We start from the raw sequence: 115,625 nt of genomic DNA, 5'->3' as shown, positions 1-115,625 counted from the left end.
TTGACATCAGAACTTCTGTGTGCACATGCAAAAGGGACCCCAAATCATCTGCAATACACCCATGAGCCAACACTGTCCAGCTTCCTTTTCACCTTATTCACACACATTTCTATTGAAATCAGTTTGGGGTTTGAAATACCAGTGCAATTCAGCTGAATTCATCTCAGAATGTTAAACAGGGCCAGGTACAATGCTGCCCCCTTCCCAGGGAAAGGCACATCTCACTGCTGTGGGATTGGCAGGCAGCAAGTGAAATGAGAGAGATTGATTAAAATTGGCATTTCTGAAACTCCTGCAGCTCCCAGGCACCAGGCTGCTGCAGAGAAAGGGCAGCATTTGTCAGAGATTATAGACCAGTTCCCATCCTGCTTTAATGCCCTTTCTGACAATCAGACCAATTTCCTTGTTTAAACATTAAACATTTAGCTTAAATATTAAACAGCCCGGCGTCTTTCTTAAACCAATTTTGAAACAGAATGGAACTGAGTTTATCACCACTGACAACTCCCCAAGTGAGCTGCTGGTATTAAAGCTGGGAGGATCAAGCACCAGGGAAACTCCTCTTTATTCTGGGGGCCAAGCAGAGCCCTCACCCAGGCTGGGGAGTGGGAAAGCCTTTGGACACCTTCCCAAATCAGGGGTGCTCAGTGCCCCAGTTTTTGGAGGATGAGCTTTGCACTCCCTTGGCAGAAGTGGGAAATGTTCTGTCCTCTTTGAAAGACAAAGACACCCTGGTGAGATGGAAGAGTTTGAGGTCCACACCAAGTCCCACAGCAGTGTGGGAACTAAACTGCATTGACACCCCTGGGAAATGGGAAAACCTTAGGTGAAAGAGCTGCTGCAAGTAAAACAAAGACCAGGGAAAGCACTGGCAGAAGGAGTAGCAGAGGGAGAAGAAAAACCCTAATGCTCCATAGTAGCAGTGAAATAAGAAGCACCAGTGAGCACATAGATCAGGCAGTCCAAAATAAGCAAGTGGGGATGATATACGTGAGAGGATCAGGATCTGCCTCTTTTTAATCAGGTTGCTGGGTTTACAGATAGCATAGCAGCTTTGCCCAAGCCATAGGGATGGAAAAACGCTCCTGTGAGACTCACCTTCATCCTTTCTGGCCCACTCCCCTTGGCTGCAGCTTGGTTGTTCCCCCCTGGCTGCCATCAACCAGCCCATGGGGACAGGGACCCTGAAACAGGATGGGCTTCTGGGTCAGCAGGGGCTGGATGGGCAGGAGGTGCCCATTTTTAGCACCTTGGTTTTTAGCACCATCAGCCTAGCAAGGCTTTCCTTCCCTCATTACCTGCCCAGCCCACAGCCTCCTGGCATGGGAACTGGCAACCCAAACTCCTCTGGTTAGAAAACACTGTGTGACAGGTCTGGGAAAGGGCCACCACCCCAAGGAAGCAGTGCCAGGTTGCAGGGGCTCCATGTTTTGGAGATGTGAATGTGGATGTCCCCCAGGGACACTGTGGCCCTCCAGGCAGGCTCCTTGTGTGGGACACAGGGGAGGTCTGACCAGACACACCCAGGTTGCTAAAAAGGTACATCCAACCTCAAAATGGTGAGGGACAGGATGCCCAGAGACCTGGGGCATGCCTCATTCCTGGAAGTTTTCAAGGCTTCCCTGTATGGAGCCCCAAGCAGCTTGTTTTTATCAAAGGGAATTGGAATGGGATGATCTTTGAGGTCCCTTCCAACCCCAGACCTTCCATTACTATGTGAAAATCCATTCTGGAAAAGCAAAGGTTACTGCCTTCACTTGGTCTCTTTGCTAGTCCTTCACCAGCAATGCTTTTCAATTCACATTTGGTTCAGCCCCCAGGTTTGTACTTGATCTCTTTTCCCAGGATCAAAGATACTCCCCAACTACTGGCAAAATTAGCATTAGTATTTGAACAAAAATACCAGCCAGGGTGATGTGCCAGCACAGTCTGACACATCTTAACATCCAGGTTTCCCACCAGTGGGTTCCCATGCCCCACTGACAGCTTCTGACAGCAAGGGCTTTCCTCAGCCAGAAACCATGCTGGGGTCAAGCTGGGCACTGGCTTTATGCTCTCTGCACAGAGTTCAGCTCCCAGCTCCACACATAATAAAAGAGACAAACCAGAGTCCTCTGCTGTGAAACATGGCTATAGACAGTCCTCTTCCTTGTGGGCTGTTTCTCCCCTGCAACAGTTGCTTTTCACACACACACACACAGAGAAAGGAAATTTCATCTTGGTGAAAATCCAGGAGGGGAAATCAAATGTGCTCTTTGTGAGTGAACTGTAACTTTTTCTTTTCCCATTCAGCTCCTGCACTTGGCAACAAATGCTTCAGGCTCCAGCTGCAGTTCCTGTACTGCTCTTTATTTGTAGTCCTTGGCTTTCCAGGATCTGTTCCCTCTTCCTTGCTCTCATTGTTTTGGGGTTTTTTTGACTCATCTTACATAACAGAGACAGAATAACCCAGGACACATAGAAAGAGCAGAGGAAAAATTTCCCAAGTGAGAGCCCATTACACATGAGAGGAAAGCTGTAGGAGTGGTGCTGGCACTTGCTGGGTGCAAGAGAAGGTCAGCAGTGCCTTCAAGCCACACATCTGTTCTTCCAGAGTCCCAGGGATGTGGTGTTCCCTGGTCTACAATGAACAGATCAGACAAGGGCATGAATTTGCACTGTCTCTAACCTTACCAAGCACAAGAAAATATAAGACAGATGCCCTTTGCCATCTGCATCTTCCTACAGTTCTTCTTCATGAAATGTGCCTGCCACTCACAGTACAAGAGGGCAGCTGCCACTTGAGATGAGGTTGAAAATGAAGCAAAGGATATAATTATTGCTTGTGTTGGCATTTGGACTTCCATGGCCGGATCACTCACTTGAACACTTCTTGGATTATAGCCTGAGCCCCATCATTTTCATCAAAACCTTGGTTAAATACAGGACACCTGGCTGAATTCCAAAAGGCAGAGGCTGGTATTTGAGGAGGACTTCTGTCAGCAGACACCAGCTGCAGACAGCTGAGCTGAAGCACGGCCAGCTCAGCAGCATGGCACAGGCTGAAATAAAGGCTCTTATCTTCTGGGCTACCTCATAGCAGTATTTTATCACCTCACAAAACAATATGTGTCAGGAGCTTCACATTTTGGTTTGCAGAAAGGTCTCTGGGCATTTCTGCACTGGTGTTCACCCTTCCTGTTGAACTCTGGAAGAGAGGCACACTAAAGGGAAACCACGCAGGTCCCCAGCTTTAAGAATAAGTTCTCACCTATCTCCAAGCTCTGATGTGCCATGCTGGAGGAAGCAGTGAGATGCAGGCTCCATCCCTTCAGCCTCTGCCTCCTGGCCCTGGCCAGTCCCTGGCAGAAATCAGTGAAATGGCCGTGTCCTAATGTGAGGTTATGATTCTTGTATCCCCAGTCGTGTGTTCTGTTTATGCTGGATATTATATTCTGTGCCTTCAAGACTGGCTCTGAAGAGCAAGGTTTGTTTTGGTTTGTTATCAGCCTGCTCCCCCACGGCTGGTGGGACACAGGGACGGGGCAGTTTTTGCATTTTGCTTTGCTCTTGCTTCTGCTGTGCTCCTGCTCTGCTTTGCTTTTTGCTTCTGCTCGTTAGTTAGTTCAGCTAAGCCATCCAAATTTTTCCCTGGATTGTTTTTCCTTTCCCTTTTTTGGAACCACTCAAACCTGATGCAGACTGGTACCTGGGAAACACCGAGTTTGCACCTTGTGGCTGCAGCAGCCATCCCCAGCACCGGAGGGAGCAACAACAGAGCAACCACTCCCAGGAGAGGCTTTGTGAATTTGTCATCCTCTTCAGACTGGTGAAAGTGTTGTCATCTGGTATTGTTAATTTTGTGTGCTGGGGGTGTTTTGCATGTTAAATAAACAGGTTCTTTTCACTGCTCTCCAAGGAATCCTTCCCAAACCGGTAGTGGGGAGGGGCTGTGTGGGTTTGCTTTCTGGGGGGCCCTTTTCGGAGGTTTTCTCCCAGATTTGCCCTAATCCAGGACACCAAGGCACCAAGCCCCTGCCAGCACTGCAAAACTTCCTCCAAAGGGAAACTCGAGTCCTCTCTCCTGCTTGGCAGCACAAAGGAGCTGGAAGAAAAGTGTGAGCACAGATCCCAAATGCACCTGGGCATTCCCCTTCCCAAAGAAGGGAGTTTCTGTGGGGGCAATCTGCTTTGCAGAGATGGATAGAGGTGCTGGCTCAAATATGCACACTCTGAAAAATTGCTCTGGCCAAACTCCATCTCATAAATAATTATTGGGAAATAATATAGTTTTTAATTTAGTTAAATAGTCTTGTTCCACTTTGGACTGAAATGGCAAGTGGAGGCTGGAGTAATGTCTTCTCTTGATTTTGATGAAGTACGAGCATGCATTTCAATTGTTTAAGATAATGACTGCACAGCCCAATGGGATACCTCCCTGCCTCAGACCTGGAATAGAAGTTTCTACATCTGAAATTATAATGTAATTTCTGCTAAATGCAACACTGCTGTGCAAAGTGTTTTCTTACAGCTTGGAGCATATGCAAATTGGGCACAGCCTGAGGGCTGACAAGGATGCCTCAGTGCATTATTGATATGTTTCCTGTTCCCTGCTCCCTGCCAGCCAAGCACCAGAGCATATTCGAGTGCAGTGTTAAATCCCAGTAGGCAGAGGGGCAAACAGAGCCACTTGACAAACCAAATCATCCAAAGACTGATGTTTCTCACTTCCTCGAGTGCTTCTTGGAGTCTCTGCTGCTGCAGGGAAATGGCACTCAGAGACACTCCCCCTCTGAAAGACACTGCTAAAGTTCCATGACATTTTGCCCTTGGGCAGATGGGGCTGGTCTGTGTTTGCTCAGCCCCTTTCTGCTGCAGGTCAGATGAATGGATCACTTAGATTTGGATGAGGCTTTTTCTCCCCCACAAAGCTGCAGGGATGGTGGAGTCTACAGAAGTCTGGAGATGTCAGAGTAAATGGAGCTGGATGGATATGGATTATTTTTTTAGGGCTGTTCTGCTGAGAAAGGATTAGAAACCTTGCTATCAGAAAACTCACTGTGCACACAGCAAAAAACCAGCCCTGGAAGAAAGCTAATACCTTTTGCTTCTAAATTAGAAACAGCATCTCACCTTCTGTCCAAACACGGGGTGAGACCAGCTTGGACTCAAAACAACTGGGCTGGTTTGCCTCTTTCAGCAGTGCCAGGAGGAAAGGAGAACTGGGATGAGCCAGCTTGGCTCTGGGTGCAGTCCCAGAGGATGAAGCAGTGTGTGTTTCACAGGTATTTTGGCAGCAGGAAAAACCTGGGCCTGCTGGAGTGGGCCCAGGGGAAGGTCACTAAGCTGATGGCAGGACTGGAGCACCTCTCCTATAAGAACAGGATGAGAGAATTGGGGTTGTTCAGCCTGGGGAAGAGAAGGCTCTGGGGAGACCTCAGAGAACCTTCCAGTACCTGAAAGAGCTGAGAAGGGACTTTTTAGCAGGGCTTGTTGTGATAGAACAAAGGGGTTATACTAAAATAAGATAGAATTAGATTAGATATAGGGTGAAACAAGGGAACTGGTCGCCTAGAGTAGTTGTAGATGACCCATTCCTGGAAATGTTCAAGACCAGCCTGGATGGGGCTCTGAGCACCCTGGTCAAGTTGAAAATGTCCCTGCCCATGGCAGGGGGTTTGGACTAGGTGACCTGGAAAGATCCCTTCTGCATCCCCTGCAACCCAACCTGTTCTATGATTATTTTTAAAAATTATTTTTTGAGCTTTTTCTAGTCTAGCTTCAGAAGAGCTTATTGCTACTGACTGTACAAATCTTGCACACTAAAATCAACTTACAAAGCCTCTTACTCAGGTGTATTTTTTTACAGTTTATCTTGGCACTCAGCTGCTAACTGAAGGCTTTTCTAGCAAACTCTGCTAATATTATGACTGGAATATCATGGCTCTGTTTCCAATGACAAGCAAATTCATCTGTAGCCTGCCTGGGTGAAGGAGAGCTGTGTATTAACACATTATATGTGCAGCTATCAACATGAAACATGCTAGACTCACAGAGCCCACATCATCCCTGGTGCATTTCTTCAAAGCTCAATGCCCAAGAAGTACCTAATTGCCATCAGCAGTTGGTGGGAGGCAGAAGCTGCCTAGTTTGGTACCCAAAGATCATCTGTGCCACAGGGCAGGGCTGGTTTAGGATGTTTATCTCAGGCCTCTGGAAGAGCTGCCTCCTTTTGGGGCAGCAGCTGGAGGCTGAACAAGGTGCCTTCGAGTGCCTGAGAGGCACAAGGTAACTGAGTTTTGGCTCATGAGTTGCCCTCTGGGTGGGTAAATGTGTGTTCTTTGCAGGAAAAGTGACATGGAAGTAAATTCCATCCAATAACTGAATTTCAAAATCCCTTCTATCCCTCCTACACGGACACAGAGAGAGAAGGACATGTCTGTAGGAGTCCTACAGTACCTGCATGGGTTCAAACAGCAGATGAGGATGTGGAGCCCCCTTCCACACCCACAGAGCAGGACCAACCTGAGAAAAAATGTCTCTTTTTTCCAGCAGATACCAAACTGTACTTTGGCTCTACCATCTGAGGCCTATCGTTCTTGGATTTTTGGTTTTTTCTGAGGCAATTCCACAGGCTCAGGGAGAATTTATCCTGTCTTGAGCCAGAAGGCAAAACTCATCAGTCCCTCCAACATTTTGGGATCTGCTCCAGATGAGCAATTGATACAATTACACAAGACAAGAAGAAAAAATTATCCTCAGCTCTTGTAGCACTGAGTTTTACATGATTTAGCCAAATAATTTGCACATGCATCTGATCCTCTTCGAAACAATGAGTAGGATTTCTAATTGGTTTCTTGGGAAATCATATCTGTATCTTTTATAGATGTTAAACAAAATTGATTTATTCTTTATTAATCTGTCCACATTAATTTTCTCTAAGCTGGACTGATGGAAATAATGAAGCATCCCTTGGCTGACACAGTCTCTTTGAAATGCGCACTGAAATTTTGTAAATAACTAAATTAATAATAACACCATTTCAGTTATGTCCTCTGGGATGCTCCAGGATATGTCTGAAGAAAGGGTTAAAAAGGTAGGTCAAATCTGACTCCACTTTCCACCCCTCACCTCTGTGAATGACATATTTAACTATTTAAGAATTATCATTAAAATCCACATTTATCACACAACCTGCCCTCGCATCAACACAACTAACCAAAGCAAAAGTTCCCCACATAAAAATCAAAGTAATGTCATCACAACACAGAACAAAAATTGGCAATTTACACAAAATCTACCCCTTGAGCCTTCACCACAATTACAGCAAAAATTCACCATGAACATTCTATTGTCTAACATTTTTCAGTCCACATTTTGCCCAAGCTTCCCCAATTACCATCCTTATCTGAAAATCCTCATGATCCTGGGTTTCAGCCCCAAAAAGGCTGTGGGGGGTTGGCCCTGGCTGGATGCCAGACACCCACCACAGTCACTCTGTCACTCCCCTCCTCAGCTGGACAAGGAGAGAAAATACAACAAATGGTTCATGAGTCAGGACAGGGAGAGATCACTCATCAAACACCATCATGGGCAAAACAGGCTGGGCTTGGGGATAGTAATTGGATTTATTAGCAACAAAATCAGAGCAGGATAATGAGAAGTAAAAATAAATTACAAACACAACTTCCTCCCACCCCTCCCTTCTTCCCAGCTCTCCCTCCTCCCCCAGTGGCACAGGGAGATGGGGAATGGGGCTGTGGTCAGTTCATCACACATTGCTCCTGCCACTGCTCAGGGAGAGGAGTCCTTCCCCTGCTCCAGTGTGGGACCCCTCCCATGGGAGACAGCTCTCCATGAACTTCTGCAATGTGAGTCCATCCCACAGGCAACAGCTCTCCACAAATTGCTCCACTGTGCGTTATTCTTCCATGGGGTCAGTCCCTCAGGCACAGCCTGCTCCAGTGTGGGTCCCCCACAGGGTCACAAGTCCTGCCAGGAAACCTGCTCCAGGGTGGGCTCCTCTCTTCATGGCCTCCCATGGGTTCACAGCCTCCTCTCAGCATCCCCGTGCCCCATTCTGGGTCTCCTCCCTGGGCTGCAGTGATCTCTGCACCCCTGTGCCCTGCTGGCTGCAGTGATCTCTGCACCCCTGTGCCCCCCTGGCTGCAGTGATCTCTGCACCCCTGTGCCCCCCTGGGCTGCAGTGATCTCTGCACCCCTGTGCCCCCCTGGCTGCAGTGATCTCTGCACCCCTGTGCCCCCCTGGCTGCAGTGATCTCTGCACCCCTGTGCCCCCCTGGGCTGCAGTGATCTCTGCACCCCTGTGCCCTGCTGGCTGCAGTGATCTCTGCACCCCTGTGCCCTCCTGGCTGCAGTGATCTCTGCACCCCTGTGCCCTCCTGGCTGCAGGGGCACAGCTGCCCCACCAGGGTCTCACCAGGGGCTCCAGGGAATCCCAGCTCCAGCCCCTGGAGCAGCTCCTGCCCCTCCCTCTGCCCTGACCTTGGTGTCTGCAGGGCTCTTCTCACCCTGCTCTCCTCTGGCTGCAATTACATCTGCACTGTAACTTTCTTCCTTCCTAAATTTGTTATCCCAGATGTGTTACCACCTTTTCTAACTGGTCCAGCCCTGGCCAGCAGTGGGTCCATCCTGGAGCTGTCAGGGATTGGCTCTGCTGGACATGGGGGAAGCTTCCAGAAGCTTCTCACAGAAACCACCCCTGTAGCCCCCCTGCTTCCAAACCATAGAGCAGAAATGTTTTAGAGGCATAACCACTTGTTGGCTGCTTTGAGGGCTGTGAAATGCATTGCTGGTTCTGACACATTTCTTAAGGGACAGATGCTTTAGGGAGTGTGCGAAGGATTAGTTGAGGGTGTTTGCTTTCATTGTATTTGTGCTCCTTTATGACTTGTAATGCTGAAAGTTAAGCCTATACAAAGAGCACTGCACACTTCAGATGTTTTTCACATGGATGGTTACACTTTCTCCAGTATTCATGGCCAACAGTTTTGTGCAACACGGGTCCCTTCCCCGAAGTAAATTTGTTCTTCAGTTCCATTATCTCTGCAGCACTGACACTGAGCTAGTGGGTGAAATGAGGTGATTTTGGTCTCTTTTTTCTTCTAGGGTTTTTATGTTTACATAAAACAGTATTTGGTACAAGGTCTGTTTCTTCTCATGTTCAGTTTGAGCCACCTGCCTTATAATAGTAAAAACTAATTCTTAAGTGTAAGAGAATTGGTCATCTATACTACTACCAAATGTGGTTTGATTTTTTACTTTAATTGTGTATTTAAGGGGTGGAATGGGGGTTTTTTGCATTGTTTTGGGGGGTTGCTTGGGTGAGTTTGTATTTTTTTCTTTTATACTCTCCTTTTCTTTACAGAGCTTTCTTTAATAAGAAAAGCTGAAGTTACCTCAGAGGTTTCAGTGTGAAATGCAAAATGCTGTGTCAGTAATACCACTGCAACCAAGTCAAAAGGGGCTTCCACAAAAGAAAAGCCTCAAACAACACAAGTGACATGACAATATTTATTGGTTCTAATTAAGGTTAAAAAAATTTCACAGCTGTCAGATAAAAATATCTGCAGAGCTATTTAAAAGAGAGCCGAAGAAGGAAACCAAGGGAGACAGTCACCACAGAGGCACTTTAGAAAATGCTACAGTTATAAAAGGCACAAATTCATCACACACACAGCATATATATTCCTGCAAAGTGAAGTCACTCTTTTTAAATTTGTTTTCCAAAACACAGAGGCAGGCACCACTGAGCACTGAGCTGCACAGGAGCACAGCAGACACGCTACAAGCGGCAGTCTAAGACAATGCCTAAACGAATTCACTGCAGAGACACTTGGAAAGCCAGGCTGCTTTGGCTGTCTCATTTTTACACTCTGCTCTTCAACAGAAGGAAGATCAGGGTGATCTTAAGGTGGTGGAGACAGGAGAGGGAATGTTAGTTCATTTGAACATCAGTCAGGGTTATTTGTGAACGTTTGTCACCTGTGATTTGAGGGGGTTTGCTTCTTGCCCAAGAGCAGTGGCAGGTCTGTTATTTCATCTTGACTCCCTAGTACTTCTGGAGGTCATACAATTCCTTTTTCCTCAAAAATATTACTTTTTTATGTCTCAAAAAAGGGAAAAAAAAATTAAAATTTCTGCACATCTCTAAAGCCTTCTTCAGTGAAACAACAGTCCCATTGTGGACATAGAAAGATTTCCTTAAGCCCCATAGTTTCTTGTCCAGGCCATGGGTTCCAGTGATGGACAATGCTCAGAGAGGAACTTAATTACATGATTAATGTATTTCTATTTGGAATCAAGATCTGCACTGTGGAAAAAAAATGCACAAATTAAAGGGAAGACAAGGGGGCTGCCTCAGATTGCTCACATTCTTGTTTTTGTTGAGTAGTTTATGCAATTAGATTTCAAGTACTTTGGTTAACACAGATTTTTATGCCATGACCCATCATCCCTTGCAATATAAAGTGGCTATCAGTGTACAAGAAAGTAAATTTCTTTTTTTTTTTGTAAACTCTTATGAGCATTACAAAATATGCATGGTAACACAATTCAGTTTGTAAGAGACAAATACAATTATTTCCATGGTTGTTCCTATAGTACATTTTACAAAGCTAGTAAACTCTTGGAAATTTCATTATAGCAGTTGTCTCATCAAATGTGTTAATAAATTAAGAATACAGCACGACTGTTTATCCATTAAAACAGGCTTCATTCTTCTCTTCAAAGGGTTGGCATGAATTTTAATTTCAAAAATGTAAGCCAGTGCTAACAGTTCCCTCTACCCACAGGAAAGCAGCTTGATTCTCTACCTCCATTTGTCAATCCCCTCATCACGCTGGCATCCATGTACACAAGGTGCCACGTATTCCTTTTGTGTGGAAATGTTGAGAAAACAGTGGCAAATCCTTTTTAAATCCCATAGTGGTGGTAAGATCCACAGCACAATCATAGCAAGACACGGCTGTAAAGACAGAGAGGGCTTTCCAAAAGCTTTGGCAGTCTGCAGGAAGAAGACAGAGATTTTAGAGTCTTAATACAGACGTCACAATTCAGACCCTCCCAGCTCCAACCAGATTTGATTAGAAATTTCATGGAATCCAAATTTATTTTTAATAAATCCCTATCTCACCTACTTTAGTTGTGGCAGAATAAGGTAAGAAATACTTTGTGGGATTGCTTTATTTTTTTTCCATTTTTCTTTCACTTTGAAATTAAGAATAAGAAAGGTTTATAAGTATAGAAACTTTTCAATATTTTTTTTAATTGGCCAATCTCACGAAAAGCTTAAGTTATGATTCAGTTCAGTTTTAACGACCTAATTTCTGTTTTTGATTGGAATTTCTCCCCCTGTGGCACACAACACAATCTTGTTAAACTGGGAAAAACTTCTGCCAGGTTCAGGAGCAAAGAAGAGAGAAATACATTTTGGATGTGAATAAAACTGATTAATCCTCATTAGTTTCATGAATTTGCTCCCCTTTAGAGAATGTGGAGCATTTCTAGGGCAGAAGCAGGACCTGAATTCCAAACAGCTTTGGCAGAAAAATCATCTGCAAATGCACCAGCTCTTTATATGTAATGTATGTATTCACTGTCTAGCACTTACAAATATTGGGGCCAGGACTTCAAAAATGTCTTACCAAATTTAGGTTCCTGTGTTTACTTCTGGCCTGAGAATTGTGTGAGTTGCCAAAGCGCTGAACTTCCCATTCAGCTTTCAGTTCCTAATTCATGTAGTAAATAAATCACAGGGAGAGAAAGCCACATAGAAGCTCTCTGCAGTAGGCAAATGTCCCAGCAAATTAGAGCTCCATGTGATACAACCAGAGAGGCCATATGCACACTGCTGCACTCCTCCTCTGCCTTAAAGATCTTTATGCCTCAAAAGTTCCCCCATGCATTTTAAAAGGCTGTTATGAGGCTATTCATTTGTGATAAAATCCAAGCTGCTGCTACAAGATGATGTTTAACCAGCACATCAAGTTAAAAAGAACAAAACCTAAGGGCCAGAAAGCGAGGTGCTGCTCACAAATATTACAGCTTTCCAAGCAGTTCAGTGCATTTCCATGGGACTATTTGGAGAACAAAGTACTGCTCTACACAAGTAAGATCAGATGCTAGCCCAAAAAGTCTGCCTGAGACTGGTGATGCAGCTCCTCCACCGTCTGCTCACACCAGTTGCTGAAGTTATTATTATACTTCCCTCCACGGCTCTTTACTGCAATCCAATATTTTTTACATATAAATTGCTACTCCTTGAAGGGAGAAGTGCAGCAAACAGGCTCTGAAAAATTCCAGACATCTCCAACTTCATGTGCACCAGTTCTCAGCCATACCTGTGTCTCCCTGTTTCATCCTGTGCACAGGTAACAGCAGAAATATCTAGAACAAGGTACTAACACACTGACAAGTAGGCACTCAGGTTTTGGTGGGTGGATTTTTTTTTTTAACTTCTCCCCCCACCCCTGCATACTGCCTTCTTTCTTTCTTTCTTCTTTTTTTTTTTTTTTTTTTTGAACAGCACCAAGCTGTGGAGAGCAGAAGAAGCACTTGCATGACTCTGAAATCCACAGTTCTCTTTGATCTCACTATCATTTAGATCCCTTACTAGTTATCAAAAGTACATAGTCAGTGCAACACAGCACAGCAGGCAGAAATGGAAGTGCTAATCCCATCAATATGGTTGCTAGGAAAGACCAAAACTCTAAATCAGCAAATCTGTGCTCAGCATGAAGCAAGAGTTTGGGGGCAGATAAGCTGGGGTTTTTTTGTTTTGTTTTGTTTTGTTTGTTTAATGCCAACACTACATCTTCAAGCCCATTGTGCCCTGGCAGGCAAGAGACAGCCTCAAGGTGCTCACAGGGACAGACTCCACTGGACAGGAGCTCTGCTGTGCCAGGCAGCTGTGGACACATCTGGGGAGCCTAAAATTCAACCACAAGGCCAAACACAGCTGAACTATTGTCCTTTAGCTCACTGTAGGACATATATGCTACTGGAAATGCCAGCTTCCTATGGTTGCAGAGTTCAGATGGATAAATTTAGCTTGGCTTGTCCCTTAGATGCTCCCTGGGTAAGAAATAAAAACATGAACAGTTTCTTGCCAGTAATTTGCATGAGTTATCTGATTATTCTGTAAGCTGTGGATTTCTTTTCTCAGTCTACCCCACAGGAAGGCAGAAATCCTTTGTTTACAACTAGAGATTTTGTTGTACAGTACAGTACAAATAGAGCCTATGGAGACTTGGGTTCAGGGTCTGGTTCAACATAAGAGTAAAACCAACCAGAAATCACCAGAATAGGCTTCAGAGAGGTATTTTGTCACTTCTGTTTTGGATCAAAAGCTCAAGGTGATAACACTTGGTACCCCAGAAATTCAACAACCAAGAAGTTACTGCTAGAAGTAGTCCTGGACCCTAGGAGTTCTTTTTCAATATGGATCCTTTTACTACATCCCTTCCCTCTTGCCTATTTTGTCTGCTGTTTTCACCTCTTCCTCAGATTGTGGAGACAGAAAAGTACATGACAAAAAAAGAGAAAAGAAGATTAAAAAAAATGAGAAAATCCCTTGGAAAAAAAAGAGAAAATCCCTCAGCTGTGAGGCATTGAGTTGGCACCTTTTTTCAGTTTCGGACCAGAAGTCCCTTTTTGTAGGCAAATAACCCAGCTGCAGCCACAGAGGTGAAGAAAGTGGAAAATCCAATCAGCTTTAGCAGTCCTGGCACAGATGGCAAGTTCCTCTCCCAGAAGGTTGTAGTGATGGGCAAAGCTGGCACATCCTGTGGGGAGAGCATCCATTATCCACATACCATCTCCACTGTGAGGAGGGACACAAATCAAGAGATTTCTGCAGCAGGAACAGAACTGGGCTGAAGCAGTAGTATCTTATCAAGAAGCAGTATATCCAGATTTTCTGCTCAGTGAAAGGGAAGAACACACACAAGGAAAGGATTCACAGCCCAGTTAAGAACTGCAGCTCTTTCCACCCCTGCCTTACAGACTTTCAGATGGGTTTATATCCTCCTCCTTTTTTTAGGGAAGGGAAATTTTGGTGAATATGGAGAAGTTCAGTGTGGCTTTGATTCAGTGGACTTATATAAAAAGAGACAAAAATATTTATCTCATCAGCAAAACAGCAGAAAAAAAACCCAATCCATTTTATCTACATAAATACTTACAACTGATTCAGGTTCTGGCTTCCAAATTTCACTTTCTGGGATTTTCTTCATAGCAAACAGTATCTGAAAATAAATAACATTCTCAATAAGTATCATTGATTCTTTAAGACAGAAAAAAAAAAAAAAAGCTGGCTTCAATTGTTGTTTAAAAATGTCATAATAACTGAGCACATAAATCACAGTGTATTCAAATTTCAGAAGAAAACTCAACTTTTTACAGCTTATTTCTGGAGAAGGCTGATATTTAATAAGACACTCCTCCTAGTGGAACATAAAAACAGAAAAATCTCTTTATGATTACTTAGTCCATGGCAGATCCTGGAATTTGGCCAGTCCCAGGGGAGCAGGATAATGTGATCATGACTAAGAGTTAAGCAGACATTCATGGCAAAGTGAGGCATGAAGACACCAGCTACAAGGAACAGCTTGTTTTGCAAATTTTATCATGATGTAGGAAGAGGAACAGCATCCTGGGAGTGATGACAGACCACTACTTTCAGCCAGAGAAAAGCAAAACTAAAACCTTTGCAATGGGAAAGTTCCCATTCAGAGTCTCAAAGATAGCAAAGATCAGTAGGATTGCAAAGACTGTTTGAAATTATGTTCAGGGAAGATAGCAAGATTAGCTTCTTCTACAGTGAAACAAAATGGAGATTGTGATAATAATGTTTCCTCTATTCCAGGCATTTGTAGATTTAAGATTTAGCATCTTTTACAAGGGGCTTTTAGTGTAGACAAGACTCCTGGACAATGTGAACTCTTCAATGCAGAAGAGTGAGAAGCACTGAATTTTCAACACATTTTCCTAAGTAAATAAGGAAAGGAAAAGACCAAAATTTTTACCAAACAAGTGCACTTATCTAATCCTCTGCTGAGGAGGAAGGCTCTGCTGTAATGTCCTTATATTAGAGAGGTCATGAGAACTCTGGATCTTTTCAGCAGCACCTTAGGTATAACTTTCTTAAATGGGATAATTTATGAACAATTGATCTCTGTCTCTTGGGGCAGGGGCATGGGCTAGATGAACTCTCCACATTCCTTCCAGGACAATTTGTGTTCCTTGACTAGTTTTTAGCCACAAGGTTCCCTTCACCTCATAAAACAAAGATTTATTTTTTTTTTAAATTTTTTTTTTTTTGCTGCTCCATAAACTGTAATGTTCTGGAAAATAGTCAGGAAATTGGCATTTTCTCAGAAGAAAAATATCTAAGTCCTTGTTTAGTGACTCTGTGTTAAGGCTGTCTCAGTGGAACATCACTGTTTTGGAAACACTGAGGAAGGGCCTGGCTTGGTGTGCAGAGCTGCAGGACTGAGCTGTTCCCATGCTGGCTTTCCCAGAAGCCAGCATCTCTCAGTACAATGATTAGCAGATCTGGGAGAAAAATGTCAGGGGGACAGTTTGGGACTTCTGTAAAAGAAGAAAGAATTTAATCCTAGAAACAAGGGGAGAGTTTGACAAAATAGCCAGAGCTCTTCCTAACATTCCAAATCTAAGTGCAAAACCTTCATCCTTTTTGAAGTCAATCCCCTTTGCAGGGATGTGCATCAAGACTCAGAACACCCAAAGCTGTCAACACTCAGTTCTCATTTCCCCTCCAACCACAAGATCTTTCATTTTCCACAGGACATTTTACAGTGTCCCCAGAGCATCTGTACCTCTCTGGCTGCTCTTTCTCCAGCCTGGACAGCCCCCTCCATGTATCCACTCCACTCAGTGGCTGTCTCTGTGCCAGCAAAATAAATCCTGCCAACAGGCTGCCGAATGATCCTGGAGGGGGACAAGCAAAAGGCACACCAGCTCTATCAGGAAAGAACACAAATAGCTGGAATAAAAATGTTTTAAATGACAGCAAGCACTTGAAGGTAATAGAACTGGGTGAGTGGAGCTAGAGAGGAGTCTGGGTTGCATTTAACTTCTTACAGTGAACACACCAGTGTTCACATTTTTAAAATGTTTACACTGTTCACAGGTGAAAATGACAACTACAGGTGAAAAGGACAACTATTTTGAGATGAGACTTACACTGTATCAGTTTCAGACCACGGCATAAGTACCAATGCCAGGCCTTAGTGGCACAGTGCAGCATTCTGAAATATATGCCCATAATACTTGAAGCAATAAGTAAATAAACAAAAAGCATTGTTTTAACTCTATTTTTGCCAGAATGTGCAATAATTATAATTTTAATTACCTCAAATACTAAGGCCTCCATAAGCTCTTTGTTATAACAGCATTTTTGCTCTAAGTTACTTTTTAATTATAAGAATTTAAACTTTAAAAGTACGGCTCTTCTACCACATTAAAACCTGTGTATCTAAATCAAATCACCAGTCTGAAGTAAGTCCTTTTCTTCTTGGTAAATCTTATTTTCATGCAGAAACTTAAGTGGGAAAGGACTGTACACAATGGCACAGTGATCGCTATATTAAGCTTTCACTGCTAAAAGGAAAGGAATGGTCTAAAGAAATCACTCATTACCATCAATGTCAGCAAGAACTAACTCTCTGTCAGTTTTTTAAACCATCAGCTAAAGGAGTGCTTGAAATGGTTACACTGATCTCAAATCCCCAAAGCCATTTTTGTAAGCAGACTATGGAAGCTTCCCAACTCCTTTCCAGAACCTCCTCAGCTGAACTCACCAAATAACAGGAGTGGATAAAAGCCCCTCATCCATCACAAAGCCCAACAGAGACAAGTGGAAGGTTATCCCATCTGTTTCAAACATCCCCCAGTGATCTCAAAGGTATGAAGTGAACAGTGACAGAGGATTTATGGCCCTTTCTGAGGATATTTATTAACTTGGTCTTATCTTAGCACTCCAAAGCCCACTATAAATAGACACTGTACCTTCCATACTGAGTCATTATGCCTGGTGGGAAGTAGGCTGTGTAGCAGCCCCCAGAATACTGCTCTTCACACCAGTTCTTCTCTTCATAATGCACAGGCTGTAAAACAGAGATTAATTCACTCAGGGAAAGGACAAAGTCTTGAGGAAGTTATTAACAGAACTGAGGAGAGAGCAGAGAAGAACAGTTTATCATTTGTTGCATGTCAACGTCTGACAAGATGAGCACATTTAACAAATCTCTTAATGCAGCATGAACTCAACACAATAAGCCCTAATTTTTTTAAAATAGGAATACACTGTCTAAAAAACTAGTTAATCTGGCCATTGTAGAGCATAATCCTCTTAATCTGTCAATGTTAATTTATGCTTTGTGCACATACTTTGAGCCATGTAAAGCAAAATTAGCCTCCAGTGTATACAGTTGCAATACTTGTAATGTGTACATTGGGTACAAATATACACTGTTAAAAAATGCAAAATGTGGCACTTGCATGGTTCTGTGTCCAATATCACTGTGCTGAAAAATCATGTGCTCTCCAGACTGGTGTCTACAACTTTTAACTCTGTAAAACTGTTCTTAAAAGTATAAGTGGCATTAATCCCATAATCTAAGTGTGAGATCACACAAACCCTAACAGTCATTTACCTTTATAGGGAAGAGAAGGAAAGGGAAAGGCAAAAGAAAAACAACCCAATATGTGCAGCAGTGGATCTTAGCAGCTAGTAAGAGAGAAGACCCAGCATGGACAGAGAGGGAAAGCAAGCCTGTCTTGTGTGACAGCAGCTGAGGTTTATGGTGGCAAGCACTGAGAATCCCAGCCACGGAGCTGGACAAGAATATATCAACAAAAACACCTTTAAATGTTTCATTAATGTTCATAAAGCTCGTTTTATCCTCACTGCCAAACCCAACCCAAGGCTTGCCATAATCTTCTCTCCACTCCCCTAGTGAGGGCAACAAGTGCTCCCATAGCTGGTACCTTTCCCAAAGGTGCCTTTTCAGAGATTTTGTGCTTACATGTAAAGCTTCCTCTGATCCCAGAACCTTTGCATAGAGCTCACACAGCCTCGTCTTCCTGTGAGAGAAAAGCAACAGAAGGCTTCAGTGTGAGCAAAGAGAAAACAAATCACTTCTAATATACCCTGCTTCTAAGAGGACAAGTATTTGCTTGAATTTGAGGTTCCAGCTTTTTAGGATCTGTCCCAATTCGTCAGCCTCTGGATCACTAGAAATAACCCGAGCTCCTGTGCTGCAAAAGTGCTGATTTTCCAGCAGTTTTGCAAGCTGTTCTCTTAAGACAACTCCAGCAGCCCAAACCCTCAAATTACCCAAATGGTCTCTGCGGCTCACAGGGAATCAGTACTTCATTTCTGTTTATATAAAATTTCCTCCTGTTTTAAGTTTATGAGTCTGTAAATCATCAAATGTACTTCATTCTGTAGCAAACCCCAAGTGCAATTAAGTTTGTTCCTACAAGCCCTTGGGTCTTGCTCTTAGCCACGCTGCACCAATTCCCAAAAGCAAGATCAGGATGAAATAACAATTATGGAAAGCAAACATAGCTCTGGAAAGACATTTAATTCTGGAAGAAAATCCAGTGCTCCACAAAAAGCCACGCTGGGCACAGAAACACAGGAGTCCCAGCTCTGAAACTGTGAGGGCTACTCTTTCAGCTATAAAAGCATGTGAGGAAACCACACATAATTGCTGCAAGAAGCAACCCAGCTCTACATGAGCCCAGCTATAGCCATGAGCAGCTGAACTCAAAGAATGCCATGGAAAGAGGATGAAGAGAAACAGGATGACTTGAAGGGCCTTGAAGGTGTCCTCACATGCAGGCTGGAGCTTGAGCAAGAAAGTGAAGGTTGCTACAGCTCAGGAAGAGCTGTGGCCCTGGGGTGGTTTTGCTGCTGGCTGGTGTCAAGCCCAGCAGCAGCAGGGGGAAGGAAACAGCCCCTTCCTTTTGCCCTGGGGCACAGGACAAGGGTCAGCCTGCTCCAGAAGCAGTGACAGGCCAGGAAGGCTCAGGGAGCTCCAGGACCTGAATATGAACATTCCCCTGCAGTCAGGGGTGACACAAATCCAGCAACAGCCATAAGGGAAAGGGTGATTTCCCAGTTTCTCCATAAGTGGGGTGAGCACTGTGCCCTGCAGACCACCAGCACCTACACAGTGCCTGAACAGAACAAAGCCATTTTAACAGCAGGGTCCAGCCAAGCCTCTCACAAATGCCATCAATTCCTCCTTTCAGGGCAGGTCAGAAACACCATGGGGTTCCTCAAGAAAGTGAGTTATCACCTTGGGACCCATCTGCTCCTCCCAGCACCATGGCAGGGATGAGAAAGACCCCTCTAGACCTGCCTGTGCCCTGTCCTTTTTCCACAATGACTTGCAGACCCTCCAGGGAACCTAGAAATGGCATACCAGTGACAGGTAGGTATTGTCACTTGTGGCCAGCTGCAGGGCTCCACAGAGGTGCAAGTTCACAGCTGTGTGCTGAGTACACTGTAAACACAGATTAGTTCATTTAAGACAGCTGTGCAAAGGAAAATATTAAGCTTCATGTCAAGGGCTTCTGCAGACTCTTAAGAAGCGTAGACATTGGAAGGAATTATTCATCAGTAATAGGGTATTATTTGACAAGAAAAGAAAACTCAAATGAGCAAACAAAACAAAAAACAAACCAGCAGTTTCTAAAGGATTGAATTGTATCAACATAAATCAATCACTGAGGACATTACCCCTAATAAGAGCAATCTTTGTATCTTGCTGGTGCAAGATCTGCATTTTTTGTCCTAGAAAAGTTTAAAGAAATTCTTATTAATGGACTTTTAGTTAATGCTAGTATGGAACATAATAGCACTACATGGAATATGCAGTTAGTAAAATCCTCATTTTTTGGCTTTGGGCTCAGCTGTGAAACTGCTATAAGCACTAAATAAGAGGAATGTTATGGCAGGAGTTACCAAGGTGTAGAGAGTCCCAGTGTGGAGGAAATGCAGGCATTCTGCTCCTTTCCTGGTCTCTTACTCCACAGCAATGTGGGATGCCATGGCCTTCACAGAGCTCTGAAAGGCTGGGCACAATCTCACCACTGGCACCTGACCTGGGAAGACCAGCTGGGAGGCAGCAGTGAAATTTACTCCCTTCAGTCTGGCTTAGTTGTAAAAAGATTTCCATCCTCTCCCACAGCTTCCAAGTCATGATTTAGGATAGCTGCCACAAACTCTACATCCTACTCTTCAAAGCCAAGGAATACCAAAACCCTCACTCTGTCCTCAGCACCATGAAGGGTGTGAGAGTCCTGAGAGCCCAGGTTGTGTTGGTAGGTGAGCACAGCATCTCAGCAAGGTTCACTCTCTGCAGGGTGTCACAAGAAGCCTGTGCTCAGAACAGATCCCTCCCTGCAACACCACAGCCCTCAAACTGGTTACACCCTGAGTGTGCACGGGGAGAAGGTCTGGGTTCATGTTCTGCCTTCTCCTGGACCCCAAATTCCACTGGAAGGAGGGCTGTGCTCTTGGGAGGACAGGAGTGAAGCCCAGCAGATTCCTGCCTTTTTGTGCTGTGGCCAAGACTGCTGGAGCCAGAGGCAGCCCAGCTCCAGGGCACAGCCAGCACATTCCATAACCATTCTGTACCAAGGCAAAGTCCCTCCTACTCTAAGGTTTATTCCACAAAAGATAAGAGTTCAAAACTCCTGTGTAAAACCTGGCTGCTGGCAGCAGCAGAGTCAGGTAATTGTGCCAGTGCTTTTAATGCCCAGGGAAAAGGATGGTGCCTTGCAAACAGCCAGGACAGACCCTAATTTCATAGAAAGAAAAGCTGCTCTCAAGGACTGCAAACGCTCAGTTATATCAAGGATATTTACACACAGTGTAAGACAACATTTGGTGTTCAGGATGGCAAAAATTTTGGGCACACTGGGTTTTAGAACGCCTACATGACTTTTATCATCTGGCACCTGCTAGGCCTCTATCTCAAAGCCTCAGTGCTTGTCCATTCCTGCCAAAATTAAAAGGGCTCTGTGGTACCAGGCTGTCATTTGAAAAGGCTGGACATAAACAGCTCCATTTAGACCCATTATCCCCAGACTGCCAGACTATCAGAGATGACTGCATCTTCTCTAGTTAGACCAGCTATTACTGTAAAAATGCTTACTTGGGCACACTGCTCCTTTATCATATTTTAAAATCAAATGTATTTTCTCCCTGTCAAAACAAGGCCCTCCTCATAATCCACAGTTTCTACTTGCAGCTTTGATTTGATCAGATACAGTGAATCAGTGTGATGGAAAATACAAAAACATCACTTTATAAATTCCATTTTAGTAATACACCAAAGAGCACCACTCTATGCAGAGATTTGTTTCAAGAAGACAGTGAAATGACCTTCATCTGTGCCTGAAGGGCATTTTTTTCCCCTACACTCAGGATCCAGAGATGGAGGAAGCATTCTGACCCCTTAGTGATGCTGAAGCTTGCTCGTGGCAGCTGCAGGTTCAAGTTGCACTAAGTTACAGACACTGAACGACCCTCCAGGGTGAACAGAAAATAAAGATAAAATCAAACACAGAGGCCAAACCTTTCCCTTCTGACAAGCTTTCCAAGAGCTCAAGGCACCTGCAGGAAGCCAGGGAGGCAGCAGTAGGAGGAGGAGGCTGATCCTGGACACTTTCCAGCAGAATATCTACATTACTTTCATACTGAGCACCTTAAGAGCTGCTCCTTAGAAAGAGTCACATAAACAGAGAAGCTTTGTGGAAAATAAGAACCAGGACCAGAGTGTTTCCACAGGGCAAGAGCTATGTGGGAATTCCCTGGGTCCTTCATCCAAAATCAAGTAAGGCATCTTCTTCCTTAAGGTCAGCTTATGGGCATAAGCTTCAAAGACAACTTCCTTCAAATCAGGGCATTTTTTTCCTGCTCTGGTCATTTAAAACAACAAAATTTTGACTCCAATTCCACACAGATCTCCAGGGTTTGTACTTACCTTTCTTCTTTTGTGAGACCTGTCAGTCTTCTGCACTTCCGAGCAAGAATGAAGCTGTAAGACCACAAAAATTTACTCCATTATGCTGCTACATTACCTGCATTATTTAAAATGCCAACAACTTATGATGAGATTCTGTGATTCACAGTAATAGCTTTAGGGTCTCTAATAAAAATATCCATTTCACCTTTCTGCAAAATGCTCTACCTGCTGCTTGCAGGACTCATTTAGGAAGGAACCACTCTGAAATTCATGTTAGAATATTTGCATGAGTTGTTTGCCAATTACTTTAATTTCATACAGCCTTGGGTGCAGATATATAGCAATGATACAACACCTGGGATTGAGCTGGAAATCATTTTTTAATAAAACTTTTAAGACTGATCATATTCTCTGGTTGCTAAAATAACCAGAACAAAATAAAATTTAATTCTACAAAACAAATTTTCATTTAAAGAACTGAAGTACTCAGGGAAAACTTTACATTTTTGCAATCATCCTCTTTTTTCTTCTCTTTCTTTTCCTCTTCTCCAAGTTTGTACTTTGCCACACACAAAGGCAAAAGATTACAGTGATATAAAGTAGAAAGTTAAGTAGAATTTAATTTTTTTAATTAGCAATGAAATCATAGAGGAAAATTTCGAAATAAAACAATCATAAAACATCACCATGCACTGAGAAATTCAACTTTTACTTATTTTTAAGTATTTTCTTTTAAAAGTATCAGGTTTTCCACTTCAATTGCTGCCTCTAAGACAAAATAAAAAGCATTAACTAGACAAGACACCTTCTTTGTCCCTTACCCTATTATGGCAGGAAAGCTGCCATCAGGCTTAGTGTCATCAAGTGTTAGACCAATTGCAGCTTCCTCATCTTCAATGATCATTGTACCACAATACCCTGGTAAGAACAAGATGGAAAAGCAGCCATGATCCTTGAATCAAAACACAGGAGCTTCCAAGAAGTTGTAAAATAGTCAACTATTGCTGATCCATCCCAAGACTACTAGCCAGAACATGACAGGATCCAGAACCCTCAAGTTCATTTACAAAGGTGGGGGGTGGGTGATATTTGTAGGCAAACAGATGTGGGCTCATTACAGCCAATAATGACAAGTGGGTGTTACTGCATTGCAGTTTGCCTTGGAGTCAGTGTATTCCAAAAGAGGAGTCATGGTGGAAGCATTCAGCATGTCAGAGGAGCCCAGCTGGGGATGTCTGTGGGAAGGCACCTTCAATTAATCAGCATTAATTGAAGTCCAGAAAGCAGCATTTTTGCAGACCCTTCCATCACACATCAGTTGTACCTTTACAACCCTGCACAAGTGAGAGAGGCTCATCCCACACCCAGGTGCCACTCAAGGAGAGGACAACAGAACAACCAGAGCAATAAGCAACAGGCATGAATTCTCCCTTCATGACTACCTCCTTTTACATTCCCTCATCCACCCTCTCCTCCCAACCGAATTCTCACGTTTCTCTCACAGGGGAAGGCAAAAAAGGCATAGAAAAATATGATGTCTCCTTCTAAAGTTTAGCATGCTCTGAACAAAGAGTCTGTTCTGTTGCCAGGCTCTCTCTTCCCTCTCTCTGTCACTACTATTCCTTTCGATTAAAATGCAATACCCTTCTTCCTCCAGAAAGTTTCCTTGTAGTACACGATGCACTTGATGACTGAGCCCATGGGGATTCTGTTGATGAGCTGGTTCCTCATCGGGGGCAAAGGTGGGTTGAAGTGAATCTTCAAACAAAGAGCTGGGGGAATGGCACTGATCACGTATTTGCCCTGGAAAAGAAATTATCCATAAGTCAAATACATTCTCCCCTACTTCAGCCCAAGTATACTGTTCTAGTGGTTGAAGGACATCTGGGCAGGCTGCAGGGTGTATCTTGTGGTGCAATTTTGGCATTTAGCATAAGAACTGCAAAACTAAACCCTCACAAAATGCTGCTCATTAAATAACAAACAAGCATCACACAAACAGCCATCTGCTCAAATGATGGGCAGCTGCCCTTCCCCTGGTGTTCAAAAGAAAGCACTGTGCTCTAAGAGCCCACTGGTCTCCCTTCCATCTGGACTCCTCTGTTACAACTTGGAAGCAAAGCTTACAGTGTTTTTCACTGAAAGTTTGTTGCTAAATTACATTTTACACCTTACAATTACCCTCTAATTCAGAAGGTAACTGAACACAAAGAGATGCCAGGAGAGGAAAAGTCTGAACACAGACTTTACTTTTAAAAAGGCAGAGCTTTAAAGCTCCTACACTGCTGTTACTTCGGGACAATGAGAACGTGCAGCTTTCTGCCATAGCCATTTAAATCTCTGCTGTACTTTTGTACAGCACTTTGGAGAAGTCAGAAAGGAAAAGCTAAAGGTTTTGTAGCCAGCGCTAAAGACTTCTTGCTGGACATGCCATCACCTCATATAGCTCATGGTCCAGGGTCTCCACGATGACGCCGTCCCCGGTCTGGTCGATGCGCACCACCGGCTTGCGCAGCCTCACCCGCCCCGCCAGGCGCTCCATCATCTTCTCACTGATCTGCCCAGAGCCCCCGACAAACTTCCTCTCCTGAAACACACACACAACAGAGCAGTGCTTGTGGAGAGTGTATCATGGCAAGCATTTCTCTCAGCATTCAGAACAAACCCCCTCCTTCCATTGTTATCGAAACATTTTTGGGAATTTTTGCAGTCTCACCTGGAAATGCATCCATTTTACTTTCTCTTTCCATCAGGCTTCTCAAATCCTTCCCATATCTGACCACCATTTGAACTCTAGTCAAAACTAAAAGTAATAGTAACCTTGTAAGAAAATCCATTCTCCAAATGTGGTCTCCAAAAAGATTCTACAGCCCTGTGTGAATCAGGAAGACTTCTGAAAAGTCTTAAACCTTCAAACCTTTCCCTGAGCTCACTCATCCCTGCAGAGCTCTGTGCATCAGGACCAGGAAACCTGATCTTCATAATAAATAACAGGGTGTAAGAAGTCACATAGCTCACATCAAAAATGTCTGCTGCACTATGTAGTTCAACCCAACTTAAACTCAAATAATCTCTAACATAGTACAGAATTCAGAATAGTACAGAATTCAAATAATATTTAATTAAACATATTTAACTTAAATTGCCTACAGTAATTGCTTATCTATGCATATTTATGCATTTTAATATGGTTAATGTATTTGCATTTTTATTTATGATTAAATAATTAGCATTTCTAAAAATATACTCATTTCTAATACAATTAGTGAAATTTGCACTTCTCAAGTAGAAGACCATTAACAGAGTCTTTACTTTCTTCAAATGCAGAAGCAGCTCTAATGTACCAGATTGCAAACATTTCAAAGCAATACCATATTTAAGCAGGGGTGTTCATTTTCTTTAGACTGATTTTAAAATCTTAATGGTGTTAATGCTTGGAAATTTGCATCTTAGGAAACCCAGCTCTGGGCTACATTTTTAGTATTAACTTGCAGCTGACATTGCCATCTCCATTACGTGCTTCTGCAGTGCTAAGGATGGCTCCAGCCTTGTGACAGAAATAAGCATAAGTAAATTTTTTTCTTTTCAATGAGGATAAGCAAAGCAAATGCTTTAATCTGTATAAAAAAAAAGAGCCAGATACAAATCTCCTGATCCCTGCGGGCAATGCCATCAGTAGGGAGCAATCTTCAACACTAGTTTTGCAAGATCCAGATAAAAGAGTGAATTAATAAAAATAGTTATCAGTGTGCTACTTGCTCAAAAGTCATGGATGTCTCTGTACTAAAATAAACCATCAAAAAAAAGAAATTAAACCAGGGCCTGCCAGGAGCTGCAGGAGGTGATGGCTGACAGTACCAACCTGGCCCCCGTTGGTCGTTGAGAAAATTCGTGCTGTGCCCCCACACTGCTTCACATACCACAAAAACCAAAGGGCAGAGACCTCGTGGGGCTCAGAAGTGACATCCACGTTCACAAATAGAGTTGCAAAACTCTTGGCAGCTCTGCAACAAAGACAAGAAAGCCAGTTAATTTAAAACCAGAATAATGCTGACAAGATTGTTCTTGAGTAGGCAGGAGCCTGTCTTTGGCAACCTTTTCTTTCACTGTGGGGGCAAAGGATTCCTTAATTTCAGCTGATGTAAGGAATTATCAATTGCTTTTATGCAACATTTTTCAAGTGATCCTGCAAAAAAAAATTAATGAAACACTCCTGTATTCCAGACAAATTAGGACACTGAGAGACAGAGCCCAAGATTATACCACTTCATGCTACTAATGCAAAGTTAGCCTGTCATCCTAGCCTCAGAACTAAGCACAGCAAGCCCTCCTGTCTTCACTGGACTCCAAAACCCTGTCCCCAGTTCCTGGGTTACAAACCAGATCTGCATCTCTCTCTACCCCTGCTGGATGCCTGTCCCTTCAAGAACACAGGACAGAGATTATTCAAAACCAACTATAAAAAAGTTAGAGGTCTTTTCTAAGCTAATTATCTAAGGTCTGTGGATTAGTCAGCATCCATTCACTGCCCAATCCTCTGCTCAGGGAGAGTTCTGCAGCTGGAACACAACAAGGAAGGAAATGTAAGTAGGAAGCTATAGCAGAAGTGACAGCATTCATGCCAGAGTCTGGCAAGAAAAAGGGAAGGACACTTTTGGTGGCTCAACTCAGTATTTTAAACAGTGTCCTGGTATCCAGTGGCAATGAACACAGAAACAGAAAATTGACCTGTGTCTGAAAAGGAATCACTGCTTTATGTCCTGTAACCTCTTCTTTCATAGCAGCTCTAGTGTAAATTACTGTATAAGATTTTGGGGTACACTAAGACAGAGGATTAATTAAGACTCAGAGAAATACTCCTCCTGTTATAAGTAAATATTCCCTCTGCCTTCACTCTGAGGAGGAGTTTTAAGAGACATGGACAGGACCACGAGATGCTCAGTTTATCCACATTGTAACTAATAGGAATCAAGATTCTATAGATGCTTCATATGCAAAGCATTAAAGCCAGTGCAGAATCCACTTCTGGTTGCTTCTTTTTTTTTTTTTTTTTTTTTTGAGTCTTCTAACTTTAAAAAAAAATTTAAAAAGTAACTCTAACATACTGTTTCAAAGAACACTAGATTTATACAGGAAAAGGAATCTTCTTTCCTTTCTAAAAATGCAAAGTCCCACTCAAGTACAAAGCTGCTCCATTTTCTGAAATATGGGTGCATTGCGAATTCATTCTTTACAGTCAAAAATATTATAGTAAATTTTTATAAGTTTTTCATCTGTATAAACACATACTGTAAAATACTATCAATTCTGTGAGATATTTTGCCTAATGCATATGTATTTATTAATACTTTATAAGCAGATGCTATTACATGGTGGTTACATTCTACCAGATTCTGCCACCTTCTCCCATTGCTTTTCAGTTCCTGATGTTTTGTCTAGAAATGGCAGCATGATTTCAACCAAGAGCACTCAGGATATTTCCAGCATGCAGCTCTAGCCAAAAGCAAACCTGCACAGTCTGTTAGATAAGAGGAAAGAGTAGAAGATTGCCCTTCTGGATCATTACCTTCCAGGGTGGGACATTTCTGCAGCCTGCTACCTCAATCTTGAACAAACAGAGCAAATCAAGCCAAGATGCACATATAAAATCTGAAAAGCATCTTCAGCTTATGCCAACATTCAGGTAAAATGTCAACTCTTATTCCATCAGAGCTGGAAAAAGCACGACTGTAGTCACATGAGCTATTGGATGTTGAGTGAGCACCCGTGTGTGGTGTTTTGCTCACTTGCACAGTTCCTCACCCTCTCCAAGGCTCAGAGGGCCAGCACAGCTGTCAGCACACATTTCCATTTGGTTTTACTCATTATGGACCATGGCACAAATGAGAAAGATTTTCTATATGCTTCTGTGCAGTGGCCACTCTTGTGAAAGCAAAACCATGAACCAGAAGATTCCAGGTTTTGGACAAGAGACTGCTGTCCACTAAAAGTCACAGAACTACAGAATGGTGAAAGAACTTAAAAGTGTCCTTTATCACTTCCAGCTCCAACCTCCCTGTCATGGGCAGAGACACTTTCCACTAGACCAGGTGGCTTCCATCCTGCCCTTGGACACTTCCATGGATGGGAAGTGTTCCACAGCTTCTCTGGGCAACATGTGCCAGTGCTTTATCACCCTCGTGGTAAAAAAAAATTCTTCCAAATATTAAATTTAACCCTGCCCTCTTTCACTGTAAAGCCACAACCCCTTGTCCTATTACTAATGTCCTTGTTCACAGTCCCTCTCCAGCTCTCCTGTAGCCCCTTTAGGCACTGGAAGGTGCTCCAAAGTCTCTCTGAAGCCTTATTTTCTCCAGGCTGAACAATCCTCTCAGCCATCTTCACAGCAGAGGTGTTCCAGCCCTCAGATCATCTTTGTGGCCTCATCTGGACTCACTCCAACAGGTCCAACATGAACAACAAAGGCCATGTTGCTCTCTAGAGGCTGCCTGAAGCCATAAAAATGTCCCATAAAAATGTCAGTGACAGCAGCAGTGCTAGTGGGCACTAACAGGTTTCTTCACCAAGCTCCAGCTCACGGCAGCCACATGTCAGATACTCAGTAATTCTGAAAAGGTTCCTGTAGAAATCAATCTGCTCTACAGCAACCAGGATTAATGGGCTTTTTTTTTCCCCCTTCAGTGAGAAGAAAAACAATCAAACTGTTGTTGAATGGCAAGTAAAGAAAAATTGCTTTGATGTATACATAAAAACAGGAAGCATTTCAGTTTCCCAACAGAGCAAAAGCTAAACAATAGAATAATGAGTTCTAAAGTGATTTAGTGCTACTGAAAGACAAATGTTATCTTTATAGCACTTTGGTAAAATCAGCTGGTCCAGCACAGAATAAATGTGTGTTGTTCCATCAAGAGTTTGATTCAAAAACCTGCTGTAATCATAACACTTTTCTCTGAAAGGCTGAACACACAGTAAAGAGCAGGAAAGTGCACATAACAGATTAGGGTACTCTCCATCTCTTCAGAAACAACCCTTGCCAAATATATTTTATTTTTATTTTTGTCTAAAAAGTTGGGGAAATGTAACAGAATCTGCTGAGTGTGCTGACAGGTGTTGTGGTCCATTATTAGAGAACTTTCTCACCCCTTTTCTTTAAAAGGGTTGTATTTTAGTCATAGCTATACCTGTTTGAAAAGCAGCAAAGCTTTATTAGCTCTAAAGTATATAAATATAAGCCATTATATTTCACATTAAAAAGTTTCTTACTTTGTCCAGCATATTTTATCTATGAAATCTTGCATAGTCATTTTGTCCCATTCTTCTGCATGTGGAGCCTTCCATGGAGCTTCATTGGGAATCTAAGGAAACATAAAGAAAAGCATTTATCAGCAAGTGAATGAGTGCCAAAGAAATACAAATAATCTTGTCTTGAAATGCTAATTCAGCCTGCAAATTTCTGGCAGGTAACATTGAACTTAAAAATTGAAAAGAATGCTTTTGGGGGAGGGGGTTTGTTTCTTTGCTTGTTTTAACATTATTCTTTTTTTTTTTAGATTGAAAAATAGAGAACAGTTTTAGAGCTAAGAATTGTCTCTAAGTTATTCCTTATTTCTCACATTTATCTAGACAACTAAGAGCAGCCTCTTCTCAAATTTTGTAGCTCAGTCAATGGAAAACTGGTAAAAAACTAGAATGAATGAAAACTGGCAAAAGCCAAGAATGAATTCTAGACAAGCTGAATTTCAGGGTAGAAAAGGGCAAATGTTTGAGTTCTGAAAGTCTCTTAAAATACTATTACCAAATCATTAGGAAAAGTGGTAAAAATCAACCACAGGCATAAATTTTGACATTCCCATCACCAGAAAAACAAAGGGATGTGTGCAGACAGCCTCAGCAGCACAGGATTGAGAACAGCTTGCCAGGTGACCACTCTCAGATGTGTTCTGGCCATCAAAATGTGTGGCTGCTCTTGCCAGCCCTGGGTTTGTCCAAGGCAGAGCAGCTTTGCCTCTCTCCCCCCAATCCCTGCCCTCTGCCCCTCATGGAGACAAGCTGAATTCAGCTGCAGTGCTCATGCCATACCTCCTTTCCCATCTCATCCATGGTCCTCCATAGGTTGTTGTAGTCCAGGTAGGCCAAGGGATTCCACATAGGAGGGAATGGGCCTTTAAAGGTGTAAGATTTACCCTAAAGGATGAAAAACAAACAAAAACATCATAAAAAAACCCTAAAAGACAACCATAATCATGGGTTCCGTGTATGGGAAGCAGCACCAAAAAGTTAAGCGTTCACAAAAAGCACAAATTTAATCAATAGATGGGACAGCTTCTGATGGGTCACTGTCTGTGTGTGCAGGACACAGGACAAAAACACAGGAGGTGTCTTCTGAACTCCAGGAAATGCTTTTTCACCATGAGACTGCCTGAGCACTGGCACTGATTGCCCAGAGAAGCTCTGGTGTCTTCCATCCTCAGAGATACTCAAACATGACCCTGGAAACCAGCTCTGGGTGGTTATTCTGTCATTCCTGTTCTTCTACATGTGCAATTTAGTGTGAAACACAGCTGAATTAGCAAGTCAGACTTCAGCAAGCCAGTGCAGAACTGATACTTTACCTTCAAAGCTTCACATTCAGCATTTCTGACCAAATAAACTAACACCCTGCAGTGGAGTCACTAATATCAGACCAGAAAAAACATGAGATGAAACAGCATTGTTTGACTGAGTTGAAAAATTGGCTATTTGCTACTGAAAAGGAGATATATTTATTTCTTTATTTATTTTAATTTTTTCCCTCCTAATTGTCCATAAAAACATGTGACTGTTAATTGCATTTAGCAGTTTGGGGTTTTTTTTTTTTCTCCTTTCAAAATCAGACAAAATTAGTGGTGGTAAGCTTTATTATACACTAAATCATAGCTCAGAGACCTTCCTGGGGGAAAAAAAAAAGTTTCAGCTAACCTAACAATTACCAGCACTGCAGAAAATGTAGCAGTTACTGAGTAGACTTATTCTTCCAGCCCAAGACCCCTAGCTGTAAATTACAGGGGGACAGTGTGACCAATCCCAATGTCCTAATTATATCATTACATATTTTATAGTCAGATTTCTTCTGTATCTATGTCTCCATTACTAGATTTTCAGAAAGACTATCTTAATTAAGAGTAGAAGACAATGGGTAATTTGTAGAGCTGTTTTATTTGCATGGGATTTCCCTGTCTGACTATATGGATGGCAGCCTAATAGCTTTAAAAATTCACAAAGAAAGGCTCATTAGCATTATCTGGGTACTTGATTTTTCACAATGCATTATGGAGACCATAAGATAGATAAATAATAAAGGCCATATTGCATGCCACAGCTGATTTTTCAAAATTTATATTAAATTATGTATTTAAGTGTGGACTGCATGAGCATGAATGTCAAATAGTAGGAGTACTAACTTTTAATAGATATTTGCAGTGCCACACCAATTCATCATTTAAAAAATATTTACACTGGCTTAACAAGATCATACTGCAGCAAGATTTAATATTTATAACCAGGTAGCAACAAGAAGTGTCTTTTTGAAGAGAAGTATCCAAAGACCACTTACTCAAAGAAATGTCAGGCCTGATTTGATTTAGGCTCTTTATTAATACTGTGAAAGAAGGGACAGAGAACACATTATTCAAATCTGCAGGTGTCTGCAAGCACCAGAAGATACAGTAAAAGGGCACAAAGGGATCCTCAAAAATTGGTCTAGAAAAAACAAAATGAGATACAACTTTGAAAAATGCTGGCTAATAACTTTGAGGACTTTCAATTTAAAAAAAAAAAAACAACGGATACTCAATTGGTAAGAAAAAAAAAAATCAAACCAGAGTGAATAAGAGAAAATTAGTATACAGATCAGAGACAGTGAAGAAGAAACTGTTTTTGCACGTTGTTTTTATGGACAGAAGACCCTAATGGAATCCTTGTCAAAAACACCAAGGCAATGAAAGTTAAGAAGAAAGCAAAATGGAGAGGAAAGGATTTAATTATTTGGTAAATGGACAAGAAGCAGCTACAGGGCAACTTGCGGTGCTTTGGAGGATAAATTATGTTTTTTACAATGCCAAAATAAAATTTTCAAAAATTTTCAATCATAATTTTGTTACAGCCAGAGAAGATCTCCAGTCATTTCATGTGCCAGAGGTACCAAGGTTGAAAACCTTCCACTAAACCTAGTACTTCCAATTTAAGGATGGACATTATGGCACACGTTCACCCAGAAAATGGAGGATTGTCTTTATTATTTTTTTCATTCAGCATGAAATCAAAGTACATTTCTACATTTTTTGTACTCAACTGTATGAAAATACTGGAATCAGGAAAACAAATTCTGTAATCAGGAAAATATATCCCAGCAGATGGAGATGAACAGAAAAAGTTTGCTTCATCAGAGGCATTTGGTTCCAGCATGAACATTTGGGTCTTTCTATGGAATCTCTTCACATGGAATCAATTTACACTGGGGCACACATCAATTCATACTTGGCTGCCAAAGGGCTGTGAGAGAAGAGCAAAACCTCTCAGACCAAATGCTTTTCTGTCCTACGTGATAACAAATTATCTTTTAGATATTTGGGGCACATTAAAATTCCATAACTGGCCCTATGGCCTCAAAAAATCAGTTTTACTGTGGCTTCTTCTGCATTCTGGAGCCTCCACTAGTGTCAGCATCCTGTAAGTATCCCAAAGCCAGAGCTTATCTGTTTGGTTTCAAGTACCTGTTATTTCCAAAATTTAGGTTATGAAACAAGCATACTGCTGTGCTCAAGAAAACCAGGACAGCATCAGAATGGGTTATTGTAATTATTGATTTTGTTCTGAGCTTCCTGGTCTGCCAGAGGCAACCCTAACCCAGTTATCCCCTCTGAGTGAACTCAAGTCTTGTGAATTCCCTGCGGTGCTTCCTCATGAGTGCACGGCTAAGAGACACACAAACCATGTTTCTGTTTTACTGTTCTTCTATTTCACTGCATTTGAACTGCCAAAAGCAAAACCCTGGGTATGTCTCTTGTGTAGGAATCTGGGGTGGTAAGTCTCATAAAGAACACAAACTCCTACCTGAAAAAAATAAAAACAGCCATCAAAGTTAGCGAGTTCCCTGTGAAAGTTACTTTCATGAGCTCCTAAGGCATCTCCTTAGGCCTGATCCTTATTTCTTGCACAAACAAAACTCCAGGAGCTGTCAATCAGAATTTTGTTTGAGAAGAGACTGCCAGACTAGGCTCTACACAGAAGCAAAATTAGCAGCAGCAAAGAAAGACTACAGATGGCTCTGAGTAGTTACCAACAAACCAAAACATTTCAGCTTCACTCGTGCTGAATTTGCATTTTTGTAAACACAAATAAAACCTTTTTGATATTTAGGCAAAATTTGCTTATTTGCTGGGAATAGCATTCTCTGTGCCTCCTGGTGGTGTGTAATCTCTAAAGAATAACAAGGCACTTGCATGCCCCAAGATGCACAAAACATTTCCTTTTCAAATATTTTTATATCTAAATCAGAGCTGTATAAAAACGCCAACAATAAGCACCCCTTCAAATCATTTGACACGGTATTTCAACACCAGTTCTATGATGTTCAGAAGTATTTCTTACCCTTTTTTAAATTTGTATATAAAATTTTAGAAATGGTTTCATGATGCCACTTACAATGCTCCAAAAAAACTCACGACAGCAGCATCAGCACTTGCAGATCTACCTGCCATTGCATGGATCACTTGCTGCTCACAAAGGCTGTTGCTGCAGTGGGGGCTAAAGCTCACTGAAAAAGATGAAACTACAGGGAGGAAACTCGTGCAACCCAGCTGTCCCAGGAATAAACCAGCAGGGAAATGAGAAACCCAGTGTTTGTCACAAACTTTACAATTCCCAGTGGATTTTTCTCACCATCTGCTTCACGTCAACCGACATTTGCCTGAGTTATGATGGACTCGTGTAAGTCGTGCAGAAACAAGACTTCTTTATACACCAGGTCTGTTTCAGTTCAAACAGCTGACTTAAGAAATTAGTTATTGAGAGGGAAAAACCCCATAACATGACAACTGAATATCAGCAGCCTTTTGAATATCAGCCCCAGCACTCAGGGGGGCAGAGGGACCAGATTCCATACGCCTTCTCCTGTGAAGGTGACAGTGAGCAAATGAGAAAGCACTGCCAGGAAATATCTTAATGCACAGTGGGATTCTCAGGAGAAAACCTGCTTTTGCAGGCCCAGGACAACTTCAGGCTCCCCTAAACATTATGTACCCAGGTAGTGCCAGAGTGAGATGCAGCACTGTGAACTGAAGCCCCTGGTGACAACGATCCATGCATTTTTCATAGCACAGTATAAACATCTTATAAATAAAGTCAGCTCTCACTGAGCACAGATATTCCCTCAGCTAAACCATCTAAACCTTGGACTGACTGAGGCTCACTTCACCAAGACTGTCACTCTGCATGTTAATTCACAGCCAGACAGGTTTATTGGCACGTAGTGCCCTCTGCTGATTCACAGCACTGGTACAGCACACACACCCAGTTTTCTCAGATTAAAACCCCAGTAATGTCACTCACACAAAGCTCGGGAACCATAAGACCCAAGCAGTGACAAGGAAAATCAGAAACACAAAAGCATCACTTCAGGCTGTGACTCTGAATTTGTGTCAGATCGTGTTTCTCATCTGCTTCCTTACAGAAAACTATCATTTTGGTTTGGTTTTTTTGGGTGTGTTTTTAGGGTTTTTTTTGGGGAGGGGTGTGTGTGATTGTTGTTTTTTGGGTTTTTTTTTGGTTGGTTGAGTTTTTTTGTTTTTAATTCATAGCTTCTAAAAAGACATTTTTGAAACTAAGCCTCTCATATAATCATAATTCTCAATTAAAAAATGGCAAGTAGCAGGACCAAAATGAGAGGGATTTTACAAGCTACTTAGAAACTGTAACAAAGCTGAGCTTCAATAAAGCTCCCTTCATTGCAGAACTGTTCAGGATCTCAAATGCTCAGCTGCTTACTATACTGACAGATATTCTGAAGGTAAGAAGAGCTATAGGTTAGAAAATATAATTGCAGCAGAAAAAAAAAACCCTTACAACTGATGGTGCAAAGCTAGAATATTAAAACAAGCCAAAATTTCATGCAAAGCTAGAATATTAAAACATGCCAAAATTTCATCCAAATATCTTTCAATATTTAATTTGAGTTCATCAGCTGTGGATGCCAACACGTCTTGGGAATTTCATTAAGAAAACAAATTCCATTTTAAGTGTTGCAGAGCCAGACACAGTGGCTTGAAATATGCATTCTGAAAAGGAAAGGAGCTAATTGGGAACAACTTTGTTTCTGGTATTATGGAAATAAAGTCCATCTTCACTCTGCTGCACTGGTCATGCAATTTATTAAATACTTGTCATACCTGAAAAAAAAAAACAGAATTAGAGAAACACCACTGAAGTGATAAAAAAGTGAAATTGAGGATCTTGAGGATCTGTTCTAAATTTAAAGTCTCTATATAACTATATATATACATAACTATTTGTTCCAGTCAGCTCTGAAAATAATTAACCAACTCTCCTTCCTACTAGAATGAGATTTTTTTTTTGTTTTCAGACACTGAAAAACACCCTCAGAAAAGACATTAAGGCATCTTATGAAGCACAGATTTATAGGGACTTTGTTTCTAAATACTCTTTGATACTGGGCTTGTATGTGGCTTTCAACTCCTGAATTAAACCAGTCAACAAAATGGATAAAATCAGTTGAAAACCATTGAGTATTTCTAGAATTAGTCTCAAGAAAAATTTTTCTTCCCTTCTAAAAAGCAGATAAATGGGGCATAAATAAATGAAAACAAAAGCAAGGTGGAGCTTCATTTAAAAGAAAGCCTTCAAAAGAGCATCTGCCCACAGTATAACTGAGAAGACACACTGCCCACAACTAGAACTCTGGGTTCATGTAAAACATGACTTTGGAGTCACTAGGAATATGAAAACTTACATAAAATTTTACAGACATGTGAAACCCAGTATGCCAGCCAGTTGTTCCAGTATTAAATATACATTTCTCTAACTCTGTTTTCCTGTAGACATTAATCAGGTTCTCAAGGGAAACAAAAATCAGTTCTACAATCAGATGCAATGAAGCTTTTCTCCCAGTAGCCTCAATTAAAAAATCTAGGTGGGAGCACAAGTCCTTTTCCTTGTCTCCTCACAAACAGACCATGGAGTCTGGGAAAGCTAAGACTCAGGAAGATTTTTTCCCCTTAAATTTAATTAAGAAATGCATACTTTATTCACAGTTAATTTTTCTTACTGTTTTTATCCTCATGCTACCATTAGGTCACAGCTTCCAGCCTTCCATTCAATCTTCCTGATCAATAAACACCCTTTGCAAGACCTTGCTTTACAGCCCCACTTAACAGAGATCACTTTGAAGATTTGCTATCCATAATTGCTTCTTTTAAGCTGCTTTAATACAAACATCTATATTTTAATTCAAAAAGTCCTAATTAGGAGATTTCTTCTCACAAATACTGCTAGGTGGCTGGCATGGAGAAAAGAGAAGATGCCCCTCTATTTACAGGGCAGGTCCAGTGACACCAAACACGACCAGCTTTTCCTATACTCCTGCCAAAAGCTGCTCTTCATCCTCTGACTGAAGGATATCCCTTCTGGGGGTCTGGAAGATGCTTTCACCAACTTGAACCTGGCCAGCCTCAGACTCACTTCTGAAGCTACAAGTGGGTGTGATAATGACACAGCATCTTGTGGCAGGAATGTCTGCATCCTCGTCTCCAGTAAAGAGTTCAAATAACAGATCTGTGTTCCAGTAATTACATGTGACACTATCAAGATCCTGCAGCAATTTAATTTGAATTTACTTGGCTTCCCTTTCAAGACAGATGCCCAGCTTCTTCAACATTCAGATGTCCTCTTCCCAGCTCCCCAAATTCTTGTTCACAAATTGTCAGCAAAAAGGAGAGAAAACAAAAGACAAGAGGCTATTTCACCTCATTTAAAATGATAGCTACTGAGTCACAGTCTTTCCATTCTCTGACTGCACTCTAATTGACATATACAAAGAACAATGAAATCACTTTTATCAAGTCATTCAAAAATGCATTTAAGCAGTTCTATACTACAGACTATGCCAGAAGATACCGCCCTTAGACTTGCAGACAAGGCAGGTGAAAAGCTTAAATAAATCACATTGCTTGGCTTCAGTGCACAGAAGAAACACCACTAAATCCTGCAGCTTTAGACACAGCAGTCACTTATCCAGCTGCTAATTAAATCCCAATCCAATGCCACCATCATATTTCTAATTCATGAACAAGACCACTGCAAACTGCATTTTAATAAGCACAATAGTGATGAAAATGAATGACACCCAAGAGGGCTGTAAAATTTTGTTCTGGAAGTCTACTGTAGATCAGTAGGTAACCTGGCAAAATCAGTGCAGATTTGGGGTCCTGGTTAAAAGTACTGTGTGGATAGGATTAAATATTCACCTGCATGAGGTGCTGCAGGCAGGGTTCACATTATCACTCTCCCCAGAGCTGTCAATTATGTATCTTTGTATGAAAGTGGTGCCAAACTTCAAGTGGGCATGACATGCATCCAGATACCTCCAGCCAGTGCTGCTGGCAGAGGGATGAGCATGAGGAAACTCCATCCTCTTACAGGAAACTTAACTGAGGTCATGATGTGGTGGCACATTGCTGTCAAGAACTTTTCCAGTGACTGGGGAGGGGATGCTTCATGTTTCCCCCTGCATCTTAACCTGAAAGACCTCCAAGATGAGTGCTGGGGCAATGGGGGCTTTTTAGTGCTAAAGAAACAGCTCAATTATAATCACACGAGGAATGTTTCAGGTGCAACAGGCTGTGAAAATAGCCAGCTACCTGAGCCAGTTGTTAGCTCTACCCACAGCCTGCCCTGAGACAACACAGAGATTAGAAGGAACAAGTGTTTCTACCATTTTTTATAATAAGGAATTCCCAGGAAGCATCAATGGCATTATCCCATAAAAAGATCTGGTAGAAAAGAGGATGAGAGGATGTTCAGTTGGCACCACAGCTGGACAAAGAGTGGATCATCCTCACAGCACATGAAGGAATCATGTAAAAACATTCAGCGGGCAAGCCATTCATATAAATAAATGTTTCCTCACAGACTTGGGATAGCAGAGCAAACCAGTTCCACAGTTACTCTGGAGAATGAACCTGTGCCAATGTATGGTAAATATGTGTTTAGTATGGTAAAGTATGGTAAATATGTGTTTTAAAATGCAGAAAGTTGACATGGCTAATGAGACTCCACAGAAGTGAAGTACAGCTTGAATTAACAAGAAAAATTTGTTAATTAAACCCCTACAATAATTGGCACGTTTTCATATTTCACTCTTTCCAGAGACTGCTACATGGTAAAAATTACTGGGACTACATGCTCCTAGCTTTGCCTTTTTAAAAGACAAAAGCTGTCATTTTGGTGAGGAAAATAAACACCATTAGTCAAAATTGCATATCTAAGGTAGAACCCTGAATCCTCTCCTGGGCAGCTGAGAAGTCATCTCATTTTGTGAAGCATTTTTACAGATTTTGCATCTACCTACCAGTCCCCTGAGAGAACTGTTAGGAGATGATAACTTCTCAGACAGTTCTGCTTTTGCTTCTTAAATCTGGATTTATGAACCTAATTTCAGTGAGGCTATTGAAAAATCAGTGGTGTTCAGGCAGCAATTTGCCAACCAAATACTACTTACAGAGCTATACTAATTTTCTCACTAAGGCTGATGAACCAGTATTTACAAAAATGAAAAGAACATACTAATCTCTTTTCAAAGACCATGAAAAAGGCAGCTTAACAAGTGGAGGGAAAAGAAAAAAAAATGTAGGGCAAGAAACATAATTTTGAGTTTCTGTGAAGATATCACACGTAATATAAGCAAAACCAAAAATAATCTCACAATAGAACCTGGCATTAAAAAAGGTTAAAGGAGAAAAGAACCATGCAACCCAATCAAGTTGGTAAAGCCTAATTAGCAGAGACCCACCCAGAGATCAACAAAATGCATTCTTTTCATTTTGTAGTACAAAGAAGCTGCATATATTACTTGTATTAAAAAGCCTCTAAAATGAATTTAATTAACTATGAAAGGCTTTATTTTGCCTTTGGGTATAAGTAAAAACAGCGGCTGATTTTACAAGATGCACTGTGATGCCTGATTTTTGTGCAGCAAAAGAAGAATTAAAACCTTTATGTTTCTTTGCCTTGGATAATTTTGTGGTCCAGAATTTAATTACATTTGACCATGGCTACAAAGCTTGGGTCAGCATGTGGATTCAAATTCACACAGGGGACACAGCCCTTTGTGTACTTTGAATCTACAACTTGGGAGCACTGCCTAGATTTCAAGGAGCACACGAGCACTGCTCATTTTCAGGGAAACCATGGACAAGCCACATGGCTCAGAAACCTGCAAGGAATGTGTTGAAAATACATGAAATGCTGAAGATTTGGCCACAAGGCAGTGTGTGTGTATATGTTTATTGTATAGTGCTCACATGCCAATTATTTAACTGTGAGTAATTCTTCAACTATGTTAATGATTCCCCACAATTATATAAAGACAGGAGAAAAATGGAAATAAAGGATTTTAAATGAATGAAATCACAAAATGCAAAGGATGTGCAGCTGACTGTGGAATTTTCTCTTCTCTTTACCTCTTCCTTGGCTACCAGGCACACAGTTCTCTCCCTCTTCTCTTCAGGAACTCCTACAGGCAATTAAGCCTACAAACTGTTTCCATATAACCTTTAGGGTCTCAGCATGGCTTGGGAGTACCCAGCCAGCAGCTGGGATCTCTCTCCTTGGGGATTTCCAACACTTGACTGGGAACAACCCCAATAAACAATGATTTCTGGCAGTATTGTGGAATGCCACCATGCTTTTCAGGACAGCAGTTGCCCTGAAAAGCTGGGCATCCTGACTGGCCATGTCAAGTGGCACCCTTGTGGCACCACCTCCTATCACTGTTAGGGAGATTTGAAGGCTAAATACTGTGAACAAACAGAAAATTTGGCTTTGAAGATGATGCCAGAGGCACACAGAGGAGTGTGGAAGTATCCATTAGTTCTACTACAGAGATGGTAATTACAGACAGCCACCATAGCAAATCACTTTGAGAACACTCTTCTTTTTTATAAAAATTGAGTGGAAAAAATAATGGAGAACATGACAGGACATCTTTTCTCTACTGCTGTTTTAAAAACTGTCAGTGTCTTTAACCTTTGACCAAACATGAACTACAAATATTTTGCCAGTCATTGCCCAATGGCTTTTCCTAAGCACATAATGAAACCCAGAGTTAACTTCCTTGGGTCTAACAAGGAAAGTTTCCTCTCTGTGCAATTGCAACACTGGTCTATATCAGGAAAGGAGAAAGGATGCTCTTTTGGAGAATACGTGGGCTTTTTAACAGCTTTGCCATAGCTGTTCTATTTCAGACCATGTGGAGGCTCAGATCTGCCTCCACAACACTGTCTGATTCCCAGAGCCTTTTGCAGTTCCTATTTTGCTACTCTGCATGTTAAGTCTCCCCATCAGCACAACCAGACACTGCCTTTCACACTTCTTTCATCAGCATAATAACTGTCACTGGTTTAGGAAGCCCATCCTGAGAGAGTTTCAGCTCCCCTGGAGATACCCCCAGGACTTCTGAAAGGGATGTCAGATTCCTTGGGCAGTGCATATCAGAGCTGGCCTGCACAGAAGAGTCACAGCAGCACTGTTCATAAACAAGGAAGTTTTTTGAGAGCTTTCAACTAAGAGGTGAGACCTGAACCAAGGCATGAGCTAACAGGATGCACCCACAGGGTACACAAATAAATATCTGTGTCTCATAATTTGTACTAGTATAGCAATTTGTTGGTGATTTCATTATCAACATACTTATTTTTATAACCAATAAACTCAGATGCTGCATACTCAAACAGGTATTCTCCACTGCAGCAAGAGTGGAAAACAAGGAGAAAAACATCAGTACAATGTTAATGTTTACAGAAGCAGCTTGAGAGCATCTCTTACCTTGACATGGTGAATCAGGTGCTCAACTTCATTCACTTTGTATGTCTCTATTCCCAGCTCTTTAGAGAGCCTCAGGAGACGATTCTGTGTTGGCCCCACGTAAGCCCCTCCAAGGTCCACATATTTAACTTGCTTATTCTGGTTTATCACACACAACACACACAAAAGGGAAGAAAAAAACCCAAAACCATAAGAGACAAGCCCTTTGTAAATAGCACTCAACTTAAAAGAGCAATCCAGAGAATAAAATTAAATTAAATACTCCCAGAGCATTTTGGCTAAGATTCTTTTCCCCATGGAAAACAAATTCTTTGGTAGAGTTCTGGTGTGGTGAATATTGAGTTCATAACCAGCACGTTGATTATAATTTGGAGTTCATAACCAGAATAGGTGACCCATTGTTACATGACAGCCTTAAAAAGAGGAAAGAACCTGGCAGGCAGAGAGAGAAGAGAGTCAGAGACATCTGTGCAGCTCTTGCTCAGTCAGGCATCTCACCAATGACCAGTTTAAAACACACAATCCTAGGAAGCAGCACAAGCAAGATTTTCTAATGGGAAGAGTGAGAGGGGGTGACCAACATCTAGACAGAGCATAAGAAAGGAGTGAAGGGAGATATGGTTGTTCCAGTTCCCAACCAGCCCTGACACTCACAGAGTGGCCCTACACCACTCTGTATGGGCCATGCCACAGCTCAGAACAAGACTCTTCACAGCAAGGTTGGCCTCATGGGTGTTTCTTCCACAGAGATTTCTGCAGTGTCTTGCCCCGAGAAACGAATTTCAAACTTAGCTCATTGTGTTCTCCTTCCCAGATGGATGACTCCAGAGCCTGAAGATCACAGAAATATTCTGTCCCTACCATTATACCAGTCTTTCCCTTCTCTTATTGATACAAAATCAGGAAATTTCCCACCTGCTGGTTCTCTAGAAATTTTCCCTCACATGGCACCCACTGTAAGTATGAATATGCAGTATATAAATGGCTCTGGGGATAATTACCCTTACGGTGAAAGTTCTTCCCCCAACTCTGTCATTGGCTTCCAGCAACACCACATTCAAGCCTGACTCAGTCAGTAGCTTGGCTGCTGAGAGACCTAAAAGATAAGAAGAAAAGCAATTAAAGAATACTTCTGTGTATGCACTGCACAGCTCTTGTGACTTGATATGTAAATACTCTCATAGCTGTCCATCCAAATCCTGAATTTTTCATTCAAACACTATGCCAGAGTGGTGAGGTGGTGGAATTAAAACCCTCAAAACCCAATAATCACTAAGTGGAACTGAAGCCATCTAATTAGACAGTTTGCTGTTCAATTTTACATGCACTGAGCAAGTTTTGCACCACAGGCTCAGAAATTCTGATGCATCAGCCAGCACTTGGTAGGATGGGCACCCAGCCAGGCAGAGAACTTACAAACTTTACTGCTTGTAAACAGAAAGCTGTCCTCCCCAACATTTCATTTTTTATAACCCCAACAACAACAACAAAAAAGGAAGAAGTATTATTAGGATTGTCCTAAATTTGTGAAGTTTTCCTGATACTTGTACTATTTCTCTGCTTTCCAGTTCTGAATATTTTGAAGTATAGTAGCAAAGTTCCCACACAGTCAGGTCAGGGGTTTCATCTCCAGAAGAACAAGTGGTCTGACTAAGAGATAGAATGTGCAGCTGTGTGTGGCAACAAGAATTAAAAATATGGTTAAGTCTACCCCAAAAAAATTTTTCTCATCCATTTCTGAATACCTTTTATTCCCATCTTGCAACTCTTGAAGCCGAGACACCCAAGTGAAAGAACAGTAAAAATGGAGGAGGCAATATCTCTTTTTAGTTGTGATGTTATAAATCCTCACAATTGCAGTGGAAAATATCAGATTCAAGCCCTGCAGCAAGTGTGTCAAGCTGCTGTGGGAACGAAGAGAACTAGAAAGGGTGCACAGGGAGGGAATCCAGCCCTTTTCAACTTCCCAAGATCATCTCTGCCTTTTACTTCAGCACACAAACTGAGATTTAAATAAACTGAGGTGCTTACTTTGGCCACATGTGAATTTCTAGTAGGACAAGAGTTATATTCTAGGAGGTTGTATCATCCTTTTGAACCAACAGGATGTGCTGAATAAAGTTCAGCAAGAGGCCAGGCTGGAAGCCACACTCATACATCATAATTTATCTATCCTTTCTGGCTCCCTGCCTTGTTACCATGAGAATGCAATCAGCTCCCTCTGTGTGTCCTAGTACATGCAGTTTTTGAGTTGTCATCCAAACAGATTGTTCCAAGCAGAAAGCAGCCGTGGAAGAAATGGCAAAAAGAAGTGACAGCAAAAACAGATGGCCCAAGCTAACATGGCAGGACTGAATGAAATGAAAATGAAGCAAATATAGCAGTCCTGGGGAGAAGCTACAGAACATTCTGGTCACATTTAGATCATGGACTGGGGGTAGGAGAACCCAGTCCTGTCCCTTTCCCTGCTGCTGCCAATGTGCTGCAGTTAAGCTCTTTCTTTCCCCATTAAAAAACAAAAAAAAAAAAAAAAAGAAAAAATTAAAAAGACAGGGAAAAAAGTCACAATAGTGTAGAGACCTGTGTATCTAAAGAATCTGACATTTTCTGAAGAACAGCTGCAGATGTTTCTATTAAAACATACCCTCCTGCCCTTTTTTTCCCCCTTAGTTTCATGGGCTTATTTATCTTGGGTTTTCACATAAGTATTGGTGAGAAAACCAGTAATGAAACTGATAAAGGTCTTTCTGTACTTCCTACTGAGGAAATTATATTGCAAAAACATCTGGCTGGATCAGTGGCCTTGACTACACTCAAAAATATTTGAAGATACCAAGGAAGAACATAATACAGAAATAGCCATGGTATATAAACATGGACAACCCCTTCAAACAACTTGCAAAGAGAGATTGGCTTCTGGAGAAAAAATAAGCAACAAGCCTCCTAAATAAATCTGGTTTATCTGTCAAAGAAATAAAGGAGTTACCACTCATAAAAGACAAATATTTCATCAGTTGGGAGACGATCAATAGCAGTTATTAATAATTTACAGAATGAATGCATAAACTCAAGGCTGCTGTCACTGAAGGTCTCTGCTGGCTTTTCATGCTAACAGGTATTGAGTAATCAATTAATAGCATTCAGTTACCAACACTGATTAAGGGATATGAGATTTGACTTTCTTTATTAAAATCTAATGAATAAACATTGCGGTGCAGCTGGGAACAAAGGCAGTTTATTCCCAGGAGCTGAACCAACAGAGAAGTTTGTAAAAGGATAACTCCCTAGATTCCACTGAACTGCAGCTGATTGGCAGCCCAGGTATCACCTCTTCATTTCTTCCTGCACCTTTCCTCCACCTGATTGCACCTACTTAGTATTTACTCCCCATTTTGGGGCATGTGCCACCTCTCCCCCACCCCCTGCCACATTCACACATGGACCTGTTAAAGATGGACAGGAGTTTCCTCTTTCCTGAAGCAAAAATAAAAACCAGAACAGTGTTGAGGGAAGGATAAGGTTTGTTGTATCTCACTGCTTTGTCCATGCCCATCCTCCAGCAGATCTGATCTCTGCAGGAGGAGGGATGTGTCCTTGGGGATTGGAAGATGCAGTCTGCAGGGTTCCCAAGCTAAGCATCACCTAATCAGTTCAAGGGCTGGTGGTCCCCCTCTTCCTCTCAGCCACTTCACAGCTCTTTTCTGGGCCCAAGTTTGGTGCAGAAATGATCACAAACACATAACAGGAAAAAGATGGAAGAAGCAAAACCAGAGGCTCAGGAGGATCAGAGGGCACAGCAAAGGACCAGAGGAGGTCTCTCAGCACACACAGAAGAGGAAAACTCAAGGCTGCTGGTGACATATACCACATTACAGTGCAAGTGTCAGGTGGGAATGTTGCTGGTTTTTGGTACCTCACACACTGGGAATCACAGTACTGCCACACCACTCCATACCTGTTCCTGGAGCTGGACCAAAGGCCCCAAATGGGCTCTTGGACTGTCACTATAATAACAGTGAGGGGACTGGGTGTTGTGGAGGGAGAGCTCTGAGACAAAGTGGTACAAGGGCAGGGAGGGCACCAGGAACAGCAACAAAAGCATATTAAAATGGAAACGAACACTAGAATGTGAATACTGGGGCATGAGGTTGAGGTCTGCATTTCACAAACTAACAACTGCTGCAGAAAACCCCACAAACCACAATCTCTTTTCTGAGCAAGAGTCAGAGTGGTCTCCCTGTGCCTCGATTGCTGCAGACAGAGCACACACAATGGCTGTGAAGCAAAGCCTGGAAAAATCAGTCACACATGATACAAGGTCTCCTTTTGAGCAGTTTAACCCTTCACATGCTTCACATTCCAGCACTGCCTCTGGCTCACCTGCCACTTTAACACACCACTAACAAAAGGCAAATATTTGATATTGCCCCCATTCCTCACAAGCAAGGCAAGAGCTGCATTCAAAAGCAAAACCATCCAAAACTGTGACTGATGCTATTACTGCTCCTATGCACAGTGTTTTGTCACCAAGAGGCAGTTTTCCCTGCTCCCCAGGAGCATTTCAGCAGAATCAGATCTGAATTGCAATATCAGGGCTCAGCCACTTTTGCCACCACTTCACAGAAGACAGAAATTGGGTGCAGTTTCCAGCCCAGGTCAGCTTTCTCCCAGGGGCTACAGAGAGCTCTATATAAATATACAGAGAGAGATGCAGCAGAAATCAAACAGTTAAGCAGCCTCACCTGCAGTTCTGCTCAAAGAACCAACAGGCAGCTAATTAATGCAAACAACAAAGAAGCAAAGATGATTATTTGAAGCCCCAGCCTGAAAATACCATGGTGTTTAGAGGATGCTTAACGGGGCAAGCCTCCATCTGTCACCATGGCAACCCGGTACCCAAGGCAGCCACCCAGAGATGCTGGTGGGAGATTGCCTCCCCCAGAATCTTATAACACAAGTTCAAGTCACGAAATTCATTTCTTTCCCCCTCGTGCAGCACTCTGCATTCACACAGATTGGACTCAAATGTAATCATCACAGTAATTATTTCATCTTCAGTTCCAACTTCCTTCTTTCTTGTTTGATGTCTCTGTACCTACTAAATCCCTTAAATTGCACCATTTCATTAAACAGCTTCATTACAACCTCACTTCCTAACATCAACTGTTTTCTTATCCTGAGAGAATGACTAATTCAGATGTTTAATTCTTTTTTAAAACAGAAAAATTTAAATATTTATGCTAGGGCAAAATCCAAACTTTATTATATATGTTTATTTAAATTTATATATATATTAAAATATATATATATATTTAATATATATATTTAATATGTGTGTGTGCGTGTTTATTTGGATTACATATACTTGTATCATATAGAATATAAATATTATATTTATCATCTTCATATTTTAATTGGCAAATGTGAGAAGAGTCTCATTTTTCATCTGACCCCCATGTGCCCTACAGTGTAGCCCTATTATCAAATATATTTGACTATCTAAAGAGTATTTTAAAGCATATTTTCTAAAAAACCTGAAATTTAGTAATACCATTCTATTCTGCCTGGAATCAGCAATTTTACTGAAACACCCTTTAATCTTAGCATTTCAGGAAAAAAAAAAACACTAGAAAGGGCATGACTGGAAGTTGCATCTCTGAAAAGTTGTAAATTTCTGAAGGATTCCTGCTGTACTTTCTCTGTATTACTCACTACTTTATCATGTTTCTCCACAATTATTATTTCCTTTCTAGGAAAAAAATTGCTTCTCTTATATAGTTATAAAAACCATCTACAAATTCTAAATTTTAATTCATGGAGGGAGCAAAGAAAGTTCTAAGCCACAGGCATTCAATTAATAGCTTCTAAAGTGGCTGGCACAAAAAAAAATTGTTCACCTTATAACCATAAAAATTCCTCCCTTTGACTAAAATTATACATCGAGTAGGAAGAAATGCTGCCATTGTACTTGTGCTGCATTAACTTGCAGGTCTTAATGCAGAACTTCCTCCAATTCATGGAATTTGCCAACATTTTCCTCCATGTATTTATTTTGACACAAAAGATATGTTTGCAAAGGATTTTTTTTTCCTGGTTGTCAACCTGTTCAGCCACATCTAAATGACTGAGTCTGCAGAGATGTCAGGTAGCAGATGCTGCTTTGCACAGAGCCAGAGGGCAGAGCAGCCTCGGTGCAGTCCAGAGCAGTGAACAAACATTGCACCAGGCTCAGCATCAGCATGTGCCCAAAAATGCACCTTGCAAATGGGATAACTCTCAGCCTGCAGAACAAGCACAGCCCTCTGCCCTGGGGTTAAGGGAGAAATTGGGGGATGCAAAAATGTCTCACGAGACTGACAGCAAAAAAAGGAAACATACCACAACTGGTTATATACAGACAAGTAAGACTTCAGTTCAGAGTCTAAAGTAGATGAACTCAAGTATTTTTAACACAATTATTTAATAGATGGATGTCCATGGATATTTAATACACTGAAGCTGTTATTTCAGTAATCTTTGTCTTCTTCTTCTCGATCTTGAATATAAGTCTTATCTGGAGCCGAGATGCCATGAATTTAACTTCTTTTCTTAAGTGATGAATCTCAAAAAAAAAAAAAAAAACAATAAAAAATAAACCCAAACCCAAATAAATAAATTTTAAAATCCCCACCTGAAGTGTCCAAAATGTTAAGAAAAAAACCCAGGAAATCTGTCAAAACCTACAAAAAGTTATAGAAGCTGGTATTGCTGTAGGATGACATGGGAAATACAACTTTCCTCACTTTTAGATGTCTTTGTACAATATCCCCGACCTACCATCTTTGATGCTCAGGAATACTTGCAAAATACATACAGCAAATAAATTAATTTGGCCAAAACTGCTGCACTGTACCCAAAGAAACAGGATCCATCTGTTAAGGCTGCAGAAGGACATTTGGGGAGAACACCACATTAGTGGTCAAGACAGCTGCAGTGAATGAGGTCAATAAGAAGAATCTGAGAGGAATATGCCCCAAGCAGATGAGGTAAATTGTGGGAGAAAGAGAAAAAACTCTCCATCAATGAGGAATTAAGTTTCTAGCATGTAAAAATTAGATCAGCTAGTGGAAGAATCCAATTTGCTGCTGCTTAGACCTATTTACTCAAAAATTCAAACAAAACCCCTCCGTGTTTATATTCAGAGCTCTCTGACCTCCTTTTAAGAAGTGTCCCCACAACATCCTGTAATTCTGTGCCATCAGCATTAGTGACAGTTTCCATGTCACTGTGACCCTGGAGGGACAGAGGGCAGGAGCAAGGAGAAGACCTCACCCACAGCCAAGCAGAAATTTTGCACCAGTGGGATTTCTCCTTGGTGCTCCACAGCTTCTTCATTGCATTGCTGTGCTAGAAACTGCAATTTAATAGCCTTGGTCTTGTCTGTGCTCTAATGGACACAATCTGATTACTGCTCCACCAACTGAGAGATTGAACCTGGCGCTGGTCACCTTTAGCTCTGTCACTCATCATCAGCCAGCTGAAATGTTTAAATTGAAATAATGGCTTGAGACAACAATGCCTGTAAGGCATTGCAGATATGGATTGTAAATAAAACAAAAACCAAGACAACAACAGCAACAAAAAAGCAAAACCTGTGTTGGCCCAGGGTCTGGGTGAGTTAAGGTCATACAGATTTGTTTTGTATAGTTCCTCACATTATGGAAAGGTCAAGGAATTTTGCTCTTGTGAAGAATACTGTGCCTTCAGTGTGGAGGCAACCATTTAACTTCTCTAATTTGGGCCATCTTAACAATAGTAGTTTAGATATCTGACTCAATCTTACCAAAGAAAATTCAAAAATTATAGTTCAGAACCTAAAACCATGGTAGACCTGGGCCAGTGTAAGTTGTCACTCTCAGTTGTCCCTTACTTCCATGTACAAACAGTACAGTGAAAACTAGCAATGCAACTCTTTTTTGACCCAAGTATTTTGGCTATGGGGAGAGATACTCTGTTTTCCTAAACTGTATCACTGTCCTGCAATTAATGCCATTAAAATTAATATCACTCACCAAGAACATTACAGAGCTTAGGAAAACAAGAAAATTACAGTTTCAGAAACCCCAAGGAGCAAAAAGAGACATTGTCAACCTATCTGTTTAAAATGTACATTTACTTAAAATATTTGTACAAAAGACCTAACATTTCTGCCTAAGATACAGCACTCTATGAGCAAATATAATTTATTTCTGTTGGCATTTCATTGTCTAGCCAAGGCAATGAGTTTTTCTGTCTGAGCTCTAATTCTGTAATTTTGTCACCGAGGTCAATATGAGCATCCCCATGAGTTAATGGGACTTCATGGGAGCATAAACTCTAGTCCCAGCTTTCTGTGATCTCCCTGCAAGAGCTCCTGGATGATCCATCCACGGTGCAGGGAGCAGCATTTATTAAGTTCTTAAAATCAGAATTGCAAACATTCAGCCAATGCTTTCAGTCCCAAGCACTGCAGCTGGTTAAGTGATACAGAGCCTGGGCAGATATGAGTGGGATGACCAAAGTTGTGGGGTGTAAAGCTGAACCCCTGCCAAGCATGGGATGAAGACAGTTTGTGGCATTTGGGTGGAAACCCAACACCTTTGGTTCAGTGGTACCCAGGTTTAAGCACTGAAGGCACAGCTGCTCTGCCCAAGACTTCCCAAAGTTTCCACTTCACTTTCACATCTGAAGTTCCCCTTGAAACTTCATATTGACAAAACTGGGCACCCCAGATTTTCAAAGGTTGAGTATTTGTAGTATCAATCATTTACTGTCTTCTCTTCATTTAATGGACTTGTCATGAACAGCCATGGCCACCTCACACTTTAAACCATGTCAGAAGTCTTCTAGACTTCAGTCAGGTAAAAAACCCAAACACATTCTGCATGTCCTTTGTTATGGCTCCAGGATATACTGGAAAAGTTAATATTAATAATAATATAAATAATATCATTATCGTTTATACTCTGATATTATCACACACCCTCAGTCCCAGGGCCTCCTTTAGCTTAGGCATCCCTTTCTGCTAGTTTACAATCTGGGCTGCCTCAAAACACAACAGACAAAATAGAGGGGAGAAAAAAAGGATAGAGAGAACTGAAAGTGCTACAGCAAACAGATCACAGCACTGCATGAAATAAAGCTAAGCACAGTGAACTGGCTGAGGGTCTATACAGGCACTTTCCTAAAGGCATCCTTTTAGGCATTACTGCTATGAAGAGATCTACAAGCAAATAAAATGCCAGTCAGATTTACTCTGAAGAATAGTTTTGCCTTCCACACACAGCAATGTGGGAAAAAAAAAGGCTAAGCTGCATCTGGAAAATTTTGTAAAATTATGCAACAGTTGCCTCAGAAGAGAAATGCTTATCTGTTTTGCCAAGTCTTGCTTGTTCTCAAGCAACAAATTCTTTTTTTTAGTCCTCTGAGAAAAGTAAATGCTCAAAAAACAAAATCAACTGGAAGAAGTGAACTTAAAAAATAAACAGACTAGCACTCTCATATCTTGACATTAAAGATTAACATGTAATTTCCCAGATTTCTCAGTATCTAATGACTCACAGGTGTTCACCTAGGTCAGGCTGGGCAAAGCAAAGCTCAAGAGACTCATCATGTCTTCATTCCATGGCTGCCCATTTTGTTTCACATTTTAATTGATCTTCAGCTAACAATTTTCACACAAATAGCACATAATAATTACAGATTTATATTGAGCACCTCTCAATGTCACTTCCAAACAGCCACACCCCAAAGACTCTTTGGAAATTCCTATCATCACAGCCCACATATACAGGTAGGTGTGCACACACTCACAGAGGTTAAATTGTAAAGCCTACAAGGATTTGTGAACATTTTATTTATTTGAACAACCAAAAAATTAAGATGAACCCTGCTGAAAGCCCAAATTATTCCCCAGCTGAGATACCAAAGGCTGAGAATGTGCATGTCATCTAGAGAAGCCCAAAAGAGAGCCACTAAATAAGATGACTTGTGACATCCATCCATCCATCCATCCATCCATCCATCCATCCATCCATCCATCCATCCATCCATCCATCCATCCATCCCTAAGTGCAGGCAGGAGGAAGTTTGAGCCAAACAGTTCATAAAAACATCACTACTATGAAAGAAAAACTGCTACCACTAGAATTGTACCATTCTGATAGAATGTGTCGGGGCAAAAATGGTGAAGGGAACATAAAAGAATAGATAAATATCTAAAGTTGGGGGAAAAAAAGCATTTACACCCTTTCCTTTCCTCATTTGTGCTCATTATTTAGCATAACTCACTGATTTGGCCTCTGGCCAAACTACCTCATAAAAAATTAATTCATATTGGAACAAAAGAGGTGTCTTGCTCCAATATTTAATACATTCAAACACAGATTTATCACTCAAGCAAAAATGAGCCCAGTTTATACTCAAGCTATCCTAGTAATCCAGGTAATCATGGTGCACAGCATGAACCTGCTGTTTGATCAGCTGTTGCTGTGTGCAGTCAACTGAACAGACTCAATTCAATGTTTTATATGTGAATTATGCCATCAAGATAAAGAGCAGCTGCCTGGGAGGCAGCAGGCTACAGGGGCATCTCTCCTCCCACCCTCCTCACTTCCAGCTGGGTGAAACTGAAAAGCATGAAAAAGTTGAATAGTACAAAGTAATATCTGTAAGATGAGCAGATTTAAAATGAATCAGAACTTCAGGGAACTTTGTAAACACCTGAAAATGAAGTGCCAACAGAAGCCAGGTCACCACCATAACTTAATCTTTGCAAGATGCCCAAGCCTCTAATGAGCCAGAGCCAGACTCTTCAGTGGTAAAAATTAATGCATCTGTGATTTATTTTGCCAGATGTGCCAGATACTAGAAGTAACCCACAAGGTCTCAGACTTTCCAGACTAGACCATCCATTCTTTCAGGGATGGTTTTCCCTTTGCTTTCCCCCATCCTATCCCTTGCTCTCCTTTCCTCTACACAATCACACACAGAGTCCCCACAAAAATCCCAATGCCCATCATTTCCTTGGGTGGTTCCTTGCTCTCCATCCCCTGCTGCTGCTGCTCCCGATGCTGTTAAGAGCCCACAAAACTCACACAGCTGAGTCCTGTGGAGCTGTGGGTGGCATAGCATCAGAAGCTCTTCCCATAAATAATATTATCAATGTTTCTTGACTAGGTCAATGCAACTCCTCTCTGGCTTGACAGGCGCTTTTCAGCACCTCTTTTATTACTAACTTATCCAGAACTCAGGTCTCCCCAAACGAGACCCTGATGACTATTCTGCTTTCTCTTCCCTTCCAGCCCCAAACCAAATAATGATTTGTGGAGAAAATACAGTTTTCAAAGTGACTTTACACTGGTTTTTCTTTTAAGCAAGCTGTTTGAACAGAAAACTGACAGGACAGAGAAAGTTATGCAAAATACAAGAGCATGGGTGTGTTATTTAGAAGAATGCTAGTCATTCATGGTTTAAATACCAATGGCCTGTAGTGCAGCCTCACTGATCACTGAAAACAGCAAAAAAAATGCTAGACAAGAATAATGCAGCATTATAAAATTATAAACCTTAGACATGAATCAGTCCACAAAGGAAAAAAAAACCCAGTGGATTAGATGTATGATCCCATTTTGACCATCCTTCAAGGCAGCAATCATAATAACATCTGACATAAGTTTACAAGGATGAAATAGGTTATCTGCCCAGAAGGAAAATCATGTTAAGTTAAAAAATGGCTATATAAAAATTAAATGATTGAAACTTGATTGAGATTAATGGAATTTCCTCAAGAAACCAAAGCCTGGCTGAAACCCTGGAGTCCTCACCACAAAAAAAGACACAGACCTCTTTCAGCAGGTCCAGAGGAGGCCCACAGAGATGATCCAAGGGATGAAAGACCTTTCCTAGGAGGAAAGGCTGAGAGAACTTGGGCTGTTCAGCCTGGAGAAGAGAGGGCTCTGGGAAGACCATATAACAGCTCCCAGTGCCAAAAGAGGTTTATCAGAAATATGAGGTTGAAATTCTTAGTAGGGCATGTCACATTAAGACAAGGAATAATGATTTTTAGACTAGAAGAGGGTAGATTCAGATTAGATGTAAAGAAAGTAATTTCTAACAATGAGGATGGTGAAAGGCTGGAACAGGTTGGACAGGAGAGGTGATGGAAACATTCAAGGCCAGGTGGGACAGGGCTCTGAGCAACCTGATCTAGCTGAGGATGTCCCTGCTCATTGCAGGACAGTTGGAATAGATGACCTTTAGAGGTCCCTTTCAGCCCAAACTGTCCTATGACTACAGTTCCCCAGGAATGATGACTGATTTTAGAATCATCCCTGAGTGGTTTGTAAGGACACCAAGACACATTGTCAGCAAAGGAAATCCAAAGAAAGTTCTTCAATAATTAGGACCCTGCTCAGTAAACTTTTATAAGCATGATAAACTTCAGTGCTCTATCAGTGCACTCTGTGAAATAACTGCTGCAGAAAAGAGACAGAACACAAAGGCAAACAACTCCCCTTTTGGGAAGGGGCAGAGAGACAACATGGCTTTTTATCATGAAATAACATAACTATTTAATTACAGTTGTCAGTTATGTTATGGAGAAGGAAACTGTGGCAGTGGGAAATGTGCCAAAATCCCCCAGATTGTTTACATACAGAATAATAACTTCTGAAGAAGAAAAGCCTTCTGAAATGATTAAATTAAGCATAAGGCCTAATTCATTGTCATCATCTGGTGCGTAAGATATGTAAATATAGAGCAAACTCTCTGCTGGTTTATAATAATACAAGCAGCACTGGAAGTTTACCTCTGGGACTGTCAGGGCTGTGTAAGCCCACACTGCTCAGGCTGCCTCCTTAGGCAGTGCAAACATCAATACACAGCTTTTTGGCACATCTCTCCAGCTTTGGATAAGACTACATACACACAACAGTAAGAGCACCTCCAGTAGTCAACAGCAGCCTTGTCAACACACTCCTGAGATCATCTTAGACAGCCTGAACACTCCAGGATGGAGCCAGAGCAGAGGGCTGCTCATCACAGCCACTGGCACCACAGGCACCAGTGTTTAACCCAGATCTGTGTCCCTGTGGTGTCTGACACCGTGTGGCTTGCTGGAGACTGACACTGTTCACTCCTTACAGCAGGGGAAGCACAATGAATTGCATTTCTCTAAAATAACCCCTGAACTTGATGGTGCCAAGGAGTAAACTGAGCAAATCATGATTCGTAAGTACACAGAATGTGATCTTTTGGCAACCTCTTGATGCTACAAGAAAATGAAAGAAAGAGAAGCAGGCAAGGAGAAAACAGAGAGGATGACCAAGTAAACAATTTTTAACTGTGTCTTCATGGAAGGAAGAAGAGCACAAAATTGAAATACTCTTTCCATGTCACTATCTTTGGCGAGGGAAACTAAGTTTCCCAAGACAACCAGCTGGAAATATCTGTGTGAAAAAATAGTGCAGAACATCACACACTTGATCTGAACCAACTCCCTAATGCAGACAGACACCACTCACCACCTCCAGTGTGATTAGGCTGTAGTCAAGTTCTAGACCAATCTCTGAAAAATCTCACCAACTCAAAGCATCCCTGCAGGTGGTTGTCCAAGCAAACAATGCACAGAACTTGCTTACAAATAGCTTTCAGTCTCTTCTGAAAATCTTGTTAGTCCAAAAAACAAGAAAAAAAAAAAAGAAAAAAAAAAGGAAAAAAAAGCAGCTATTCAGCAGCACAGATAAAATCCTGTGGACTCTCTAGTGTGTAACTTTAACACCCACTGCTGCACATAAACTTTGGTTCCCTACCAGTTATTTCCCTTAATAGCTTAACATATTTCCCATAATAGATACAACAGCAATTCTTTTCCCCAAAGTTTTACCATCCTAACTTACCTTTTTCCCCTTCCATGGTAGTTTTCACATTTTGCTGAACAGACTGAATGAGTTTTCCCTAACAACACCCTTTCATAATGGTTCAATAAGCTAATGAAAAACCTTTCCCTAATGAAGCATCACCCTGAGCCTTGTGAGATGAGATGGCTCCTGCAGGTAGGCTGGAAAGCTTCTTATCAAATCAACTCTCAGACCAATTAGGAGGTCTCAGACAGTGAATTACAAGAGCTGTCCCTGCTGCCTAGGCTACCCAACCATTTCACAACATTATGCAGCTGCTTTCTGTTCTGTTTACTGTGCATTGCCAAGTTTTTTTCTGTGAAATGTCTAGAAGTCAAATGCAGATTCCATCTAACTGGCTCATACTGCTTTAGCCATGAGAGTGGTTTGAGTACAAAAGTAATAATTTCTGCTGTCAGATAGAGAGACAGGTGACTGAAAATGTGAACCAAGAACTTCATCATGCCAGCTGACAGGAAAATGTCCTGGATCCCAGAGAGGGTGACATTCCCTGGAGAGGGTCAGAGTCCTCCCACTGACTGATCCCATCTGGTTCATCATGAACAGCTATTTCATCCATGTCCCCAGTTTGGTTTTGTGTTTTTGTCTGGTTTTTTTTCTTCTCCAAATGGACATCTAGCATAGGATTCCCAGACTAGTAATGTTCTCCAAAAAGACTGTCTTGTTTGGTAAACCATCTTTTCAAAGGAGGAGTATTGAAACATTGTAATTTACTACCAGAGAGCAAAAAGAAACAAGTATCTACTAAATATTATGTATTTAATCTATATCGTTTTTTTAAACTTGTCCCAGATTTGTTTTAAAAAACAATTTTGCCCTCTGCATCAGTCTATTTTTAAACAGACAGAATACCATCAGATAATAGCCCTCAAACACCTGGTCTGTTTTGGGATGTTTTGGTTTCGTTTTATTTTTGAAGTAATGTGACAGTGGTTCACAGATTCAGTGAGAGCTACTGTAATTATAGAGCACATTAAATTGTCACACAAATTAAAAGTGAGCCTTAAGAACAGTAGAGAGCACAGTGGCATCAATACAATGCAAGAATAGATATGGAAATATTTTTAAAACCCAACATAACAATAGAATTATCTTACAGTATGTTTTAGTTCTAAGCTTACAGGAACATGACAGGTTGCTTGTGAACAGCAAAAAACCAAGCATACTAATAGTATTAATTTTCTTACTATAATTAAGAAAGACTTCACCTTTAAGGAAAAAAAAATTCAACCACCTTCACTTTGATTGTAAAATCTGTGCACCAGAGATTTAAGAAAAGTATTTTCTTAAGAATAAGATTAGGATAAAATCTGATAAATTACTTGAAAACAAAACAAGAAAAGCAGTTCCCAAGGCAAAAACAGGGACAGGAAGACATTTTTGAAAACAAAAGGAGAAAATCTTTAAAGAAAATCGCTGAGCAGATTTCAAGATTTTATTTGAAGTCATTGGGTGTCTCAATTAAGAAGATAAACAAGTTTGATGATGCAACTGTATAGTTTTCTCATAGTTGTTTTGATCCTCATGCTAGAGGAGCCCTTCAAAGTAAAAGTGAGGCCTCTAAGCAAAGAGAAGAACCTGTCACAATGCATATTCCAGCTCTAAGAGGCTCTGTTAAGCTTCTGATCTAAATATTCTTTAGTACCAGGCATACTGCATGCAATGTGTGGCTAAGCATTTTCATATATGCTTTTTCACTCTGGTAAATTTTCTCTTTAAATATTTCTTTTTAATCTGCACCATTTGCAAAAAAAAATCCAAAGCTTTGGCTGAAGTTTTACCCATAAAAGAGAATCTACCCTTAGCAAATCCTGTTCCTCAAAGGTCTTCATTATCATCAATATTATTGAGATTACCTGACAACTTCAGCAAAGCCACAGACCATTACTTTGACTTGAAAGAAATGTAGACTAATTTTGAGTATATTTTCATTACACAAAATTTAAATTGGCCAGTTCCTCAGTTTTATTCTTTCCTTTTATCAAACCTGCAATAAAGGACACTAAAAATGATTCAGCAAAGGAAGTGGCATCTTCAGATAAAAGAACAGAGACTGCCCAGGGTTGTGAAGGCCTCTGCACTGTTATTTCATGATCAGGATTTCAGTCTTTACATTTTAAACCCTACTAATTACATCTGGATAAAAAGACAAGCAGAGCTGCTGCCAAAGAGGGTCTGAGCCTGCAAATGCACAGCTTGCTCTACCTGCAGGAATAAAGAGAAAGGAGATGGCCAAGTGGCAGCTCTGTGACACTTGTTTGTGCATCCTCCTGCTGGCACAGCAAGTCTTTGTTTGCTCTGCAATTCCCTGCTTTGCTGGGGTGGGAGCAGGTGGCTGGAGCACACCTCAATGTGACAAGGACCTTCTGCTGTTGTCACAGGCAGCAACCACAGAGCCTTGGTCAGAAGAGCCTCAGGCAGCCCAAATCCAGAGACTTTCCAAAGGAACACACACGAGTTGTGGAGCAGCAACAAACCCAGTGTCCAAGGGGTGCCTCATTCTAAAAATCATACACTTCACTCTCTGGTGGACAGGAGAAGAGATCTCAGCAGCAGCTGTGCATGTTAGCAGGGGTTTTAAATCAGTGTAAGGAGATCTAAAACCTCAGTTCCATCATCTGGCTGCAAGTTCAATAATTTACAGACAGTGGGAATCAGAGGTGAGCAGGAGCTGTACACAGCTAAAGGAAAGGGACTGAAGAGGGGTACTTAGTCAATACAACAATTTTTGTGCCTGTATATTTTTCCAACCTTTGTGAGATGACAGGAAAAAAAGTTGCTACAGCACAAAACAGGAGCATTTTGGTTGGTATTTAGTGTAAAGGGAAGTAAACAGATAATTGGTTCCCCCCGCCACTTGCTGCTGTCTACAGGTGGCAAAGAGCGAAGAACACGAGTGACCAGAGCTCAGCACCGCTCCCCTGTCCTGATGCTCTACCACAAAAACCTAAAGCACACGTTTGACCAGAGCCCAGCACTGCTCCCCTGTCCTGATGCTCTTCCACAAAAACCTAAAGCACACAATCAACCAGAGATCAGCACTGCTCCCCTGTCCTGATGCTCTTCCACAAAAACCAAAAGCACACAATCAACCAGAGATCAGCACTGCTCCCCTGTCCTGATGCTCTTCCACAAAAACCTAAGTGGGCTGTGCAGGACTACCACAAAAATATTCCCATGGCAACCAGGATAACAAGGGTAGTTTAAAAGCTGTTACACTGACTCTTTCACTCCAACTCATTCAACAGAGGGAATGTAGCACTACTGCTGTACAAAACCATGCCACTGGAAATGTTTTTGTTTACAAGGCATGAACAGACATTTACCATGGGCTGATTACTTTAATTGAGTTTCACTGTGACACACTGTGTAAGTTAAAAATTAACCATAACACTGTGTTCAGAATCCACTGTGCTTTACAGAAAAGCAGTGGTTAATTTTTGCCGTTTGTATAAACATACTTGAAACATTCAAACATTATTCAGCAGTTTGTTATCAGAGAATCATCCTTAGGAAATGCCTATGATTTTGTCTCTGCATTTTGTATATCATTCAAATTGCATGCTACACACCTTAACATGATGGTTAAACAGACATCTAGTATATATATAAGTAAATAGTGGAAATTAAAAGCCATATGAAAAGCAGATGGACAAAATCACATTTTGTAACAGATCATAAGTAATTGTTTGTGGTTTGGCAGGAGATACTGCTGGATCCATGGATGTGTGCACATTCTTCCTGCTCTGAGGAGACCACAAATGGCACAGGAGCTGTCACTCCATACCTCCCTATGCTAAGGGACCAAAATGCAACTGTTGATATGACAAAGGCACAGGGGAAAAAAAAAAATCTACTGCCCATGCACAATTTATTTGGCACATGTATTTTGGAACAAAATGCACAGGGGAGAGATTCACTGTGGGCAGGCACAGAGGTTTTCTAGCCCAGGCTGGGTTAAAACCAGCTGATTTCACACAAGTGCAAGAAGGCTCCAGGGCCCCAGTGCTGTCTGTCCATTCTGCCAGGCTGTTCAGGCTCTCAAACCCACACCTGTGCTGAAAGGGGAGCTAGAAACTTCCTATCCACCCAGCTGGTTTTTCCTTTATGCCTCCACCTGTGCTGAACAAAAGGCAGCCAAGGATTGAAATGAATCCCATGTGACCGAGGGCTGCTACCTAACACCCCTGCACTGGGTGCAGAGGATGCTGAGTGCTTCTGCCTCGCCTGTCCAAAAGATCCAGGGGTACTGGAAAACACTGCACAGGTTCAGGGGATGCCAGGACTGGACAGTGGAAGAACCAGAGAAATAAAACGTAAATCTATAAAATGAAATTGAATTTTTTAAAAAAATTATTAAAATGAACAACAGTAGTAAAAATGAATGGTAATGGATATAAACGATAATTTAAAAATTAAAAATTTTGGAATAAAATAATAAAAATATAAAAGAATTAAATAAAATAAATTATAATATAAGAATAAAAGAATAATAATAAAAGAATAAAATAAAAATAATATTTTCAAAATAATGGAAATAATAATAATAATAGAAATAAATAATGATATAAATAAATAATAATAGAAATAAATAATAATAGAAATAAATAATAATAAAAATAAATAATAATAAAAATAAATAATATTATAAATAAATAATATTATAGATAAATAATTATATAAATAAATAATAGTTGACATAATTAATAAAAATAATTAATAATGTAAATTAACAATAAAAATGAATAATAATAAAACCAAATATAAAGTAAATTATACAATAAAAATAAGATAAAAATAATTAAAATAACAGTACAATTGCCATTATTAATAGTTTATAATAACAATACAATTCTGCATGCACCACACGGCACTCCGCCCGAACGATGGGGCTGCGCTCCGCCGGTTTCACCGGCCCGGGCGGGGGTCGCGCATCCCTCCCCGCTCTGCCCCGTGCCCTCCGCCGCCCCCGCACCCACCTGAGATGCCGCCCCCGACCACGACCACGTCGCATCTCTCGGCCATGGCGCTCCGGGGCTCGCTGCTCCCGCGGCGGCTCCGGCCGGGCTGTGCCGGTCCCGCCCCGCGCTGGCACCGCCCCCGCTGCGGGACCCGGCCGGAACGGGGCTGCTGCTGAGGCCGGGCCCCGAGGCACGGCCCTGCCGGGGATCCCTGCTGGGTGTCCCTGCTGCCTCCCTCACGGCACGGGCAGGGAGCTGGGCCCTGGTGCAGCAGCGCGGCTGCCAAGCTCGGCTGTGTTGGAATCCATCCTGCAGCCGCCCTGGGCCTGTGGCTGCCGAGGACTCAGGTGTGCCCTCAGAGTGTCCACTGTGTCCTGTGGCTCCTGCAGGCCGGCCTCCGAGCACAGAGAGGAGTGTGACCCCCAGGAGGCTGGCAGCCCCATAGGGCAAGGATTGGCTCGTCCAGAAGCCACAGTGTCATCAAATCCAATCCCTACACACCCAGGGGTACTGGAAAAAATTGCACAGATTCCAGAGATGTCAGGACTGGACAGTGGAAGAACCAGAAAAATAAAATGTAAATCTATAAAATAAAATTGGATTTTTAAAATATATGTTAAAATGGGCCTTCCACTTCTCAGGTTTCTAGCAGTGGTGGCACCAGGAGAAGAGGTTTTGGGGATGCTCAAAGCATGGAAATAAGTTTGGTCTGGTGTACCTGTAGGGATCCCATCCCGCAGTCATGTCAGTCGTACCTGACCTCCCACACCCGGCAGGTTCAAGGCAGAAGATTCCCAACTCCAGGACATTCTCTGAGCCAAAGTTCCCAGCTCCAGGACATGCTGAAGCCAAAGACACTTGCTCAGTTTCTGTCATTCTCCATGTCCTGGAGCTGTACATTGCAAAAAGCAGAGAGTCTGGAGAGGGCTCCCTGTCCCTCTTCCATGATGCCGCAAGTGAGAGTTTGTGGGGTTCAGAGATGGAAATCCGTGATGGAAGTCACAAATACTGACTGCAATGAGTACAGTCCTGCATTTTTAGGCAAAATAGGAGGGAAGAAAATTAAAGGGACAGGAAATAGAACAAAACTGAAATACATATTCTTACTCTGATTGAAAGAATCTGTCTGATTAAATCAAACTCCAAGGCCTCTTTATCCTGAGAGAGACACAATTATCAAATTATCAGAAATAATGGTTGCAGAGACATTTAAAATCCCATATGAAACACTGAAAATTGGGGAAGGCTATTCCAAAAGCAGAAATGGGTAATTTTATGGACTCTTGTCAAGCGTAGCTATGGTTATATTTTATGTATTTAATGCCAGGTGCCACAACTTCTTAATGTTCCCAATATATAACACTTATTCCTGGGATTCTTCTGGTTCCTATTTTTCTCTTGGGTCTCTAAGAATCAATATCTTTTAATTTATTTTTTAATAGGTGTGTTTGAAACAGAAGGCTGTGTTGCCTGCATTTGAGGGTATGTGGTGCACGTCCTATGAAGGTCCATGGAAGAGTTGGAGGGCACAAAGCCCTCAAAAGGCTCCTGTTAAGACACAACAGAGCAAACGTCTGTGTCATTAAGTCTGTTTCTGTATGTTCATGGACACATTATATAATCCTGCTAGTGAATAAATCCAGCACTGTCTAGAGCCGGCCAAACTTCTCCCAAAGCCAGGTTGGTGTTTTTTCCCTCCTCTCTCCTGCAGTAAGTCTGGTTCAAAGGTTCTTTTTTTCATCTCAGTAGCTTCTGCTTCTGAAGTGTTTACACCATATGTGATGGTAACCCCAGCCAGTACAAAAGCTAGAACACCATGGTACACTTAAACAGGTTCTGTGTTCCCCTCTTTGCTTTTCTCTTTGCAGTGTTGTGATGCTTGTCAAGCACTTTAGGATCCTCAAATATTGGGATACACCTCTGCTGATCCTAATTTTATATACAGATCCCAGTCCAAAAGTGTCTGTCTTCAACAGGTATGAGCATAATGGTGTACAGAACATTAATAAAGCCTCTCTGATAGCATAAAGTTTTTTGGGGTTTTTTTTGGTATGGAATCCTCACATCTAATCACATTAGGATTCAGTTCCTGGTTTTTATGGTTCCATTACTTCTCTCATCCCCTGTAGTTCTAACTAATTAAATAGATAAAGTGTGTTCTAACTGGATTTTGGCACTTTATCCTTTGAATGCATCATGTTAAAAGCAGAGCAAACTTTCTGTGAAAACACAGCAGCTGAGAGCCTCCACGTTTTCTCACCTCAGACTAGAGCTTGTCTGAGATAAAATATATTGTTTTCATAAATTTTCTTAGGCTCTCTGACACTGTGGCAATGAAATGGCACAATAGCTGTGCTGTCTGGTAGAAAGTGTACTGACAGCCAGGGACTAAATTTTGAGGACTTAGTGGAAAGTTGATGGAGTAGGGGTCACAGCCAAAGATCTCCACATTTACAAAGTGTAAGAGGTAGAATTTAGGCACATTATTCATTACTGACTGGTCAGTGGCTGGTAAGACCACCATGCAGCTTTTTAAATTACACATCCTCTCAGTTTCTATTCCTTGAATAGTAGTGCATTTAAAAAAAAACTAGTTTTTTGTTGTTTATGTGTTACAGTTTTTCTTCAACACATTCAGAGGGAAAGTCTTTTCTTCAGGACAAGCTGAAGAAGAGACATCTCTGAAATTTCCTGCTGGCAAGTAAATGGATATTAACATTACCTTCAGTCAAAGCATCAGAACAGATTCCTCTGTTACCTGCAGACTATATTAGCACCTGCTTCAGGTGCAGGGGTGTGATTGAAACCAGGAATTCTTCTAAATTCCTGGTCTGAATGCAAAATCCCACTGTGCCATGTCCCTGTAAGTGATTCCTGGGTGTTCATCCTCCTCCCACCCTTTTCCATCCCTGTCCTGACATAACCTGAGCATGCTCTGAGCCTTGGTGATTTCAGGCCCCCAGTGAATCTGGTGCTTGCACTTCATCCCTGGTGGAGAATCCCTCAGAGGAGGGGTGAGCATGGATTGACACCTCCCTCATGGCAACCAAGCCATGCTGTTCTCCTGCTTAGTGCCTTTGTGCTAAGGTTGCAGAAGACAGGCAGATTTAAATATGTTGCTAAACATATATTTTACACAGTTTCAAGTTTCCCTCATGCAATCAGTGCAGAAATTGTGAAAGCATGCCAGTGCTTTTGAAATACTGCACAATTAAACGAGCATAAGCTGCATGCCAGGCTTTCCACTAGGGAAAAACTGCTGCAAGGTGTCTCAGCAGGTTGTCTGCTCTGTCCCTGCACTCTACAGTGGCATCAGCCATGACTGAAATGTATCTTGATTAGCAGTGAGTGCTAACTGGAGAAGTAAATATTAATAGCCAAGAGTTTTAATCCACCATACACAGTCTGACATTCACCTAGAGCTAATAAGCAAAAATTGAATATTTTATCAATCAGATTGCGTTCAAAGTAGGATTGATCATTAAATGTAAAACCTACAAGATTAGGCCTGTTAGTAGAAGCAATGAGTGAATGTAAACATTCACATTCTGAGCACACACAGAGCCACAGCACAAGAGCAGAGCAAGGCTCTGACCACCCTGGTGCAGCCAGGCCTGAAGTTCCCTGGGGATGGGGGCAAGGATCATGGGGACCCCCAAGGGAGGGTGACAGCCCAGGCCTGTACCACCCCCAGGCAGGAGCAGCTCCCAAAATTAGGTCCCTACTGATGCCATAATTGTTTAATACAAGTGCAAAGGTTTTAGAACAAAATAATTTTAGCTTTCTTGTTATTATCATCTGTCTGTGGATTTAAGGATCTTCCTGGTCCAAAGGGTATAGAGGCAGCCTCCCATTCAGTGGAGGGAGGCAATGTAGGCTCTAAGACAACAAGGAGTCAGTCACATGTGCCCTCATTAGATCTCACAGAGAAGCCATTCATCAAGACTGCTTGTGTAATGAAACCCCAAGAAGGAGTGGAAGAAAACTGATGTGATGTCTCAAAGCATTGCAGATATCCTACTTCATAGTCTGTGGTTTCTTTTCCATCTGTTTATCCTAATGAGCCCACTTTTGGAAATCTGTGACTGGTGTAACCACCATTCTGATGGAAGGATTAAAAACGGTAATGGTAATCATACAAATATGTGCATACTTACCTTAAACTAACATAAATTAATTCCCCAAAGTCAAGCTCATCCTTGCACTGCAGCTAATTTCTTCCTGATGATTAGCTACAGTTCAGGCTGATCCAATTTCCTATTGCTTCTCTTTTTTTGCAAAATTTTGCTCCAAAAGAGCTCCATTTTCAGATTTGTGGTGGTGTTCACTATTGTTATTAGCATGAATATGTGCATGCAGAGGTGCTTGGCACTGCCATGGCATCTGTGATGTGGACTTGTGCCAGTTTCTAAAGACACTTTGCATTTGTTCATGGGCAATGTCAGTTCCTGCCATGCAGAATTCCTGGGGAATGATCCACAGGTCACCCATACAGGCAAGGATAATGACAGAATGGAAAACAAGGTTTTATGTAGATGTAAAGGAGTTAGAAAAATTAAAGTACCTTAGAAATTACCATATTGCTGCTTTAGACAGAGACAAACTTAAGGACAGACTTAATCAAACAGTGTTGCTCAAAAATAATCAGAGTTTTTAAAGTAGTGACCAGAAGACATGTTCTGAATGAAAGCCAACAGTCCTTGCTATGTAATACCTATTATTTTACTGACCCTTGTTTAAAATCTGTTTGAGCTCAATTCTTTTTCTTGAACTAGATGAGCAAAACCTGAAGATGCAAGGCAGATGAGAACAGTGAAATTCCATCTCCTACCTCTAAACAGACAATGTCCTGCGCAAATGCACTGGCATGCCTCAGAATACATGAGGAAATGGAACACTTTCATCCCTTTAACAAAAAAAAAATCTACCATGTCCTTCACCAATAACCTAATCTGAAGAATTCCTGAAGAGACAAGTTATGCATCTTGCTCATGCCAAATGTTTTCTTGTGAATAATGGCTGGTGACATTTTATTTTCTCTTGATCATGATGGTCCTTCTGCTTTGCATCTATGGAAGTCACAGCACACTGTTTCCATCTGTCACTTGAAAGATGGCCCCCTTCCAGTCTGTCCACCACCAGCCTTCATTATTAATTCATTGCTGATTTATTTCACCTTTATGGGAGTCAAAAGAAGCTCCTAGGTTTGCATTGCTCTGGCTCCTCATTCTCTTTATCTTCCCCACCATGTTTCTTCTGCCTCACTCCCTAATTTTTAGCTGTGACAAAATAGCCCATCATCAGTAGCAAACCTCATGTTATCCTGAAGGAAAACAACATACAGGAAGATATTCCAGAATCTCCTACAGTGCAAACTTAGGAGAGAATTAAAGTAATGAACAACAGGACACAGGCTACCGTGTATTGATAAGGAGGTTATTGTGCAGGTATTAGGTGCTACAATCTGTGTACCTGGCAATTCTCCTGTGAACAGTGGGGGGATGTTGTTCCCTGCACATTTCCACAGTCCAAGATGGCCCTGTATAAACTGGAATGGCTTCAGTGAAAAGCTCTGAAAATAATTAATAGATTAGGAAATATGCTTGCTAGTGAAAAATCAAAATTTAAAGAGGAGAAGATAAAGATGTTATTGTTTGTACAGTGGGATTAATTTCATTTTATGCTGCTTATCTGCACTGGCTCTCAAGATCCCTTCTCTGGGCCATGGGAGGAACAGGTAGTTCTAGACTGATTTATGCTGTACTAGAGCAGTTAATCAAGACAGGCAGGACCAGTTTCCTCCTGAGATTCCTGGTTCTCTCAAAGGATACTTAATTGACCTGGCCTGAATAAACTTTGAGATGATTAGAACCAGTGAACTCAGTCCTACCCCAGGTACAAGCTTGGGGAGCAAAGAGCTACTCATACCATTCTCCAGTGAAGGTGACAGAAGTGTATCCTATACTTCTGTCCTAGGAGAAAGGGAGAAACCAACACAAAGCTTCCCTGGAAACTTACCACTAGATTTATTTTGTACAGACCATAGGATCGTTGCTCCTGAGAAGCAGCAGGAGGCTGTGAGCTCAAGATGACCTGGCTCCTCGCTCCTCCAGGAATGTTGGGACTGCCTTGCAAAGGTGTGTGTGGTCCTGCTCATCCTCAGTGCCCCCAGTGCCCTGGGACAAAGCTGCAACACCTTCCTGGATGGGCACAAAGGACCCTTTGGCATGGGAGGGCTGGAGCCTTGCACCTTTTTAATGTCACTGCACAGATTTTATGCAGCCACAGACACAAGCAGCTGTGTGCTGGACCAGAATCAAGCTTTTATCTTATAATTGCCCTTTGCACTCTGTGTTTTCTAAATACTCAAAATCCCAGCATTGCCAAGTGCTGATTTTAATCCAAATCTTTCCATGCTAAATCTTCTGAGGTCAGGTCTTGATCCCATTCTCTGAGGTTTGGTTTAGATTTTCCATCACATGTTATATTTTTTATTCTGTATACAGTTTTCATTCTTTTCAGGCCTAAACTTCGTCCAAAATATTTAATTATACTATAAATTCCAAAGTCCAGCTCCTCATCAAATTTTCCTTGCATACTTCTTCCTTTAAGTCATATCCATAAACACAGACCTCCTCTAAACAATTTTAAAATTGTATATGTATCCTCTTACTAGATGTACCATACTTTAAAATTCATAGAATCTGGATGTGACAATAAGCAGGTCTTTTCATATTCATGCTATTTTTAGTCTCTCAAAGTATTTAGGGCTAACTTTGCTTATTGTCTTCCATTTTATAGGTGTGTCCTTTTAGGGTGTTTGGTTATTTTGATAAGCTAAACTTGCAAAGAGGCTTTGTTTATACTAGCACTTCTGTGTTGGGCAGCTAGGGTCACACATAAGTCTCTTTGTTTTCTGCAAAATGAGGCTGCTGTATTCATTTTATGTTTACACATCTCCTGTTGAAGCCAATCTTCTAGTATCAGTGTAATAAAAATGAGTTTGGATACATCAGAATTTTAACTACTGTCCATACAGACACTGAACAATAGTTTTCAAATTGAAATATTCAATCTTCTTTCACATTTCTTGTGATCAGTATTTTGGTTTCATGAGGTAGCCAGCATGTAGTTAGTGTTACTGTGGCTTGTATTTTACAAATAGCAGATTTTATAGGAGGTGATCAGTACTAAACAGGGTATCTTAAAGTGCTGCTACTTTACAGATATGATCAAGAAGCCAAACAGTATCAGGGCCCCTTGTCCCATTCCTCAGCTCAAGGATGTATAGTTTCTTGTTGTTGCTGGTGACTGCATTGAATGGAATTACCAGGGCCAAGGGCATGTTTGACTATTTTACCTAAAGATCTCACCTGGTCTTGGCTCTATCTTCATGAACTAGATCCTTGAACCAGAATATCACCTAGAATCCAGAATATAATCTAGAATCTAGAATATCACCTAGGACCTATAATATCAACTATCTAGGTTGCAATGTGAAAACAAAAGTTTGTCATGTTCAAATACCTGATCCTACTGTCCTCAGGTTTGTGAGTAGGATTGCAGAGATCCTCCATCTTCTGGCAATTTGCATTTTGTGACAGATGAAAAAAAACCAACCAACCAAACAAACAAAAAAAAAAAAAAACTAACTAGAAAAAAAAAAAACAAACCAGCAAATCAAGGTGAGCCTTCTGCATTTCCTCTGATGGGATCTAAGTCTTGGTCCTGAGGCAGTGTGTGCATTTTTCCGATTGACTCCTTTCTGCATGGAGAGGCCATGGCTTTCCCTCATTCCTGTCTAGGGAATGGTTGATACCTGATGGGGATGTGTCAGGTATTTGTAGATCTATGTGTGCAGGCACTCAGCAGTAGGGTACTCTGCAGGGCTATTTCCATCCACTTTCCTAGTTCAGACACTGTTTTATTTTAAATCTTAGAATTGTAGAATATCCTGAGTTGGAAAGGACCCACGAGGGTCATCAAAGTCCAGCTCCTGGCCCTGCAAAAAAAAGCCCCAAGAATCCCACCATGTGCCTGAGAGCATTGTCTAATATTCCATCAAAACTCCAGATGATGCCCTGGGATCAAACCATGCACTGATTTGGGTCTGTGCTCTTTTTGAAATCTTGCCTGCTTCCCTAACATCCTTTTGGTCTGTTTTGCTTCGCATTATTTACTTCTGATTCCACATTATTGGTGTTTTCTCCTTTTGTTGTGTGAGCCTGAACTCCTTCAGTCTTTGCTCCCATTCCCTGTATGTATCTGCAACTGCAGTGGTTGGGAAAACTGCTGTGGCATTTTGCTGATCCATACTGCTCCTTACTGCTCTTGCACTTGTGGTTTGTTCAGCTGAGGGGTGATTCATCCACTATGTTTCCACCAGTTTGGAGATAAGTCACAAAATAAGTTTCATTGTTACCCAGACTTTGTAGTCTTGCAGACTGTGGTAGGAGGGGCTGGTTTGTCTGCTGCTTCTGCCACATATTTTTGCTTGACATGTTGCAGATCACTGATGCATTTTGCAATCTCGTTCTGGTGATGTCAAGGGTCAGTGGAGTGATTTTTGCTGCTGTCAGGGACTGCTTTCTGAAAGCCTCTGTTAAGGTTTTTATTGCTATTCTAAAACAATTGGGTGTGGAAAAAAACCTGTTTTGCTTTTCAGGTATGATTTTAAATGAAAAGAACCTTAACGTGTGCAAACAGACAGACATTTGTCTAAGTCACAGTGCTTTCTGGAACTGGTACCTGTTCAAAAATACCTGGACAAAGGTACAAGAAATACCTCATCTGGTAACTCTTTTGACAATTAAATATGACTTTTAATCTACGTCAGTCAAGTGAAGCAATTGAAGCAGTTCTGTCAGTCAAGTCCTCTGAATTCACAGTCATAAGTGCCTTTGCACTGAGGTAAGATTTTAATAAACCAAGTGTATTTGCATACTTTCATACCTGAAGAATGTGTATAGACAACACCAGAAAGAGTTGGCCTTTTGAATTAGTTAGTGATTTCAAATACCTTGAGTTCATTAGAAAAGTCAACATTTCACCTGGGATTGACCGGCCAATGAAAATAGTAGACATAAGCAAAGTAAACACACTATGATTAATTATCAAATATATTTGGTATTTTGTATTTCTGAAAAAAAAACCCTGACATTTTCATATGAGGCTCTGGGATTGTACATTATATAACCATGAGGCTTGCTTAATGAAGGAGGGTATTCTGAAATGAGATACTTTGATGTGCCTGTATCTTTTAAACCAAAATAGCCACATCCCCATGACCACTGGCCTTTGTTGCATTATGAGACATCATTCCCTTGAGAAGCAGGTATAGCTTTCCCCCTGAACCAGGGGTTGCACAGCATGGAATAGCACAGCTCCTGGAGGTCACTATGCATGAAACCCTCTTCTAGGTTCAGCACCTCTACAAACTGTGTTGCAGAGCTGGGCTGGTCAGTAGTGCCTGTATTTACTCAGGCTGGTGAAAAGGTCAGAGATAAATTGACCTTTAAACCCATGCAGGCCTCATATGAGCTCTGTGTTGGTGGAGAGCCATGCCTGAAACCACAACTCCTTCCAGGGAACTCTGTTCTACCTAAAAGTTTGGCTTTTCTCACCCAAGTTATTGTCTGGAGTTTTCCGTAGCTGGTTTCCCTTTGTGCAATTCTTTGTAAACTGCAACCATGCCTTCTAAAGTGGATTGTGAAAATTTGTTGTCTAGTTGTCATCTAGTGGTGATATGGCAGTGCTGCTGAGCCTGCACTGTGGTTTGCTGCTCCTGAGGAGGAGGTGGCAGATGTGCAAGACTTTGGCAGTGAACAGCACACGGGGTGGTGGAAGTAAAGTTCATTTATGAAAGACTTTATGGTGACAGGAGCACAAATGCTGTCACCTCTACAGGTGCTGTAGAGCAGTGCAGGTAGTGACATTTAATTGATCCAGATGTGGAATATTGTCATGACAACTGTTCAGTATTGATTGATTTCATCTTTAGGAATAGCTCTAATTTGTCTTCCCTCCCCTATGAAAAGCATTGATGAATACAGCCTATGCAAGGTGTTCTGGGCCCCAAATGAGAGTTGACCAACAACTGCAGAAAAGGACATGGCACCTGTGAATAGGACATGCTCTAATAATGCCAGGCACAGGGAGGTGGAATTTAAGGTCCCTTCCAACCCAAACCATTCTATGATCCTACAGACCCAGAATAATCTTGCAGGCAAGCAGTAAATCTTATTTGGCCAGAGCCAAATCCCTTTTGGATTTGAGGACTTTCTTAAACTTGGGAACATTGGAACCTGTTTCTGAGATTTATATTTTAACATGGCAATATGCATTCATGATAATTCTTCCCCCCCAAATGACCAAGTCTAGATAATCATAGAATCATTTAGGTTGAAAATGACCTCTTATGATCATCAAGTCCACCTGTTTATATGCTGTAATAGACAGGAACTGTATAATTCCTATAAAAGAGTTTCTAACATTCATAGCCTGCCTTCATCATTCCACCAGCTGTAAAGTGCATCCTGAACAAGGACCTGATAATGGTGTTGCTTGTTGGTCACCAAATATTCTCATTCTGAATTCTGAAGGCTCCAGCCCTGGCCAGGGGAAATCTCCACTCCTGCCCCTGGCACAGAGAGCACTGCCCATGGGTCAGGGGAGGTGATCCCCCAGGAGAGATGCCTGAGCTCTGGGGGAAAGTCACCATCACTGCTGTCTTCAAAAGGGGCAGCAAGAAACACCCAGGAAACCACAAGCCCATCAGCTTCACCTTCATCCCCAGGAAGGTGATAGAAGAACTCATCCTGGATGTCATCCCTAAGCCTGAGGAGTCATTATGGATCAGTAAAAGGTGAAGCTGCCCAGAACTCTCCTGAATTGGGATTTCAGAGCTACAGTGCTTTAGCAGGGGCACACACCCAGGGAAACACCTTTGGCTCTTTGCCTTCAGCAGAGACTCCAGTCACCCCCTCAGGGCTGCCCTGGGGGTGTAGCTCCCTGTGCCTGTTCTCTATGGAACCAGCATTTGCCTATTTTTTCTTTTTTTTTTAATTTTTAGTTCTATGCTCACCACTACCTTCTCCCCTAAAACATTTTCTCTTGGACTGTTTTTTGAGGTTTCAAAACAACTTTTCCCCTGCTTTTTACAGCTTCACAGCTATAAAGCCTAAGCCTGTTATGGTCTGGACACTGTACTTCAGACCAGTGGCACAGCTGCTTAGAATCATCTCTCCTGGAAAGAAGAAGTGGAGGGAAAAGGAGTAAAAGCACAAATAGAGAGGCATCTTCAACACCATGGGTTCAATCTGTCTCAGATCTACAGCCACCTGCAGCAGCACTGAGAGTTCATGCTCACAGCTGCAAGCTAGAGATAGATTTTCTCTGGCCAAAGAACAGGCAGAAAAACTAGGGTACCTGAGCCTACACTTTAGTGTGCCAAATGTTGCCCTGGCTGTGAAACAAATTCACAGTATATTTACTTTTTCTAAATACTGTAGCTCTGCTGTCTTTTTAGCTCAGTTTTGGTGGCAGCTTGCAAGTGATTCTCTTTTTCTGCTTCCCAACCAGAGTCCTTTTGATGTAATTTTTCTGCAGCAGCCCCTCCACCAAGGACACAAAACTTGAGCTCCTCAGCTTAGTTTAGTGGCACAATTGTTTTAACCCTCTCCTTGGAGGTCATGCATCATGAGCTTACCCAAAAGAAAGATATTGTGACAAAATGGTCATGATGCACTGTTACACACAAGGGCATGGAAAGAAACCTGAGGAGATCATTTAATTAACTGCACCATCTGGAGGCAGGATTGGCTATACCTAAACATTTATCTAAGCTTCTTAAAGGCACTTAAGGATGTGTTTTAACAGCCACCTACTGTATTTCTATGTTTTCGGTGCAAGAATATTTCTTTTATTATGGATACTGTGAGTTTAATCCCTGCAGCTGCTTGTGTTAATATTTTCAACAGATTTTTCCCTTATCCTTCTCTTCTCTAGACTGTACAGCCCAATTCCTTAAATTCTTTCTTGCAGGCAATGTTTTCCTGCCCTCTGATTATTTGAATTTCTCTTCTCTTTACTTTCTCCAGTTAGTGAACATCTTTTTTGAGTTTGAAATGATCCCACTAATCTAGTTGAAACATCACTAACACTGAATAAAGCGGAAGGGTTGCTTCAGGTACCTCACAATGCTGCCTAGTATTGCATTTAGCTTTCACATAACAACATAATGTTGACTTATGCTCTGCTGTGACCCACCATAATCCCCATATCTCCTTCTGGAGAAGGTTTCTATTTGTACTGCTGATTATTCTTTCCTGCCTCACTGCATCTTTCAGGTTTCCCTTCTGTTTGCTTTAGGCAGTGGCTTCCCTTTGTCAGGATTGCTTTGAATACTAATTTGTGTTTGCAGCCCTCCTGCTAAATGCCACATGCAAATACAAAAGGCATCCTCTCTGTTCCATCATCTCAGTCAGCAGAGGAAATGTGAAGGGCCTGAACTGAGGCAATCTCACACTTGGACAGTGTTTGTGAATAGCTACTCGTGGTAGGTGCTCTAGGTGTTACCTCTCAGAAGATCCATCTAGACCATGTTTCCTCACCTTATTTGTGAGGATATCAGCAGAAAGACTACATTAACAGCATCTCTGTGGTTCCCATTGATCCCCACAGCTGCTGTATGGCTGTACATGGATCTGGGTTCTTTGAGTTTAAAATTCTCCCTTTTTTTCTGTACTGTATTTTGATCTGCATCTGTGGTTTCTGCTATAAGGTGTCTAATTTCCTGTTATAGAGCACAAGCATTTGGTCAGAACAATCAGTCTAGAAGGCTACTCAGCTCACCCAGAGATATACACTGAATGTCTGCTCAGGTGAGTTGGCTGTAGGCTCAGTTGTTTCACCTGGATCTTCTCCACCTGCAGTAGGAAGTCAAACACAGGCCTGATTCTGGGCCCCTTCATTCAAGAGCCACATCCTGCCTGCTAAATTCTGTGTAACACACAGAATAAAATGCTGTCTTCAGGATGTTCTAGTAAAATTTTGCTGAACATTTTTAGAGTGTAGAAGAAAGCCAGAGAAAGGATAATATTTACAGTGCAAGTTGGAGTAATGCTGCAGCACTGGAATTTGTTATTGCTGATCTCAATAGATGTTTACAGTGGTGGGTAGTGACCTGTAACGTGAAAGGGGTAGTGAATCTTCCTAACTGAGCTAAGAGATCATCTTAAATTACTAATGTTGCTTACAGGTACTGTAATTAGTCATTATCCTTTAAAAAAAAACAAGGGGCTGGGGAGAAAAGTAGAGTAGTAACAGAATGAGAAGCAACACTGTTAAATTTGTTTCCCTTGTAACTGGATTTCCTTTCAAAATATCTTCTCTTAGGTACATGAGGAGGAGTTCAGGATGCTGTTGTAAGAGATCACAAAATAGTGAAGAACTTTTTGGCACAGATACAGTTTCAGCTGACAAAGTCTTTTCTGGGAAACATGTCTATAAATAATTTTCTTTTTCATGGATCTTCACAAGCATTAGGGTGTTGGGGGGTGGCAGTGTGCATTTCTTGCACAAGTAGAGAAAAAGATGAGGAACTTATGAGAATCCAACTGAAACAACTAAAAAACAAAAAAGAAAAGTAGCATCTCCTGATCACTCTGTGATATCCATGCAAGATCCTCACTGTCCCACAGCTGCCAGCAGGATGCCCTCAGTGTAAAGTTGCTTCCATGTAAGTTTGCTGTCCCAAACATCTGTTTACCCCAGGAAATCCTTGAGTGTGAAAACATGGTAGGCAAAATTTGAGGTTGTGTCATGACTTTCTGTGAGTAGGGTGTGATGTTGCTGGCAGCTTCATGTGTAAGAAAAGTGGAATGCAATGATTTGGCCTTTTCATATTTTGCAGATTTAAGGACCATTCCTGTTCCCTGCTGCAGTCTGGAGCTTTCCCCTGATGCTACCAAGGGCATTCTCATTCTTCATCCTCCTAAACTGACACAGGCCCTGCCTGTGATGCCTGCTAACATTTTTACAGTGTGAAACAAATGGGCCTTTACAAGCCTGGCTTTGTTAGACAAAATTTGACTAATTGCAGTCCCCAGCTGATTTGGGGTTTGCTGTTAGCACAGAGCTTTCTTCCACTCATACCTGCTACTGCTCTCCAGCAAGCCAGATCTCACAGAAAGGATGGAGGAATTAGGATCCACACACTTTGCAGCTGATTCCCTATGCTGAGCAGAAATCCTGCCCTCCTGTCCCAATCACAGAGTCTGTCCTCCCTGTCCCAAAGCCCAGTGCAGCCTTTTCCAGCCATCCAGTGGAATGTGCTGGGTTCATCTGCTGTACTGTGCTCCCATGCACACAACACCTCCAATCTCATTTTTTAGCTTGTGAAGAGCCTGGCTATTAACCTGAGCTGTGAAAATCAAATTATTTCTGCTTTTTCTCCTTGCAGGGCTGGCCCAGGCCAGATGTGTCCAGCAGGAAAAGCAGTGGTAAGTGAGCTCCACCTAAAGGCTTATCCTCAGCTCTCTCCCAGAAAGGAAGGAGGGATTCACAGGGATTTCATCATGCCTGAGCCTCACGCTGTGCTCCACCTCCAGGGGAAAGTGGAGGTTACTCAGCAAAATCTAGGAGCAGTAAGTAATGTCTTTTGCCTCCATTGCAGCCAGGTGTGCTGCTGACCTAGCATCATTTTGTGTCTATCACTTTTTATTTTATTATTTTCAAGGTCATTCATTCAGTTATTTTGTCTGACAGCCATGGCACTATCGAGGCTTAAATGCATAAAAATATATTAATGAATATGTAAAAGTAGAGTAGTGCCTGTCTCTGTATGTTTCTCTTTTATAACTCATCAAAAGACTGCAATATAAATAATTTCCAAAAGAGCTGTGAGTATCCAAGTCAAGGCTAAAAACTACAGCTTTTTGCATCTCACAGCAAACACCATCTCATCTTCTCTATGTGTGTGTGTGTGTGCACATACATATCATATTCCTGTATGTATCATTACAGTTTAAAGGGAAAATATCACAACATTGTGTGCTGAAATTCATGGTGCCTGCAGATGAAAAGCCACAATTAACACATATGTTTCCCCCTTGAGGCTGTTTCCAAGCAGGGGAATACAGATGAAGAGTGTTGAACTACCTGCTCCTCATTGTTCAAGCCCTTCCTTAAAGGAGGAATCTGATATAAACAAAGAAACAGCACAGGAGAAATCAGGGAGCACGGGGATGGCTTTTCCCAGTGCAGGGACTCTCTTGTGCATCAAAGGGAATGAAATATGTGAGGCAGTAGCAACTCTAGTCCCTGGAGTGGCAATATTTGAACATATGTAGCTCATATAAGATTAGAATTTCTGTAAAGTTTGCACAGCCTTGCTGCAGCAGGTCACACTTCCAGTTACTGGGAGTGTTTGGGCGGTGTGGAGATGGCTCTGACATCAGCAGGGTGATTGTCCCCACATGTTAAGAGGTGCAGGGAAGGTGAGGAGGAGAAAGGTAGGCAAGAGGGGTGAGGAAAATGAATATAACTGAGTTTTCCTCAGTTATGAGCAGCTGACTTGTGAATATCTGCTGCTGAGGGATGCCAATATCCTGAGCAGGTTCTTTGCAGGAATGGATCCTTCCCTCCTTGCCTCCCCCCTCAGCCTCAGGCAGGAGGCTTTGCTGGCCAGGCTTTGCTCTCACTGAAGTTGCTGATTGTTCCTTTTCTCTGTGAATGAAAGCAGAGTTAAGTCAATATTGAGCACCCTTGAAAAATCCCACTCCGAATTAATTTAGTGTTTGTTCAATTGAGTATTAATGGTGGGATTTCTTTGGCGAAAGAAAATTCTTTATTGTCTTTTCATCGAAGTCTACAATATGGTGCCTTAGTTCCCCCAAGCATCCTCTGCTGTGTTTCATCTTCTGATGTATTTTTGCCCACAGTTACAGTCTGTAGAACTACCTTGTTAAATATTTTTCCAGATTTGAGAAATGGCATGATTTCTAAACACCACAAAACAATTTTGTTGAAGTTCCAATAATATCTTTGTCAGTGCTCTAAAGGAGAACTAAACAAGAGTTGGGAAAATTTGCATTTAAAAAAAATCATACCCATAAAAAGCATAGATGGGAAGAGTAAACATAGACATGCAGTTTCACATGGGATCACCCTGATTCCTTTTCTACAAAACATTATGTCTGGAATGTTTATTTGGCTCCAAGAAGTGACCCCTGATGTGGCCACAGAGAGCTGAGGGATCTGGGAGGATTTGAGCACCAAGTGATGTTTCACTTCAGGAGGATGATGAGTGATTCAGGCCACCTGCTTGCTAAATTTTGTCCATCTTGCAAATAGTGGTGAAACACAGCTGCTTTCTAAGAGCACTGGAGAGGGTCTAGTAGGGGACTTTGCTCTTCTCCAGCTTTCAGAAGTGGTAGAGGGCTGTGAGGCTGAAGAGAGATTTCTGTGATATAGAGCCCTGTTCTGTATATGCATATGCACATATACATGTACATAGGAATATGGCACAAAGATCAAGAGTTAGTACTCCTAATAGTACCAAACTGCATCTTGGTAAAGCTATGGGGCTGATTGCTCTTGTATTTGAGTTCTGTAAAACCATTTTAAAGTCATTTTCAAAGAATAAAGACAAGTGAGCATGTAATTTCAACACTAAAATACTATTGGTGTAAGTTCTTCAAATCTAATTTCTAATTCACTTAGACACCTCCCTGGGATATTTTCAGCCTCACAGTTCTAGATAAAAGTCTCTCTGACCAGCAGAAGTTGTTTCTGCCTTTCCTACAGGGACTACCTGGGAATGTGCATCTGCAGAAAACTCAGCAAACTGAAGTGCAAAGAGCAGTTTAACATTTCTGCCAGGCTGGGAGCCTGTTTAGCTCACTCAGACTGCACTGCATCACTGACAGCTGCTCTGGTGATTCTGCCTCTTCACTTATGCACAGCTGCTGTGGGAAAACATGATCAAGACAGTGGAGACTCATCATAGACCCTTGTCCACTCAAATGAGGATTTTGATCCCCACCTGTTACAGACTGAAGATTTCAGGGTAGAGGATTCAGCTCCAAAAATTATTTTGGACGCAGAACAAGATCCAACAAATCAGAAGCTCTAGTTCGTAGGGTAGGGAGTTGGGGTAATTAATCCTGGCACACAACTTACTGCAGCTCCCCAGATTAATCTTTTTTATACAGTGATTGACTACAGTACAAAATATCAGTGTGAACCTCCATTATTTTTTATGTCTGAAAAACCTCAAAAGAATGGAAAATTATCAAGTCTTGAGATCCATGTAGAGCTTGGAATACCAATTGTGCATCTGAATGAATACAGCTGTAACTCAGGATTTGCTCTTTAATTCTTTCAAGAATAAAAGATCACATTAATATATGTAGATTAGCTGGGAATATGATTAACTCTTTTAATATTTCATGGGATGCAGTGCTGGTTAACATCTAAAGGAAGTATTAATTCTGACTCAGACAAATTATAGGTGTCCTTTTGTATCTTCATACATGTTTTTGATTCCTTGACCTTTTCTGAATGGTCTATTAGGGGAAAAAAAAAAAGACAGAGCAAAACACTTTGATTTATCAATCTTGGTGCAAGCCAGACAAGATTACTTATTCTCCTTAATGAACTCTAAATTTTCTTATCTTGATACACAAAGCATCTTTTCTGTATAGAACCACCATTTTTTGTGTTGGAACCATTTTCAGTGCATTAGACTGCTTGCTAACATAGTTTGCAGTTTGCTGGTGATTGGCCTCTCTCTTTTAAATAGAAATTATGACCCTTTCCTTGCAAAATAAAATGAATAGACTCACAATTTGGATTTCCAATAATCTTATTTGTACACAAGTTTGCAACACAGCAAACTTAACTGGGCTACTAATTTCCATCAACCTGTTGGACTTTTGTAAGAATATCAATCTTATTACCTGTTAGCCGTAAAGTAATTTATCTTAGAAGGCTGTCAGCTCCTTGCCTTTCAAATAATTACAGTCAAGGAAAGCAAGACACACCTTCCCTCTGCCTCCTTACACCAGGTTTTTTTAATGGCATTTGGATTTTTCAAAAAATATTTATGGCCCAAGTCCTAGAGAAAATGCTGTACTAAGCAGAACTGTGTTTTGTAGAAGGTTTAATCCTACTTCAGGTAATTTCTGTACAAAGCTGCTGTCACTAAAAATGTAGAATTATACACTTAAAAACACTCACCCACAGGAGGGAGCTCAGGAGCTTCTCTTTTTCTCACATCAGGGACGAAGATCTGAGTTTAGACACAGAGCAGCAGAGCATTGGAGTGCTCCTATGGGACAGTGATCTCTCCTCTTTTATTTCCCTCCTCTTTCACAAAGACATTCTGCCTGAGCTTCAGGACTTTGTGGTAGGTCTGAAAGGTTTGGTGAACAGGTTTAAGCTAAGGCTCACATGAAAGGCCACCACAAACTGTGGTGTACCATGGATGTCAGTGAGTTTTACCTCTCCTATTCTGCACGAGCCCTGTGACAGTAACTTACAAAAGCTCTGATAAAGGCCACTGAGAGACAGCCAGGGTCAGGAACTCTTGGCAAAATTCTTCAAGGTCAGCAGGCAAGGTGAGGTGTTTTCAGGGGGGTTATCTCCAAGAAAGCAGTGAATTATTCCATTTAATGATTCTTACAAAGGTTGAACCAGTATAGTGGCTTTGAAACTGAGAGCAAAATAATCATGGGCTCTTTTATTCTGGCAAATCACAGATTGTTTCTGATAGGCACAAACTGTGGGGGCATTGTAAGGCTTTTCTTACAAGCAAAGGACATCACCAAAGCTCTGGTGTTTGCCTCTGGTCTGCATGTGTGGGAAAATGATAAAAAGATAATGGTACAGACATTACAAGGTAAAATACAGCTCCTTCTCCCTGGACGGAACGTGGTCAGCATTCCCAAATTCCCACACAATCTGGGGGGACTAAACAGGGAGTGGAGTGGAGTGGAGTGGAGTGGAGTGGAGTGGAGTGGAGTGGAGTGGAGTGGAGTGGAGTGGAGTGGAGTGGAGTGGAGTGGAGTGGAGATGTTACAGCTGGGCTCTGTTGAAACCCTTGCAGCAGAGGAAACTTGGTGGTACTTTCTGATAAACCACACAGCATCTGAAAACTGAAGGAGCTAAAGATGTCCTGCTGTTGAATCAGCAAATGTGGTGAAACCCCTCTCCTTGGGTAAGAACTCTACTCTGTGCATATGGAATGATCTCGAGCTGGCTTTTACTGGGACTGGAGATTGTTAGGATATTGCTTTGAATTAATATATTGTTTGAATAGTCTTTGCAGTCAGATACCTGCAATCCTTGAACCTTAACCTGCCACTGTTTTATTAATAAGATATTATTCCATAAACTGTTAATGTGAGTTCTTCAGGGGTGCTGATAGTGGGTGAATGTGTGGAGACCTAGAAGGAGGTTTTTGTGTTTGGTGTGTGACCCTGAACAAGTCAGCCAAGCCATTCTCTGACAGAGCAGGACTGTTTCAGAAGAGTCTCTATAACAGGACACTGACAGACTGGTTGGCCCAAGGGTCTTGGCTTTCCTGGAGCACTGATAGATTAATCAAACATTAAGGGTTTGAGGAAATCCCCCCCTTTTCACAGACACCATGGCTGCAGTCAATCCAGCTGAAGCAGAACCCCAACACTGCTAGGACAGCTGACTTTCACAAGCCAAGTTCATTTCAGAAACTTAATCAAAAGAGGGGAGGGCATAGGCAGGTAACAGTCAGAAATCTGTATCACCTCATCCTGAGCAAGCCACAGGGTGATCACAGATCAACCAACCTTTCTATGGGAGAAGATGGTGCCTGAAGAGTGAGGTGCCATGAGAGGGAAAAGGGACAAAGCCTTCTCATTCAAATCCCAGCAAGAAGATTCTCCAGCAAAGAACAAGCCCCACATTATCTGGAAAGCTGGGCATTGTCCTCCCTGTTGTTCAATTTAAGAAGCACTTACACAGTAGTCTGACTTGAAAAATAGAGCTTTAGTATCCAGAGTGGTGTCTGACCAATAAATCAGGAAGTCAGCTCATCTCCAAGCACCATTTAGACTTTCTCACCATGAGCTAGATGCTGTAGTTTTTACCTGAAGCCTCATTTTTGTTTGCTTCAATACACCATCTGAATTTAACATAGATGACACTTGTGTGATTCATTCAGAACTGAGTTTCCTAAAATACTGATTAAAAAAGTAAAAAATAAAAGATAAATATGGATTTATAACTGACTTTGGGGAATTTGGTTATGATGAATAGCTTCACCTTTTCTTAAATGTTAGTATGAGGATTGTCTGACAAAGCCAAAAGAATTTGGAAGTTTATTTAATATCAAGTTGTAGATATTTACAACTGTTTTGTTTTGCCATTTATAAGTTCTGTTGTACTCCTTCCATGCATTTTTTGGACTCAACAGTTTAATTAGATAATGTTGAATTCACTTTGACATTTATGCTTGGCAACAACCCTTAAGGTCACAAGGTGATGATTTCATCAGAGGAACCAAGCAAAAGTGGAAGGAAGGGGTTGGGGGGAGAGGGGAAAAAGAGGTTTTGTTGAAATTTCTTTTGTGAGGCTGATTTGAGCAGTTACAGTTCTGGGTCTGTGTTAGTGAGGGGGGTGTGCGTATAAATACCAGCCAAGCTCTCCTCTCACTATAGATGCTCTCTTTTTTGCTAAATTGCCTCAGGCATGGTCTCTGCTCAACCCTGCTGTCTCTTCTTACCTGAGGACCTCCATCAGTGCCCTGCTGTTCTGCCAGGTCCCATCCAACCCTTGTAGGCACTTGCAGCACCCAGATTTTGTGTCCCTGCCCCCCCATTTTTCACTGGCAAAGGAGACCAGTGGCAGCACAGCCTGAGGGGTGATGATGCTGGATATAGCAATTATCCCTCAAACATTCCCCTTCCTTAGATAGCTGCATAGTACTGCTGGTGTGCAGCGGTGTCTGTGAGCACACTTAGAGGTCATGCATATTTTGCAGTGTAGTTATTTGGCTGTCAAAGGTATTGCTGACATTTTGAATGAGGACTGGAATTTGCTATATATAATTAACAGTAGGGGGTGGTGCTTTTTTGGATAATGAGATCTTCAGATGCTGGAGGTTGAAAGAGAGTGGAATAGGGATGCACATATGATCTTTTGTATAAAGTAGTCTGGTGATAATGCCCAGCTCACGGTCCCTGGACTGGCCCTTTGATGTTCAGAACATGTATCAGATGTGAAAGGAATGACTGACGGTCCTGGGACAACACATGGTGTCTAATGAGCTCACTGGGGCTCATCACTCCCAGTTCTGACATTTCAGTCTGAGCCCCTCAGCTTCTGGGGGTTGGATTCACCCTTTAGTTTGCCCACAGCTCTGTGTCTTTGAAAACTGACCATCTCCAAGTCACCTCCAGAAGACAGAGTTCTTCCCATGTACCACAAACCTCTCTGAATGGTGTCTGTGCTCTCACCATGTCATTCCACGGCTGACTGATCCTGCTCCAGGGTTTGGCTTGCAAGGCCAGCATCTGTCACCTCTGCATTCACATCCCACACACATTCACCAGGAGGAGGCAGAGGAATTAGGCTTTGGCTGAGCAGCCACAGAAACCCCTGTTTCTGAGCTCCCTGGGGATTCCCTGTCACACACAGCAGTGTGTGTCCTCGAGCTGCTGTGCGTGGCACCTGCTGCAAATAAACTGGGTGGAGTAGAACAGATGGGCTGAACTCTGCTCTTGGAAAGGACTTCCCCTCCTTCCATGGGACCCTGCCAGACTCTGCTGTGCATGGGAGCCAATGCAGCCTATCCCAGACCATCACTGTAGGACTGTGCTCACGGGTGGTGCTGGTCCTGAATCCTTACACAGCAAAGATGCTCTCAGCACCCTCACGACTCTGCCAAAACAATGGCTCAGCCAGGTTTCTGTGAACAGCACAGACATGCTGCTGGCTGACTGCATATGTTGCCATTTAAGAACATAAGAATTTTAACATAAGAAAAGTTATGTTGTTCCCTTGAAGTCACAATAGATTGTGACTGAACCTTCCTAAAACCTCATATTGATGGAGGAGGGACAGAGTTCCTCAGCAAATACCAAATACCATTCCCAAACTTTAGATGCCCTGTTGTTTTGAGATTTAGAATGTGGGGATTGCCTGTCTTTAAAACGCAAAATGGTATTTGCTCAATGGCCTAAGAACTATAGATGAAAATAAGTCCTAGGTTTAATCATCATTGTGGTGACTCTGATTCTGTACATCAACAGGTCTACTTAAATTAAGAAATTACTCCATCTGGTATGTGGCATTTTAATATTTGATTAGTTTTTTAGCTTTGAATAATGACTTTTTTGACAGATGTGATGTGTCACATTTCCTGACTTTTAGAAGGGAATCGTGAGTCTCATGACCTTTCCCTTCCCAAGAGTTGCTCAGCCACTGAACTCTGATGACACATGGTGCAAATAATTGTTTCAGCTAGGCTGGGTATTCCAAGCATGGCATTTCATATCCAGTTCACTTTTCAATGGTTTATTTGTAATTTCTGCTAAACCACAGTTGAAGTTATCCAGCATTTGGCCACTAGGTCAGTAACAGATGACCCTTGCCAACAGCACAGATTGCTTTGAAGGCCAGTATAACTAGAAAACTGAGAATAAATTGATAGGTTAAGAGGTTGTCTGTGGGAACTGATGCCCATCCTCTGTCCAAATGTCACTTTCCAGACTGCAGTGCTGTCATCTGGCTGACCTTCTTCTCTGTTCCCCTGCTGCCCATGGCCTAGAGTAAAAGCACCTCTCTGTAGTCAGAGCTGAGTCTGAAAAAGAAGAAACTCTCAAAAAATATCCTTTCAGAAAAAAAGAAAGGCTTCTTAAAAACAAGTCCTCATGCTTTTGCCTTTATCACAGCCCACACTGCGGTACCAGCACCATCCAGCAACCCAGGATATTTTGTACTTCTGCTCTCAGATTCAATCCGGCCTGGTTAGTCCTGTCCTCGCTGCAATCCTGTGCTGGGAGCACCGGCCTGACCTTGGATTGTTTCTTGGGGCTCTTCCCCCGCAGCAGCACCCCCTTGTCCCCCGCCTGCCGTGCCCCTTGGTCCCTAGGAGTTGCACTCCTCGCAGTGGCAGGAGAGGATGTAGCGGTAGGTGGCCGTGAGCCGCATGCCCCCCGAGCACCGCAGCCTCATGGCCTTCAGCTTGGAGGTCTGGGGCCGGCAGCAGTGGCAGGTGGAGCGGAAGGGCTGCTTCAGCACCGCGCTGAAGGAAACCATGGGCTCCGAGCGCGACGTCTGGCTGCAGCGGCCTTCGCAGCGAGCCAGCAGCACCATCTGCCAAGGAAAACACAGCCGTTAGGAAAAGTGTCCCCAGCACGCAGCTGGCACCAGCAGGTGGGAGCCGCCATGCGGCCTGGCTGGGGTTTGGTCACTGCATCCTAGCCCTGCAGCTGCTTTGCCCCAGGGTGTGTCTGAGGGAGTGGAGGGGATAAGGTGGGCAGGAGGAAAAGCAGAGCTCCCCCTGAAATCCCTGGTATTGACACCAACAAGGACTGCAGGACCTGGCCTGACCTTAGGGCTCCAAATGATCACTGGCAGCCCTGTTTCCAGGCACTGTGACTGGCTGACTCCAGATCTGTGGCAGTCAAGCCCTTAAATCATCATCAGCCAGGCTGGTGCTTTGGTTGGGTATTTACCAGTTCTGAGTATACACACCAACTGGTTCTTGTGGTGTTGCATTTTAGTTAAATGGTATGCTCTGTCTCACTCCTTGAAAATGTACGGTTTATTCCAAGCCTGTGATCCTCCCCTGAAGTCTCATGTATCTGTAATGCCATTGGACCAAGTCTTATTCCACATCCACTTTGAATCTCCCTGTTAAGCTGTGTGAGGGAGACCAGACCCTCTCTTGGCCCTTTTCTCCCCTAGGGTCTCTTTCTCTTCCCCTCCCTCCCCCTTCCCCCTTTTCCCTCAGAAACCATGCTGCTCCCAGGGATGGGACCCCCAATAAACCCTCATCTAATCAGCACCCTCAGAAGCTGTGTGGAGTTTCCTTGCCTGCCTGCTGCTACCATCGAACCCTCAGCTTAGGGGACTCCTTTGGGGACTCCCCCCAAATGAATTGCTACAAATTCTCATGTCTCAAGTTTAGATATATGAACATGTCGAGTAGAAATATAAAGGAGATGCTCTGTTTATTGCTTTAAAGAAGTATGTTTCTAGCTCATTCCTTTGACAAAGATCACCTTGCACATGTATTTGCAATTGTATGTCTATCTATGTATCATTGCATCAGTTGTATCTGTATAAAATGCACTGCATGGCATAAAGCAGTGAAAATGTAAAAGAAGTAGAAATGGTTTACATGAAGATTCTCTAGTGAGATTTTCAAAAAAACCTGGAGTGCAGCTCCAGGTTTCTTATTCTGAGTTCAAATGTGAGTTGTGACCACAGCAAGCTGTGACCTGACTTGCACAGCAGGAGGCTCTAAGGAAGGAGAGTCCCTGAGCAGTCACCTACTCCCCAACACCCCCCTGAGCAGAGGAGATGCAGCATTAAGCACTACATAAATCTTGGAAAGGACCCTCTAAAGCTCAGCAAATGATGTGTTAGAAGCAGCTGTTACCACCTTGATAACGGGTGTTGTACAAGTTTGAACAGACTCCTATAATTTCATGGGGACAGAAATATTAAATCCATGTCTGCTAATTTTGCTTAACCAACATAAACTTCAATATCTGCTTATTATATCATCTAAATTAGGCAGCAAAAGTCTTTCTTATAACCAAGGGAGAACATTACATTTTAACCATGCTACATATATCTCATGTTTTTTTTTCCCAGAAAATATGAAAGAACAACTACAAATGTGACAGCAAATACTTTAAAGTGTTAAAACTTTTGGGGCTTCTTTCATTACATAAGCTCAACTGGCTGCAAATCTCTAAGTTATGCAAGCAGGTACATCAAATGTTTAATTTTCTTTTTAGTCAGAGTTGTAAGGAAAGATGAGATAAAAGAGAGAGAGAGAGAGGGAGAATATTCCTGAAATCAAGTAGAAATGCCAGCACTGTCTGTATCCATGGGAAATGTTCTGATCATCAGTACAGTGCTTAAAAATTACTCTTGCAAGAATACTTGCATGCTAAATGTTTTGCTTGAAAACATATTAATGTATTAATATATTAACAACTACTCTTCCAGTCAACACAGGTCACAAAGAAGGTGTCTTCATGAGCTGATGATCTGTGCTTGGTACCATTTTGCTTCTTAGTTAGAGATGGGCTTTTGTTGCTTTCTGACAAATCTGTCATCCCTTAAGATTTGTAGCATAAATTTATGGTCTCCTTCCTGTGATACTGCATATTCATACATAGATTAACTTCAGCTGTTTGTACTACCATGGTGGGAGGGAAATTTCAGTGTACTGTTGAGTCACACCTGAGCTTTAGACCCATCAGCTACACCAAGCTCCTTAATAGCAGAGTCTTTAGTGTACAGAGAACATGAGAGGGACAATCACTGCAGTGCTGTCACCCCATTACTCACAGATAAAGATCCACTTTTTTCCCTTTGCTAAACAAACCTCACTTCCCAGGCAGGCAGCTGGTGAAGGTATCTAATTAGGTACCAGCTATGCAGATATCTAATCCTGCCTGTATTGCAAAGGAAAGGAGCAGACTGGGACATTTGACCCAGTAATTTCCTTCCCAGCATCTTGACAGCTCTCGTTAGGTCTCCTGCTTTGACCAGTTCTCCAGGCTGTGCACTCCCTGTCACAGGCTTCTCCCAAATGTTTGGCTGAACCACAGAATCACAAAATCAATCAGGTCGGAACAGACCTTGGAGATCATCAATAAATTTTGGGGATGAAGAGCAATCCAACAGCACCTGACAACTGTTTGAAGGCTTCAGAGACAACAGAGATGAAATCTCCTCAGGAGTAGTGCAGGGAGATGTACAACAGCCAGAAATTGCTTTTTGGGAGGTTCAGAGTGTCCCTAGAGTCCTTTCCAAGTGATCATTTCTATGATTCCAGCCCAAACGTGACAGCACACACTGCTGTATGGTGGGGCTGACTTCTGGTGGTTGATGCTTCTGGAGCTGGAAAAATCAGTCAGGTTCTGGTACTGTTACCCTGAGACTTTTTATGATGCACGTCTGCTCCTGTATCTGCAGGTACTTTCAGAAATGCCAATAAAAATCATGCTCTCATGAAACTGGCAGGACTAGAGAGGAGTTGTCCAGAGTAATTATAGGGTAGAATTATCTGATGTGCCAATATCTCTGTCTCAATAAAAACAGCTGGCTTCCTAATGCAAACCCAGCCAATATTTAGTCAATGTGCCACTGTATTTACAATTTATAATTTACAATTTATAATTTCTAAGCCTTGTCTTTAAAAACTTGGTTTAATTTGTGAAGGCTCTGATTTTAATCTGCAATTTTGCTGGCTACTTAGTTTTCCTTAAGATTAAGGTCAGTATTTATATCATGTAGAATCACACCGTGTTGGTTTTATTCCTTGTTTTTGAAGGACAGTGTAAACTCTTACCAATGCCACAAACCCAAGTTTATCAAGTTGAACTTCCAGGCTAAAAAAATATCAAATTTCCCATATTCATAGCTTTCTAACCTTCTGGGCTACCTAAAGTCCGAACCAAAATTTACCTTCCTCTTTATAAATCCAGAACAGCACCAGTGGATTTTGGCAGGTGTGCAGATGAGCTGAAAATAGCATGTACATTGAAAGCTTTGCCTTTTAATCAATTGCACTGGCTGCTTATTGCTTCGTGTACTATAGTGCAATAGAGATTATCACCTAAATAATTAGTCATGCTCTGATGCATTGCACAATGATAGGGTGGGTGTGTAAATATAGTAAAAACATGTGGGTATTTTATAACCTGACACCTCTTGGCTCCCCTTGGCCCCTGCACATGTGAGTTGGTGCATGTCACCTTGCAAGGATCCAGAAGCACAGTGTCCTACAGCAACGGAACCACATGGGTCTATGAGCAGCTAGGGAAGAATATTATTATCATTCTCATCATCATTATCATTATCATCATCATCATTATTGTTATCATTATCGTTATCATTAGCATTATTATTTAAAGTCAATGGTCTCATAGGTACAAAAGAGAGCAACCTGAATCTGAGGCAATATTTGACTCTGATCATTTGAGCTGTGTTCTGGAAATCCAGAAGCTGTGAACTGGTGTGTTATTAATGTTGTTTGTAGTCCTTTTTTCTGCGCCTCCAGCAACAAGCTGAACCCCAAAAGCGGATGGGCTGAGATGCCTGAGAATAGATTTTCACACAGTTCCCGTGGCCTGGCTGCAAGCAGGCATTACTGAAAATCTCCTGAGCTACCTCAGGAGTTAATGTCTTCAAACATCTGCTAAATCTTTTTTCATCTGCTCTGTGTCTCCCTGGGCTGGATTCTTTAGCCTGAGACTGTCAGTGGTAGCACACTTCTGGCACATCTGAATGAAGCACTTGTGACAGCCAAAACTGGAATTTGGGAGGCTCTGGGAGCAGTGAGGGAACCCAGCACATTGATGGAGACCAGTGAGTCTCCATGACAGAGGTCAGGGTAAATCCAATGTAGTCAGGAAAGGGAATACCTCATGAGCTGATACAAACATTTCCCTGAAGACAAAGGAAAACAGCTTTTCTGAAACTAATGGCCTTCTTCCATCCCCCTTTTGTGTCTCTTTTGTACTTTTTGTTACTATAATAGACTATGTTTCCAAAGGATTTGGAAAACTGTTTTCATCGCCTGCCTGAGGCCACGAGCAAAAGGGATTTTAATGATTAAATTATATTGGCTGGATGTTTAACAAATCTACTTCCCATGTGGGTGCAATTGGCAGCCTCCACAGAGAGCCACAATGGACATAATCCTTTTTCAACCAGGACAGACAGCAAACATAATATGTCTTGCAATTTCTGAAGGCACTTTTGACTTCTGTAACTCTACGCTGCACCAAAAGGGAAAACATATGGAGTGAGAAAGGATATCTCAGTGAAACCATCACCCCAAAAAAGGGCAAAGTCTCTGCTTGACACTGTCATTCCAAGCTTCCACAATGGAAACTTGGTGGAAACAAGAGGTACCACAATTCCCACAGCTGCTCCCACAGAACATTCCTTTTTTTGTCCTGGTTACATTTTATCATAATGTATAGATATAAACAGACATTGGATCTAATTTTAATTAGCATGTCTAATATTTCTCTGTATTTACTACTAGATCCAGAACAGAAGGCATATGTCTACCAGAATGATTCAGATACCTAAGACCTTAAAACAAAACAAAATAAAACAAAACAAGCAAAAAAAACCCCAAACCCAAACAACATAAAAAAGCTTGAATTAAGAGAGTTTTCTAGGAAATTATTTAACTTTGTATGGAAACTGTTTTCATTTTCCACTTCATGAGAAAGTCCATACAATTCACAGTATTGTTATAGAAGTGTTCTTGAAACTGTTGTGGACTTCGGGAAGCCAGAATATGTGATAATATTTTCAAACATGATTTCCATTAAAGGCTTGATTTGAAAAGAATCACTGAGTTTTGCAGCCAGAATTGCTAATATTTATGTCAACAACTTTTTTCCTCAAAGCTTTTGAAATGATATGGTTTTCATTACAATGCTTTCTGTGTTCTCACTTCCATCAGCCCCACTCCTAAAGGCCTCATTATTTTTTGCTTTTCTCTATCATTGGGGAAGCTAAAAAGTGCATTGTCAATGGGTTTCCTTCCTTCCTTCCTTCCTTCCTTCCTTCCTTCCTTCCTTCCTTCCTTCCTTCCTTCCTTCCTTCCTTCCTTCCTTCCTTCCTTCCTTCCTTCCTTCCTTCCTTCCTTCCTTCCTTCCTTCCTTCCTTCCTTCCTTCCTTCCTTCCTTCCTTCCTTCCTTCCTTCCTTCCTTCCTTCCTTCCTTCCTTCCTTCCTTCCTTCCTTCCTTCCTTCCTTCCTTCCTTCCTTCCTTCCTTCCTTCCTTCCTTCCTTCCTTCCTTCCTTCCTCCCTCCCTCCCTCCCTCCCTCCCTCCCTCCCTCCCTCCTCTTCTGAGGTCTAACAGGTGATCAGAAGGGTTCAGAGAGGAGAGGACTGGTGGTACACAGATACCTGTAAATGAAAACCACCCACACACCCACACTTTGTCACTTTTGCCTCTTGCTGAAGTGAACTGCAATAAAATCGATATTGCACAAAGGGATGCACGTCTGCAGTTCTCTGTGTTAAGGCCATGTGTCTCCCAGATGGTAGGGAGTTCTAGTCTAGCCTAAAAGCAAATCAAAAGACTGCTCCTGAATCTCAAGTAATGGATGATTTTGCTGTTTGGATTCAGAAGAAGTAGGGCAAAAGTCTCTGGGCTCCCAGTGCTGTGAATCAGGCATCATTTGCAAAACCAGCAGAGCCCTGCTGGGAGAGCAGTGTAAGGCAGCCCAGAGCAGAGCAGGCTCCCTGTGCCCCATTTTGAGGGGGGCTGTCAGCCCCTCTCTGCTGAGCAGGCACAGGATGAGCCTGGCTGCAGAATTTTGGCCAGGACAGTAGCTGGGATTCATGCACAGAGCACCCAGCAGGTCTTATTTTCTGTGCTTTCACTTCTCTCTATGCTTTATTTCAGCTTCTATGATCTGCAGCTACCTGTGGCATCCCCTCACCCCTGCACTGGTTGTGGGAAACAAGGGAACTCCTGCACACAAAGGTATCTGCAGCCAGCACTGCATCCATCCCAGCTCTGGGTCCTCTCCTTGTAAATTCCTCCAGGATCCCTGCTGCTGGGGTTTGCCACCAGGGACACCCCTCTTGAGGTGAACCCTGTCACACACCAGCCTCCATCCCTCTCTCACCCTACACAGGGCTGGCAAAAGCACTGGAGCTGGCAGTCCTTCCCCTTCCTTAATCCTGGGATGTGAGTGCCTGAGGCAAAGCCCCTTCCCATGGGACAGAGAACTGGCCCAGTCATCTGAATGTACAGACTGTGTTAACTCAGACAGAACAAATTAGGACATGACAAAAGGGACTAGCAAGGATTTTCTCATTGTTTCTCCCAATTCTTTTTCTCCACATAATGAAATAAATGGCTGTAGGCTACATGCACAGGCTGCTAAACCACTTTGACACAAAACTTTTCAGGCTTGAAATCCCAAATGAAAGTCAATCTTGTATTTCTGTCTGCTCCTAAGCCCTACAGTTACCATCCAAGTGTCATTCTGCATGTAAACAAAGGCTTTGAAAAGGGGGTGGGCAGGGAGAAAATAAACAATATTCTTCACAACCATTTTGTAATTGCCATTTTACAGTTTGGTTCTTTATCTCAGCACTTCACCTATAATAGCTATGAACTTGCTCCAAATTAAACATTTGTTTGAAGGATGGGCTGACTGGGGTAATCTAAATTTCCAAACTAGCTCATCTCCTTGGGGCCAGCAGCTGAGATCCCAAATGTGCTTCTTTCAATCTTGTAACTTACTGCACATAAGCTTTACCATCATCTTGAATTTCTCCTTTTGAAAAGTTGAAAAGTGAGTCAAGAGCCTTCATCTCCAGTCCCAGTTCTTATGTACTCACAAGACATCTTCACATCTGCATGTCTCTGCTGCTAGATTCTGGTAGATAGGACTTCACATAGAGAAAATCACCTAGAATAGCTCATTTTAACAACCCTTCTCTCGAAGCTGTGAGGAGGTGAGGGGAGCTTTGTTAAAAACGGAACCAGACTCCCAGTACTAAAGTGATTTCAGCATTTATTGTAATAAAAAGGCCTAAAGCAAGGTGTTGGAACCCAGGATGTCTCTCTGACTGTCCTGGATGGCTCGAGCCCCTGGCAGGGGGCTCTGAAACCCTGACATGCAGCCAAAGGCACCTGTGACTGATTTTGACCCATGGAGCAAATTACCTACTTTGTATGAAGAATTACAAGTCCCAAAAGTTTAAGTAGCATAAGTTGTCATAGGGTGAAAAGTAGAATTTTTGGGATTTTTAGAATGTGGGGGTTTGGGGTCCCAAGATGGAGGAATTTGGGCATTCCCTGTCCTTCTTTCTCCTTCCTAACCTCCATGTTCTGGTTGATGCTGGCACTTTTAGATTGGTTTAGAGACAGACTGTCTAACACAGGTGATAGGTATTGGAAAATAATTATAAGTAAAATACACGTAATTCATAGTACAAAATGTAGACACCAGCCCAGGGGCAGGCAGTGTTCCCTTGACAGACCTGCAGATCAGACCTCTGCATGTCTGAGAAAAAATGTTTTAGATAAGAGACAATAAACACCCTTGTGAACTAGAGCCGAAGAATCCCGACTCTTTCTTCGACCATCGGGCTGGGAAAAAGGGATCCTCAGGGTCATCCTGAACACAGAAACCCGAGAGCAAGTGGGCCCTTGGGGCGAGCAGGAGCGATCCCGCCGAGGATGCTGCAGCGCCGGCGCTGGGGCTGCCTCAGCAGCGATGTCCCAGGTGTTCCAGGTGGAACAGCACAGCTTCCCCGGGTCAGAAGCCCCTTTTTATCCTGTTTTTTGTCCCTTTGGATGGTTTCTTTCTGGATTCTTCATTTGAATGACGGTTTAAGGCGCTTGATTGGCCCATTACAGGCTGGCTCGTTTTGCTTGGGGGTGCTGCACTTTACTTAGGTGTAATACGCTACATTGAGTACCACATTTCTTATAATTACCCTTTAAACCCCCTTTACAATACAATAACCAAACTAGTACATGCTTAACAATTACCAACTATTTTACAAGAGTTTCTAACCTATTTTTAACAGCCTTACCTTGGAGCTGCACTTGTAGAGAGGGTGGCTGATGGAGTCGACGTAGTGGTGCCTCATACAGCGGCTGGGGTCGGAGTCGATCAGGAAGGAGCTCTCTGTTTTACTGTCCGTGTCTCCCATCATCACCAGCAGCGAGAGCATGGAAATCGAAGCTGCGAGTACATGATTTCCCATTGTCGAGGAACTTCTCGCTGGTAACAGCAGAGGGAGGTAGAGCATCAAAAACCCTCCAAATTCTGGAAGCCAGTTCCTTTCCAGGATGGTGAAAAGTCTGGTTTAAGTGTCCGAGCTGTCATTCTTCTTCTCAAATTGGAGTCTGATGAGATTGTAATCCATCAAAGAATCTCCCGCACAGCTGGAATGAAAGCAACATAAATCACAATCCTGAGCAAAAACGCCTCTAGAGAAAATAGACATAAATAGTATTAAGGCACTCAGGACCTGTGCTATCCAAAAAACCTGTTCATAGTGAGCATCATTCCCACAGTAGGTAGGGAATATGGCCTTAAGGAAGGAGATGTCAAGGCTTTGTTATTTTTAGCATTGTTCTATCATTAAAGAGAGATTAAATGACTTTTGACTTTCAACATCACAAGTGGTGCAAGCCATTCTTTTCCACTTGGTGATGAAATCCATCAGAAATTCCTGCAAATCGAAAGGACTGTGTACCCACTCAAAGTGTCAAAGAAGGGCAAAGCTTGGCTGCCTTCCACGTTACAGAAGGGAATGTCTGGCCCAGGCAGCACATGGAGAGGCTGGAGGCAGGTTGAGCTGTGGCTCTGGAGTCTGCCTGGCCGTGCCCTGCAGCTGCAGGGACAAGGGACATCCCCAGGGTGGAGGGATGCTGAAGGTCTGAGCCAAGCCATGAGCAAAGTGGTCTCCCAGCGACCTGCACTGCGTGAGGAACCACCCAGGCCTCTGGCTGAACTGTCCTGACCTTTGAGTACCAAATTCCCATGCACACACATCCAGGCTTTGTTTGCTTACTTGTCAGGCAGCACTTTCTGGGTGTCAGTGTCTTCCCAAATAATTAAAGAGCAGCATCTGAAAAATACATTTATTATTCCATAATATCCAAGTACTATCCCAGCTATCTGTTGGGAAGAAATATGTTCAGGTGGAGACATATGGTTATCTACCCAGACGTCTGGATTTCAGTTTCATGTTGGAGATCAGGAGATTCTCCAGGAAACAGGTACAGGACAGCCCCTGAAACGTTGCCCAGAGCTTTGTGCCTGCAGGGGAAGGAGAGTATCTCCATCAGCTGCTTCTTCACAGTCCCTTGATCCTTCTCACAAACCCGTAGTCCCAACTGGGTGATTAATTTCACTTTTACTACAAACAGATATAACTTGAAAGAGCTGTGAATTATCCATCTAAACACAGCCCGATGAAGGATAGTCAAAGGATACTCATCAGTACAGTTAAAAGTGCAAAGACTTTCGGAAGAAACTTAAGATAAAACAGTTCTCTACTCACAAAGAAATGCTCTGGCAGAGCCTCTTGAGTATTTAAAGAGCTGATGTGTGCATTTACTGCCTTATACAAGCCTCTTTCAAAATTGTTTTCTGGTTTGCTGGCAGTCCTCTAAACTGACTGATACTCATCTCCCAAACAGCCTCCCCACCAGAGTGCTTGATGATTTGTATATTGCTTTATAACCTCCTCCACCACTTCTGTGAGAGGAGTGACAAACACTTCCAGAGTTCATCCAAGTTGGGATGGCGCTGATGTGACAGCCAAAGTCTCATGCTGGGAAGAAATGTTATTAGGGATGCTCTCCGTGTTAGAGAGACAAAGATGCTCTGTGTATTAGACATTTTTGTTGTTGTTGTTTCAGGCTATTATCCATGTGCTTAAGCAGGAAAGGAAAAATTATGTGACTGTGGATTTAAATGACAATATATTTTTTCTCCCAGAGTCTGACACATGACCTGGTATATTTTCCTCAGCAAATGCTGCATTAAATACATACTATGGCTTTGCAGTATAAAGAACTTAAACAAACAACACTAAACACTTAGGATCTCAGATACAATTATGCACAGTCTCATTCGTGTCAATAAATACCCCTCCAAACATTTCAGCAGCATAGGAGAGAAATCTCTGGGTCATGGGAGCTGGGACAGACTCCCTCCCCGAAGTGAACTCTGCTACTCCAGTTCATGCAGATGATGCCCAAGGATTAGCTAACGGGAGGAGGGATGCACTATTTTTTTCTCCATGTTTAACCTTTTACCTACATTCCTATTCTTTTTTATAAAGAGGCTGACCAAAACATGCTGCTTGGCAAGGTCTCCCTCCAACATAGTTAATCATTATTACACACCCAGTAATTCCCTCTCTGTCCAAATAAATTTACTTGATATTAGACGGTCTCATTTCATGTGATACTACACCCAGGGATCCCCATTTCCCATTCTCTCTGTCCCACTGTTAATTCTGTGCTTCTATATCTTTCCATGGTTTTGATCAGTGTGATTTAATACAGTGAGAGAAATCTGAAGTCCTGGCTCAGTTTTCAAAGCCTTATCTGCCTAGTTTTCTTCAGGAAATAATTGGATGACACAGAGTCTGCCTCATGAAAAGTCTCTGAGAAAGCTGGAAAGACACAGGGAAAAGTGTGAGAAAAGCAACATGGCTGTACCTTCCCCAGGATAAGCACAGCACAAAAAGTATTAACACTTCCACAGCCTTTTAAAATTGCCCTGATACTTCACAAAGAAAGAAATGTAGCAGGTTTTGGTAACAATACTTTGAAAGAAGTAAAAAGTATCACATATTTGTAAGAAAAAAGAGAGAAAACCATTGTAAGTGTGATCCATCTCTTGTGAAATAAGTGGTTACAGTTGTTTATAGACATACTGGTGAAATGTGTAGGTGTATCTCCTGACATAACTATGGGAAGCAGGCACATACATTTTTCAAACACATATGCTATATATAACATATATGGAAGGAAAAGTAATATTGAACACATGGAAGTTAAGGTGTGGATTTTTGATTCTGTTAAAAAAATCAAAATATTTTCATTTAGGTACATCACCATGATGAAGTACGTTGGCATGATATTTTCCATTTCCAGCTGATATTGAGCAATGGCATTTCACTTGAACTTAGCATTATTATTATTATTTTAAGTTAAAAATTGCATTCCTTTTGAAATGGTATCCAAAATTATAAAATCCTAGATAGCACATGCTATCAGGATTGGCACAAGCAGTTTCCAGTCTATACTTCTGTCCAAAGAACAGAAGCAAGTACAATTGTGCTCATAAATCATCATTACAATGACATTTTGTTTCATTTGGAAAATATCCTTTTTTATTAAAATCAACAAATTCACGGAGCAGATTTTCTTCTATTTCAGCTGTTTTTTCCTCACTTTCTTTCCATGCAAAACCTGTGGTAGATAGCTCGTCTGCCAAGCTAACCAAAAGGAAACCTAAACCCTCCCACTTTACACCATCCTGTAAATAAAAAGATGCAAATGTAACTTTATATCCTCAGGCTGCAAATTTGCTACAAAAATATATGGCCTAATAGTGGATGAAAATCACTACTTCACATTTTTTTTCAGAATTCACTGGGATATGGGAAGTACATTTTGTTAGCAATGGCTTCGTTTCCTTTCCACATACCTAGTTTTCAGGATTTCATAGAGACATCACACACTAAGGCTTGTTACAGCTGTTACCTAAAACTGCTACAGCTGGTAGCCTAAAAACTTCATGGAAAAATAGAAGACATCACAAAGAAAAACTGTATTAACACACAGTCTAAGATTGCATTGCATGTGGACATGGGTGCAAAGTTAGGGTTATTTTTCCAAATCCACGCTCTCATTAACTGCTTTCTGAATAATAATGATTTCTTATCATAGTTTTAATATCATTTGGAGAGTGGTGAAGGCTAAGGTTTTGTTTTGCTTTGAGGACAGAAGAACATTCCATCATCTGGAATTATTTAGCCAGTCACTTTGTGAGAACGTAAACAGAAATTCCCTTTTTGCTATGTATCTTGGAAAAAATAAAGAGCTGAGCAATTCTCCCAAGGTCTATTGGATCTGCACAGTTTTTACCCTGGGAGGTGGGAAGGGAGCAGTGGGAAAGCTCATTTATGGTGTACTTCTAGTTAATTCCCTGAGCCCCCCATATTAGGCATGCATATGTGTTCAGCTTGGCCTTCATTTGCTGGGCATTTTCTGTGTTTGAGACTCCTGCTTGAAGATGAGGGTGCCATTTAAGTCACTTAATGCTTTTTGTGTTTTGGAGGCTGCCAAAATCCCGTTGAAGCAGCAGTGTGTGTATATAACTTAAGCCTGGCCTTGCATGCTGTGCACATTTAGTAAACACAATTACTTGGATCCTACCATGTGGTTCCCTCAATCTGAATTTGTTATGTAAACAGAAGAGTTGCAAGACTATTCAGTTTCTCCAAACTCCAGACCTAAAAAAGTGTCACTAACCACGTATGTATATATATGTGCATGTGTGTCAATTCACTGCTGCTGTTCTGAGAAAAAAAGGCTCCACAAAGTTCTTCATGAGACAAAAGTGGATTTCTCAAGAACTTTATCAAATTTTTAAAAGTTTTGATTTTCCAGGAAGATAAGGATTTTGGAACTTCACTCTCCAAGGTCTTAATTGGACTGGAAACAACTGTGATGGGCAAATTACTCAGTCAGGCTCCCCAAGGGTTTGTTCTGCAGGGTTGAATTCTCCATGACAAAGGCAGTGTGGTCTGTTCCCAAAGATCCTTCAGCACCCACAGCACTCTGGTGGCTCCCAGCCCACGCAGCCATCCACACCATGCCTGGGAACAGCTTGGGAAGCACTGGGGACTGAATCAGTGACAATCTGAGCCAGCCATTCCAAAGAACAGTTCATGGAGTAGGAGAGGCAGATGAGAGGCTGTGTCTGACCCTGCTTTCTGTAGAACCACCTCAGAGCCTTTGTCAGTTCCAGCTTTTAGCTCTGTAAACGTGATCATCTTCTTATCTAGCTGTTTTACTGTGGTCATTTCTGTGCCAGTAGTGGAGGAGCTGGTCTCCTGTGCATGCTATCAAAAATCCTCACTTCACTCTGCAGCTGCCTGTCAAAACACCTGACAGAGCCACGTGGCAGCCAGGCAGCAGCAGGTGAGCACAGGCAACCCCAGTTGTCTGAGAAATGCCTCCACACAACATTTGAACAGGTTTCTTCCCATCCTGAGGCAAGGCAAATACCAAACCAAATACTGAGTGAGACCCTTACAGCTCTAAATAAGTGAATGTTCCCCCAAGGTCTCGTTGTGCTTAAGAGGTTTTGCTCTCCTGACATCCAGCTGTGCTGGAGCTTGTCCTCTTCCATGCCAAGAGGAATGTCTTCATCCATGGTCCAGGAGCTCCATCCATGCATCACACAGCAGGGCAGTGTGTGCCTGCACAGAAGCTACACAAACAACACACGCTCCTGGCCAGAGCTGGCAGCAGCTGGTGGGCAAGAGGAGAGGGGAAGGAAAAAGGCAGCAAGAAGGAAAACAGGCTCGAAAGAAGGAAATTTAAACCTCTTTATATGGTTGTCCATGGTAGAGAAGTCCATCTTCTGGTCCTGCTAAAGCTGTGATGAGAAAAACTCCTGGAAACCATTTTTTACTATGAAATTTCCTTAAGTCTTAATATTTCAGGAGATGAATGCCTGTGACTGACAGGAGACAGAAAAAATAAAAAAATAGGAAGACCATGGCATGTGAAGCATAAGAAGCAACATGGTAATTACAGCAAACATAATGGAAGCACCCTGGGAGCCTCAGCACACGTGGGATGAGCACACATGGGACTGGTTCCCTGGGCTCATTTAAGGCCCCAAAAATATTCCTGCCATGGGGACCTGGTGCATGAGGTGGAAGAAATCCAGCTGAATGGCACTTGAGCTGCCTGAACTTCCCTCTGCTTTTGAAGTTCCCAAGAACATTTCCAGCCTTTCAGGTACTAGGAGAGGGGGAGCAGGAGGTGCCTTCCTGCTCAGCAGTTGAAATAACAAACTCCAGTGGGTACTGCGGGCTGGCACCCGGCCAGCAGACAGGCACAGCCAGCACGGAGAAAAGGGTTTAATGCACTCCCAAAGAATAACTGCTGGGGGACAAAAGAGTGCTTGTATTTTTATTCTTTCCTTTTCCTGCTTCCAGGAAGCTTTAAATAGATTGATTAGGGGCATGCATGGGATATCTCTCTAATGAGGGAGTAGAGCCTTTTAATGGTGAGGTGATGCCAGCCTTGGATTCTTTCTTTATTCTTGTGCCTCACTGAATAGCAGAGTAGTCATGGTCTCGAGTCTCAGACAGCAGAGGAATACAATTTTCCACTTGGTCATCCATCCAGAGGGTGCTGGATGGGATTACTCCTTGGTGAAGCACCAGGTGCAGAGCTGAGCAGTCTAGGGCTGCCTATCCCTCTCAGGAGGCAAACCAGCAAGGGTGGCTGCTGGCTACACTGCAAGTGTTCCCAGCCAAGCATTAGCTATAGGATTTGCTTCAGTAATTACCTCTACTTCAGTCTTATGACCCAACAGGAGGCAAAATTACTCTTGGCCAAATTACAAGTTGCTGAGAGGTCTAGGGCATTCAGGCATGTGTCCTCTACCTGTTGGAGTTTGTTACAAGCAGGTGGGCAGTTTTTGTTCTCTGTCTTTTCCAGTGAACTCAGAGGCCTGTAGTTATCAATAGATGCAGGAGTAGGGATGGGTCTTTTTATTCTTTAACATTAAGCAAACACATCCCTGCCAATGGGACCAGCAGAGAGTGTTATGCATGCTGGAGACAGCACATGATTGAAGGGGATGTTCCCTCTCTTCTGACCCCAGGGGCAAAATCCTTTCCTCTTTTATACAGAGGCAACATTCAGGCCACCATCCATATACCTCATCCTCTGATAATTAGGGAACCTAAATATTTGGCTCATGGTAACAATTCTGTGTCTTCTAACAAGGGGAGCAGCTTTCCCCTAGGTCCCACTCCCTTTGAGCCGTGCTGCTATGACAGCAATGTGATTGTCACTGCCATGGTATGCTTAACCTTTGCCAAACCAGAGCTGAGGCATTAACTCAGATCCTCAACCCACATGTCTTAAAGGGCAACGTAACCTGTGCTGCCTCGGCCCGACACAGTCTGCAGCTCAGTAATAACAAGCACGAAAATGTGACAAGCGTGAGCCGTAAAAATGATTGATGCCGCTAGAAAAATAACAAAGAGAAGCTGAAAAATAGCAATGAGGAGGAGGAATTCCTGGGACCAGTGTCTCCATGGCACCAGCAGCCCCCTGCTCTCACACCAGAAGAGAAGCTACACTCTAGCAGAAAGGATTTCCATACCACACAATGAAATTCCAGCAAACAGGACAAGGACTGATGGTGTCTGGAAGTGGTAGTGCCACTGCTACCCAGATAATAGTTTGAATTAGATTATGTGAGAAAAGGAGGAATATATAGACGACCAGCTGCTCAAAGGCTTACTACAACCTTGCTTTTATTGTTCTGCTAAGTTAGAGGTGGGGCATCAGAGGGATTCCTAACATACCACTACTGAGAAATTTTAATATGTTCCACACTGACACATATAAAAAGGAAATAACAGCTGATCACAGCCAGCAGAGACTGCAACTTCTCTTTATATGCACAGAAGCATGGTCAAAATGGGATTTCTCTTGGCTCAGACACCTGAGCTAACCTGACCCTACTAATCCATTCTCCTGCCACTGAGTTGAGTTTCAGCAAAAGGACTGTCAAGTGTGAAGTCAGGCAGCAGAAAAAAGGTGATCTGGACATGGCTATTCACCCCATCCTGAGATACCAGGACATGGAGAGGGCAGGGGAGCTGAGAGGCAGAACACTTAACACTGATGAAAAGAAACACGTGTTTACACAAGCGACAATGATCCGGGGGAACAAGATATCACAGAGGGCAAAAGTTTAGCTGGGCCTGTTGTGTATGGGGGGGTTACAGTCACAGGGGTTTCGTTTCTGAGGAGTTTTTGGAAGGGTTATAAACCCTCAGGACTCTGAGAGCTCAGTGAATGGGGTTAGGGAAAAATCCTTTGCCCCAGCAAGTCACCCCATAGCTGCTGCCACAGGGACTTGGTGTCTTTCTTTGATGTGGCTTCCAGAGGTGGATTGCTCAAATAACAGGGGGCTACAGTCTCATGTAGCAAAACCTTTCTAAAACTCACAGGGACAAGTCTCTCCAGGAGTATGAGACAGAGAAATTTGGAATACTTAAAATATAACTATCAAATATTTATAATTGTGATTAAAATAGTGATTGGAAGGTGGGGAGGGGGAAAGAGAGAACTTTGTTTTCTTTCAGTTAAACAAACAATCCACCAGACAAGTTGCAAAAATTAATGTCTCAGTGGTTTCATGCAAGCTTTCACCATAGATAGTCAATTCTCTCCAAGTTCCAAGGACAATCCTGAGCACTTCCTAGTGCACCTGAGAGCTGACAAGCCAGGAAGGGAGCAAAGTCAGCCCCAGGAGAAATGGGAAATGAAGCCAACAACGGGAGGATTCCCTGTCAAATGAGTCACTGCAGGCATCAGTGTGAGCTCCCAAGGAGGTGGCTCATCTCCCTCCCACCTGGGCAGGAGAGACTGCAGCCCTGGCCAGGCAGGAGGGCAAGAATGTGCAGATGCCACCAAGCCTCAAAGGTGAGTGAGGGATGGTTCCAGTGGGGAAGATGGCTTTTGTGGTATCAGCCGTCATGCCAAAGGAGCTGCCTGGGGTACGGCTACTGCAAACTGCACCCAAGACTGTCCATAGCAAATATCCTGCTCTGCAAAGGCCAGGCATCAGCACACATTATTCTGATCCAAACCAGGCACTGCACAAACCCAGGAAACCTACATGGGACACCCTCAGGTAGCAAAATGAGCCTGTAACTAATCATCAGCAGCTCTTAATTATACCCTGTCCCTAAATCAAATTGCAAATTTTACTTTGTAAGCTTGAAATACCTATTGCTTCCACATTTGTTTTTAACTGGAAAATCTTACAGCATTGTTTTAGAATACAAAATAAGATTTCATTAGCAGCAAGAGCATATCACTGTATATATAAGTCACATTGGGAATCCCTGATTCAAGCTGATAAGTAGTTACTCACCAAATAGTTCTATTTAGGTCCAGGAAATTATTCATGTGTATAATTACTCACAAATATGAGTAAGGTCCCACAGCAAGAGCAAAAGTGAGCATTATTAGTAATTCAAAAGGGAGGGGGGCAGTGGGGATAATAGGTACAGGTCTTAAAATGTAGTTATATTCTTTAGAGGAGGGACAAATAACAGCACTGTGATTGTCACAGCCTGCCACACCAGGCAGCTGGATTGCTTCTATTAGAAAATAACTTTGCAATAAAGTACAGATTTCAAGTGAGGTTGTCCCCACTGTTGGTTTTAAATAATCATTTGCCTTCAAGTGAATTTATCCTATTACTGGTTTTTAAAAACCTTTTGCCAGTCCTTTTTCAACAGGCAGAGTTCCTTCCTCTCAGCCACAGTTATAAAACTTTAGGAACTGTAAGTAGCATGTACCATATAGAAAATATTTGTTTAATCTCTAAAGAGCTGCAGAAACCCTAAGGAGTTACTTGCCATGCTGTCTCTCCCTGGCAGAAACAAGTAAGATGTGTTATAGGGAGGGTATGAGAGAAATTTCAATGAACTTGCAGGGCAGGATAAGAAATCTGCCTGGCAGTCCCACGAGAGTCAGCGCACACACACACAGAGCACACACACCCCACCTTGCAAATCCAGATTTGTCACAAGAAAATCTCCCCCTCCCCGGCACACACTGCGTGTGACACTGCAGCAGCAGCTAACCCAGCCCTGAGACTGGTCTTCTTTGTTACTCTGCTCTCTGCTGCTGGTCCCATTGAAGTTTTACAGATGCGTTCACTCACCTGGTCCCGGCCGGGAGTTCGCTCCTCCGGGCAGTGTCCGCTCCCGAGCCCGCAGCCACCCTACCCTGACACCCGGCCACGGCAGCGGAGCTCTTCCTCCGTCCCAGGGAAACAGAGCACAGTCATGCTCGTGCCTCTGGCGCTGACACACAGGGAAATGATCTGCCGGGAGCGGAGGAGAGCCTCCCTCTCTCCTTCAGCGGGCGGTCCGGGGTCGCGCAGCATCCTCCGGTGTCAGCAGCGCTCCGTGCCACCCCCCAGATACACCCCGCAAAGCACCCCGGGGCTCTCCTCACGGCTCCCAGCCCATGAAGAGTGCGTGCTAAATCTGTCCTGGTCCTCACCCAGTCCATTGGAAAGCCTTGCGGAAGTTTGGATAAATAATAATGTGCGAGTTACGAGTGCTCCCGCGAAGCGTGAGATGCAAAGTTAGAAATAAATATCGCCTGTTGTTTCAGATTATTCTGAGCGCTCCAGAGGATGACTGGCAAGAGAACAGCAGGCGTAAGTAGTGACAGAAGTAAACAGTCCAGCTTTAAAGCAGCAGGCTTGCCCGTGCTCGCAGAGCCCTGTTGCAGGGGCACAAAGGGGGTGCTGGCCATACCAGAGCTCTCTCGGGGAATTCAGGGCTGAGACCAGCATGTCCACTCAGTCCGGAGCCACAAGCTATGGCCAGCACTGAGCTGCAGACCGGAGCTCAGCATGCTCACAAGAATAGATGTTTAACCAAGTTGCTCAGAAGCACCCTGGGCCACCTATTTGACCACATAAAGGCAACCTTCAGATAAGGACATAAGAATAAGGAGACACAGGGACTAGAGCTGTGCTGATTCCATTTAAACACAGTTTAATTTAAAAAACAGTACAAGGAGAACATGTCAGATAAAGAGATTAAGCACACAGTTTAAGTCCGTGTAACACTCAAAATCTGTAGGAATCTCTTATTTGCATGCTTACCTTTGGAAAATGCACCACTCCTTCCTTCCCTCAAACCCTTTGGAGAGCTGAAAGAGGTCCTGTTACTTCCAAATGCTTTTGTTCTTCTGTCCCCCCCGTCACATGGCTTGTCTTTTATATTTGCAACACACAAAAGTTAGGGCTGTTGTTTAAGGGAGAGAGGGAGAGAGAGGGAGAGAGGGGGAATGTCAAATGGAAAAGTGCCATTGCAGTCATATATCAATCAGGGCAGCAGCAGCAGCAGCTCGCTGGCAAATGGGAATTCCACAGAAATGTGAAGCTCTTGTTATCTGAGAAATCACAAAACACCACCAGCCAAGCTTCCCTCTGTAGGGACTTCTTATTACTGGCAAGCCAGGAAATAGAAGGAAATGTAGGCGCTGTTTTAATTGCTGTTATTGTTTCAGATCTGGAGATAAGGACGCTGTGGCATGTGTAAACCAGTGGAATATAAATCCTGAATCAAATTCCTTCCTAAACAAATGGACCATGTGCAAGATAAAGCAAACCACTGAGAAGCAAGGTAATGGAGCAAAGTGAAAAATCTGACAGTAATGATTTAAAGAATTTGATAACTGTTTGCACTTGGAAAATATCCATAGAAAAACTACCTGCTCCCTGGATTACTCATTAATCTCCTTTTTTTTCTGACCAGTTTTTCTTAGGCTTTTTTAAACTGTGATTGATCTCAGATATCCTTAATTCAAGATATGCTGCTTCACCACAATTGGTCAACTAAATCATCTGACATTCCCTGGCTCTTCAGTTGGGCAAGCAGGCAAGCATTTTCTATATAAATACTTCTCTGTAAATCTGCAATTCCCCTGCTGAAGTTTCTGTCAAATAAATTCAGAATTTTGCTCAGAGAAGAAAACATTGTCTTTCTACTTTACACACCTTTCTCTGACGAAGGCCAAGTTTGAAAGAAGTTATCCATAAAATATTTCATAAAATATTATGGGTGTATGCAAAAAAATGAAAAAAAAAAATAGGCAAAAAATTTAAAAAAAGCTCTGAGAGGCTGAAGGCAGTCTCCATCCACTGGAAAACATCACTTACAACACATCACAGTTCTGGATGCACCAAACCCTCTTCCCTGCAGAGAAGGGTGTTTCACTTCCCTGTGGAGTGCCCCCTAGTCATCCTGCAGGATTGTGTAAAGCACAGACCTAAGCTGGTTAATTAAAAAATAGGCAACATAGCTGGCCATTCACAAGCTGGATCTGTTCTGGCCAGCAGATGGACAGGACTCTGTGTCAATTGTGTTTGAACTCTAAAGACAAGTTGGTATTTGATGGATGATGTTATTAGCTAAATGTCTTATGTGGTATAAGATCAAAGAACAGATGGGAATTATTCATTAGAAATAGAATAATCTAAAAGGGGGATGGCTTTTAGATGAGTAGGCATCATGGAAACAATAAAGGAGACTTTCTTTGGCTTGCTTTGCTGCACAGCCAGGTTTGAATTGTGGGATAAACAAACAACTCACTTAGGACCAAAATTCTTAGGATGTCAGTTTTGCTGCACATTTCTCCCTTCATATTCAGTGTTTACATTGTTTTGCCTCTTGAGCCAACCTTGTGTTTCTCTCCCTGACCAAACGTGTCCCAGCTCTGTGTTTCCCTGCAGATGCCACTGAGGTCACCCAGCGTGGGTGGTGGCAAAGCCCAGCAGCACCTTCACCTCAGTGCAACCACAGGCTGAGACTGCTGCTCTGGCACAGCTCCCACCCTAAACAGAGACACTACACACAGGAACCTTTTTTAATTTAGCCAACACCCTCCTTTAAAATGAAGGCTATTTGTCATTGTACTGCTGTGCTGTCTGTCTTTTTCCTCTGGCAATAAAGTGATTTAAATACGCTGGTTGCTTTCCCTAAGAACCTCCCATGTGCAAGACAAAGCAGCTTCTGGATGAAATCCCCCAGGAGACAGTAGATATCCTACTCGTGCTCCTCGCTGAAAATGGTGCTTTAGGGTTTTTTTCTGGCACCACTTAGGCTTCTTATCTTTGTGTCATCTGCAGGTGACAATATCTGTACTTTTTTTTTTTTTTGTGGGGTACTAAGCATACTAAACAATTATCAATAATTCCTCAAACAGTGGTATTTTTGAGATGTAGTGCTCAGCAGTTTGCTACCACAACACAAACCCTTAATACAGGAAAATCAGCAAAAGTGACTTCCAATTTTTTTATCTTCAGCTCCCAGACTCTGTTTGGCAGCCAGTGGAAGTTAATCAGCAATTAATTGACTGCACAGCTTGGTGACTTATAAACTGACACTCTCATTTGTGGCCTTCTGAATGAACTTGCACATGATCACAAGCTCAAAAGTAGAAACATTAAATGTAGCCTCCCCCCAACTCAAGAACACTGTGGTCCATAACTTTTTCATAGCTGCTCATAAATCTTTAGCCTCTCTCAAATGCTGTGCCTTAATCCCACCCATAAAACCAGACATTTTGAAGAAACAAATAAAAGCAGAAAGAACAGGAGCTCAGAGCTCAGTTTTCAAAGACCACTAGACATCTGAGATGACCCCAGATATAAGATAATATTTCCAGAAGATTTAAGGTATTCTGCTCCCATCAGTTCTGATCTGAGTTCCCTTCAAAAGAGGCTTATCTCACGTAGAAGTATTGGCCTGAAAACTAAATTTAGGCTCTTCCAGAAGCAAATGTAGACTTTCATTCCAAATTACTTCCAGTACAGGCCCAATTCAGATTGACATCAATAGCAGTTTTACTCTCTGTAAACAACCATAAATATTCTGGTGACTCAGTTGAACTTTTTTTTTTTTAATAGAGAATCAGGTAAGATAAATCCCTTCCTTGTAGTCTCAGGATGTAGTTTGGAAGAGATAGAGATCCTATTCTTTATTCCACCACCACTACATGACCTACAAGACTGATGTTTGTCCTCAGAAAAGCACTAAACTACCATTGGCTGCAGTTCAATGGGACCCAAATGTTTGCCCTGTTGGCATCATCAAGCCCACGTTCCTTCTTCAAGGGAGCAGGATTTCACCTCTCCATCATGCATGTGTTGTGAAATGCATTCAGACTTGTGCAGAAAACACAATATTTCATTTTCATCTTAAGGATTTTTCCAGTGCTGCCACTTTGTAGCCTCCCCCGGGAAATTTTGACATTCTGAGACAGCAGGTAACAGACCTCAAAATCATCAAAATCTGTCAGAAGAGCATTGCTTGGTATCTGTGCTGGTTGTGTCTGCAAAGACCAGGAAAGGAGCACAAGGACAACTTTTAAGTGTAGATACACACTCACACACAGGCACAGACATTGCAGCCTTTGCTGGAAGCAGTTGGAGGGAGTGGGATGCACAGGAATGCAGTTCAGGGAAAGGCCATGCTTTGTTCCATTATTGAATTGATGAAGGAGGGTTTATATTTGGGGATTGGCCATCAGTATTCCTCTCATAGTTGTGAATGTAGGAGGAGCTGAAAGCATTGTAATGGCAATCTGCAGCAACAAAAAATGTAGTACTCATATTATGAATTTACACTTTGTATATGTAGAAGGTACTCAGAATTCTTACAGAAAGTATTTTTCTATCATTTCAACAAAAAATATTAGGCAAATAATATTCCCAATAAATAGAACTACATAACCACTTACAGCAATGAAGGAGCAGGTGGCACAGAAGTCTGTTTAGACACTCAAAGCTTTTCATCTTTCTCCCCATGGTGCTTTATCTCAAATTTGTTATGCAAGGATATTTAAACACCTAAACACACATAATCTTCTGTAAACTAAATAGGTCTCTTTTTTCAATGTTTGTATGTATTAATGACTGCGTGGTGTTAAGAAACAATAAATGGCAATGTTTATTCAGTAATTCACACAAATGCTGTTATTACAGCAAGGCTCCTGTCATCTGGGGATAAGGCTGCTATGGAGAAGTCTGTGAAAGTTAGGTCTAAATTATATGCTTATTAATTTTGAGACAGAGAGACATATTGCCTGTGGACAGTACTTAGCCTTTAGGCTGACTTGAAAATGCAGCTGCAAGAGGAGCAGAAGTTGGTGTCCCCTGGCTGCTCCAGCAGGAAGAAGCAGTTGGCCAGGTAGGGTCACCTCCTCAGCAGTGTGCTGCCCACAAGGCACAGATTACTGTGGACTATCAGTGCTTTAAACAGACCAGTGAGGAGCCTGGCAATGCTGTGTGCCAGGGGAGATCCTGGATGAACCGCGTTGGGGCCATGTCTGAGGCGGGTGATGCTGTGGCATGGGAAGGTTTTCATGAGTGGTTCAGGCACACAAAGCCACAGCCATGCTGCCCTGCAGTCACCAGGAGCCCCAGTTTGTACAGGACAAGTGAAGAAACCTAGATTCTTACATTTTTTTCCCTATGTCGCTCATGGTTACCCACTCAGGTTTTCCCTGACTTAACTATCAGCTCCTTGATCCCCCCCATCTCTTGATTATGTGGGTTTAAACTCTTTGCCCTTTGCTCACTCTCACATTTTTTCAACTGCTTTTAAAGCCCCTACAAGACTGCTGGCTGAGCAAGGAACAGCACACTCACTGAATAGCAAACATATCCTGTGGGGCAGCACGCTCTCACTGAATAGCAAACACATTCTGTGGCTTCTTGCCTCCTCAGGCTGCAATTTGCAGAACAGCAATAGGGTGCAACATTCCTGCCCAAGCCCCACATCTCCTCACATATCCAAGAAATTGTCCAGAAACTTAGTTTTCTTTGTGAGATCTCAGCCTTGCTGTTAAAATGGATTTAATTTGAGCAGCTGGATGAAAAACTGCAGGGAGACACTAACATCAGGGTTGAGAGACAAAAAACAGCTCAATTCTATGAGAAACTTGTAAATTAGAGAGTAAAAATATCTTCAGGGTGCTGAAAGGTGGAGTGCCTTTTCCCTAGAAGATTCTGTTGTCACCCTGATCCTTGTCCCATCCCCTTTGGAGTGACTGGCTGTGCCTCTCTGGTGTCCTCTGCCACTACTTTATGCCTAATGGAGAAAGAGGAAAGCTGCTGTGTTTCCCTGAATTTCAACAACATAGACCAACAGTTCTGCAGGCACTTGTTAGGTTTATCCACCCTTCCTGAAGGCAGCTGCCTCCGTCCCAGCTGGGCTCCTCTCTCTGTCAGTGGGAACCACAAACAGGTACTGCCTGAAGGGCTGCTCATTTTGCTCCTGATGGGAGGTGGAGCTCCCTTTTGGCAGTATCTGTTTATTAATAACAAAAGGAGCCAAGAGTCAGCTTGATTTAGTCATCCAGCTGTTGAACACCTTGGTTAAGGCAGATGAATTCCACCTTCAAGGTTGTTTCAAATTATCTTATAAGCATGTGCAGTAGGTGCTTAACCTACCAGCTAAAAGTCTACAGTTTCACATAGGTCAGTGTTAAATATCACACCTTTTTCCAAGGCTGCAGGGAAAGTTTTGCATCAAACACTGTGGGATAATGACACCTGATGTGCAGTGAGCAATTTGCAGCATATGTCTTGCACCTGATAGAGAGATAAAGGATCTCTCTGTGAAAACTCGTGGTGTGTCAGATGTTTATCAAAGCACCAAAGAAGGTGGAAGCTTGCATGTGGAAATTTCTCCAGTGTTTGCATCTCTACCTCCCCCCACGGGTGATGTGTGGTGCACCTTGGGCATCAACACTGATCTCTCTTCCCCACTATCCCAAACCACAAGGAATAACATTTCTGCTGATTCCTGTCTTCAGTGTTTCTCAAGAAATCTGAGTTTGCAGAAAGTCCTAAACACTACCCAGTGGCAGAGCTGGAAGTTTTGTATGAATACAAACTGGGGGTTAAGGACTCTAAATGTGGTTTGAAGTAGCTTCCCTCAGCAAGGGTCACATCCTGAGGGCCCCTTTGAGTCTTGCATGTCACTGAGCATCAAACTGCAGCCTCATTTCCAGGATGCTTTGCAGAAGATGGAGAAAACTCTAAGGTAGCAGGAATATCTCCACTCAGTTGAGAAAAGCATCATTGCCTTCCTCAGGATAACATCAAGTTATGATTGTGGTTTGAACAACATTGCCATAATGACAAAAAAACTACCCATAAATTTGCTTGGAGCTGTAAAACTGACCTGGCAAGTTACAGACAGCTACTAACAATAGCAACCTTATTTTATTGCAGCCTCCTGCCAACACCCGCACAATATTCTTTTCTTGCAGTAAAAATGCAATAAGCAAAGTGGAGAAGATGTTTTTCTATGTTATGTACCATGAAAAATTAAAATGAAATCATTTGTCTATGACTCAGGATTTTGTGGCCACTCCCTGTGCAACACCTCATGTTTTAAAAGGAAGCCCTAAATGAAATTCAGTCTCCGCTAGCCAGTTTGGGTTATATCTGCAGGGCAACTCATCATACGGGAAATTTCTGAGAAGAAATGCTATTTAGAGCAGGAAATTGGTGATTCATAATTGACATTAACTCCAGTTACCCTCCAACGTTCATGCTGTACTTCATGTGAAATTATTATAAGGAAAGAAAGGCCATTCCCCTGAGCAAGTTCAAGTTAATGTTTAAGAAACCATTTAAGTTATTATTAGGACAAAAGTCATTATAGTAGAATGGTCAGATGCTCAGAGTGCACCCCCAGCTGCAAACCTGTGCATTTTAATGCCTCTTTGCAGGTAGCTGTTCAGACATTTGGTCATTTTGGCCAATTCAATGAAATCCTGACTTCACCAGGCTCCCTGTCAAATATCCCACCTCCTGGACAGAGCCAGAAGTGAGCAATTTTTTAGCACAAATTGCACTGAAATCCATGCTGGTGTCCAGTCCTTGTGCACACACCAGTCCTTGTGATCCTGGAGGAACTCCTGGAGGAGGTGGGAGCAGAGCCACAAGGACGTGCCCACACATGGGCACAAGGAGCTGGCCTCAAGGCAATACTGGGCCCATGCTGGCAGACACCAAAATTGCAGAATGATGCAATTCAGCCAGTGGAATGAGCCAGCCCAGGGGCTGGATCCTCACCCAATGAAAGCCAGCAATGCTCTGTGGCTTTTGCTGTAAGCTGTGACCTTGCACCAGGGGCAAATCTGGTGCCACCACTGCCTGGTCCTTGGCAGCTGGATGCTTTGTCTCTTGGTGTCCACAGCAGAGGTGAAGCTCTCTGAAGTTCCTCAGGGTACTGCCCTTTATTCAGTCTGAAAGGACATATGAATTTAATTATTCCACCATAACATTAGCCTAGAATAAGGAATTAAATAGACCTTGTTATGGGTTTTGGTGTGAGTAAAGCTTTGGCATCTTATGCATTTTTTTATGATTTTAGGTTTTTTTTCTGAAAAGAAGCAGAAATATCTTTCTAAAATAGAATATGGTTAAACTGCAAATATAAATCAGAGGCAGGCTTCAGGTAAAGAAAGAGATTAAAGACTCATACAGATATAAATTTAGGTACCTTTGAGCTTAAGAAAAGCACTTTAAACCACTGCCTCATTATTACCTTTGGAAAAGAGGGATTTGGATTCCTCTCTACAAGGAGAGCCGCTCTGCAGCCCCAGGGCTGTGCATGACCAAGGATCCCAGGAGAAAAGCCATTCACTCTCCACAGCTGGTCTACTTCCTGGGGCACAGAGAGGTGGCAGGTGATGGAAATCCAAAGCATCCACCATCCTCCTTGAGCTGCTATTTGGGCTCTGGTAAGTGAGACAACAGAAGGATTTTTGAGGGTAGCAAGAGTATCTGCACCCAGCCTCAGGGTCAAAACAAACTGAAACATTCTTTGTGTGAGATCAGAGGTGCAAAAATTCCTGGCAGGGCTGAAGCATGCTGGAGTTGAAAAGGATACCAGAAAAGGGTATAAACTGTGGTGTACTGAGAGTGATCATGGTAAAGGCTGAGAGAGTTTGCAAGACAAAGGCAGAAGAGGCAGGAGAAAGAGCCATTCATTGGAGGCTCCAAATAATCTTCAGCTCTGCTGGGCAAAGAAATCATTGTAGAAATGCGAGTCCTGTCCTTCATCTGAAATCTAAAAAGACAAATAAGAGGTTATCAAACAGAGGCTAGGAACAGGAAAGTTTGCTCTCACTTAGCAGAGCCAAAGCTACAGCACAGCTCCAGGAGCTTCAGGAACACACCCCTGGCAAGAGCCTCTCTTGGAATTACTGTCTGGGTTAGAACTTGGAACAGCTACTGCAAGAAGCAGAATTAACTCTGGAGCAAGGATTTCCCAAGCCAAGGAAGTCAATCAGAACAGGCTGAGGCTGATGCAGGGATGCACAGAGACTGAAAAGAGCCCTGAAATGGGAGGCAAAGCCCAGTCTGCTGCAGTGGGAGACACTGAAAACCACATATCATGTACACCCACAGCTGAGCCCAGCATTTGGGAAAAGAGTAACAACAGATTACCTTTTCTGGGAAAGAATCCACATGAACCTGTGGTGCACAGCATGGGAGAGGAGGATGGTGACAGCACCATTAAAGGCAAGGGGCTTATTTACAGGAGCCATGAAAAATACTGTGGGGCAAGATAAAAGGACAACCAGCCCATAGGCAAATGGTAATAATCAATTTTCAGATGGACAGAGCTGCACAAGCTGATAAGGGTCTGACAGGGTTACGAGCACTGAGAGAAAAGCTGCAGGCAGCATAAGGGAAGAGAAGAAAGGGCTCAGGAGGATTGTTCCTCACTGAAGGAGATAAAGGCAAAAGAAAGACAGAGTTCATAATAATGTCAGGGATTTTTTAAATGTCACATCTTTGATCTCACCCCCAGGGTGAGCACACTGGGTCACGACAGCAGAAATTGCCAGGGGACTCCTTAAACTGCAGAAGAGAGCACAAAAACACCTCAGTGTCCCCATCTCCACAGGGGTGGCTGGAGCCTGGCACCCCCAGCCCAGGGTGAGGTTCAAAGCACACTGCTGTGAGAATCAGTGGTCCAGGGAGAAATTCAGCCCTGGACACACTCCACATCCATCCACAGGAAGAAATGTTGCTTCCTTGCAAATAAGGAAAATTAAGTCATTTTGTGAACAGGGCAAGTTTTCCTCTCTGCCCAGAGGAAATGGCTTCTGGGAGACAGCTGACAGCACATACAACACCTGACACAACCAGGAGGGCTCTGGTCTCCAGTGAGGGTCCAGAGGAGGGACATGAAGATGGTAAGAGGGATGGAACACCTCTCACAGGAGAAAAGGCTGAGAGAATTGGGATTGTTCAACCTGGAGAAGAGAAGGCTCCAAACTTATTGCAGCCTTTCTGTTGCTATCTTGTTGCAAAGCTTTCCTACCTTCTTGGTGATATCGCACGGGCAGCTCCTCACAGCACTAACCCCTTCTTCTCCTCCCCAACACAGCCAACAAACTCCATCTTAACCAGCCAACCTACTCTTTTACAATACCCCTCCTAACTGGATCCAGCTGTGGCCTATTAAGGGCAGCCTTGTTCTTCATTCTTGATAATTAGCACAGCTGTAACTATTCCTTAGGGGTGAGATTACCTTCACCACTATCTCTATTCTCCTACATTCTATCTATCCACATCTTTCAGTGCCTGAAAAGAGATTTAAGCTGGAAAGGAACTTTCAAAAGGGCGTATAGGGATAGGACAAGGGGTGATGGCTTTAAACTAAAAGAAGGTAGGATTAGATTATATATTAGGAGGAAATTCTTTGCTGTGAAGGTGTTGAGGCATTAGAATATATTGCCCAAAGAAGTTGTGGGTGCTTTATCCCCTCCTCAGTTGTACTTTCCTTTGGCTGCACTGAGTCTGGGTAGCTGCAGCCTCTGTAAGCTTTGGTTTTGGTCACAGTCATCTACCAGCCTGGAACATCTCTTTGGGATAACTGCAGTGTTGCTTTGGAATGGGATGGACTCATCCACTTGAGCTCACCCCTTCCATTTCAAAAGGCCACTCTACAAGTTTAAGCAGCCAGGCTTAACTTGTTTGCAAAACTGGAAGCCTAACATGAATTTCATCAGTGAGCTCCTAAATTCACACCAGCACTAATTTCCCCTTCCAGCCATACAGTGATTGTATTTGGTATTTTCAATACTTACTGATCTAATAAATCAAATTAATGGGATGGTGCAATTGCATTGTTTCAATGCTTGAAACACAGTACTGTAGGATGCTGATTTCTCATGGTAATTTTGGGGAGGAATCATGTCTGTGCTCTGAGCTTCCTAAAACCCTCTGGAGACTGGGAATATGGTACCTGCATGTACCTGAAGACTGGGAATATGGTACCTGCATGTACCTCCAGTTTACTGTGCTGTTGTTGGACACAGAAAAGGGATGATCAATCGGTAGGAACTGGGTTTTTTCCTCTTTCATTTTCAATGTTCTCACTTAAAAAATGACAGTTCTTCAAAATTAGTTGTCAAAAGAGAGATGCACTCATAACCAACAAGACCAATCATTTTAATGGCACAGAGCAGACCATGGTACCAGGAAGGCTGTGGGAGCTGTGCACACAGTCAGTGCACATTGGTCCCTGCTAGCACAGCTGCAGCTCCTGTGTGCCTGAGCTGCCTGTCCTCAGATCTGCCACCTGTGAACAGCCATGCAAACTCACCTTTCTGGTGCTTCTGAAGTGGGAGTTGAGGCCGTAGGGCCACACTGGAAGTAGACAAAGCCCATTCAACCATGTGGAGCACGAGGAGCTGTAGTGTAGACAAGACACCAGCATCTCTGGAACTGTGTCTTGTAAAGCTGCCTACAGGCAGGAGAAATCCCTGTCCTCCTTTCTTCATCCAAATCTCTCTCCTGTCGTTACTGGGGGTGAATTGCAGCTCCCAAATCCAGACTGCAGCTTCCACAGCAGTGAGCAGTCCTGGTGCCCAGCCCCTCAGAAACTGCTGAGGGCAGGAGGACTTTGCCACCACGGCAGGGCAGCACAAACATCAACCCTGGTGATGCACCCTGCAAAGGCTCCAAACCAACGAGGCTGCTCCCAGGAACTGCCCTCTCCCCAAGCCTGGCTGCTCCTCACCACCAGCATCCTCTGCTGGTCAGTGTGGAGCAGGGTTCTGGCTGGGTGCACCTCTGCCTGCTGCAGCACAGCCACACTCAGGGCTCTGTGATTGCAGGAGGATGTGTTGTACCATGGCACAATTCCTTACTGAATTAAGAGAATCAAATAGTGAACTCCAAATGAAATGGTTTTGCTTCTTCAGAGCAGAAATTCTCAAAATAATTTTTTTAAAAATATTTAAATAAATAAATAAAATCAAGCCTTCTTTATATTTATAAATAAACAAAAATCAAGCAGGATTCTGGCTGGGTGCACCTCTGCCTGCTGCAGCACAGCCACACTCAAGGCTCTGTGATTGCAGGAGGATGTGTTGTACCATGGCACAATTCCTTACTGAATTAAGAGAATCAAATAGTGAACTCCAAATGAAATGGTTTTTGCTTCTTCAGAGAAGAAATTCTCGAAATAAATTTTTAAAAAATTATTTAAATAAATAGAATCAAGCCTTCTTTATATTTATAAATAAATAAAAATCAAGCAGGATTCTGGCTGGGTGCACCTCTGCCTGCTGCAGCACAGCCACACTCAGGGCTCTGTGATTGCAGTAGGATGTGTTGTACCATGGCACAATTCCTTACTGAATTAAGAGAATCAAATAATGAAGTCCAAACGAAATGGGTTTTGCTTCTTCAGAGAAGAAATTCTCAAAATAAATTTAAAAAATTATTTAAATAAATAAATAAAATCAAGCCTTCTGATATGGAAATGCAATGTCATGGTTTGATGACTTGGTTTTTCTAATTATTTGAGTTGTGTTTTTTTCTGAGATTATTACATTTTTCACAGAACATTTCATTTGCATTTATGCTGTACTTTCCTGTAGAAAATGATGTCATTAGAAAGCACAATTTATCTCCTCTGGAGTTTTGCAATAGTAAAATAGCAATTCAGATTGTCTGTAGTTGTAAATCAAACACATTTATTTTAATGGCCTGGTCTGCAGAGCTGGAGGCCAGCTCTACCCATTCAGTCTGTAATGAATTGATGAACATCCCTGATCCCCACAGCAGTCTCAGACTGCTCATAACACTCAAGCATTGATGTCTCCATATGAGCAGTTTCTTTAATTACCATTGCCAATTCTGATTTTCCAGGTAAAGGCAGCCACCTTGCTCAAATGTTGAAATCATTTATCACCTGTCATGAAGGAGAGAGTCTCTTGGCATCCTCCTGTGCAGTAAGATATGCTTTGATCTCAAAGCATTCCATCTATGGTGTAGTAAGACAAAGCACCACCTGCTATGAAGCTTGACAGACTATATAAAATATAATTTATGTACATTACCATCTTGTCTGACATAAAAGAATCACATAAGAGAACAGGAAGCAAAAAAAAAATGTTGTAACTGTAGTCACAGGCACAAATATCTTTAATTTATGACAGACTTAATAAAATAGGTTTTCTCCCAAATACATGACTCTTTTCAGGAGCTGTGCAGTGATTTCATTTATATGGCCTTAAATGAAAAGAATGCCTGTAGTCAATATAGTGCTACCAAATGAAAAATAAAAGGATCCAGAAGATCTAGAAGAAACTTGTCTGGTCAGCCTCATGTGTACAAATGACCAGAAATCTAAAGATAAGAGCTAAACCCACCAGTCAATATGTGATTAATTTTCAGATCTTCAGGTGAAGAACTCCATTAGCAGCAACACCCCAGCACCCTCCCAGACGCACAGGGATGAGCAGGAACATTGTCAGGAAAGATGAGTTCCAGTTCCCACTCATGGACATCCCACATCCAGGTCCCTCAGATGGTCCAGAGGTGCCATCCTGCTCCCAAAGGGAAACCAAAATCCTTCTGTTCATTGTCAGATTCCAGGTGGGCAGGGGCCTCATTAAAAAATGGGCAGAGGGAAAAGCAGTGTTTGCTGCCAGAGGAATCTGGTGGAAAGGGCTTAGGGGCTGCAATGTCAGGGTGGGGC

The 115,625-nt window shown here is 42.3% G+C and overlaps 2 protein-coding genes and 1 long non-coding RNA gene across 8 annotated transcripts; all 3 read right to left on the bottom strand.

Annotated features, from left to right (window-relative positions):
• Positions 1-9,499: 9,499 nt before the first annotated feature.
• Positions 9,500-60,201, bottom strand: MAOB (monoamine oxidase B). 3 transcript variants are annotated; one of them, XM_064407285.1, is made up of 16 exons: positions 60,019-60,201; positions 42,104-42,198; positions 41,103-41,240; positions 30,087-30,191; positions 29,271-29,362; positions 25,870-26,011; positions 24,445-24,594; positions 23,651-23,810; positions 22,829-22,925; positions 22,026-22,079; positions 18,051-18,108; positions 17,032-17,129; positions 15,840-15,951; positions 14,184-14,246; positions 13,623-13,784; positions 9,500-11,005 (listed from the first exon to the last, which is right to left on the bottom strand). In XM_064407285.1, exons 1-15 carry the CDS (start codon positions 60,062-60,064, stop codon positions 13,629-13,631), a joined length of 1,566 nt encoding a protein of 521 aa, XP_064263355.1. In that variant the 5' UTR covers positions 60,065-60,201; the 3' UTR covers positions 9,500-11,005; positions 13,623-13,628. The 3 variants fall into 3 exon arrangements, with proteins under 3 accessions (XP_064263355.1, XP_064263352.1, XP_064263353.1); XM_064407282.1 differs by lacking the exon at positions 60,019-60,201 and adding an exon at positions 55,019-55,137; XM_064407283.1 differs by lacking the exon at positions 60,019-60,201 and adding an exon at positions 42,848-42,875.
• A 22,335-nt stretch (positions 60,202-82,536) lies between these two features.
• Positions 82,537-102,968, bottom strand: NDP (norrin cystine knot growth factor NDP). 4 transcript variants are annotated; one of them, XM_064407281.1, is made up of 4 exons: positions 102,701-102,968; positions 92,799-92,855; positions 91,812-92,166; positions 82,537-83,358 (listed from the first exon to the last, which is right to left on the bottom strand). In XM_064407281.1, the coding sequence occupies exons 3-4, from the start codon at positions 92,028-92,030 to the stop codon at positions 83,131-83,133; spliced, it is 447 nt and encodes a 148-aa protein (XP_064263351.1). In that variant the 5' UTR covers positions 92,031-92,166; positions 92,799-92,855; positions 102,701-102,968; the 3' UTR covers positions 82,537-83,130. The 4 variants fall into 4 exon arrangements, with proteins under 4 accessions (XP_064263351.1, XP_064263348.1, XP_064263350.1 ...); XM_064407278.1 differs by lacking the exon at positions 102,701-102,968 and adding an exon at positions 101,744-102,166; XM_064407280.1 differs by lacking the exon at positions 92,799-92,855.
• A 4,844-nt stretch (positions 102,969-107,812) lies between these two features.
• LOC135295182 (uncharacterized) lies at positions 107,813-112,024 on the bottom strand. Its single transcript, XR_010357204.1, has 3 exons — positions 111,954-112,024; positions 110,166-110,358; positions 107,813-109,863 (listed from the first exon to the last, which is right to left on the bottom strand). It is a non-coding gene; the product is annotated as an uncharacterized LOC135295182 (long non-coding RNA).
• Positions 112,025-115,625: the final 3,601 nt, after the last annotated feature.

The sequence above is a fragment of the Passer domesticus genome, chromosome 2 (assembly GCF_036417665.1).
Source record: "Passer domesticus isolate bPasDom1 chromosome 2, bPasDom1.hap1, whole genome shotgun sequence".
NCBI lineage: Eukaryota > Metazoa > Chordata > Aves > Passeriformes > Passeridae > Passer > Passer domesticus.
This window is presented reverse-complemented; position numbering and strand designations above follow the sequence as displayed.

Excerpts from the sequence above, each read along its gene's own strand:
- MAOB (XM_064407285.1), bottom strand. The coding sequence starts at position 60,064 with ATGGCCGAGAGATGCGACGTGGTCGTGGTCGGGGGCGGCATCTCAG. Across the intron at positions 30,192-41,102 it reads ACCTGATTCACCATGTCAAG|GGTAAATCTTACACCTTTAA; the intron begins GTAAGAGATGCT and ends TTCATCCTTTAG. Across the intron at positions 24,595-25,869 it reads CAACGACCAACGGGGGCCAG|GAGAGGAAGTTTGTCGGGGG; the intron begins GTTGGTACTGTC and ends TGTGTGTTTCAG.
- NDP (XM_064407281.1), bottom strand. The coding sequence starts at position 92,030 with ATGCTCTACCTCCCTCTGCTGTTACCAGCGAGAAGTTCCTCGACAATG. Across the intron at positions 83,359-91,811 it reads TCTACAAGTGCAGCTCCAAG|ATGGTGCTGCTGGCTCGCTG; the intron begins GTAAGGCTGTTA and ends TTTCCTTGGCAG.